The sequence below is a fragment of the Oncorhynchus kisutch genome, linkage group LG15, assembly GCF_002021735.2.
Source record: "Oncorhynchus kisutch isolate 150728-3 linkage group LG15, Okis_V2, whole genome shotgun sequence".
Taxonomy (NCBI): Eukaryota; Metazoa; Chordata; class Actinopteri; order Salmoniformes; family Salmonidae; genus Oncorhynchus; species Oncorhynchus kisutch.
The window spans coordinates 40,999,569-41,143,747 of record NC_034188.2 but is presented as its reverse complement, the minus strand read 5'-3'; the positions used below and the strand labels follow the sequence as shown (position 1 = coordinate 41,143,747).

Below are 144,179 nucleotides of genomic sequence, written 5' to 3'. Positions count from 1 at the left end.
CCAACAGTCGCCCAAGTACCCTGCGCACCAGAGACACATGCGCGGCCCGTGTAGCGGAATAGACCAGAATATCATCGATGTAAACCACCACACCCTGACCGTGCAGATCCCTGAGAATCTCATCCACAAAAGATTGGAAGACTGCTGGAGCATTCTTCAACCCGTACGGCATGACGAGGTACTCATAATGGCCGGATGTGGTACTAAACGCCGTCTTCCACTCATCTCCCTTCCGGATACGCACCAAGTTATATGCACTCCTGAGATCCAGTTTTGTGAAAAACCGTGCTCCGTGAAATGACTCAATCGACGTGGCAATGAGAGGTAGCGGGTAACTATACCCCACCGTGATGGAATTTAGACCTCTATAGTCAATGCACGGACGCAGACCACCCTCCTTCTTCTTCACAAAAAAGAAACTCGAGGAGGCAGGTGAGATGGAGGGCTGAATGAACCCCTGCCCCAGAAATTCCGATATGTATGTCTCCATAGCCACCGTCTCCTCCTGTGACAGGGGATACACGTGACTCCTGAGAAGTGCAGCGCCTACCAGGAGATTTATCGCACAATCCCCTCGTCGATGAGGTGGTAATTGGGTCGCCTTCTTTTTACAGAAGGCGATAGCCAAATCGGCATATTCTGAGGGAATGTGCACGGTGGAGACTTGGTCTGGACTCTCCACCGTTGTAGCACCGATGGAAACTCCTACACACCTGCCTGAGCACTCCTCCGACCACCCCTGTAGAGCCCTCTGTTACCACGAAATCCTGGGGTTGTGACGGGCCAACCAGGGGATCCCCAACACCACCGGAAACGCAGGAGAATCAATGAGGAAGAGACTAATTCTCTCCTCATGACCCTCCTGCGTAACCATACCCAGTGGAGCCGTGGCCTCCCTGACTAGCCCTGACCCTAATGGTCGGCTATCTAAGGCGTGCACTGGGAAGGGTTTGTCCAGCTGAACAAGGGGAATCCCTAACCTGTTCGCTAAACCGCGGTCAATAAAATTCCCCGCCGCGCCTGAATCTACTAGCGCCTTATGCCGGGCGGAAAATTCAGGAAAAACAATCCATACATACATGTGACCAACAGGGGGCTCTGGGTGAGCCTGGTGCCGACTCACCTGAGGTGTCCGGGCAGTGCTCGGCCTGGCGTCTCGACTCCCGGGGGGACTCCCCCAGCACCGGTCAGCAGTGTGCCCTCTGCGACCACAGCTGGCACAGGAAAGGCCCCCTCCTCCGGTCGCCCTTGCTGAAGCACCTCCTAGCTCCATGGGTGTTGGAGTGGTGGAGCTGGGAGATGGAACTGACAGAGCCCGATCTGGACGTCCGCGGGTCGCCAGCAAGTTGTCCAACCGAATGGACATGTCGATCAATTGGTCCAAGGACAAGGTGGTGTCTCTACAGGCCAACTCCCTACGGACGTCCTCACGCAAACTACACCTATAGTGATCGATCAAGGCCCTGTTGTTCCATCCCGCGCCAGCGGCCAAGGTCCGGAACTCTAGAGCAAAGTCCTGAGCACTCCTCCTCTCCTGCCTCAGATGGAACAGCCGTTCACCCGCCGCTCGACCCTCAGGTGGGTGATCAAACACGGCCCGAAAGCGGCGGGTGAACTCTGGGTAGTGGTCCCTCGCCGAATCAGGATCGTTCCAAACCGCGTTGGCCCACTCCAGGGCTTTACCTGCGAGGCAGGAGACGAGGGCGTTCACGCTCTCACCCCCCGAAGGAGCCGGACGAACAGTCGCCAGGAATAGGTCCATCTGGAGTAAGAAGCCCTGGCACCCGGCCGCCGTCCCATCATACTCCCTCGGGAGGGCGAGTCGAATTCCACTGTGCTCAGGCAATGAAGGAGAGGGTAGTGGTGCTGGTTGGGGTGTAGCTGATAACGGTGTGGGAAGGCCACCCCTCTCCCATCTCTCCATCGTCGCCATCACCTGATCCATGGCGGTCCCCAGTCGGTGTAACACTGCCGTGTGGTGTTGAACTCGCTCCTCCACGGACCCTGGAAGTGCGTCCGCTCCTGCTGACTCCATAATTATATTGGTGCAGGATTCTGTGATAACATGCGTCTTGGTGAGAGGTGTAGGAGTCAGGCGCAGGAGAGCAGGGATGTCTGAGAAGCGTGTTTTAATAATATAGTCCACCAATACAAACGGCACAGAAAAAAATCCCAAAACTACGCTCTCGAATACTCGTGCAAACACACGGAGGAACAAACACAGTTCCGACACTTTACATACACGTGCGTAATAGCGAAAAAACAACAAACATCAAATACACTCGAGCGCAATACACACAAGTCTAATCCTGCACGAATTACGGCAGGTAACAGGTGCCCTATATACCAACAGAAATCAAAGCAATTGAAAACCAGGTGTGAAAAGGAACACAGACAAAACAACCAGAAAAAGAAAAAGGGATCGGTAGCGGCTAGTAGACCGGCGACGCCGAGCCCCGAGCGCCGCCCGAACAGGGAGAGGAATTACCTTCGGTAGAAGTCGTGACAGTAGGAAATAAACTATTTTATTAACAAAAAAGTAAACAATTGAGTTTGCTTTACAGATTTTTGTTGTGTGGCGTTATATAGCTAATTTCCTGCAATTCTACACATTTTTGCCATGTGGTGGGAGGAATGTTTACAGTTTACAAGCTAATGCCATGACTCATGTCATGTTCATATGATATCTGAGTGAGAGTGACTAACAAAATCAATGGGGGCCCCCTGGGCACGTGCCCTGTGTGCCCGGTTAGAATGATAGTATGATAGTATGATAGCTGGTTAGACTAACAATAAATTGAGACGCCATCTGAGTTCCAAAAACCTAATTCTATATTTTTAAAAATATACATAAAAAAATACTCTAAAATGTATTGTCCACCGGAGCTTTTGCCAGAGTGTTAATGTTGTGGAATGTCTAATGTTAATTTCTCTACCAACGCCGTTTTGGAGAATTTGACTACGTCCAACCCGGCCTCACACATACATTTACTTCGGAAAGTATTCAGACCCCTTGACTTTTTCCATATTTTGTTAATTTACAGCCTTTTCTAAAGCCTTTTTCATCCCATCTACACCAAGTCATAAGGTCGAAGGAATTGTCCGTAAAGCTCTGAGTCAGGATTGTGTCGAGGCACTGATCTCGGGAAGGGTACCAAAAAATGTATACAGTATTGAAGGCCCCCAAGAAAACAGTGGCCTCCATCATTGGAATGGAAGAATTTTGTAACCACCAAGACTCTTCCTAGAGCTGGCCGCCCAGCAAACTGAGCAATCGGGGTAGAAGGGCTTTGGTCAGGGAGGAAACCTGGCACCATCCCTACGGTGAAGCATGCTGGCGGCAGCATCATGCTGTGAGGATGTTGAGACACGGCGGTTGGAACCAAATATTGCACATTTGGACTCATTAGACCAAAGAACAGATTTCCACCAGTCTAATGTCCATTGCTCATGTTTCTTGGCCCAAGCTAGTCTCTTCTTATTATTGGTGTCCTTTAGTAGTGGTTTCTTTGCAGCAATTCAACCATGAAGGTCTGATTCACGCAGTCTCCTCTGAACAGTTGAGATGTGTCTGTTACTTGAACTCTGTGAAGCATTTATTTGGGCTGCAATTTGTGAGACTGGTAACTCTAATGAACGTATCCTCTGCAGCAGAGGTAACCTTGGGTCTTCCTCTCCTCTGGTGGTCCTCATGAGAGCCAGTTTCATCATAGCGCTTGATGGTTTTTGTGACTGCACCTGAAGAAACTTTCAATGTTCTTGAAATGTTCCCCGTTGACTGACCTTCATGTCTTAAAGTAATGATGCACTGTCGTTTCTTTTTTCTTATTTGAGCTGTTCTTGCCTGAATATGGACTTGGTCTTTTACCAAATAGGGCTATCTTCTGAATACCACCACTACCTTATCACAACAAAACTGATAGACATTCCACAAATGAACTTTTAACAAGGCACACCTGTTAATTTAAATGCATTCCAGGTGACTACCTCATGAAGCTGGTTGAGAGTGTGCAAAGCTGTCATCAATGTCAGGAATTGTGAAAAACTGAGTTTAAATGTACTTGGCTAAGGTGTATGTAAACTTCCGACTTCAACTGTGTGTGTGTTTGTCTATGTACAGTATATATATGTGTGTGTATATGTTCAGCTGTACAGTATATACACATGGCTGAATACTAGTATCTATCTATCCTATGAAGAAATTATGTTCATCTTCATAAATGTTATCAGGAGTCAAGAAAGATGAGAGAATATAACCTACATTCTGGAGATCTCCTTGGACATAGAAGGTCATTTTTTGTGCTAGGAGAAATGCTTCTCTTCATTAATATTCATTAGATGACTCATAATTACAAGATCAGAGACCTAACTGTCTACAGTCAGCAAACTCCTGCTCTGGCTGCTAAAGATGGACCCAATTAAGGCAAGATTATAGTGATTAAATGACCACAGGCATTTATCAAGCCATTCTGAAAAAAAAATGGAGAACGGAATAAAGTCTATTTGATTTGAAGAGAATATATTTGGAGCAGGTGCAGTTTGGGCTTTATCATCAATCATAGATTTGTCCTTAAATTCAATATAGCCTACAGTGTTAGGTTTTGAGAGAGTTTAGTGGTTTGGCCTCAGTCTATTTTCTCTATACACATTCCATCCACAAGGAGCATCAGCCTCCATGGCCAGATGCTTGGTGTACTGGAAAGCTTGATAATGGAGTGATTGCTCACGGGCAGGGCCGGACTGAACCTTCAGGCTGGGCCGGACTGAACCTTCAGGGCAGGGCCCTAAGCGAGATTTGGTTGTGTGTACATTTTGGGTCCCCTCTTGTCTTGAAGGTGGAGAAAAACATTTACCTCTTGAAGTTCAATTCTACACATTTTGCCATGGGGCTTAGAGAAAATGTTGACATTTTTTAACACATTTCATACAATTCTGCTCATTTTGCCATGGGTTGGATAAACATGTTTGCAGTTTTAAAGTACATTTCCTGCAATTCTATACATATTGCCTTGACTTAGCATGTTAATATGATATCTGAGGGAGAGTGACTAACAAAATTAAAAAAATGTCAGGGCCCTCTGAATGTCAGGGCCCTCTGAATGTCAGGGCCCATGGGCACATGCCCTGCATGCCCACGTCAGTTTTCGGCCATGACTTTCTACAAGTTTAGATAGCTGTCTAGACTAACTTGCAAAATATTTTGTTGGTCGGGGGCCCACTAGCGGCCGGGTGCCCTAAGTGACTGCTAATGTCGCTTATGCTTGGGGCTGGCCCTGCTCACAGGTGTGGATGATTTGATGGGTGATTGTGGATCTGAGAAGTTGCTGGAGAGTAGCCTCCATACCCGGCATACTTTTCCCAGTTTTGGTTTGAATCCCGTTCATTTGGCATGCCTTTTGTATATTATTATTTGCGTCACCAATCGGACCTGCTTGCGTGGGCCGAATACAGTGTCTCAGACTACATGTAGCTAGTCCTGGGCCCTGGTGAGTAAGCCAGCTGTATCCTTGCCCATATAAAATATAACACCCCAATCCCTTACCTAACTTCTCATGTTAAGTGCATCCACTCAGGGTTTGGCTTATCCGAGCTTCCAAAGATTGAGCAAGAGTAGGAGGTTAGATGGGGCTGCTAACCGGTTTCGTAACAGGACATAATTAGAGCTACCGAAATCAGTGGAGCGCATATTTTTCAATTTGTAATACAGACATTGATGTATTGTGATCATTAACTCTTCAAAACACACACACACACACTGCAGCATGCACTCACACTGACTAGCTAGCACAAAGCTTTCCAGAGCTCTAAATTATATTAGCCTTTTATATCCAACCTCTCCTCCACTCAACCTCATCCCACAAAACTCTCCAATTTACTGCCGAGATGAAGCACTGGAGATAAAACACACAGCAGGGCAAAGACTAATCACTGGCCGGGCCTCTCTTCACTAGTCACTCACATACAGATGAGAAAGGGAAGGGGGAAAAGGGGTCTATATTTCAAAAGGGATGAGATATGACTCAAGAGCCCGTACAACATTTACACAGTAGGAAGGAACGAAAGACAAATTGATAATGTTAGGCCTGAAAATTGACCATTTTAGGCCTGACTCCCAGTCCCAGCGTGCTCATTGGGAGACTGTTTGTTTTCCAGGGAGCAACTCTGTACTGGGTCTGTTAATATTTAAATGAACTGACACACAAGATCAGCTAATCAACTCCTCCATTCTCATGCCTTTATTGTTGGCAATTACAACTTCTAACAAATCTCTGACACCCAATTTTCACAGCATCACAAAATCAACCACTATGACCCACTGGTTTTCAGGTTCCTCATCATTGCCCCGATTTTAGAGGAACAGGAGGTTGTTCTCATGGGGAACAGGAAGTAGCAGGGTGTGGTGGGAGAGTCGAGTGAGGGAGAGAATACTAATAGTGGATGGTCAGACAGCTTCCTCTCCTCACTAATGCCCGGCATATTTATGAGCTAGGAACTATATTGGAAGGAAGGCAGGGAAAGATTGCACACCTCACCCTCTCTATCCATGCATTCACTCTCTTGGTGTTGAGTAATGTAGTGTATCCATCTGAAACTCTCTGCAAAACGTGATTAGAGTTGTGGTAGATTATTATTTGTGAATTCTAATGTGAATTTGTCTCAAGTGGCTGCCCAAGGGAGGCTGGTTTTGGAGTGAATAACATTGCAGAGGATGTTAAAAGATTAGTCGGTTGGGTCAATATGTTCATTCCCGTCATCAACAATGCTGCTGGACAATGCTAATGTGTCCCATGGCACATTTCTTAACTAGACAGCTGGACAAAAGAAAATATTTGACCAAAAATACATTACACTGTAACGAGTGCACTGAGAGTCAGGAAGCAAGTTCAGGGAGTGAGTGTTTTAATAAATAAACATAATAAGAAATACAAACAACGCACAGACATGACACTGGAACAGAAACAGTAACACCTGGGGGAAGGGACCAAAGGGAGTGACATATATAGGGAAGGTAATCAGGGAGGTGATGGAGTCCAGGTGAGTCTGATGACTTAGGTGCACGTAAGATGGTGACAGGTGTGCGCCATAACGAGCAGCCTGATGACCTAGAGGCCGGAGAGTACACTAGTATTTTGTGCTTGTTCTTTTGTTATACATTACTGAGAGCTAAGCTGCACTGTGCAAACTGGATACGCAAAATAGGTTGGGTTGGCAAAGTAGTGTGAAAAGTGTTGAACAAAGTCAATACATATTTTCAGGTCTCAGAAGAATGACCAATATCTCTTATCAAAATCATGTAGGAGCAGATACTGCTGAGGACATCAGAGAATGTAATAAAAATGCCACTTTTGTCAATGACAGCCAACAGAGGCTCATCATAACACACCCCTTCTTACATGTGTCGCTTGGGGTCAATCTTCTCCAGGTGAAACCAGAGGTACATGCTCCTTTCTTTTGTGTAAAGCAGCTTCTGTAAAGCAAATTTGTACGTACAATGGATGAGTGCCCTCTGAGCTGTACTGGTGGATTACTGTGGAGAACTGTAACATGTTTATCAGTGAAGTTGGAGTTTGTAAAACATGTGCCAGGTCTCTGTCTATAACCACAAAACCCTGGATCACGCTCCGGTTTACACTCCAGTGAATGCAGTATCTGCAGGAGAGTACTGATGTTCATTTCTCAGCTTTTAATTGCTAGCCTCTTTTGTTCCCCGGGCTCATCAAAAAGCTGGCTACAAAAGTGAATCATTAATGTTATCCTTACGGAAGAGCCACTGTACAGTAGTCTAGTGGAAGATGGATGAATTGCAACTTCCACGAGAGGAAACTCCACACTGGGGCTAAATGATGGTGAAAATGATAAAGGTATCACCAAAGGGACCCTCGCACTGGGCACAAAATGGCTGACATGGTTTAAACAAAATGTGTCAACGTATTGTGACGTGGAGTCTACGTTGAAAATACATTGAAAATACATTTTTCTTGCCTACCCCTTGGATTATAATAAATATCAGAGACTCGAACCATCTGCCTCCCGTGTCTGCATCTGGGTCTCGCTCTGAAGAGGCGACTCCGGGATGCTGGCTTTCTAGGCAGAGTTGCAAAGAAAAAGCCATATCTCAGACTGGCCAATAAAAATAAAAGATTAAGATGGGCAAAATAACACGACACTGGACAGAGGAACTCTGCCTAGAAGGTCAGCATCCCGGAGTTGCCTCTTCACTGTTGACGTTGAGACTGGTGTTTTGTGGGTACTATTTAATGAAGCTGCCAGTTGAACACTTGTGAGGCGTCTGTTTCTCAAACTAGACACTCGAATGTACTTGTCCTGCTCAGTTGTGCACCGGGACCTCCCACTCTTCCTGTTCTGCTTAGAGACAGTTTGCGCTGTTCTGTGAAGGGAGTTATCTGGGCACAGAGCGAGACCCAGATGCGACACGAGAGGCAGATGGTTCGAGTCTCTGATATTTATTATAATCCAAGGGGCAGGCAGGAGAATGGTCGTGGACAGGCAAAATATCATAACAAGGTCAGAGTCCAGGAGGTACAGGGAGGCAGGCAGGCTCGAGGTCAGGGCAGACAGTATGGTCAGGCAGGCGGGGTCAGAGTCAAAGCAGGCAAGGATCAAAACCGGGGGGACTAGCAGAAACAAGGCAAAAGCAGGCGCACGGAAAAACACGCTGGTTGACTTGACAAAACAAGATGAACTGGCAACAGACAAACAGGGAACACAGGAATAAGTACCCAGGGACTAATGAGGAAAACAGTTGACACCTGGAGGTGGGTGGAGACAATCACAAAGACAGGTGAAACAGATCAGGGCGTCACAGGAGTAGTACACAGCATTGTACCAGATCTTCAGTTTCTTGGCAATTTCTTGCATGGAATAGCCTTCATTTCTCAGAAGAAGAATAGAATGACAAGTTTCAGAAGAAAGTTATTTGTTTCTGGCCATTTTGAGCCTGTAATCGAACCCACAAATGCTGATGCTCCAGATACTCAACTAGTCTGATGAAGGCCAGTTTTATTGCTTCTTTAATCAGTGCAACAGTTTTTAGCTGTGCTAACATAATTGCAAAAGGGTTTTCTAATGATCAATTAGCCTTTTAAAATGATAAACTTGGATTAGCTAACACAACGTGCCATTGGAACACAGGAGTGATGGTTGCTGATAATGGGCCTCTGTACGCCTATGTAGATATTCCATTAAATAAGCTGTCGTTTCCAGCTACAATAGTCATTTACAACATTAACAATGTCTACACTGTATTTATGATCAATTTGATGTTATTTTAATGGACAAAAAATGTGCTTTCTTTCAAAAACAAGGACATTTCTAAGTGACCCCAAACTTTTGAACAGTAGTGTATATACAGTGGCAAGAGAAAGTATGTGAACCCTTTGGAAATACCCGGATTTCTGCATGAATTGGTCATAAAATTTCATCTAGGTCACAACAATAGACAAACAGTCTGCTTAAACAAATAACACACAATTATACGTTTTCATGTCTTTATTGAACACACCGTCTAAACATTCACAGTGCAGGGTGGAATAAGTATGTGAACCCTTGGATTGAATAACTGGTTGACCCTCCTTTGGCAGCAATAACCTCAAACAAATGCTTTACGTATCATAGACTCGTCAACAGAGATGTTAGCATGTTCCAGAGATTTCTGTAAGTCTTTAGCTGACTCTGTAGGATTCTTAACCTCATTGAACATTTTACGCTGTGCTCTTGCAGTCATCTTTGCAGGACGGCCACTCCTAGGGAGAATAGCAACAGTGCTGAACATTCTCCATTTATAGACCATGTGTCTTACCATGGACTGATGAACATCAAGGCTTTGAGAGATACTTTTGTAACCCTTTCCAGCTTCATGCAAGTCAACATTTCTCAATCTTAGTTCTTCTGAGATCTTGTAATCCAAGATGGCGTAGCAGTAAGTCGTCCTGTCGTGTCGTGTCCCTGTATATTTCGTTTATTTTTCGTTTATTTTTCGTTTTTTACATATTTTTCATAGCTATCCCTTTAAAAACATTTTGCTAAACCTAAGCTTCCAAATACGCTGGATCTTCACAACTAGCTATCTAGCTAAACCGCAACCCCGGATGATTACCCCTGGCTAGCGTTTCCACCCACTTAGCTTGAAGCTAGCCCGGCCTGCGCTACCACCGTAGCATACTCCTGAGCTACAATACCCGGGCCCACGACCGGTCTATCGATGTCACCGCATGAAGAGGAATAAACAGACTCACCCCATCGCGACGTCCCCCAAAGGCTAACTCTCTAGCCCTCGCTATCTCCCTGCTTGCTAATTCGGCCTGCTAACTGCTAGCTTGTCCAGCTCCGGTCCGCTAACTGCTACCTTGTCTAGCCCGGGCCTACAAACTGTTCGCTTGTTAGCACAGGCCTGCTAACCGCCTGAATCGCCGCGTCCCAAACGCCCACCGGACCCATATTTACTTTCTATCTCTTTTGACTTTTAATTTGTTTATACCTTCCGGAAACCTGCTTCACCCAATGTGATACGGAATCGCTATTATTTTTTATTTATTTTTAGAACACACTCAAGAACCTCCAGAAGCTAACCAGCTAACTAGCTACAAGCTATTTAGTCATTGTTCTTTTTTTTTTTACCTGGATAACACTCGCCAGTCCAGCTTCCCTGCCCCATCCACCGCTGCCCCCTGGACACTGATCTCTTGGCTACATAGCTGATGCACGCTGGACTGTCCATTAATCACGGTACTCCATTCTGCTTGTTTGTTCTATCTGTTGGCCCCGTTGCCTAGTCTACGCCATTTTACCTGCTGTTGTTGTGCTAGCTGATTAGCTGTTGTCTCACCTACTGTTTTAGCTAGCTTTCCCAATTCAACACCTGTGATTACTGTATGCCTCGCTGTATGTCTCTCTCAAATGTCAATATGCCTTGTATACTGTTGTTCAGGTTAGTTATCATTGTTTTAGTTCACAATGGAGCACCTAGTTCCACTCTTCATACCCCTGATAACTCCTTTGTCCCACCTCCCACACATGCGGTGACCTCACCCATTACTACCAGCATGTCCAGAGATACAACCTCTCTCATCATCACCCAGTGCCTGGGCTTACCTCCGCTGTACCCGCACCCCACCATACCCCTGTCTGCGCATTATGCCCTGAATATATTCTACCATGCCCAGAAACCTGCTCCTCTTATTCTCTGTCCCCAACGCTCTAGGCGACCAGTTTTGATAGCCTTTAGCCGCACCCTCATACTACTCCTTCTCTGTTCCGCGGGTGATGTGGAGGTAAACCCAGGCCCTGCATGTCCCCAGGCACCCTCATTTGTTGACTTCTGTGATCGAAAAAGCCTTGGTTTCATGCATGTCAACATCAGAAGCCTCCTCCCTAAGTTTGTCTTACTCACTGCTTTAGCACACTCTGCTAACCCTGATGTCCTTGCTGTGTCTGAATCCTGGCTCAGGAAGGCCACCAAAAATTCAGAGATTTCCATACCCAACTATAACATCTTCCGTCAAGATAGAACTGCCAAAGGGGGCGGAGTTGCAGTTTACTGCAGAGATAGCCTGCAAAGTAATGTCATACTTTCCAGGTCCATACCCAAACAGTTCGAACTACTAATTTTGAAAATGACTCTCTCCAGAAATAAGTCTCTCACGGTTGCCGCCTGCTACCGACCCCCCTCAGCTCCCAGCTGTGCCCTGGACACCATTTGTGAATTGATCGCCCCCCATCTAGCTTCAGAGTTTGTTCTGTTAGGTGACCTAAACTGGGATATGCTTAACACCCCGCCAGTCCTACAATCTAAGCTAGATGCCCTCAATCTCACACAAATCATCAAGGAACCCACCAGGTACAACCCTAACTCTGTAAAAAAGGGCACCCTCATAGACGTCATCCTGACCAACTGGCCCTCCAAATACACCTCCGCTGTCTTCAACCAGGATCTCAGCGATCACTGCCTCATTGCCTGTATCCGCTACGGAGCCGCAGTCAAACGACCACCCCTCATCACTGTCAAACGCTCCCTAAAACACTTCTGTGAGCAGGCCTTTCTAATCGACCTGGCCCGGGTATCCTGGAAGGACATTGACCTCATCCCGTCAGTTGAGGATGCCTGGTCATTCTTTAAAAGTAACTTCCTCACCATTTTAGATAAGCATGCTCCGTTCAAAAAATGCAGAACTAAGAACAGATACAGCCCTTGGTTCACCCCAGACCTGACTGCCCTCGACCAGCACAAAAACATCCTGTGGCGGACTGCAATAGCATCGAATAGTCCCCGTGATATGCAACTGTTCAGGGAAGTCCGGAACCAATACACGCAGTCAGTCAGGAAAGCTAAGGCCAGCTTCTTCAGGCAGAAGTTTGCATCCTGTAGCTCCAACTCCAAAAAGTTCTGGGACACTGTGAAGTCCATGGAGAACAAGAGCACCTCCTCCCAGCTGCCCACTGCACTGAGGCTAGGTAACACGGTCACCACTGATAAATCCATGATTATCGAAAACTTCAATAAGCATTTCTCAACGGCTGGCCATGCCTTCCGCCTGGCTACTTCAACCTCGGCCAACAGCTCCGCCCCCCCCGCAGCTCATCGCCCAAGCCTCTCCAGGTTCTCCTTTACCCAAATCCAGATAGCAGATGTTCTGAAAGAGCTGCAAAACCTGGACCCGTACAAATCAGCTGGGCTTGACAATCTGGACCCTCTATTTCTGAAACTATCTGCCACCATTGTCGCAACCCCTATTACCAGCCTGTTCAACCTCTCTTTCATCTCGTCTGAGATCCCCAAGGATTGGAAAGCTGCCGCAGTCATCCCCCTCTTCAAAGGGGGAGACACCCTGGACCCAAACTGTTACAGACCTATATCCATCCTGCCCTGCCTATCTAAGGTCTTCGAAAGCCAAGTCAACAAACAGGTCACTGACCATCTCGAATCCCACCGTACCTTCTCCGCTGTGCAATCTGGTTTCCGAGCCGGTCATGGGTGCACCTCAGCCACACTCAAGGTACTAAACGATATCATAACCGCCATCGATAAAAGACAGTACTGTGCAGCCGTCTTCATCGACCTTGCCAAGGCTTTCGACTCTGTCAATCACCATATTCTTATCGGCAGACTCAGTAGCCTCGGTTTTTCGGATGACTGCCTTGCCTGGTTCACCAATTACTTTGCAGACAGAGTTCAGTGTGTCAAATCGGAGGGCATGCTGTCGGGTCCTCTGGCAGTCTCTATGGGGGTGCCACAGGGTTCAATTCTCGGGCCGACTCTTTTCTCTGTGTATATCAATGATGTTGCTCTTGCTGCGGGCGATTCCCTGATCCACCTCTACGCAGACGACACCATTCTATATACTTTCGGCCCGTCTTTGGACACTGTGCTATCTAACCTCCAAACAAGCTTCAATGCCATACAACACTCCTTCCGTGGCCTCCAACTGCTCTTAAACGCTAGTAAAACCAAATGCATGCTTTTCAACCGGTCGCTGCCTGCACCTGCATGCCCGACTAGCATCACCACCCTGGATGGTTCCGACCTAGAATATGTGGACGTCTATAAGTACCTAGGTGTCTGGCTAGACTGCAAACTCTCCTTCCAGACTCATATCAAACATCTCCAATCGAAAATCAAATCAAGAGTCGGCTTTCTATTCCGCAACAAAGCCTCCTTCACTCAAGCCGCCAAGCTTACCCTAGTAAAACTGACTATCCTACCGATCCTCGACTTCGGCGATGTCATCTACAAAATGGCTTCCAACACTCTACTCAGCAAACTGGATGCAGTCTATCACAGTGCCATCCGTTTTGTCACTAAAGCACCTTATACCACCCACCACTGCGACTTGTATGCTCTAGTCGGCTGGCCCTCGCTACATATTCGTCGCCAGACCCACTGGCTCCAGGTCATCTACAAGTCTATGCTAGGTAAAGCTCCGCCTTATCTCAGCTCACTGGTCACGATGGCAACACCCATCCGTAGCACGCGCTCCAGCAGGTGTATCTCACTGATCATCCCTAAAGCCAACACCTCATTTGGCCGCCTTTCGTTCCAGTACTCTGCTGCCTGTGACTGGAACGAAATGCAAAAATCGCTGAAGTTGGAGACTTTTATCTCCCTCACCAACTTCAAACATCAGCTAACCGATCGCTGCAGCTGTACATAGTCTATTGGTAAATAGCCCACCCTTTTCACCTACCTCATCCCCATACTGTTTTTATTTATTTACTTTTCTGCTCTTCTGCACACCAATATCTCTACCTGTACATGACCATCTGATCATTTATCACTCCAGTGTTAATCTGCAAAATTGTAATTATTTGCCTACCTCCTCATGCCTTTTGCACACATTGTATATAGACCTTGTATATATTGACTTGTTAATTGTTTACTCCATGTGTAACTCTTTGTTGTATGCTCACACTGCTATGCTTTATCTTGGCCAGGTCGCAGTTGCAAATGAGAACTTGTTCTCAACTAGCCTACCTGGTTAAATAAAGGTGAAATAAAAAAATAAATAAAAAACCATCAAGCAATGCTTCTTCCGTGTATACTATTCAGGCTACTATGCCTTCTGTTGACATTTTAAAAACATTCCTAACTACAATAAACGCGTTATGCTAGATTTTGATCAAGACAAGGATGTAACATCCATAACGGTCGTTTTTGCTCTCTAGAATAACAATGGGAATCTTTTCAAAATGATAGTTTTTTTGTGTCGCAAAAGTGTGTTGACAAAGGTGCTTGGTCCGAAACATGCCAGCAATAAATATCAATGAAGGGAATTCAGCTACCATCGTGAACCTTCTTTTACTGAAGGTGAAAGGGCTCCTAAGAGTTTCTCCACAGTTAGTCATAGTCAGATGGCCAGGAAGCAGGGTGGCGTAGGAGGGAGGGGGGGGGGGGGGGGACGTCGACCATAAAATCATTCAGCCTCTGTCATCGCCACCGGGAAACGCCCAGAGGTCACAGGGGACACAAGCTGCGAGGACACGCAGAGACGTTCTGTCTGTATCTCGCAATCCACTTACCAGCCACCATCTTGCATTGAATTACATTGTTAAATGTAACACTACTGCTTTTTACTCCCCCTCTATACCAGAGCAGGTTGGCATTTATTGTCATAAATCTTGCCCTGGAGGCTGCTCTGCAAAATGGTCACTAGCTGGCACAGCCATAAAGTCATAAAATCTGATTTTAAACCTAACCATAACCCTAACCTCACTGCTAACCCTTATGCCTAACTCTAACCTTAAATTAAGACCAAAAAGCACATTTTTGTTTTCAGAGATTCTTATGATATAGCCAATTTAGATTTGATATGTAATTGTGCTTGGGTTGGTCTTGAAAACGACTTGAAAGCAAGACTCCTACCACCTATGTAAATGTGTCTTTAAATAAAATGTGAACGTTAGAGGGTGCCCTGATATTACACCCTGCAGCTACCTCTAAGCTCTACGAATCTATATTTGATACTATCACAAGACCTCCATGTTCACCTGTCCACTTTTATCAGTTTTTACTGAGCCATTGTTTTGCCAGGGGATTAAAGCAGTCTGGCTTCAATAAAAGCCCCCTCACTCTCTTACAGTCTTCAGAAGCTGCAGGAGTCATACATCAAAGCCAAAACAGACACAGAAGTGCTGGCCATAATCATATACAGTGCATTCGGAAAGTATTCAGGCCCCTTGATTCTTTCCCCAACATGTTGTTATGTTACAGCCTTATTCTAAATTGAAAGGTATTCGTTTTATATTTTTAATACATTTGCAACCTGTTTTTGCTTTGTCATCATGGGTTATTTTGTGTAGATTGAGGGTGGAAAAAATTATTTAATACATTTTAGAATAAAGGCTGTAACGTAACAAAATGTGAAAAAAGTCAAGGGGTCTGAATACTTTCCAAATGCACTGTAAGCATAGCAAGGCTATTACAAGACAAACAATGTAAGGATGAAATGTTTGTGGTGGTTTTTATCCAGTGAGGGGCCAAAACAACTATAAATCCTCAAAATGTATAGTCGTCCAATGTGAGCAAGACAAAGGAGATGATCGTGGACAACAGGAAAAGGCAGGCCGAACACGCCCACATTCACATCGACAGGGGTGTAGTGGAGCAGGTCAAGAGTTTCAAGTTCCTTGGTGTCCACATCTCCAACAAACTATCAGGCTCCAAACACATCAAGAAAGTTGTGAATAGGGCACAGCAATGCCTTTTCCCCCTCAGGAGACTGAAAAGATTTGTCATGGGTCCTCATATCCTCAACCAGAGCACTGACTGGTTGGATCACTGTCTGGTACGGCAATCGCTCAGCCTCCGACCGTAAGGCAATACAAAGGGTAGTGCGAACTGCCCAGTACATCACTGGGGCCAAGCTTCCTGCCATCCAGGACCTCTATACCAGGCGGTGTCAGAGGAGGGCTCTAAAAATGGTCAAAGACTCCAGCCACCCTGGTCATAGACTGTTCTCTCTGCTACCACACAGCAAGCGGTTCTAGGTCCAAGAGGCTTCTAAACAGCTTCTACCCCCAAGCCATAAGACTTCTGAACATCTAGTCAAATGGCTTCCCAGACAATTCGCATTGCCCCCCACCCTTCTCCACACCACTGCCACTCTCTGTTGTCATCTATGCATAGTCACTTTAATTCACTCTACCTACATGTACATGCTACCTCAACTAACCGGTGCCCCTGCACACTGACTCCGTACTGGCACCCCCCTGTATATATTGTAATTTTATTTTTTACAGCTGCTCTTTAATTACTTCTTACTTTTATCTCGTATTCTTATCTGTAATTTTTTTAACTGCACTGTTGGTTAGGGGCTCGTAAGTAAGCATTTCCCTGTAATGTCTACACCTGTTGTATTCGGCGCATGCGACTAATACAATTTGATTTGATGTCAAGTTATGACAGGGTTATGACCGTGTCACAAGGTATTATGCCACTTGGTGTCAAGTGTTACTTTTGTGTATATACAGTGGGGAGAACAAGTATTTGATACACTGCCGATTTTGCAGGTTTTCCTACTTACAAAGCATGTAGAGGTCTGTAATTTTTTATCATAGGTACACTTCAACTGTGAGAGACGGAATCTAAAACAAAAATCCAGAAAATCACATTGTATGCTTATTAAGTAATTCATTTGCAATTTATTGCATGACATAAGTATTTGATCACCTACCAACCAGTAAGAATTCCGGCTCTCACGCTACCTGCCCCAATGCATAGTGCCAACAGTAAAGTTTGGTGGTGGAGGAATAATGGTCTGGGGTTGTTTTTCAAGGTTGGGGCTAGAGGCCCCTTAGTTCCAGCGAAGGGAAATCCTAACGCTATAGCATATAATGACATTCTAGGCAATTCTGTGCTCCAAACTTTGTGGTAACAGTTTGGGGAAGGCCCTTTCCTGTTTCAGCATGGCAATTCCCTCCTGCACAGAGCATGGTCCACACAGAAGTGTTTTGTTGAGATTGGTGTGGAACAACTTGACTGGCCTGCACAGAGCCCTGATCTCAACCCCATCAAACACCTTTGGGAGGAATTGGAACGGCGACTGCAAGCCAGTCCTAATCACCCATCAGTGCCCGCAGCAATGTGGAAAGTCTTCCCAGAAGAATGGAGGCTGTTACAGCAACAATGATGGGACCCACTCCATATTTATGGCTATGATTTTGAAATGAGATTTTCAAAGAAGTGTCCACATACTTTTGGTCATGTAATGTATATTGAAAGCAGGTGCTTCCACAAAGGTGTGGAATTAACATCCCATCGTCTTTGGGGTTATGTAGAAAAATGCTGGTCCGGCCCAGTTGTCCATTATTTTGGCTGCCATGGCTAGAGATCTCAGTGATTTTGAAAGAGGGGTGATTGTTGGGGCACGTTTGGCAGGAGATTCAGTGAAGAAGACTACTCAACTTGCTGATGTTCCACGATATGCCATGGCCACCAGATCTCAACCCAACTGCACACTTATGGGAGATTCTGGAACGGCGCCAGAGACAATGTTTTCCACCACCATCAACAAAACACCAAATTCTCGTAGAAGAATGGTGTCATATCCCTCCAATAGTTCCAGACACTTGGAAAATCTATGCCAAGGCACAATGAAGCTGTTCTGGTGGCACAAATTTGGTCAAAGGAAGAGTACAACCAACTGTCTCGGTCATGGGAGGTAAACTCTAACGTTAAAGGCCCAATGCAGCCATTTTTATATCAACATAAAATAATTTCTTTATTTAAAAAAAATCTTTAACAGATTTCCATTAAAATGGGAAACTATAGCTTTGGGGGAAAAAACGATTTCTCAAGCAAGAATTTTGCTAGGACTGTCTGGGAGTGGGTTTGAGTGAGGAGAGGGGGAAATGGAAAACTAGCTGTTATTGGCAGAGAGGTATGGGACCATTTTCATTGTTTATTAAACAATTTACTGCATGGTGATGTCATCATGGAAGTATAAACTCCCACCCACTCCCGCCCTACTGATTTTAGAAGGTCCTGTGTAGATTATATTTTCAACCAGCAACTATCAGGAAATAACACGGATCAAATGTTTTAACACTTTTACAGTGTGTGACGACCCTCCCACTCTGTCTGCCGAATTCATTCTCTTTGCTCTTGTTTTCCTTAATAGGCTGTCGGTGGGCGGAGCTGGGTGGGTCGTAAGCGAAATGAGACACACCTTGGCTCGGGTGTGTCCAGGGGATAAATACATCTTTCCCCCCATATATCGAGGAGACTCTCTTCACGCGGACACACTGTTGTTTTTGGTTGTGGTAGTTTGTGGCTTCTTTGTGTTCATTTGTTTTGGCACCCCTCATTATCACGTCGATGAGCGTGTCTACTCACTCACTGACACTACTGACTACACACACCATTGCTACTTGGATACAGTTTACTTTATTTAATAAATGTTATTTCTTTATCTCTGCGTTGTCTCCCTTTTCGTTACGGTCTACAAGCTGGTTTGTAACAAGTGTTCATTTCATCAGCTGTTGTACAATATGATAAAACACAAAACTATTTTGACTGCACTGGGCCTTTAAACTCAAAGGCACACTGGGAAATACGCAGATAACGTATCAACAGCACAATATGGTGTATGTCAAGGTTCTTTGTTCATTTACTAAATATCCCCTCTGCTTTTCTGATTGCCTGTGTTCAGTCACCTGCATTCACAAATGTGACTATATCGAGAGGTAAAACACAAATCCAGGGGGATAGAAACGTGGACTACATTTAGAAAACGTAGCAAACAGAAACCATGCTGTTTGGATGGCAGCTGGGAGGGTTATTGTGTACAATGTGCTGCTGCTTCAGGATTTTCTTTCTCCAAATATGCCACACATGGCTTCAGTTCACACCCTGCCAGACCTAGGTTTAAATATTTTTTATTAACAACATCAAACCCTGCCCATCTGGTAGTACAGAGCAAATACTCAATGTAGTTTAACGATTTCAAATAGTATTTCAGCCCAGGTTTAGAATAATAAACAGTATCGAACATACCATAGAGTACTCGTAATGAAAAGATGCTAGTGTTTTCTCCCAATTTGATATGAGTACAATTCAGGGTACAGTAAACAAACAAATCACTCCAAAATGGCCTCAAGAGGCAGTCGATAACTCATTCACCCGTGCCAGAGCTCTTCACTCAGGTTGCATTCCTGTGCTCAGACATTGCAAGCATCAACCAATGTTTGCGTGCCACGTCCTCGACTGAGCCCCTGGGCACCAGATTGCTATAAAATATGATATGGTTTGCTGATATGTAAAATACCTATCCAGGCGTTGTAAGATCTAAGGGTCAGATAGGTCTGAGCAGAGGAACACAACCTCAATCTTAAGCTCATTAGAAAGACTGCTTTCCTGACCGGAGACTTGCTAAAAAATTTTTTTAACTAGGCAAGTCCATTAAGAACAAATTCATATTTACAATGATGGCCTAGGAACAGTGAGTTAACTGCCATGTTCAGGGGCAAAACGACAGATTTATACCTTGTCAGCTCAGGGATTCAATCTAGCAACCTTTTGGTTACTAGCCCAACGCTCTAACCTCTAGCAATCTTTTTGGGGCGGCAGGTAGCCTAATGTCAGCCTTTTTCAATTATCCTTCCTAATTGAATCTGAGACGTTCCCACTACACGCTATTCAGCCGACTCGACATATTGGAGGATTTCACTGACGCCTGACCGGTTCAGATGTTTTATCGAGGGCACACCAGGACAACTGTTTCCCTTTAGCCCACACTGACAGCATACTAATTTATGCTAATGATTATATACAACTTTATCACGATGGATGTTATTAGATGGCTAAATGTTTTGAGCCACTACGAACTGACCAACATGTCTCGAAACAATGTGCCACATTCTTCAACTTTCTCATTTCAAATTTTAACATGAATGTTAATTAAGTTAGTTTGTGTGACAAACTGCATAACTACACTTAAAATTATAAACGCAACATGTAAAGTGTTCGTCCCATGTATCATGAGGTTATATGCACAAAAACCATAAGCACAAAAACTTTATTTCTTCAAATTTTTACATCCCTGTTAGTGAGCATTTCTACTTTGCCAAGATAATCCATCCACCTGACAGGTGTGGCATATCAAGAAGCTGATTAAACAGCATGATCATTACACAGGCGCACCTTGTGCTGTGGACAATAAAAGGCCAAAATGTTGTCACACAACACAATTCCACAGATGTCTGAAATTTTCAGGGAGTCTTCAATTGGCATGCTGACTGCAGAATGTCCACCAAGATTATAAATTGTTAAAGCAGCATAGCTTTCTCCAACTGTAGGCCCTGAGTGTATTTGTTTGACTTCTTCTTCTTTTTTTAAAGCAAATCACTACATTTGGCATAAGGCCCCATAGAGAAACTCAGACACATATGTTCAACTCATAGCTAGTTTATGACTGAAAAGTAGCTAGACTCGGGAGCTCATGGGCACACAGGCTACATTAGTAATATGGTTAGACATCATTACACCACGGTCAACAATAATTGGCGACTAGTTAATTTTCAGACACTAATCATCCTCTGACCACCATATTTAGACTCATTTACCCCAGTCTTTAATGGTAGAGGTTTTTTGTTGTTGCTGCTCCCTTGCCAGAGAGCTCATGTTTCTTTACGCCCATTCAGCACCAATCACACCCTTTTAGGCCTTAGTCCCACCCACCTCTTTAAGGAGTCAAATGCGGACACATATCTGTCTATGGCCTTGTGCTAAACCGAGTGAGGGTTAAAGCAGCCTACAATAAGGAATAACTCCAGGTAAAAGTACACTTTACCTAGTCCTTGGCTTATACCCTAAGCAGGGGTGGCCAATTCCAGTCCTCGAGGGCCTGATTGGTGTCACAGTTTTGCCCCAGCGAACACACCTGACTCCAATAATCACCTAATCATGATCTTCAGTTTAGAATGACATCTGATTAATCAGCTGTGTTTGCTAGGGATAGAGAAAAAGTGTGAGACCAATCAGGCCCTCGAGGACTGGAGTTGTCCACCCCTGCGGCCTAACCTGACTTTGTTGCAGGTCATGTTCGTCTTCAAATTATTGTCTCTGGTAAACACACTATATCAAACCAAATAAAATCTGATAAAAGTTTATTTTTCACATGCACAGGATACAGCAGGTGTAAACGGTACAGTGAAATACTTTTATTACCGTATCAATATCAAAAAATAGAAAATGTGTAAATATAAAAGTATCAATATAACAAATAGGAAAAGTGTCAGTACAGAAAGAACACAATAATATACACTATGTACAAGAACAATATCAATAATGGCAGTGACACTGGTGATAGATGAGGTAGTTATAGTATATGCATATACTCAGGGTTGGAGTGTCTGAGTGGCAGGATACATTTATAATAAGAGTCATGTGAGTGTGCATAATCAGTGCAGATAGTCTGAGGGTGCAGGTAGACAGCCATTGATTAGCTGTTCAGCAGTCTTACTGTGGTGATGGACTGGGTCGTCTACATCATGCATCAACAAGGGAATCTACATTCTGAGAGCCTGTTTCTGTCCTGCCTTCGACTTTGATGCAGGGCATGTGATGTCCTTGGCCTCTTCATCCAAAAACACCCTGATCTTCTCAAAAGTATATGTTTGTCGAGCTGTGTCCAGTCCGGGTGGTGTTTGTACAGGCAGGCCATCTCTTGGAGGAAGGACGTCAGCATTGCGCAGCAACTGAAACCTGTCTCTGAGTCTGAACACTCCTTGGTGACAACAACACCAGGCTGCAGGCTTACCCAGACACACTTGGCTAAGTTGATAGGTCATATATATGTGTGTGTGTGTATGTCAGAGCAAATGGACTCCTGCATTTTTCAGCATGTTTTTACAAAAATATAGTTTTAGAGTTAGATAAACTTAGATTTTTTACAGGACACATACAGGATACTACCCTCCACGACATAAACTTTACTCCAAATCAAAACTTCAGACCTACCAACCTGATTTTGGACAAATGTACCTGGAAGGATTCCTACTACCAAAGATGTTTATTTTCAAGGTCTATACAGCAAATGCTCTGGCAAACCAACGACCAGCAAAAGAGTCACAAGAAACCTGAAAACACCATCCAACCTGGAACTGAGTGAGTAATGTTAAGTCTGAAGCTACTTTTAAATATTTTACTTTATAAGGTGCGAAGTGAGAGGTGTCAAAGCCCCTGAGCCCAACAATGGCAGGAGCCTTTAAAACCCTCGATCTGTGCAGAGACCATTACAATACAATACAGTACCCCCTGAATTCATCTCTATTTTGAACTGGTATACCACCAGGACACTTCAATTGTAAATGACCTCAATAAGAAACACTATTGTTGATTTGATCACAGAATATATCCTCCTCCCAATCTCCAAAATACAAGCCCCAGGACAACTTTGTTTGGACGTCGTAAAGGACCATTTGCCGAAACTGAAGAGATGAAGCTATAGCTTTTTCCACGTGGAAAAAGACAATGGACAGTGACCTGCTGGCTAGCTGGGATTTTCTAAAAGGAATCTGCCTCCCGAAAAAAAGCTTCTCCCAAGTGGGTGAGACGCCTACTTCCGCTGCCTGCTGTACTGCTGCTTGGATTTCATCTGGCGATCTCGTCACTTTCTGGCCTGTCTCCCCCTTTATGGTACAGGTACTTCCACCACACTCCCCCCTCTCTCCAGAGCTTTCGCTCACCTCCAGCACATACGCACTGTTGGGGTGAGTGACTCTGAACTTACAAATGGCTAGTCCCAAGCCGTTATATTTTTTTCTTGTGCTTTTTGCCTCATGACTCCTACGGGCTTTGTTGACTATGAACTTGCCTGTTTACCCAACATTGGGACAGACTGTTTGTTCCCACACCTGGAACTCTGACTCTATCGGTTACTCGGACTCTTGGCCTCCCATCCTATTCTAACCACCTCTCGCCGGCTTTGTATTCATGTTACCTGATGAAATTGCTGTACATTATGATCTTGTTGCCATCTAATACACAATTTAACTGTAATAATCGAGCTCTCCCTGTCCTCTGCCGTGCCTTGAATGTGTTACTGCTGATGATATGGACATGTGCATGTACACCCTGGCCCATATACTGTTGCTAGCCCCAATTCTGACTTGTGCTCTGATATCTGCTTCACTGATTTCTGCTCTCGTAAAAGCCTTGGTTTTCTGCACTTTAACACTAGTAGATTATTACCTATAATGTATCAATTGAAAGTGTGGGTTCACAGCTCCAATCCAGATGTGTTGGTCATTACTGAGATGTGCTTAAGGAAGAGTGTTCTGAACACTGATGTTAACCTTTCTGGTTATAGCCTTTTTTGGCAAGACAGATCTTCCAAAGGTTGGGGAGTGGCAATCTTAACCAAGGATCAACTTCAGTGCTCGGTTGTCTCCACCAAGTCTGTCCCCAAACCATTTGATTTGCTGGTTTTAAGCATTACGCTTTCAAATAGCTATTTGTTGACTGTTGCTTGGTGTTATCGTCCACCATCAGCACCAGCCTGTACCCTAAATGCCCTCAGCTCTCTCCTGACCCCTTACACTAAGTCTGAAATTGTCCTTCTAGGTGACCTAAACTGAGGCATGCTTAAACCACCTGACCAAGTCCTAAAGCAACGGGACTCCCTAAATCTTTCTCAGATTATTACCAATCCATCAAGGTATGACTCCAAACACCCAGAAAAGGCTACGCTCCTTGATGTTATCCTCACAAATCATGCTGATAGGTATTAGACTGCTGTTCTCTGTAATGACCTTAGTGATCACTGTTCTACAGCCTGTGTTTGTAAGTGCTGCTCAGTGAATCGACCTGTCCTGATTTGTCATAGACTTTTGCTGAAACACTTTAATGAGGAAGCCTTCCTTCATGACCTGGCCTCTGGAAATTGGTATAGAATCAGCTTGATCCCCTCTGTCGAAGGTGCTTGGACCTTATTTTATAAATATTTTCAGTGGTATTGTTAACAAAAACACCCCCATAAAGAACATTTGAATTAAAAACAGGTTCAGCTCCTGGTTCGACCGTGATCTGGCAGAGTTACAAGAATTCCAAGAATTCCATTTGGCGAAAGGCACACGCATACTCAGGCTGACTGGCTCTCTTCAGCCAAATGAGAAATAAGTACACTCAGGCTATCCGGAAGGCCAAAGTTAGTAACTTTAAGGAGCAGTTATCTCTCTGTGGGTCTAACCCCAAGATGTTCTGGAAAAATTGTTAAAGACCTGGAGAATAAACCCTCCTCCTCACAGCTGCCCATGTCCCTTAGTGTTGATGATGTGGTTGTTACTGACAAGGAGCACATGACTGAGCTCTTTAATCAACACTTCAATAAGTCACGGTTCCTATTTGACTCAGCAATGCCTCCTTGCCCATCCAACATTTCCTCATCTCCCACCACCTTTAAATGTGACTAGCCCCGATGCTCCTCCCTCTTTTTCCCTTGCCCCGCTACAAAGTTTCTCCCTGCAGGCGGTCACTGAGTCCGAGGTGCTAAAGGAACTCCTTAAACTTGGCCCCCAAAAAACATCTGGGTCAGATGGTTTAGACCCTTTCTTCTTTAAGGTTGCTGCCCCTATCATCACCAAGCCTATCACTGACCTTTTTAACCTCTCTGTATCTGACCGTCTCTCCTCTCTGGGGTGGTTCCCAGTGCTTGGAAGGCCGCCATGGCGTGTCCTTTATTTAAAGGGGGAGATTAAGCAGTTCGTAACTGTTATAGGCCAATTTAAATTTTGCCCTGTTTATCAAAAGTGTTGGAAAAACTTGTCAATCAACTGACTAGCTTTCTTGATGTCTATAGTATTCTCTCTGGTATGCAATCTGGTTTCCACTCAGGTTATGAATGTGTCACTGCAACCTTTATGGTCCTAAATGATGTCACTATTTCCCTTGATTCGAAGCAATGTTGTGCTGCTATTTTTATTGACTTGGCCAAAGCTTTTGATATGGTAGACCATTCCATTCTTGTGCACCGGTGAAGGAGTATTGGTGTGTCTGAGGGGTCTTTGGCCTGGTTTGATAACTACCGTTCTCACAGAGTGCAGTGTATAAAGTCAGAACATCTGATGTATCAGCCACTCCCTGTCACCAAGGGAGCACCCCAAGGCTCTATCCTAGGCCCCGCGCCCTTCTCAATATACATCAACAACATAGCTCAGGCAGTAGGAAGCACTCATCCATTTATACAGTATGCATATGATACATTCTTATACTTAGCTGGCCCCTCCCCAGATGTTGTGTTAAACACTCTGCAACAAAGCTTTCTTAGTGTCCAACAAGCTTTCTCTGCCTTGTTCTGAACACCTCCAAAACAAAGGTCATGTGGTTTGGTTAGAAGAATACCCCTCTCCCCACCGGTGTGATTACTACCTGTGAGTGTTTAGAGCTTGAGGTAGTCACCTCAAGGGCTCCAGAGTGGCACAGCAATCTAAGGCACTGCATCTCAGTGCTAGAGGCGTCACTACAGACCCTGGTTCGATTAAAGGCTGTATCACAACCGGCTGTGATTGGGAGGCCCATAGGGAGGTGTACAATTGGCCCAGCGTCGTCCGGGTTAGGGTTTGGCCGGGGTAGAACGTCATTGTAAATAATAATTTGTTCTTAATTGACATGCCTAGTTAAATAACAACAACAAAAAACAAATCATACAGGTCCTTGGGAGTATGACTAGAGGTACACTATCCTTCTCTCACCACATATCAAACCTGCAGGATAAGGTTAAATCTAGACTTGGTTTCCTCTATGGTAATCGCTCCTATTTCACCCCAACTGCCAAACTAACCCTGATTCAGATGACCATCCTACCCATGCTAGATTACGGAGACATAATTTATAGATCAGCAGGTAAGTATGCTCTCGAGCGGCTAGATGTTCTTTACAATTCGGCCATCAGATTTGCCACCAAATGCTTCGTATAGGACACATCACTGCATTCTATACTCCTCTGTAACCGGTCATCTCTGTATACCTGTCGCAAGATGGGGCGGCAGGGTAGCCTAGTGGTTAGAGTGTTGGACTAGTAACCGGAAGGTTGCAAGTTCAAAACCCCCGAGCTGACAAGGTAAAAATCAAGGGGACCCACTGTTCCTAGGCTGTCATTGAAAATAAGAATTTGTTCTTAACTGACTTGCCTAGTTAAATAAAGGTAAAAAAAATAAAGACCCACTGATTGATGCTTATTTATAACACCCTCTTAGGCCTCACTCCTCCCTATCTGAGATGCAGCCCTCATACAACACCTGTTCTGCCAGTCACATTCTGTTAAAGGTCCCCAAAGCACACACATCCCTGGGTCGCTCCTCTTTTCAGGTTACTGCAGCTAGCGACTGGAACGAGCTGCAAAAAACACTCAAACTGGACAGTTTTATCTCCATCTCTTCATTCAAAGACTAAATCATGGACAGGCTTCCTGCCCTTTGTGCTGTTGTCTTTGCCCAATCATCTTTGAACTGTGTTTTGTGCTTCTACCATGTTGTGTTGCTACCATGTTGTTGTCATGCTGTGTTGTCATGTGTTGCTGCCATGCTATGTTGTTGTCTTAGGTCTCTCTTTATGTAGTGTTGTGGTGTCTCTCTTGTCCTGATGTGTGTTTTGTCCTACATTTTTTAATTTTTTTTATCCCAGGCCCCCGTCCCCGCAGGAGGCCTTTTGATAGGCCGTCATTGTAAATAAGAATTTGTCCTTAACTGACTTGCCTAGTTTAATAAAGGTTAAATACAATTTAACAAAGACATGTAAAATAGTTAATTGGCCATGATAGCTGGCTATGAACACCCCCAAGTGAATTGTCAAGACCTGCTTCCTGTTGTCATAATTTTTTTATTATTAAATTATATTAATGAATTTTATTATTATTATTATTATTATTATTATTATTATTATAGTGTCAAAACACGAGTTTAAAATGTCCATAACCAATATGCTGAAATAAGTTTTGTTATGTTAAGTTATAACAATTACTCCCTACACACATCCCACTTTGTACACTGGTTCAATCAATGTCGTTTCCACGTCATTTCAATTAAATAACTTTGAACCAACATGGAATAGACATTGAATTGAAGTCTGTGCCCAGTGGGCTGTGTAACACGTGTTCAGATTACTTGCATTTTGCTAAATTAGTACCTTAAACTACTCACGCTCCGATAACTGCTTGTAGTCACTCCCGACTGAAATTGATTAGCTTGTGCTAGTGCGCGCAAATTAATCACTCACATCGATATTGTATTGAAATCAATGGGAACTGGGACTAACTGTGGTGACGTACCTTTTGCGCTCTTCGAAAAGACAAACCACATCAAACTTGGGTATTCTACATGTAACTGTCGTTTAGATGACAACCTGTTAGCTTTTATCAACTGATCTCCTTGTGGGAAAATGTTTACAGTAGATGATCAATACAAAATAGGAAAAAACACTTTTAGTGACAGTGGTTGGCTTTCATTTGAGTGATAGTTTGACTGTCAAATCAGTGTATTAGTTTGTGGCCAGCGACCTTTATACAAAGAGCGTCGGAAATTGTTTGTGGCATTTGAGTTTGAAAATGACAATGGCGTTTTAAGTCCTGCGACGGACAGGCGCGTATGACAAAATCAAATGGTACCAAGCCAAATATATTCATCTGATTCAAGCAATCAATTTAGTGTCAGCGTCATGACTATAAACTTTTATTATAATTTCCAATCTGAGGTAAAAAAAAAGGATGTGTAATTCCACTACATTTTATGTGGTGAAAATGCAAGCTTGTGTAATGTAGTAACATGTTTTGTCCACCATAAGGGAAATAGCGTAATATAACAATTTAAATATGCCACAGTAATTAAATAGTTTTTATATATGATCATAGTAAAAGTAGCACACTCACACATTTTTACAATTACATATTTCGTCCTACTCAAGCACAATTTAACCTGGCGCTCTAGGCTAGTGTCCATAGGGTCTGTGCAGCAGGCTGAACAGTTTTTCCTAGCTACCGTGCTTCTACACCTGCATTGCTTGCTGTTTAGGGTTTTAGGCTGTGTTTCTGTACAGCACTATGCTATATCAGCTGATGTAAGAAGGGCTATTTAAACATTAAAAAAAAAATACATCCCTGGTTGTACATTTAGCTAGCCACCATACAGGAAATGATGCCTTATGAATCTGAAGATAAAGCTAACCAACTAGCAAGCTAGGTTTAATGTTAGCCAGCTAACGTTAGCTACTTGCAAGCAAACAGTAACGTTAGGCAGTTTAACTTTCTGACAAAATTAGTCACGAGATCAATGTCTCTACATGTACAGTAGCTAATGTTATACTCTTACTGTAAACATCAGGGGTGTCAAACTCATTCCACAGAGGGCCAAGTGTCAGAGTTTTTGGTTTTTCCTTTCAGTTAAGACCAAGACAACCAGTTGAGGGAAGTTTTTACAAATTAGCGCCCTTAATTCGTCAAAGTACAAGGTTGGACCGAAGACCCGCAGACACCCGTCCTCCGTGGAATTACTTTGACAAGTGGTATACATGGATAAATGATTCACGGCAGACTGGAAGTCCTCTGTCATTTGTGTTTCTTCTGTTCAGCTTGCTTTGGACGTTGTGTCATGTCATTCCAGTTCACACTGATGAGTCTCAGATGAGCTGCTACATATTAGATTCGTTTTTCAATTTTAATTTAACTGTCATTGAAGTTGGTGGCAAATACTGGTTTTAGATTTGAGGCGAGAGACTATTGCCATGTTTTGGTAACGGCTCGGAGTGACATCATACACCCAATAAGCCTCAACCAATCATCCGACGGATATGAATGACTTGACCGGATATGCGATAACCCAGCATGTTGAGAAAAATTATTCTAAGAAAAGTGCATGGTTAATAGTGTCCTTATTTTTTAAAGATATCAATGCCAAACTAGCATGGGTCATCATGGTAATGTCTTTGATGGCCTTAATAAGTTTCAAGTTGATAGCCCATTCTGGAGTGGATTTATACATGGAGACACAGCATCTGATTTCCTGATTCATCAGTCCCTCAGCCATCTCTTAACCAATCTTATCTTTTAAGAGATGAGATGTACCATGTGCCTACATACTGAATGGTGGTGTTATTTGGACTTGGTTCATGAGAAGTAGTTTTTCAAAAGGTTTTTCAAAATGTGAAGATGGAGAAAAAGCTGGCCTGATAGACCTTATGGGTCCTTTAGGCAAATGGATTCAGCTTGAAGAAAGACACATCGTTTCAAGTCTCTAGGTCAAATAGGGGAAGGATTTGAGGGTTTAAGTGAGACTGCTTATAACAATTCCACCAATTGGCCAATTGTTGCCATTCTTTTAGACCAAGTTACTCATGGCCTTTAGTTTATGTGTGCCAAATTAGAAAAAAAGTTACCAATGCATGCTTGAGTTATTTGACCAAGAAAAACATTATTTAAGAACCCCTAATAATATGGTCCACCCCAGTCCTTGAGGGAAAATGTGCTATTGTTCCATCTGTCTGTGTTTCCTCCACCTCCTTTATAAGTGCTGCTCTGCTGCTTTCATCTCCTCTCCTGCATCAGTGTTGCGTCTATCATGGCTGACAAAGAGTCAAGGCTTATTGTACATCCAACTAGCAGGGGCTGCCAGGTCTGATGTGCGATAAGACCATCAGGACACAAGGCAGCCAGCCAGGAACAAAGCCCCACAAGCTCTCCCCAAGTAGACAATAACAATTCAGCACTTTTGTACTCAGCTATAGGGATCTAGCAGTGATTCACAAACGTGTATTACATGACTGTGTGCAGAAACCCCTAATAAGCCTTATACAGTACTCACTGGGGTGGGAATGTAGTACTGAAAAAAGTTTGTCCATTTATGTGCCACTACGTCCTTGGTAGTTGCTACTAATTCTCCCTGTATTTGAATCCATGTATTAATATCGGGGGGTGTTGTCTACCAGCAAAAGGGCTTTGGTGAGACTTCCTGTTGGCAGAAAAACTATATCATACCTCATAAGAGAGGTGAACTAGTCATGGTAGATTTGTCTCCAGGGCATTATCCATACATGCAAAGTCAAATTAATACAAAGCTTAGTTGTCATGAATGGCAACTCTTTGTCAAACAAATGGCCAGAAAAGGAGAACCAGGAATTTCAATCTCCTCACTGAAAAATGGAACCATCTACTTTTACCCAATTACATACTATATAAACACAACTATCTGTAACGTACCGAAGTTTAACTGTACACACCCCTGGGTTTAAGATTCCACCCAAGGTTATTTTAGTTTTGTGTTCGATGGGGTTGAGGTCAGGCTATTTTTACGTGCTACAGGGCTGAGCTGTTGCTGCCCCTAGACGTTTCCACTTTACAATAACAGCACCTACAGTTGACTGGGGCAGCTCTAGCAGGGCAGAAATTGGGGCGGCAGTGTAGCCTAGTGGTTAGAGCATTGGACTAGTAACCGAAAGGTTGCAAGTTCAAATCCCCGAGCTGACAAGGTACAAAATCTGTCGTTCTGCCCTTGAACAGGCAGTTAACCCACTGTTCCTAGGCTGTCATTGAAAATAAGAATTTTTCTTAACTGACTTGCCTGGTTAAATAAAGGTTTAAAAAAAAATAAAATAAAATAAAAAAAATTGCCGAACTGAATGTTGGGAAGATGGCATCCCATGACGGTGCCACATTGAAAGTCACTGAGCTCTTCAGTGATACTATTCTACTGTGAATGTGTCTATGGAGATTGTATGGCTGTGTGCTCGATTTTATACACCTGTCAGCAATGGGTGTGGCTAAAATTGCCGAATCCACTAATTTAAAGGGGTGTCCACATACTTTTGCATTTATAGTCTAGGTTCGGTTAGGTTTAAATTATATATAAATAACTCCAAATGTGACTGGTGCACTTAACCAGCATGACTACCACAGCATTCTGCAGCGATACGCCATCCCATCTGGTTTGGGCTTAGTGGGACTATCATTTGTTTTTCATCAGGACAATGACCCAACACACCTCCAGGCTGTGTAAGGGATATTTTACCTAGGAGAGTGATGCTGCATCAAATGACCTGGCCTCCAGAATCCCCCGACCTCAACCAAATTGAGATGGTTTGGGATGAGTCGGACTGCTGAGTGAAGGAAAAGCAGCCAACAAGTGTTCACCAAATGTGGGAACTTCTTCAAGACTATTGGAAAAGCATTCCAGGTGAAGCTGGTTGAGAGAATGCCAAGAGTGTTCAAAGCTGTCATCAAGGCAAAGGGTGGCTATTTGAAGAATCTCAAATATATTTTGTTTTGTTTAACACTTTTTTGCTTACTACATATTCAATATGTGTTATTTCATAGTTTATGTCTTCACTATTATTCTACGATTTAGAAAATAGTACAAATAAAGAAAAACCCTTGAAGGAGTAGGTGTTCTAAAACTTTTGGACCAGTTGTGTACATATTGTTTGGCCAGCATTGTGTCAAGTCACTCCGGTTCACACTTACTGTGGTATGTGCAGAAAGTAGCCCATCACAACTTTTCCCAAATGATCTGTTGATAGCCCCTGCTAAATTCAGGGCATCAATGTTGTTGAGAAAAGTAGCAAAACTTTGGCAATTCTCCATGGTTAACAACATGTATATATTTTTAAATCTGCTGTAGAAAGGATTATCATCAACACATTCTGACCAACTCACATTAAAAACAAGCATGCTACATGGCAGACCAATCCAAATTCATCTCCCGGCATGTTCAGCTCATCCATTATCTCAGCCGAATAATGGCTCGTGGGAAGGTTCCTGCCTTTTTTCTGTGATAAAACCAACTATGTTCGTTAGTTAACAATTTTATTTGTATTTACTGATGGCAAACTGCTGTAGGTGTTGCATCAAAGGTGACTGCCAGAGGATTCAGTATGCATGCGAAGCGCTCACGCAGCAGCTTCAGGAGGACCCGTGCCAACTGTTTTGTAACAGTAGTTGACTGTAAGTGTGCCTCAAGGTTGAGAAGACACGGCACCACATCAGACAGCGAATGGCTGTCAGTTTGAAGTTGGTCGTGTGGATTGTGAACGGCTCTAGCAATTTCCTAAGCTCTTCTAGCTTGACCCAGTCACGCTCCTTGCTCCCCCTTAGATTTCTTCCCTGTTAGCTAGTGATCTTGATTCCGCCATTAGTACTTGAGCCCCCTAAACGGGACCAGATCATTTAACTTTGCATCTTGATTGACCTTGCAGCATGATTGATTAATTTCAGACCAGGGGCCTCATTTATCAACCCTGTTTAAATTTCGTACAGAAATTCTGGCGTAAATGCGTAAATGGAGATTCTAGGATTTGCGTGCCCCACAAATGTTTGCCCCACAAATTATCAGTCGCATGCAACATATACATGCACGCGACATATAAATCTGAGCCATATTATATTTGTGCGGTCTTGAACAAGCGTTACAACCACGCCTGGGAAAATTGCCTTCCATTCAACTTTTAAGGTAACAAAAACACAGTCATTTGCTGTATGATTTGATGATGTTGGAACTGGACCATGGTAGTTCCTAAAAGAAAGCTCATTGGCAAATGTGATCACATTTCTGTAGAAGTGTGGGCAAAATGTTTCAGTGACTTTTCCAAACTAAAAATGCATGCAGCTTAGCGATTGCCAAACACTGCCAGCGCATTCTGCAAGATCGACTGCCCTTTCAAACAATTTAAAGGTAAACTCTACAGCCAACCATTCTATGCAAAATATTAATTGTTGTTCAATATTGTGTTTATCAATATGTTAGGCATAGACTCTGAATTTAAATAGAATAGGCTACATACTCTTAAGGCTGCCGGTCTATTTCCTTTTCAGCATGCTTGGTTTAGCTATTGAATGAGCAATTGATAAATGGTCATTTAATATTTGTTGTGCAATTTAATCCTTGTGTGGTGTTCATGTTTTTGTTATTCACCCAATGTTCGCGGGTCTGATGGACCCACAACATTTTTTTGTTGATAAAACTGAACAAATTGGAAGGAACGAACCATCAAACAGGCAAAGCGTCAATACAGGACTAAGATTGAATCCTACTACACTGCCTCTGATGCTTGTCGAATGTGGCAGAGCTGAAAAACCCAGACACGAGTTTCCCAGTGACGCGAGCCTACCAGACGAGCTAAATGCCTTTTATGCTCGCTTCGAGGCAAGAAACACTGAAGCATGCACGAGAGCACCAGCTGTTCTGGATGACTGTGTGATAGCGCTCTCGGTAGATGATGTGAGCAAGAACTTTAAATAGGTCAACATTCACAAAGCTGTGGGGCCAGACGGATAACCAGGACATGTACTCAAAGCATGCACGGATGAACTGGCAAGTGTCTTTACTGACATTTTCAACCTCTCCCTGACTGAGTCTGTAATATCTACAAGTTTCAACCAGACTAACATAGTCCCTGTGCCCAAAGAAGCAAAGGTAACCTGCCTAAATGATTACCGTCCCATAGCACTCAGGTCGGTAGCCATGAAGTGCTTTGAAAGGCTGGTCATGGCTCACATCAACAGCATCCTCCCGGATATCCTAGAACCACTCCAATTTACATACTGCCCTAATAGATCCACAGATGACGCGATCTCATTCACACTTCAGACTAACCTTTCCCCACCTGACAAAACGAACACCTATGTGAGAATGCTGTTCATTGACTACAGCTCAGCGTTCAACACCATAGTGTCCACGAAGCTCATCACTAAGCTAAGGACCCTGGGACTTAACACCTCCCTCTGTAACTAGATCCTGGACTTCCATACGGGCCGCCACCCAGGTGGTAAGGGTAGGCAACAACACGTCTGCCATGCTGATCCTCAACACTGGGGCTCCTCAGGGGTGTGTACTTAGTCCCATCCTGTAATCCCTATTCACCCACGACTGTGTGGCCAAACCTGACTCCAAAACCATCAATAAGTGTGCTGACGACACAACAGTGGTAGGCCTGATCACCGACAACGATGAGTCAGCCTATAAGGAGATGGTCAGAGAACTGGCAGTGTGTAGCCAGGACAACAACCTTTCCCTCAATGTGAGCAAGACAAAGGAGCTGATCGTGGACTACAAGAAAATGCGGCCGAACAGTCCCCCACCAACATTGACTGGGCTGTAGTGGAGCAGTCAAGAGTTTCAAGTTCCTTTGTGTCCACATCACCTACGAACTATCATGGTACCAACACACCAAGACAGTCGTGAAGAGTGCAAAACAAACCTTTTCCCCCTCAGGAGACTGAAAAGATTTGGCATGGGTCCCCAAATCATCAAAAAGTCCTACAGCTGCAACGCAGAGAGCATCCTGACCGGTTGCATCACATCCTGGTATGACAACTGCTCGGCTTCTGACCCTAAGGCTCTACAGAGGGTAGTGCGTACGACCCAGTACATCACTGGGCCAAGCTTCCTGCCATCCAGGGCCTATATAATAGGCGGTGTCAGAGGAAATTGTCAGAGACTCCAGTCACCCAAGTCTTAGACTGTTTTCTCTGCTACTGCACGGCAAGCGGTGTCGGAGCGCCAAGTCTAGGACCAAAACAGGTTCTACCCCCAAGCCATAAGACTGAACAATTAATCAAATGGCCACTGGACTATTTACTGGACTATTTACTTTGACACCACCTCACCCTCCATTTGTTTTGTACACTGCTGATACTCGCTGTTTGTTTTCTATGCATAGTCACTTCACCCCTACCTACATGCACAAATGACCTCAACTAACCTGTACCCCTGCACACTGACTCGGTACCGGTACACCCTGTATATAGCCTCGTTATTGTGTTACTTTTAGTTTCTTTGGTAAATACTTTCTTAACTCTTTTTGAACTGCACTGTTGATTTAAGGGGTTGTAAGTAAGAATTTCACAGTAAGGTCTACACTTCGATTTGATATATTTGTTGTGTCCCTCCCCAATTTGTACCTGGCTGGGTTAGAGTGGGGGAAAATACAGATTTTTCTTTTTTAAATGTATCAAAATAATGTATTGTTAGAACATTGTCCAGGTTCTCACAAGACATTGTGTAGTTTCACACACCACAAAGGGTAAAGAGTGTGAGAAAAACGTGAGACACTGTGAGGGTCAGCCACATTCACCCAGTAAAACCTTGCAAAGGGACTGGGGGAAGCCCAGCTGGCAACCACACATATTAGAGAAGGGGATTGCCTTAATCAGCGCCCAGTAGGTGGCGACTCCCCTGGTGAAGTGTGCCACCACAGAGGATGGTGCTGGGAGGCCAGCTAGGCTATATGCTTGCAGGATAGTGTCTACAATCCAATGTGACAAACAGTTATTTTGAGAGAGGCTTACCCTGTATTTCTCAAGCACGCAAACAGCTGATCAGAGCGACGGATCGACCGAGTCCGCTCCACACGCTTAGGGATCTCACAGAACACAGAGTGCGTACATCATCATGAGCCCCAGGGGGCATGGGGGTGGATGAGGCTCTTAACACCATTTCCCTGTCCACGTGACCTGGGGGCAGGGCCTTTAGTAGGAAGGCAGGATTAGGCCGCAGAGTAACACTGGCCTCATCACTAACAGACAGTGCATGGAGCTCGCAACCTTCTTCGTAGAGGCAATGGCCACCAGAAACGCTGTTTTAGCGTCTAACGGTTCAAAGAGAGGTCTGGATAGTACTCCAATAACCAGATCCAAATCCCATTTGGGAACTGAGGGGGCTATTGAGGGGTGAAATCGATGGACTCCCTAAAGCAGGGGTGGGCAATTCCAGTCCTCGAGGGCCTGATTGGTGTCAGTTTTGCCCCAGCTCCAGCTAACACACCTGACTCCAATAATCACCTAATCATGATCTCCAGTTAAGAATGCAATTTGATTAATCAGCTGTGCTTGCTAGGGATAGAGAAAAAGTTTGACACCAATCAGGCCCTCGAGGACTGATTGGTGCTGCCCACCCCTGCCCTAACTAAAACCTTGCCATGAGCGGGTAGCTGCCAAGCAGACCATCCCGCTCTTCATTATGACATGCTGAAATGGCTGCAAACCTTAATTGTGGATGCAGCCATGCCAGCATCAAACTAAGACCTCAAGAACTGGAGCACAATTCTTACGCCGCAACAAGTTCTTGATGATCCGATAAATGGTTGATTTAGGTGCAATCTAACTGGCAGCAATATCCTTGCCTGTGAAGCCCTTTTGTGCAAAGCAATGATGATGGCACGTGTTTCCTTGCAGGTAACCATGGTTGACAGAGGAAGGACAATGATTCCAAGCACCTCCCTCCTTTTGAAGCTTCCAGTCTCTTATTCAAACTCAATCAGCATGACAGAGTGATCTCCAGCCATGTCCAGTTCATTTGCATGGCAAAGAGGGACTTTGATCAGATTCATTTAAATTAATTGCACTCTTCATAACATTCTGGAGTATATGCAAATTGCCATGATACAAACTGAGGCAGCAGACTTGTGTCATTCTCAAAACGTTTGGCCATGACTGTACATTGTATTCCTCATTTACTTAAGTGTTTCCATTATTTTGGCCTAAATTTCAATGAATTATGGGAAGCTGTAAAATAAATTCATTTCTTTTTTACCAGGGCCAGATGGAGTCCTTATTTGTTTTTCTGGAAAGAAGTGGGCCCTCTGCTGATGAACATGATCAATACTTCAATTCAAAAGGGTTCCTTCAGAACATCTGTAAACACAGCTCACATCTTTCACTGTTATTGAAAAAGGATACAACTCCTGTGTTATGTTCTAGTTATTGTAATATGTCGCTTATTAATTCAGATTAAAAAGTATTTTACAAACTAATGCAAGGGGATCAAACGGGATTTGTTAAGGGCTGCCTTGTATCAGACAATCTAAGACGACTATTGCATGTGATTAATTTAGCTCCAGATTCAAATGCTTCCTCTGCTATCTTATCATTAGATGTTGAAAAAGCCTTTGATTAGGTTAGAATAGCAATACTTATGGATGGTACTACTGTAGGTAATCTGGTCTTAGGTGCTAAATATATCAATCTGATTAAAGTTTTATACCTCAACTCTGGCGCAATGGTGATGACTGGTATTAATTGTTCATCTCTAGAGCGGCTATGCCAAACCCAGCATCATATGATGTGTCACTCCCTGGCCATAGAGGCTTTTATTCTCTATTTTGGTTAGGCCAGGGTGTGACTAGGGTGGGCATTCTTGTTTCTTTACGTCTATGTTTTCTATTTCTTTGTTTTTGGCCGAGTGTGGTTCCCAATCAGAGGCAGCTGTCTATCGTTGTCTCTGATTGGGAATCATACTTAGGTAGCCTTTTTCCCACCTGTGTTTTGTGGGTAGTTGTTTTCTGTATAGTTGATTTGCCTTACAGAACTGTTTATTTTTTCGCTTTGTTATTTTGTGTTTTGATTAATAAAGTATCATGAACACTTACCACACTGCGCTTTGGTCCACTATTCCTTCCGACGAGAGACTTAACATGATGCAAAATGCACCATATGTAGATAATTTATGTATTTTAAAAGTTACATACATTATCTTGAAAACTTTTGGGACTATGTCAACAATAAGCCTTGTTCACACTGCAGGCCTTAAAGTGGCAATGTCATTTTTTGGGGTGACCTGACCACATTCACATAAAAATGTGAGTTATAGATCTACACTAATACTTGAAAGCAAGTCTAAGAAGTGGTAGATGTGTTATATGTGCGCTACTTCTATTCTTAAGTTTTGTTTTTGCTTCTTCTACTTTAAGTTTTCTACACCAGCTTCAAACAGCTGAAACAACAGTATTTTTGCTTATGAAAAATATTTTTCACAGTGGTTTAGAAATCAGGCAAACTATTAGTTTTAGCAACCAGGAAATGGCAAAGCATTTTCTGCATAGTGCAACTTTAATGCTCAAATATTTAAAAAAAAATCCATTTTGAATACTGACTGTCCAAACAGCAAGTTCCAAGTGACCAAATAGGATTTGTGTGTGTTCAGACAGCAGTCGTTTTCTGGCATGGCTATGCTAGTTGTCATAGTAACGATGGGTGTTTGCACAGTGGTATAAGCTGACTGGTGGTGGTGCTGTGCTTCCTATCCCTCAGAAGTTCTGTGACAAGCTAAGGTGACACAATGCCTACCATGGTTGTTTCCCAGTTGCTTTGAATGTTTAAAATCATTAGTGTTAGAACACTTTTAAAGCCTCAAAGGATAACTTACAAAACAAGTCCTTTTTGGCTAGCCAAGGCAGTCCACTAGGTTGCTGTTCAGCTTTCTAGCACAATCAATAATTTGTTTCTAAACAATTAACAAGCTAATTAGCTACCACATGTTGTTGTCAAACTGTCAACAGAGAGGCTAGTAAGCAACAAGATATGCCAAATAACAGTCTAAAAACCATTTGTGGGCAAATCAACCAGGTTTGAATGTTCAGACACAAGTCACATGGCCAAGAATCAGATTTGTATCTGGCTTCAAACCACCTAGGAAGGTAGTTTGAAATGTGGCTTGAAATATCGTATTCCATGTGCTTTTTGAATGTTCAGACTGCAGGACACATTTTTGATTATGAACACGGCTTTAGATATCAGGGAGATTACATTTTACAAGAGTCTGGAAGCGATTGTGACCAAGAATTATACTTCCTTTTTTAAATAAGGTTTAATGTGATTATATAGATGGACTCAGTCCACATTATTGTTCCAGTCTCGCAATTAAAATAAATGTGTTGCCCCGTATCACCTCTAAACTCTATAATTCCTCTGCGGCAAGTAACAGGATATTGGGACAGGCTTCATAGTGCAATCTCCAGTTTTATTTGGAATAGAAAAAGACCAAGAATCAAATATATAAAATGTCTTTAGTACCCTCCCCGTTATGTACCTTCTGTTCACAGAAAGCCATCGGCTCATTTATGCATGTAATGTGGAATTCTCATCAGGTTTATCGTTTTTGAAAAAAGATCACAATATCCCTATCCCACATACTTGGGAGTCGATGTACCTTGCTCTCCTGTTCTGTTGCTGTTGAATGGCAGCACATCAGTATCAATGTCGTTAGATCACAAAAGGACAGTGGCTAGCAGGCCTAACCACTGCAAAGATCATATTGCCTAAGATGGAAGCCCTAACATACACTGGCATGGCTCCAATGGCTTTTCTCATTTTTAAGATACTGTTCTTTTAGAATTGACCACTGCTCATTGTCATGGAGCCAATGAAATAACCTTATTAATGTGGTCAAATGCAGCTGAAAGTGTAAGATCTCTTACTATGAGAAGTTCAATCTAAAGGGTCACTCGGGTGGGAGGTGTTGGGTGGATTTTATTTTGGGTTTATTTTCTAATGAATCTTGTTGTTGTTTTTACTTGTAGTGGTAGAATCCATTAGAGTAGCATATATTGTTTATTGTACAATGAATGTACCTTATGTTATTGATAAGCATGTAATTATTATCATGTGATATGGATGTGCAGTGACATGGTATGTCATTTGTCCAGTGCTGTTTATTCTGCCGATTAATTGAATACAGAATAATAATACAAGTTGTAAAAAATAAAATGAAAATAAAACATCCCATAATGCTTAGGGTCATGTATAAAAATGCTGGGCAGACCATTATTTTGCCAATTATTGTAGTTACCATGGCTATGCCCCCATAGGATGACAATGCCCCGAGTGGTCAGTGAATGGTTTGATGAGCATGAAAACGTTGTAAACCGTCCGTCTCAGTCACCAGATCTCAACCCAATTGAACATTTAGGGGAGATTCTGGAGCGACGCCTGAGACAGCGTTTCCCACCACCATCAACAAAACACCAAACGATGGAATTTCTCAGGTATATGTGCAGTGGTAGAACGCTATGCTCTCAAGAACATTTCGATTTTCGGGCATTACTAAATTACATCAAAGCTCTTGCACTGAACAATTTAAAACATTTAATCGAAATTTTTGTCAGAACCGCCTCTTATCTTTCGGGTCTCATTAAATATTTTGATGCGTCTTTGCCTCTGTAATGAGGTTAGCTACACACATACAGTATGCACGCGCGCAAACACACAATTTCAAATATACAGGACTTCAAACATCTGAGACTGCTCATCTCCCTCTCTGTCAGCACGGATTAATCCAGATGGAGGGATCCGATGTATCAAACTCGACAACACACACTCCAACCAATCAAAGAACATACAGTGTGGACCCAGACCCAGGAAAGCCATTATCTGAACAAAGTAAACATACCATTTACCCATGCACATGGAAGTCTGGGGAACTTATTTGCGTGAGTGTGTGTGTGTGTGGTGAGAGCGTGTGTGTCTCTAGAAACGATTAGCTGGATCTCTCTGTTCTGTTCTCTTCATGGACTATGTTTGATGATTAACTATCCATCCCTGTGCCCACATCAGTACCACTCATGTGTAATCGGGTTGGCTGGCATTTGTCTGAATCAGTCGGGGCGGATGTACTTACTCAAGTGTTCTGTTTCAGGGAAATGTACAGTCCCAACCCCCTTAGCTTTATTACTAAACTCACCATAAACTCACTATAGTAATCATAGAGTATAGCTCAGTACCACAAATACTATAAAAAGCTAGCCATTCTGCTCACAATGCCAATAATGTAATTTTTTATATACAGGTAGATAACCAGGCAATTCCAATCGAAATTCACTTTCTGAATTGAAAATAGCCGATTAAGGTCTGTGAAGATATTGTCAATTCACTTCCAGAAATGATCAAATTGAAAAAGGAATTGACCCTGGATGTTCAGCTTACAATTCACTTCGGAGCCAATTTGTTGCTTTGCTGACCACCAACATGGCCTTGATATCATAGTATAATATAACCACTAAGCATAGAGTATTGCTCCCAGAGACAGGACAGCGGAAGGCAGAGGCCAAGCCATTAATAAACCTATTTACATGAATAACACAGCCCACATGGCAGAATCTACAGCTGCCATCAGAGGCTCTGATTGCATCCAAAATGGCACCCTATCCCCTTTACCGTGCACTACTTTTGGCCAGAGTCCTTTTGGCCCTGGTCAAACGTAATGCACTATAACAGGAATAGGGTGCCATTGGGGACGTAGCCTCCGAGACCGCTGTCACAATCTCCTGTCACGCGGGCATCAAATGATGTAGCCAGGCAGTGCTATAGCCACACGAGAGATGGACGGTGACATTTCATAACAACTAGCCAGTCTGGAGCCATGCACATGCAAAGGTTTTGGCTGCCGGAAGCTGTTGATCATACAAGGTCTGACGTAGTGCAGGGGTACCATGTCATTGGTTAAGGGTGGGGGAGGGTTGTGTGTGTGCTCGTGCGTGCGTGTTTGCATCTGTGTTAGTGGACAATAGAACAAGGCCCACAAGCAGTAACCCTGACACCTTTCTGACAGTAACAAATGCCACAGGCAAAGTTATTGGAAATAGAGAAGGTACAGCAAAGAAAGAGCGAGACCTTGAGAAGAAGTCAATAGCATAAACATGTATCAGGCAATAGTTACACCCAATTCTCATTCTCTCTATTCATGAAAAACAGAAATGGTATCACTGTAAATAGTCAGGCTTTTAATTTCAAAGGAAGGGGGGAGCGAGTGAGAGACCTTAACCGAAAGTCAATAATGTAATTTCTTTTCAAGTTAATACTAACACTCATTTCTCACTACCCATTTACTAGTTACATCACACCTAACACACAGTGAGGGTCTCTCAATCATGAAAATGCTGACTGCAACTGCCAAACGTGCTACTGGCCCTAATCGAACGGTGTTGAGTAGAGCAGGTAATGTACAGTGCCTTCGGGAATGATTCAGATGCCTTAACTTTTTCCATATTTTGTTACGTTACATCCTTCTTCTAAAATGGACCAAAAAAAATCCTCAGCAATCTACACACAATACCCCATAATGACAAAGCAACAACAGGTTTTTAGAAATGTCTGCAAATGTATTTTAAAAACTTCAAAAAATATTCAGACCCTTTACTGTTAAACTCGAGGTTGAGCTCAGGCTTATCCTGTTTCCATTGATCACCCTTGAGATGTTTCTACAACTTGAATGGAGTCCACCTGTGGTAAAGTCAATTGATTGGACATGATTTGGAAAGGCACACACCTGTCTATACAAAGTCCCACAGTTGACAGTGCATATCAGAGCAAAAACCAAGTAATGTGGTTGAAGGAATTGTCCAGAGAGCTCCGAGACAGGATTGTGTCGAGGCACAGATCTGTGGAAGGGTATAAAAAAGCTCCCTAAGAATACAGTGGCCTCCATTTTTAAATTGAAGAAGTTTGGAACCACCAAGACTCTTCCTAGAGCTCGGGGCCAGGCCAAACTTAGCAATCGGGGGAGAAGGGCCTTGGTCAGGGAGATGACCAAGAGCCCGGTGGTCACTCTGACAGAGCTCAAGAGTTCCTCTGTGGAGATAGGACAACCATCTCTGCAGCACTCAACCAATCAGGCATTTATGGTAGAGTGGCCAGACAGAAGGCACTCTTCAGTAAAAGGCACATGAAAGCCAGCTTGAAGTTTGCCATAAGGCACCTAAATACTCTCAAACCATGAGAAACAAGATGGTCTGGTCTGATCTGATGAAACCAAGGTTGAACTCTTTGTCCTGAAGGCCAAGTGTCACATCTGGAGGAAACCTGGCACCATTCCTACAGTGAAGCATGGTGGTGGCAACATCATGCTGTGGGGATGGTTTTCAGCGGCAATGACTGGGAGACTAGTCGGGATCGAGGCAAAGATGACTGGAGCAATGTACAGAAAGATCCTTGATGAAAACTGGCTCCAGAGCACTCAGGACCTCAGACGGGGGAGAAGGCTGACCTTCCAACAGGACAACAACCCTAAGCACACAGCCAAAACAACACAGGGGTGGCTTTGGGACAAGTCTCTGGACTTGAACTCGATCAAACATCTTTGGAGAGACCTGAAAATAGCTGTGCAGCAACGCTGCCCATCCAACCTGACAGTGCTTGAGAGCATCTGCAGAGAAGAATGGGAGAAACTCCCCAAATACAGGCGTGCCAAGCTTGTAGCGTCATACCCAAGAAGACTCGATGCTGTAATCGCTGCAAAAGGTGCTTCAACAAAGTACTGAGTAAAGGGTACTGAATACTTATGTAAATGTCATATTTCATTTATTTATTTTTTATAAATTAGCAAACATTTCTAAAAACCTATTTTTGCTTTGTCATTAAGGGATAGTGTGTAGAAAATATGAAGAAGAAAAACCAATTCAATCCATTTTTGAATAAGGCTGTAACACAACAAAATGTGGAAAAAGTCAAGGGGTCTGAATACTTTCCAAAGGCACTGTATGTTGCAGTGTAGCCTACAGTCCACAAGGGCAGAAATAAAATTAAGGGAAAATAGTGATTCTACTCAAATGTTTTTCCTAATTTGTGTGATGCCAGAACTGCCAGATGTATCAATATTACTTTCGCCACATGCGTTTGCGAACCAATACGTTGCTGCAAACAACGGACACCGTTTCTTCCCCTCGGACATCATTGCACACGCGAAGAGCACAATATTTACTGCAATTCGTATCTTTTTTTTTCACAATGCTGCATGAAGTCTCCTCAGTTCGCGCAACAGAAACAATAACAACAATGCTTGGGGGGCCGTGGCGCTGTTGCCACCTACTACAGAAAAGTTATAACAGGAAAAGTATTAACATTTGAAATGTTTATGACTTTCTAATGTCAAATTATTTGTATTTCTTTGGAAGAGTAGTTTTTACTTAACCAGGTAGTCCCATTGCTGTCAAGCAAGCACCTTTTCCTGTCTGCCCAGAGGGTGTGTGGTTGCACACCCACACACAAGCATGAACTTCTCAACCTTAAAGAGATCCTTCAACACATTAGAAATCACATAAACTTAAAAAGGTTAACAGATTTTTCCCTCATTCCTCACTTTTGAGAGTAATCTAAATAAAATGAAAAATGACGAGTAAGCATACACGTATCAAATGTTCACACAAGCAATTTCCACTCAAGCAGGTGAGGGGAAAGGGGCTCTCCTTCCACAACGACCATATACTTCTGGGCCTTCTGGGCCTCTACTCCGGACCGGCTCCTTTCACTCAGGACTCCTTTATTAAAATATATATAATTATTTTTTTACTCCTTTTTCTCCCCATTTTCATGGTATCCAACTGGTAGTTACAGTCTTGTCTCATCGCTGCAACTCGCGCATGGACTCGGAAGAGACAAAGGTCGAGAGCCGTGTGTCCCCTGAAACACAACCCAACCAAGCCGCACTGCTTCTTGACACAATGCCCACTTAACCCAGAAGCCAGCAGCACCAATGTGTAGGAGGAAACACCATGCACCTGGCGAAGGCGTCAATATGCACTGCACCCGGGCCCGCCACAGGAGTCGCTAGTGCGATATGGGACAAGGACATGCCTGCCGGCCAAACACTCCCCTAACGCGGACAACGCTGGGCCAACTGTGCACCAATTTGGCACCGCCCCATGGGTCTCCCGGTCACGACAGAGCCTGACCTAGAATCTAATGGCACCAGACCACTGCGCCACAGGCCCATTACGCTCAGGACTCCTTCTACGATTACCACCTTCTCCGCAAATACATTTACATATAAATCATTCCATCTAACCCATAACACATGCATTGCTCTCTACTTATATAGTTATAAACATACTAAAACGCTTGCTCAAGTCAGTTGCAAAAAATGTGTTTCCACCAAACCCTCATCTGGAACAATGATCCCTTTCATGTTCTACCTAACTAAAACCATATTGACTTTCACAGGGAAGAGAGGAAACATGTTATAACACTTACCAACCTTGATAAGAATGATATTGGGGCAAGCTACATTCTAGTGGCTCCCCTCACTGTCTCTAGAAGCCTTGCCTTCCCAAATCATAATTAGACCCATTGATAAATTATCCAACCCAAATTTCGAACGACATTGCTTCATGATTCATGTTAGTTCTATCACTCCAAGTTAAAACCCTCAACGTATCATACACCGACACTAGAAGAATGTACATTTACATGAACATACAGTATATTAAATTTATATTTCTAGTATTAGCTTCTCTCATCACAGTCATAATTACAGATCAGTATCTTAATGCATTCTTAGTCAAAATGACTATAAATTGTGCAGTGTGTAGTCCTCCACAATCAACTTGATATCCCAAATAAACAATTTTGGGCAAGTCTAAATCAATTATGGGCACGGCACTCATTCTTCTGAAGTCTCTTCGTTGTCTTCTTCAGATAGCTTTACAGTTCCTCTTCCCAATGGCACACATGTTCAAAGTGGATGGCCCATGATAATGTCCCCATTTTCAATGTATGAGGAATAATCTGATTTTCCCAGACAGACTCATGTCTCACCTGAGCCGCCACCACCTTTATCACCCATTATGTCTTCTCTATTTGCCGACCAGTATACCAGAAACATGAGAGAAGTTTAGAATGAATCTCTCTCAATGCTCACTCCATGTGGACGGATTCAGATCTCACGGTAGAAGTGGAGAAGGACCATAGTGAACGCCATTGTCACCATTACTTCAGCCGGTTATTGGTTGTTGAGGATCACACTGTTCTCGGTCTAATTATCCCTTCCATGCATTTAGTCGCCTTTGCCATAACCTCGAAAGAGGACAGACCAGAACAACGGTTTAGTTTGGGGCATTTCTGAGTCAGGAATTCTAGGAAAACTCTTCACTGTATGACACATTATTACTTCAACCAATATTCTTAATACAAATGTCTAAGACACATGTCAAAGAGAATAACAACACATAGTTGAAAAAATATTGTAGACCTCCACAAGTCTGGTTCATCCTTGGGAGCAATTTCCAAATGCCTGAAGGTACCACGTTCATCTGTACAAACAATAGTATGCAAGTATAAACACCATGGGACCACGCAGCCATCATACCGCTCAGGAAGGAGACCCGTTCTGTCTCCTAGAGATGAACGTACTTTGGTGCGAAAAGTGCAAATCAATCCCAGAACAACAGCAAAGGACCTTGTGAAGATGCTGGAGGAAACAGGTACAAAAGTATATATATCCACAGTAAAAACGAGTCCTACAGCGGGGCAAAAAAGTATTTAGTCAGCCACCAATTGTGCAAGTTCTCCCACTTAAAAAGATGAGAGAGGCCTGTAATTTTCATCATAGGTACTCTTTAACTATAACAAACAAAATGAGAAAAAAAATCCTGAAAATCACATTGTAGGATTTTTTATGAATTTATTTGCAAATGATGGTGGAAAATAAGTATTTGGTCAATAACAAAAGTTTATCTCAATACTTTGTTATATACCCTTTGTTGGCAATGACAGAGGTCAAACCTTTTCAGTAAGTATTCACAAGGTTTTCACACACTGTTGCTGGTATTTTGGCCCATTCCTCCATGCAGATCTCCTCTAGAGCAGTGATGTTTTGGGGCTTTTGCTGGGCAACACGGACTTTCAACTCCCTCCAAAGATTTTCTATGGGGTTGAGATCTGGAGACTGGCTAGGCCACTCCAGGACCTTGAAATGCTTCTTACGAAGCCACTCCTTCGTTGCCCGGGCGGTGTGTTTGGGATCATTGTCATGCTGAAAGACCCAGCCACGTTTCATCTTCAATGCCCTTGCAGATGGTAGGCTTTGTTACTTTGGTCCCAGCTCTCTGCAGGTCATTCACTAGGTCCCCCCATGTGGTTGTGGGATTTTTGCTCACCGTTCTTGTTTTCATTTTGACCCCACGGGGTGAGATCTTGCGTGGAGCCCCAGATCGAGGGAGATTATCAGTGGTCTTGTATGTCTTCCATTTCCTAATAATTGCTCCCACAGTTGATTTCTTCAAACCAAGCTTCTTACCTATTGCAAATTCAGTCTTCCCAGCCTGGTGCAGGTCTACAATTTTGTTTCTGGTGTCCTTTGACAGCTCTTTGGTCTTGGCCATAGTGGAGTTTGGAGTGTGACTGTTTGAGGTTGTGGACAGGTGTCTTTTATACTGATAACAAGTTCAAACAGGTGCCATTAATACAGGTAACGAGTGGAGGACAGAGGAGCCTCTTAAAGAAGAAGTTACAGGTCTGTGAGAGACAGAACTCTTGCTTGTTTGTAGGTGACCAAATAAATTCATTAGAAATCCTACAATGTGATTTTCTGGATTTTTTTTTCAAATTTTGTCTGTCATAGTTGAAGTGTACCTATGATGAAAATTACAGGCCTCTCTCATCTTTTTAAGTGGGAGAACTTGCACATATGGTGGCTGACTAAATACTTTTTCCCCCCACTGTATATCGACAAACCTGAAAGGCCGCTCGGCAAGGAAGAAGCCAGTGCTCCAAAACCGCCATAAAAAAAGCCAGACTACGGTTTGCAACTGCACATGGGGACAAAGATTGAAAAATAGAACTGTTTGGCTATAATGACCATCGTTATGTTTGGAGGAAAAGGGGGAGGTTTGCAAGCTGAAGAACACATCCCAACCATGAGGCACAGGGGTGGAAGCATCATGTTGTGGGGGTGCTTTGCTGCAGGATGGACTGGTGCACTTCACAAAAGAGATAACATCATGAGGAAGGACAATTATGTGGATATACAGTGCCTTGCGAAAGTATTCGGCCCCCTTGAACTTTGCGACCTTTTGCCACATTTCAGGCTTCAAACATAAAGATATAAAACTGTATTTTTTGTGAAGAATCAACAACAAGTGGGACACAATCATGAAGTGGAACGACATTTATTGGATATTTCAAACTTTTTTAACAAATTAAAAACTTAAAAATTGGGCGTGCAAAATTATTCAGCCCCCTTAAGTTAATACTTTGTAGCGCCACCTTTTGCTGCGATTACAGCTGTAAGTCGCTTGGGGTATGTCTCTATCAGTTTTGCACATCGAGAGACTGAAATGTTTTCCCATTCCTCCTTGCAAAACAGCTCGAGCTCAGTGAGGTTGGATGGAGAGCATTTGTGAACAGCAGTTTTCAGTTCTTTCCACAGATTCTCGATTGGATTCAGGTCTGGACTTTGACTTGGCCATTCGAACACCTGGATGTGTTTATTTTTGAACCATTCCATTGTAGATATTGCTTTATGTTTTGGATCATTGTCTTGTTGGAAGACAAATCTCCGTCCCAGTCTCAGGTCTTTTGCAGACTCCATCAGGTTTTCTTCCAGAATGGTCCTGTATTTGGCTCCATCCATCTTCCAATCAATTTTAACCATCTTCCCTGTCCCTGCTGAAGAAAAGCAGGCCCAAACCATGATGCTGCCACCACCATGTTTGACAGTGGGGATGGTGTGTTCACGGTGATGAGCTGTGTTGCTTTTACGCCAAACATAACGTTTTGCATTGTTGCCAAAAAGTTCAATTTTGGTTTCATCTGACCAGAGCACCTTCTTCCACATGTTTGGTGTGTCTCCCAGGTGGCTTGTGGCAAACTTTAAACAACACTTTTTATGGATATCTTTAAGAAATGGCTTTCTTCTCGCCACTCTTCCATAAAGGCCAGATTTGTGCAATATACGACTGATTGTTGTCCTATGGACAGAGTCTCCCACCTCAGCTGTAGATCTCTGCAGTTCATCCAGAGTGATCATGGGCCTCTTGGCTGCATCTCTGATCAGTCTTCTCCTTGTATGAGCTGAAAGTTTAGAGGGACGGACAGGTCTTGGTAGATTTGCAGTGGTCTGATACTCCTTCCATTTCAATATTATCGCTTGCACAGTGCTCCTTGGGATGTTTAAAGCTTGGGAAATCCTTTTGTATCCAAATCCGGCTTTAAACTTCTTCACAACAGTATCTCGGACATGCCTGGTGTGTTCCTTGTTCTTCATGATGCTCTCTGCGCTTTTAACGGACCTCTGAGACTATCACAGTGCAGGTGCATTTATACGGAGACTTGATTACACACAGGTGGATTGTATTTATCATCATTAGTCATTTAGGTCAACATTGGATCATTCAGAGATCCTCACTGAACTTCTGGAGAGAGTTTGCTGCACTGAAAGTAAAGGGGCTGAATAATTTTGCACGCCCAATTTTTCAGTTTTGGATTTGTTAAAAAAGTTTGAAATATCCAATAAATGTCGTTCCACTTCATGATTGTGTCCCACTTGTTGTTGATTCTTCACAAAGAAATACAGTTTTATATCTTTATGTTTGAAGCCTGAAATGTAGCAAAAGGTCGCAAAGTTCAAAGGGGCCGAATACTTTCGCAAGGCACTGTATTGAAGCAACATCTCAAGACATAAGTCATGAAGTTAAAATGTGGTAACAAATGTGTCTTCCAAATGGACAATGACCCCAAGCATACTTCCAAAGTTGTGGCAAAATGGCTTAAGGACAACAAAGTCAAGGTATTGGAGTGGCCATCACGAAACCCTGACCTCAATCCTATAGAAAATGTGTGGTCAGAACTGAAAAAGTGTGTGCGAGCAAGGAGGCCTACAAACCTGACTCAGTTACATCAGCTCTGTCAGGGGGAATGGGCCAAAATTCACCCAACTTATTGTGGGAAGCTTGTGGAAGGCTACCCAAAACGTTTGACCCAAGTTAAACGATTTAAAGGCAATGCTACCAAATAGTAAACTTCTGACCCACTGGCAATGTGATGAAATAAATAATAGCTGAAATAAATCATTCTCTCTACTGTTATTCTGACATTTGACATTCTTAAAATAAAGTGGTGATCCTAACTAAGGATTAAATGTCAGGAATTGTGAAAAACTGAGTTCAAATGTATTTGAATAATATGTAAACTTCCGACATCAACTGTATAATTTTATACACTTCTATATCCCACTCAAGGTATATATTCCAACCAACTTGGAGTAACTGTCAATCATTACCAACATGTATTTCTTCCTTTTACAGTCCGGCATGTGAACAAAATAAATTTGCATATTTAACCAAAAAGCCTTAGGGGACTGGTAATCCCCCCTTTTGACACGTGACTCACATTCTGATTAATGGAAGAAAAAAAAAATGGAAAAAAGAACACCAGGTTAAATAAAAATAAAACAAACATTACAACAAATCAAATTAAAACTACCCCCCTTAATATCTCCAGAAGGAAATCAATTGTACCTCATAAGGTCATAGTAAAATAGACTAGAGACAGGCTTTCCTCATTCAGGGGAAGCGCTCGCTCTCTCACCCCTGTGGTCCGAATTACACATAAGACTATTGACAAATTATAAACTTCTTCGTAATTATCCGTTTTAAATATTAGCTTTAATCTCACCCAATATCCAAATCAAATCAAATTTTATTTCTCACATACACATGGTTAGCAGATGCTAATGCGAGTGTAGCGAAATGCTTGTGCTTCTAGTTCCGACCATGCAGTAATATCTAACAAGTAATCTAACCTAACAATTTCACAACTACCTTATACACACAAGTGTAAAGGAATGAATAAGAATATGTACATAAAAATATATGAATGAGTGATGGCCGAACGGCATAGGCAAGATGCAGTAGATGGTATAGTAGATGGTATCCCTAGTCTTTCTAGTGAGGGTGATCAGGCCACACCAGAAAGTCAGAACAGAGGTCAAAATTCAATTTGTGTGCTTTTTAAAGTGCATCCTTTGTTAACCGTTAAAAAAAACACTAAAACCAAATAAAATAGACAAATAGTTCAAATTCAAATTCACACACAATTCACAGACCCACTCTGACTCTCACTCATTCAAAACAGAAAACAAAGGTGGTGCCCCAAAAAGATAGACCAAAAAAATTGCTCTTTACGCTGTGTAAAATGTATTGATTTATTTGCTCAAAGTTCTGGTTCAGGTGCCATGTCTGTTTCTCTGTAAAATGACAAATCAGCTGCTGTGGTGCAGTCGAAGTAGGAAAGACACACTCACGCACACTAACACAGTTCATGTAGCCTACTGTTACCAGTTAGGCCTAATATGTTGGCTGTATATTGTATTAAATATATGTCAAACCTGTTATACACGGTAGTAGTCTAATTAAGAAAGGGGGTTTCAGGCGAACATTTAGACACTAGGCTACTTCAATATAGCCTAACAAGTTGTTAGATGGGCTTTTATAACACATATGTAAGACAATAGGCTAACGAGTAACAGCAAAAGCACTAGCTCATGTCAATCTAATATCCCCCATAGTACAAAAGTTGACCTATTCTATTCTGTGTGCAAAATAAATATTCCAAACATAAAGACAGTTGTGGGCACGATAGATCCCAAATGAATACAACCACTAGCTTCAAAAAACGTGTTTATACAATGAGGCTGACGCAACAGTTCAGAACATTTAACTTAAAATATAATAAACTATTACGCAAAAAACACCATTCTCAAAAGATACAGCAATTGCGCATTTTTATGGTGAAAATTATCTTCCCCAAAACTTGAAATTTGCGCGCTTTGTATGTATGCCAGTTTGGCTCTACACCCCTTGTAAACTGGATTAATGTGCTTAATTTTAAGAAACTATTTGGCTACTTTAGTTGTGATACAAACTTTATCAGAACATATAAACTATGGGCTAGGCTACATGAGGTGTGCAACTATGATTAAAAAAAGGTGCAAAAAAAGGCATTGTTTCTTGCCTTAAGCTGTGCATCATTCACAAGTGACGATATATAATCCAAAGGGATAGGCTAATATTGTCACTCAGACTATTCTTGATTTAATCTTGTCTTTAAATATACTAAATAATACACAGTATGTGGGAAATTTGTTTTGATTTAGAATGGACCATTATCATGCACCTGTCTTGAAACAGGGGCAGGGGGAAAAATAGCCTTTAATAAGCTGATGGGATCCTCCTCTTTTTAATAGAGGCCATCACAATCAAATGTAGACCGCATTATCTACCAAGGGAATTCTCTTCGATTATAATCACAGCCGTATATATTCCCCCCCAAGCAGACACAATGATGGCTCTGAACGAACTTTATTTGACTCTTTGCAAACTGGAATCCATATATCCAGAGGATGCATTCATTGTAGCTGGGGATTTTAACAAGGCTAATCTGAAAACAAGACTCCCTAAATTTGATCAGCATATCGATTGCGCAACCAGGGCTAGAAAAACCTTGGATCATTGCTATTCCAACTTCCGCAACGCATATAAGGCCCTGCCCCGCCCTCCTTTCGGAAAAGCTGACCACGACTCCATTTTGTTGATCCCTGCCTACAGACAGAAACTAAAACAAGAAGCTCCCGCGCTGAGGTCTGTTCAACGCTGGTCCGACCAATCTGATTCCACACTCCAAGACTGCTTCCATCACGTGGACTGGGATATGTTCCGTATTAAGTCAGATGACAACATTGACGAATACGCTGATTCGGTGTGCGAGTTCATTAGAACGTGCGTTGAAGATGTCGTTCCCATAGCAACGATTAAAACATTCCCAAACCGGAAACCGTGGATTGATGGCAGCATTCGCGTGAAACTGAAAGCGCGAACCACTGCTTTTAATCAGGGCAAGGTGACTGGAAACATGACCGAATACAAACAGTGTAACTATTCCCTCCGCAAGGCAATCAAACAAGCTAAGCGTCAGTATAGAGACAAAGTAGAATCTCAATTCAACGGCTCAGACACAAGAGGTATGTGGCAGGGTCTACAGTCAATCACGGATTACAAAAAGAAAACCAGCCCCGTCACGGACCCGGATGTCTTGCTCCCAGGCAGACTAAATAGCTTTTTTGCCCGCTTTGAGGACAATACAGTGCCACTGACACTGCCCGCAACTAAAACATGAGGACTCTCCTTCACTGCAGCCTCAGGTGGTGAGGGTAGGCAACAACATTTCCACCCCGCTGATCCTCAACACTGGGGCCCCACAAGGGTGCGTTCTGAGCCCTCTCCTGTACTCCCTGTTCACCCACGACTGCGTGGCCACGCACGCCTCCAACTCAATCATCAAGTTTGCGGACGACACAACAGTGGTAGGCTTGATTACCAACAACGACGAGACGGTCTACAGGGAGGAGGTGAGGGCCCTCGGAGTGTGGTGTCAGGAAAATAACCTCACACTCAACGTCAACAAAACTAAGGAGATGATTGTGGACTTCAGGAAACAGCAGAGGGAACACCCCCCTATCCACATCGATGGAACAGTAGTGGAGAGGGTAGTAAGTTTTAAGTTCCTCGGCGTACACATCACAGACAAACTGAATTGGTCCACCCACACAGACAGCATCGTGAAGAAGGCGCAGCAGCGCCTCTTCAACCTCAGGAGGCTGAAGAAATTCGGCTTGTCACCAAAAGCACTCACAAACTTCTACAGATGCACAATCGAGAGCATCCTGTCGGGCTGTATCACCGCCTGGTACGGCAACTGCTCCGCCCACAACCGTAAGGCTCTCCAGAGGGTAGTGAGGTCTGCACAACGCATCACCGGGGGCAAACTACCTGCCCTCCAGGACACCTACACCACCCGATGTCACAGGAAGGCCATAAAGATCATCAAGGACAACAACCACCCGAGCCACTGCCTGTTCACCCCGCTATCATCCAGAAGGCGGGGTCAGTACAGGTGCATCAAAGCTGGGACCGAGAGACTGAAAAACAGCTTCTATCTCAAGGCCATCAGACTGTTAAACAGCCACCACTAACATTGAGTGGCTGCTGCCAACACACTGACTCAACTCCAGCCACTTTAATAATGGGAATTGATGGGAAATTATGTAAAATATATCACTAGCCACTTTAAACAATGCTACCTAATATAATGTTTACATACCCTACATTATTCATCTCATACTGTATGTATATATATATATATATATACTGTACTCTATACCATCTACTGCATCCTTATGTAATACATGTATCACTAGCCACTTTAACTATGCCACTTTGTTTACATACTCATCTCATATGTATATACTGCACTCAATACCATCTACTGTATCTTGCCTATGCCGCTCTGTACCATCACTCATTCATATATCTTTATGTACATATTCTTTATCCCCTTACACTTGTGTCTATAAGGTAGTAGTTTTGGAATTGTTAGCTAGATTACTTGTCGGTTATTACTGCATTGTCGGAACTAGAAGCACAAGCATTTCGCTACACTCGCACTAACATCTGCTAACCATGTGTATGTGACAAATAAAATTTGATTTGATTTGTTTTCTCGCACAATTGCATATCCTATAGAAATGTTACGTAACATGAGCATATGAGCTCTCATGAAGTGTTTGATAAGATTTTCGATTACATTTGCATTGATAGAGTGATTAGAGGGACAATAGAGTGCTGAGTACCAGGCAGTTAGCAAGTTTGGTAGGCTACTAATGACCATCAGCAGCATCAGAGCTTGGAGGAGCCTAATAACCGTGATTAAACGGTCACTTGGAATTTGACTGCCTTCATTACCACAACAGCCCTAGCAATAGCCATCTACTAGACATATGTGCAGTGCTTTTTACTAAACACAAGTCATCATGTATTATAGTAAAGGTCAATTCGGGGACTTGCTGTGTATTTTAATTGTTTTATCAATGTTTATTCACTTCTGAATCTCAGTCTCTTCAGCCCAGCTAGTGAGTTTGAGCTGTAGTAGCAAGTGACTATGGTGTCGGATTACATTACATAGCCACCCCACTGAAGGTTGGAAAGCCCTCCTTATTTCATTCGCTGAAAGGCACCACTTCTTGGCAAAAAGATACGCATTCACGTGCAGCACTGTCCAACGAACCACAACACAGGAAACCTATTTGCATCCACATAAACTAGTTATTTCATTAACAAAGAACGTTGTATGTTGAATTCAGTTCCTTAATGTAGACTTTGGATGTATTACACAGTCAAAACATTAAGGAACTGTCAGTCTCTCTCAGTTTTCTTATTTTAGATGAGTGGGCAGGGGGGGGGAAACTTAAAATGCACTCATTTTAAATATGTAGTTATAAGGTATTATATAATCCAATGGTCATCTATAAGGAATTCATTCAATGAATTCCTTTGTCTAATATATGTATCTATTCATTCACCACTAGGAAGGGTTCACTTAATTTTAAGGGTCCATAAAAGAACATTTATAATAAGGCATTTAGGGGTAAGAATAAAAGATATGCCTAAAACTTATTAAGCCCTTTAGTCCTTTCAATAAACCATTTGGAAGACCTTATTAATAAGAGCTGTCCTAACCTGTTAGAAGCTGTCAGCTGCAAGCACGCGTTTGCATGAATCTGCCTGCATCAAAGTGTGGAAAATGGTTTGGAAATTATGAAGATGTATCAATCAATCGCATCGCATCGCCTGTCAGTGTAACGGAGGTGTTTGTGAGCAAAAGGAACATTTTGCCTTCTCTGGAAGATAATGGAAATAATATTCTTCTTCTTGTTTTTCTTATTTTTTTTGTGAACCACCTTTGTTTGATGATTAACCTTGCTTGAGACCTGATGACTTGATTTAGCTTGCCAAGCTAATGTATAGGCTTTAGCTCAGTGGGCTAACACAGTCTTGTAGTAAAAAGGAGTCGTGGGTTTGAAACCCGGTGGGTCACACTGGCAGTTGTAAATTAATCAAGCAATGCCAGGCAATGGCTAAATAGGTGCTGCGTTAACTCATCTGAATGGAGGGAGTTTACACTTGATTTAGGAATTGGCAGTCCCATTCAAGCTCATTCCGATATCACTCGCTACCTGTAAAATTCCTGCTGCAAATTTGGCTCCTGCTTCGCACCATTCACTGCGATCTAAGACTTCCAAGACACACCATAATGCTGGAACAAGCCTGGTGCCCAACAGACTGATCAAACCTCTCTCTAATACAAAACACCAGCCAAAATACTGTCCAAACACTACAGTTCACCTCCTGTTCTCAATTATAACTTCTTTAGAGGGCATCAAAAATCCACCAACTCAAAAATGTTGTAACACGATCTGTCAGATGCTTTAAGACAAGAGGACTCTCACCATGTTGTGGAGCCCCCAAAAAACAGACGGTTCTGTCTGACTGAGACATATTCCACACTTCAAGACACAGCCACGCAGAGCCTCTTGTGTCAAGTGGGCCACACACAGCAATAGAAGAGCTGTAACCAGTCAATCCTTCGAGTGAACCATTGCATCAGTACATCAATAGAGGTCTGGTTATGCTGCAGGCGGTCTCTCTGTTTATTGGCTAACTCCCCTTATTTTTAGAGGGAGCACAGAGGGATATGTGCTAATCATGTTAATGGAAAAATTAAAACCCAAAGGACAGCCTGGTAGCTGGTTGGATGGCAACATCAGTGTTCTAGCCTTCACATGGTCAAGCCTGGAGTTATCACACTCATTGGGGACCTATGGAGCATACATGTCTGTACAGTACATGTGAGAAGTGATTTTTTTTTATTTAGGCTACTATAGCTCATATGATTGATATATAATTATTGCTGGTGCATTTTATACCGGCCGCCCCACAGCTGAGGGTAGGAAAAGCAAATACTTTCCATAAACTGCAGTGAGCTCAGTAATGCCGTACAACAAACTAGTAATATGTCGGAACCTAGTCTCCATTCTTCCAGTACCCAATGCACCTTCTGATATGTCCACTCATATTGTCCATGAACTTCAATCCAGTTAGCAGCATATGTTGAACGATTTGAGTGAGAACACCAACTTGGCACTGGCCCAAATGTGTGCCCACAGTGATTTCTCTGCTTGCGTTGATGTTCGAGGTGCTAGGAACACCATCAATTATATCCTTTCTGCCAGGGATGACAGGATGTCGATCTTCCTCTTCCTGCTCTGGACCCCCTGGACTCCTCCGGTGCCTGTTGTGTTCTTTGTCCTCATCAGAAGACACAGCATAGAGGTTGTGAGATCTGAGAGTGGAAGCTCTCTATTGTCACATCCTACTTCTTCTAAGCAGCCTTCGAGTGACTCATGACTGCCTATGACTGCTGTCCACCCTCAAAATATGATCTGATTACCTGGCATTGGCTTATTAATGAGTCATGCAGTTGCACAATAATTCAAACCCAGCATATTGATTTGAATCCCTTACATATTTTAGCAGTGGTGCCATCTGCACTGTGCTGCAAATCGCTGCATAGGATGATATGTTGGTTGTCTGAGAAAGTTAATGTTTCCCAAGACAGACACTTGCAGCATGCAAGTGAGTATATCCTCCAACCCCTTGGTGTTGAATTGGAGTAAACGAAATAGCTTAGCTCACTTTGTACCATATAGTCTGGATGGGCAGACAAATGCTGATCAGCTGCACAGGTGTGCTGAGTAAGAAATGCTGCGGTGCTGTCCTAGGTGAGCAGGCTACTGCGGTGAGAGGAGCGGTCCAGGGATCTGAAATGACCAGGTGTGGGTCAATGGGAGACACAATTGAGCTATAGTACACCGAGCTATCTATGGTGCCAACATGGTACTTAGTGGCATTGTCCATGGCACTGTAATAGTAGCCAACAAGGTACTATAGTACACCTTGCTGTCTATGTTGATGAATGGCCAATTTCGTACTTAGTGGAGCTGTTCATGGGTCTGAGATGAACAGCGCTCTGCTGTTTTGAATTGATCTGTCTTTGGTGCTGAAATGACAGCTGTATGTCTTGCCATGGGTTTTCAACATAATTAATCGGATTCACATCAAAATTGCAGTGACATAAAGTACTTAAGTAAAAATACTTTGTATTTGGACTTTTTCTCAAATAGTATTTTGCTAACTTTTACCTGAGTCATTTTCTATTAAGGTATCTTTACTTTTACTCAAGAATGACAATTTGTTACTTTTTCCACCACTGCAAAATTGCAATATTGACAATATTATAACAACAAAAAATGTATCCCCTTTTTCTCCCCAATTTTGTGATATCCAATTGCGATCTTGTTTCGTTGCTGCAACTCCCCAACCGGCTCGGCAGAGGCGAAGGTTGTGTCATGCATCCTCCGAAACATGACCCGACAAGCCGCACTTCTTAATCACCCACTCGATTAACCCGGAGGAGAGCTGCACCAATATCTTGGAGGAAACACCATTTAACTGACGACCGAAATTAGCTTGCAGGCACCCGGCCGCCACAAGTAGCTAGAGCGCGAAGAGCTAAGTAAAGCCCCCGGGCCAAACCCTCCCCTAACCCGGATGACGCTGGGACAATTGTGCACCGCTCTATGCAATATATTTTTATTGCATCTCAGCCGCATTTAACCCCCTAGAGTCAATTGACGCACCAGTGCAAAAAAAATCTCTGCAAAATCCATCCGTTTTGCTCAGGGACCACAAGTGTCATGGGACCCGTCTGAAGGTAACCGGCACCAGTTTTAAAAGACAAATGGAAGTGTGAAGGTAGTTTTGTGCCTACCCCAAAAAATGGGGTTAAATAATTATGTGTTAAAAATATCTCCTAGATTTAGGACAGACACTTCAAAACCTTATTTCTTCTGATTATTTTTTTGACTGTCCTTGAATGTGTTATTCAATGTGTTTCTATGAGCTTTAGTAGTAAAGGCCAAAATCACAATTTTATAAAATCATTTTGTCATATTTTTTTTTATATTCCTAAAGGGGTCCTAATCGTCCACCAACGATTTATACTTTAAATATATTTTGATATATCATTTTTTTAATGAGTTTTATGGTCTACTATAGCGTTTTTTATATTGGACCTTTGGAGTCAAACATTTCACACATCCCCCACAGAGGTGGCCAGTAATTTAGCGTTTTATATCTACCGTTTACTGTCTGCATATTGAATGTACAGTATGCCTGTTTGAATCATGTAACAGTTCCTTTGGGGATATGGTGTCACCATGCATACATACTTTCAGAAGAAATTAGAACCACTCTAGAAACTGAGAAACAAATTAGATTGCTGTAAGAGTGCTGCACTAGGTATTCAGATGGCTGAGCGCCACATCAAACCAACAGCTCTCTCTAGCAATAATGGAAAGCAAGCAAACATCTTTCAGTACCAAGGCAAACACTTCACCTGTTATTTGTATGCTTTTAGTAGCCTAGCCGTGGTGGTGGCAGTGGTAAAGATGAAGACAGTGAATGATGAGCGTTCATTTGGCAGAAATGGGCTGGACCACTACCACCTCCCATTCAATCCACTTTTGCAAACTAGCCCGGAGTTGTACGACGACCTGGGGAAATAGACCGTAGCCTGGCTGAGAACTCAAGCACACGCCGGCTTCAGTCTGAAGCCCAAACTGACGTGCTGACTTCGGAACTTTGTCACACATAAAAATGAGACAGTAGAGAGAGACAGGGAGAGAGAGAGAGTCACTACAGCCCATATCTTAACGAAGGCCAGAAAGTATCACAAGAGAGTATCGTTCTTCGAAGAGGAGGACGAACAGTGCTGGATAGAGGAAAACGACGGCGTGAATGAACATGACCTAATACCCGTTCAACAAGTCCGGAACTCGTCAGGATATTGTGCTTATAATATGTGAGTAAACTAGCCTACTGTCTATGGAGAACTCATTTTAGGCTTGATAACGTGGGCACGGGAACTGTGGATTAACATGTTTACTTAAAACTGTAGAAATTTCATGAATTATTATTTTATGACACGGGCTACTTTAAATATACTTTTCTGCCTTTGGTCCAATGAAAAATCATAACTTGTCATGCGCTCTTCGAAGATCAAGACTATTCACATTTGTTGCACTGACATGTCATATAAAGTCCTCCAATACGAAGCTTTTAACCTGGTAGCTAATAGTGCAATGGTGTTGTTTTGGGCCAAACCCAAATGTAGAATTATATCCTATTGTCGTAATTTAGCTGCATTTTTTGGACATTGGCAGCGTTTGTGACAATACTTGCGCCACTTCGTTCGCTTGTCACACATGACATTGTGCAGACAAGAGAGCGTCAGTTTGGTTGATAATGCATGACATGCTGACTAGACCGCGTCCGCGTGCGCCATCGCATGTTCGTTTTGTCCACCCACACCAGACGCGATCAGGACACACAGGTTGAAAAATCAAAACGAACTCTGAGCCAACTATATTAATTTGGGGACAGTTCGAAAAGCATTAAACATGTATGGCAATTTAGCTAACTAGCTTGCTGTTGCTTGCAAATTTGCCCTGGGATATAAACATTGGGTTGTCATCTTACCTGAAATGCACAAGGTCCTCTACTCCTACAATTAATCCACAGATAAAAGGGGAAACAGAGTTTGTTTCTAGTAATCTCTCCTCAATCAGGCTTCTTCATCTTGGGTACAATGATTGAATAACATTTTTTGTGTACATTTATTTTGCGACGCAAGCGGTGTTGTCAGCATGTAAGCCGACATGTAGCCTACATACACTACATGACCAAATGTATGTGGACACCTGCTCGTCAAATATCTCATTACAATATCATGGCCATTAAATGGAGTTGGTCCCCCCCCTGGGAAAGCTTTCCACTAGATGTTGGAACATTGCTGTGGGGATTTGCTTCCATTCAGCCACAAGAGCATTAGTGAGATCAGGCACTGATGTTGGACGATTAGGTCTGGCACGCAGTCGGCGTTCAAATTCATCCCAAAGGTGTTCAATGGGGTTGAGGTCAGGGCTCTGTGTAGGCCAGTCAAGTTCTTCCACACCGATCTGGACAAACCGTTTCTGTATGGACCTCGCTTTGTGCATGGGAGCATTGTCATGCTGCAACAGGAAAGGGCCTTCTCCGAACTCTTGCCACAAAGTTGAAAGCACAGAATCGTGTAGAATGTCATTGTATGCTGTAGCGTTAAGATTTCCCTTCACTGGAAGTAAAGGGGCCTAGCCCGAACCATGAAAAACAGCCCCAGACCATTATTACTCCTCAACTAAACCTTTCAGTTGGCACTATGCATTTGGGCAGGTAGCGTTCTCCTGGCAACCGCCAAACCCTGATTCGTCCGTCGGACTGCCAGATGGTGAAGCGTGATTCATCACTCCAGAGAACGTATTTCCACTGCTCCAGAGTCCAATGGTGGAAAGCTTTACACAGTTTGGAACTCGGTAGTAAGTGTTGCAACCGAGGACAGATCATTTTTACGCTCTACGAGCTTCAGTTGTCCCATTCTGTGAGCTTGTGTGGCTTACCACTTCGCGGCTGAGCTGTTGTTGCTCCTAGATGTTTCAACTTCACAATAACAGCACTTACAATTGACCGGGGCAGCTCTAGCAGGGCAGAAATTTGACAAACTGACTTGTTGTAAAGGTGGCATCCTATGACGGTGCCACATAGAAAGTTTCTGAGCTCTTCAGTAAAGCCGTTCTACTGACAATATTGATCTATGGAGATTAAAACGAGTCCTATATCGACATTACCTGAAAGGCCGCTCAGTAAGACAGAAGCCACTGCTCCAAAACCGCCATAAAAAAAGCAAGAACACGGTTTGCAACTGCTCATGGGGGCAAAGATGGTACTTTTTGGAGAAATGTCCTCTGGTCCGATGAAACAAAGATATAACTTTTTGGACATAATGACCGTTGTTATGTTTGGAGGGAAAAGGGGGAGGCTTGCAAGCTTCCAACCGTGAAGCATGGGGGTGGTAGCAACATGTTGTGGGGGTGCTTTGCTGCAGGAGGGACTGGTGCACTTCACAAAATAGATGGCATCATGACAAAGGACAATTATGTGGATATATTGAAGCAACATCTCAAGATATTAGTCAGGAAGTTGAAGCTTGGTCTTCCAAATGGACAATGACCCCAAGCATACTTCCAAAGTTGTGGCAAAATGGCTTAAGGACAACGAAGTCAAGGTATTGGAGTGGTATTTGTGGGCAGAACTGAAAAAGCGTGTGCGAGCAAGGAGGCCGACAAACCTGACTCAGTTACACCAGCTCTGTCAGGATGAATGGGCCAAAATTCACCCAACTTATTGTGGGAAGCTTGTGGAAGGCTACACGGAACATTTGACCCAAGTTAAACAATTTAAAGACAATGCTACCAACTAATTTAGTGTTTGTTAACTTCTGACCCACTGGGAATGTGATGAAAGAAATAAAAGCTGTATTAAATCATTCTCTCTACTAGTATTCTGACATTTGACATTCTTAAAATAAAGTGGTGATCCTAACAGGATTTTGCCTGTGCTTAGCCCTATTCCGTTTCTTATTATCCTAAAAAACTCCCTAGTCCTGCTGATGACAAGCATACCCATAACATGTGTTGTGTTGGATTTGCCCCAAACATAACACTTTGCCCTTATGTCCTTAATACATGAAGTTCATTTCTTTGCCCCAAAAAATTCAGTTTTACTTTAGTGTCTTATTACAAACAGGATGCATGTTTTGTAATATTTTTATTCTGTACAGGCTTTTTTCTTTTCACTTTTCACTCTGTAATTTAGGTTAGTATTGTGGAGTAACTACAATGTTGTTGATCCATCCTCAGTTATCGCCTATTACAGCCATTAAACTCTAATGGTTTTAAAGTCAGCATTGACATCATGGTGAAATCCCTGAGTGGTTTCCTTCCTCTCTGGCAACTGAGTTAGGAAGGGCGCCTGTATCTTTGTAGTGACTGGGTGTATTTATACACCATCCAATGTGTAATTAATAACTTCACCATGCACAAAGGGATATTCAATATCTGCTTTTTTTACCCATCTACTAATAGGTGACTTGCTTTGCGAGGTATTGGAAAACCTCTCTGGTCTTTGTAGTTGAATCTATATTTGAAATCCACTGCTCCACTGAGGGACCTTACATATAATTGTATATGTGGGGTATAGATATGAGGTAGTCATTCAAAAATCTTGATAAACACTATTGCACACAGAGTGAGTCCATGCAACTTATTATGTAACTTGTTAATCACATTTTTACTCCTGAACTTATTTAGGCTTGCCATAACAAAGGGGTTGAATACTTATTGACTCGAGACATATCTGCTTTTCATTTTTTATTAATTTGTAAAAAATTCTAAAAACATAATTCCAATTTGACATGATGGGGTATTGTGTAGGCCAGTGAAACAAAATCTAAATGTAATTGATTTAATATAAATTCAAGCTGTAACACAACAAAATGTGTAAATAATGATGGGGTGTGAATACTTTCTGAAGCCACTTTACATCTAGCACAGTCCTTTGGTAAGTCATGTAGTGTTTAACGTCCTTCTAACTATGGACGTAAACTCTATGTGTTTTGGGTGTTTTTGATGATTAGCGAGCTGGTGCCACCTTACATTGTCAGGCTATGCTGATTTTACGGCTGTATATTAAAAATGACGTTTGAAAAGTCAGTAGAAATACTTTAAAATGAACCTGTCAAACAGTAGACCTACCATGCCTTGCTTTCATGTGATTTGCGTCTTAGGTGTAGAGACCCTAGTCTGGTCTCTGATTCATTTGTGGTCTTACCAACTCCATTGCTCATTGTCAAGCTCATTGTTTGGCATGACAATCAGTGACAAGGAATTGGCATGATATCACAACCAGACTGGCACTCAGGCTATGGAGACCCAATAGATTTAGAATGAGTAGAATTTATACACTGTATTTCTTCAGTCCATTAATAATTTTTTTTGTGATCTCTCAGTATGGCAACACAATAGCCACTTGCGTGTGTAGAATAGTGAGAGAGGCACAGAATTCGGACAGTATTTTCAGCAGAAGATACTTTCTTGTACTCTGTCAGTGGGTATTGTTGGACCTCGACCACCCAGGAATTAAAGGTCATGAATTTCTCCAGGCAGTGACATTTGTCCTCTGAGAAGATCATCTGTGACCTTCCAAGAACTCCTGTTGTCTTTATGTAAAAAAAAAAAAAAAATCCTAGACAAAAACAAAACATGAAGAACGTGAACTGGGTCATTCCACGAAACGAGTGCCTATGGCATCTCTTTGATATTTTAAGTGGATATTGTGCACAAATATAGAATTTAAAAAAGCTTGATCTATTCAATGAAGTCCTCTTTATTATGGACCATATGGAAAATTGATTGAATCAGAATAGAAACTGGTTGAATAAAGACTTGCTAAAGTGCCCCCAAAAAATCAGCATTTTGACATGCCTCTCAGTGTGACATCCACTGTGAATTCTGGGAATATTTTAACCCACTTAATCCCAACATTTATCCAAGTTTTCAAAATCATTGTAAAGCCATAGGTATGTTGTTGCTTTGACAAAGTCATTTCTGAAGATTAGTGATTCAAGGTAAAAAAAATAATATATATATATATAAAAAGACAACCTATCCCTCATTTTAAGGTCAACCCTGTTATGTGAACTGAACTCTTGTTTTAATATCAAATCAAAGTTTATTGGCCGAGTGCACAGTTTATCAGGTGTTGTAGCGGGTGCAACGAAATGCTTATGTTACTAGCTCCTAACATTGCAGTAAAATGTCAAACAATTAAATGTAAGAAAATAAAAAAAGACATGAAATGAAGAATGGCTGGACAAATCTGATTAACCACCCATATAGCACTGTATCAGTAATCAAATGCAATCTATACATATGTACACTGGGAGAATTTGCACAATATCAGCTAAGAATGTACAGCAGTAGATACTGTATATTAGATTAAGCAATATCACGAATCCAGTGTATAAATACATATGCAGTGTGTATAAACAGTGTAACTAAAATACAATGTACAGTAATAGAAATATTATGATGAGCTACGTCGGGATTATAGTATTTAAATTCACGGTGTGAAACAGGAAGTTCAATGTCTCTAGCATATAGCAGTGCTGGGTGTGTGTGTGTACGTGCGTGCGTGTGTTCGTGAATATGAGGTGTGTGTGATGGCTTGTGTGTTTGTGTGAGTGTGCATCACCTGGTAGACGGTTAGTGGTGACTGTTCCAACAGTCTGATGGCCTGGTAATAGAATCTGTTTTTTAGTCTTGGCTCTGATGCACCTGTACTGTCTACGTCTGTCAGACGGTAGCGAATTGAACAGTCTGTGGCTGAGGTCCTTCTTGGCCTTCCTTTGACACCGGGTGCTGTAGATGTCTGGGAGGGCAGGCAGCGTGTCTCAGGCGATTCGTTGCGCTGCCTGCACCAACTTCTGGTGAAACTATTGCTTTTAAAATAATTTTTTCAAATGAAACAGTTAACATCTAATAGTCAAATCATAGTGTAAAAGTAGGTGAGCTGGTTCTACCTTTTTTGGCCATTTTCCGGTGTTTTGTGGTGGAAAACTGAGCAGGTTGAGCACAACACGATAACCCTGTTACCCATAGATAGACAGGCTAGACATTTTTATCATTTTCTTTGTTCAAGTGAAGCTTGCATTGAATTGCCCCTCCCTTGTTGCACACAACAAGGGGACTTATGCTACGGTTAACCCTGTGACTTTTTTGGGCACTTAATAGGCACTTAGTAGTAATTTTATTTAACCTCGCAACACTACTACTTGATGGCTCAATCCTACTACTGTATGTGTTTTTACACATTTTTACACATTGGATTGGGATTCTAATTATGGTGCAAAGCAACTGTATTGTCAAAACAAAAATCTTTGGCAGTTTGTTCCAGCGCAGTGGTAATATTTCCCTTTCCTGACAAAATTGGACAAATTCTGACCTGGCATATGCTTTCTTTAGGACTTAAGGTATATCAGACAAGCTACAGGACCAGTGATTTTATTAATGAATGTAATTAACAGACCTGTTCAAAATGTAGTCCTGATCAAAATGTAGTCCTGACCTAATGTCACTCAAAGTCCCATTGCAGCTTACGTGTACTAAAATCCTCTGGAGTGTCATGGAAATAGTGTAGGTCTACAATAGTAATTAGTACAATAATAAGGCCCCACAATAGACTAACATACTGTCTAGTAGGTGTACTTGTACGTTAAGCAGCCTTACTCTACAGAAACATTAGACAGGCTCCTGCACTATGGGCCGTTCAGGCTCTGACAAGGCTACTTACAATAGCGATTGCGGCCTTTGTATTGTATAATTAGTTGGGGCCGAACCTGTGACTAAATGGCTTTGTCAGGTCCAGGCATTTTCTTAGGCAGTGTATCAGGCCAGTCAGTGTCCCCACCGGCTGTGACTGTAAAAAAGGCCTGTACCTTTGACTTTACCTGATGCCGAAGTTTGGCTGCCGACTAAGTTATCAGTGTGTTTACTGATTACTGTTTACTATTCAGGGCCAGTGAAAATTGTCGAAGCAGCGACTAGAGATGGTGAAGTTATGACAGTGGATGCCCAACAGTCTGTGGATGTCAGTCGGTTGAGAGATCCTGAAACACTAACCATGAAGGTTGATTTACTGCGCAGGTGACTAATTTTACAGGACAAACTAACAAAAATGTAAGAAACTGGACATTGTCAAAGCGGCTAAAAGATTCTTGGATCTCCAGGATTTCACGGCTGAAACAACGCAGGGTATACTGTCTGAAGATGCTTCCCCTCTCAGGCCTCAGAGCCTGTGTAGGAATCTTGAGTACTTTTTACTAAGTGAAGGAGTACATTAACTTTTGTTTAGTTTTTTGAAAAATTACATTAGTGTGTCCTATTTTTATTGTTTATTTATTTTTTGTTAAAGGATCTCAGTTTTTACCCCACCCAGTAGGTGGCACAATACACCTATTTGGATGTAGTATGTCAATAAAACCTTAAAGAAGAAGATTGTGCATTCATCCCTTGTGGGTTTTACATTTCCTGTCTTCTTTGTAGGCCAAGTGTTTCCTCAAGTAAGTCTAGAGTTCCCTGCTTTCCCAGTAGGTCCAGTCTATCTTGCTCCCTCGGTAGGTCAAGAGTATCTCGGCCCTTCGTTAGGTCAGATGTGTCCTTCTCCCCCAGTATACTTTTTTCCTACTTTTTACCCCTTTTTATCCCCAATTTCGTGATTTCCAATTGGCAGTTACAGTCTTGTTCCATCGCTGCAACTCACGTACGGACTCGGGAGAGGCGAAGGTCGAGAACCATGCATCCTCGAAACACGGACCTGCCAAGCCGCACTGCTTCTTGATATACTGCTCGCTTAATCCGGAATCCAGCCATACAACTGGCGACCGAAGTCAACGTGCATGCGCCCAGCCCGCCACAGGAGTCATGATGTGTGTTTTGTCCTACTTTTTCATTTTTAATCCCAGCCCCCGTCCCCCTCAGTAGGCCTTTTCCCTTTTCCTAAGCCGTCATTATAAATAAGAATTAGTTCTTAACTGACTTGCCTAGTTAACACCAGTGTATTAGCCTTTTCTTGGTTTGTTTGTTGTCATGTTGTTATGCAACATGTATTTTCCCTCTCCGTTTGCATGCATTCTGTAATGTTGATATTTTGCATCAGAAGTATGGACTCTATTCGCAATAATACTTTTTGACTTACACCCTCCCCCTGTTCAGAAATGGGAGTCCAATTTTTTCTGCCACAGCATTTGCCTCAAATGGATGCATTTAGAATGGTGCAGGCTCCCCAGAGGAGGAAGGGAAGGACCATCCTCCCCAGTGAATTTCATAAAAATGTCATTTGTAAAACTAAAAAATATCATTTTTAGATAAAACTATAAATATATTCACGTCACCAAATGTATTAAAACACACTGTTTTAAATCAAGGTCTACAGTAGCCTCCACAGCACTCTGTTACGTAGCACCATGGTGTAGCCGGAGCACAGCTAGCTTCTGTCCTCTTCTGGGTACATTGAGTTCAATACAAAGCCTACAAAACCTTGTTAGATACTACTGCACTGTTGGAGCTAGGAACACAAGCATTTCGCTACACCCGCAATAACATCTGCTAAGTATGTGTATGTGATCAATAAAATTTGATTTGATTTGATTTTTAGGAGGGTCATGGTTCTCACCCCCTTCCATAGACTAAACAGTAATTATTACAACTTCCGGAGGACGTCCTCCAACCTATCAGAGCTCTTGCAGCATGAACTGACATGTCCTCACAATCAAAGGATCAGATAATTAATCACTACTGAAAGCATAAGCCTCAGTTAGCTAGCACTGAAGTGTATACAATGTGGTGAGTAGTTGACTCAAAGAGAGAGAAAGACAATAGTTGAACCGTTTTGAAGAAATTAATTAAAAAAATGGAGAAGCAAGAGAGTGACAGAGAGATATTTCATAGCCAAAACAATTAAACTCAGTTTTTCACAATTCCTGACATTTAATCCTCTGTTTTAGGTCAGTTAGGATCACCACTTTATTTTAGGACTGTCAAATGTCAGAATAATAGTAGAGAGAGATTTATTTCAGTTTTTATTTCCTTCCTCACATTCCCAGTGGGTCAGAAGATTACATACACTCAATTAGTATTTGGTAGCATTGCCTTAAAATTGTTTAACTTTGGTCAAACGTTTCGGGTAGCCTTCCACAAGCTTCCCACAATAAGTTGGGTGAATTTTGGCCCATTCCTCCTGACAGAGCTGGTGTAACTGAGTCAGGTTTGTAGGCATCCTTGCTCACACATGCTTTTTCAGTTCTGCCCACAAATGTTCTATGGGATTGTGGTCAGGGCTTTGTGATGGCCACTCCAATACCTTGACTTTGTTGTCCTAAAGCCATTTTGCCACAAATTTGGAAGTATGCTTGGGGTCATTGTCCATTTGGAAGACCCATTTGCGACCAAGCTTTAACTTCTTGACTGATGTCTTGAGATGTCATGCTTCAATATATTCACATAATTGTCCTTCGTCATGATGCCATCTATTTTGTGAAGTGCACCAGTCCCTCCTGCAGCAAAGCACCCCCACAATATGATGCTACCACCCTCGTGCTTTACAGTTGGGATGGTGTTCTTCGGGTTGCAAGCCTCCCCATTTTTCCTCCAAACATAATGATGGTCATTATGGCCAAATAGTTATATTTTTGTTTCATCGGACCAGAGAACAATACTCCAAAAAGTACTATCTTTGTCCCCATGTGCAGTTGGAAACCGTTGTCTGGCCTTTTTATGGCGATTTTGGAGCAGTGGCTTCTTCCTTGCTGAGCGGCCTTTCAGGTTATGTCAATATAGGACTCGTTTTACTGTGGATATAGATACTTTTGTACCTGTTTCCCCCAACATCTTCACAGGGTCCTTTGCTGTTGTTCTGGGATTGATATGCACTTTTCGCACCAAAGTACGTTCATCTCTAGGAGACAGAATGTGTCTCCTTCCTGAGCAGTTTCACCGCAACTCCAATTGACTCAAATTATGTCAATTAGCCTGTCAGAAGCTGCTAAAGCCATGACATCATTTTCTGGAATTGACCCACTGGAATTGTGATACAGATAAGTGAAATAATCTTTCTGTGAACAATTGTTGGAAAATCACTTGTCACTTGTCATGCACAAAGTAGATGTCCTAACCGACTTGCCCAAACTATAGTGTGTTAACAAGAAATGTGTGGAGTAGTTGAAAAACGAGTTTTAATATCCAACCTAAGTGTATTCTATTCTATCTTAGTCTATGCCTCTGACATTGCTCTTCCAAAGATTTATATATTCTTAATTCCTTTCCTTTACTTTAGAGTTGTGTGTTGTAAAATTGTTTGATATTAAATTGAGTTCAATACAAAACCTACAAAACCTTGTTAGATATTACTGCACTGTTGGAGCTAGAAACACAAGCATTTCTGTACACCCGCAGTAACATCTGCGAAACACGTGTATGTGACAAATAACGTTTTATTTTATTTGTACAAATACTTACCAAATACCCTTGCATATTATTAAGCCAAAATCAAAAACAAGTAATCGAATGTGCCTTATGCCTATGACTCTCATCCCTGGAAAGAGCAATTGCTCAGATTCAAACCTGGCTGAGAAACCCATGATATGTCAGTGCAAACTGTAGTTGTATTACTCATGCATCTGTTGTGTTTCATTAAAATGCTATTAACGCCAGGAGGCTTTCTCACTCAGTATGTGTGGCGCTCTGTCACTGGCTCACCTCTCACTGAGACGGCTGGGGTGGCTGGGTTCTAATGAATACACTGCTGTCCGGCTGCCACTCTCCATTCTGTTGTGAAAGTAGGGGTGGTGGAATTACGTGGCTGTGGGTCAAGGAACAACAGAGACTGTGCAGACAGCAAAGATGATACCCTAGATGAGCCCTTATGCCAGAACGTAACATTAGCTCCGAGCTTATATTACTGGTCTCTTTGAATGATGAAAGGTCGTTTAGTAGACTTTGTAAAATAGGGCTACAACTGAAGTCATCTATTTATAGTTGAAGTACAAAGCAGCTTTTTTTAACTTGTAGAGGGGCAATTTTCTTATTTTTTCGGTAGTAAACTTGGTGGTAAGTATGTTTGCAAAAGTCAAGGCTCTTCACAGAGGAAGTAACCATGATGTTGTTTTCTCCGTCTCTGCAAGGAAAAGGGCGGCGGAACTTGAGCTCCCCGCCCACCGGCGGATGACAGGGGCGCGGGAGAAGGGTCGTCGACCAGCGATGCGTGGGCCGGCCTTCATGTTCAACGACCACACCACCAGCATGACCGCCGAGGAGGAGCGCTTTCTGGACGCCGCCGAGTATGGCAACATCCCTGTGGTCCGCAAGATGCTGGAGGAGTCCACCACGCTCAATGTCAACTGTGTGGACTACATGGGCCAGAATGCATTGCAGCTTGCGGTGGGCAACGAGCATCTGGAGGTGATGGAACTGCTCTTGCGGAGGGACAACCTGGCACGCATCGGTGACGCCTTACTCCTGGCTATCTCAAAAGGGTATGTTAGGATCGTGGAAGCCATCTTGGCCCATCCATCCTTCCAAGCCAGCGAGCGGCTGACGCGGAGTCCGTGTGAGCTGCAGGACGATGACTTCTACTCGTATGACGAGGATGGCACACGCTTCTCGCCCGACATCACCCCCATCATTCTGGCTGCACACTGCCAGAAGTACGAGGTGGTACACATGCTGCTGTTGAAGGGTGCTCGCATTGAGCGGCCACATGACTACTTTTGCAAGTGCCCAGAATGCACCGAGAAACAGGGCAAAGACGCTTTCAGCCACTCACGTTTGCGCATCAATGCCTACCGGGGCCTGGCTAGCCCGGCGTACCTTTCGCTGTCTAGCGAGGACCCGGTGCTCACCGCGCTGGAGCTCAGCAATGAACTGACCAAGTTGGCCAACATCGAGAAGGAGTTCAAGGTAGGACACTTTTGAGCTACTCGCACTCAGGATTGCAAAATTCTGGTAACGTTCCTAAATGCAGTTAAAAAATAATAATCTATTTCTAAGAACGTTCTCAACATTGTTTGGTTTTTCAGAAAAACCTAGGAATTTGGGGAAATGTACAGAATTTTGCAAACCTTCTACTCAGAAGCTTAATGTTCAATGTCTGTTGTTTTTTTCTGCATTTATTTTGATGGCATAACCATGTTTGATCAGTTTCTTGGCATAGTACCTACTAGGGCTGGGCGATATGGCCAAAATTCTAATTTCAGTGTTTCCTAAGGGACCCTATAATCTTTGGCTACATTAAATCTTTATTCATATAGCCAACATATTCATGCTTCGCCCATTCCTCTTTGATTTAGAAGATACTGTTGCACAAACAACATGCTGATTTAAGCCTCTACCAGTAATGGTATTAGCTAGCTACGTTTGCTCTGACTCAGTACTTTTATTAGCTAGTTAGCTAGCCAGCGAACTAGTGATTAGCATTAGTGGCTAAAACGATTTAGCTTAACTTGCTAAGAAAATACAAACTTGCTGTTTACAGATGTAAGAAACACAAACTAATATTGTAATTATAGAACGCTTGTGGATGTATATTAAGATCAAAGTGGAAACAACGTCGTTGACCATGCAGACTGAACGAAAGTGTCTCATAGTCAAGCAAAACAAATGCGCTCCTTGAGTGACAGGGGTTGGGACAAGGTCTGTGGAAAGCGGCTTGGAGAGAGAGAGAGAGAGCGGAGAGGGATGACTCAAGTAGCGGAGTAAACTATAAAAATGGGCGTTACACACAGCGTATCACATTTAACAAACCAAACATTAAAATACCGTTATAGAAGGTAAAGTAAAAACCCAAACCGGTCCGTGCATAAATACCGGTATATAGTAAAATACTGTATATCTCCCAGCCTTAGTACCTACAAGATTGATGATTGTTATCAGGTAAAGTCATGTACAATAGCAATGTGTTGATGCTGCTTAACTGCTCCTTTCATTTCTGCCTCGTGTTTTCATTTAACACCGATGTTGTCATGTAATGAATCTTCAACCTGTGTGTGTATGTGTGTTATGCTGCTGCCACCACCAGGATAAAAAGAGCCATAAAAAAGAGACCATGCAGCACAATTGCTTCTCCCTGGTAAATATGTTTAATTACATCAATTCACTGACATTGCAGATAAACATTCTGAAAGAGACTTGAATTACAAGAGCAGTTAATGGGAGATAGGGGGGGGGGAAGTAACATGTCCTCTTAAGGACTTTGATTTTTTTGTATTGCTTGTAAAAATGAGTTCACTGAACCACATTTCCACAAAAGCTTGTTATCCAAATTTGCTAAGGTGTCCCATGCTGTTAAACATATGAAACATTAACAACCATTTTGAGCTTGTATGATGCAACAAGCTACACTGAATTTGTTTTAAATGAGAACATTTTAGGAAAGGATGCTTGTTTGTAGTCTGGATACCAGTCTTTTTAGCTAACATTCCACTCCTTGCCACTCCCCACTGGGCACAAACTGGTTAAATCAATGTTGTTTCAACATAATTTGTCAATGTATTGTGACGTGGAATCTACATGGAAAATACATTGGATTTGAAAAAGTCAAAACTGTTGTTTTGAGAGGGAAATTACAACCACATGACTGTCATCATGGTAACCAATTGTCAACATTGACAAACCTTGCATAAAATATGTTGAATTTCTACCTTTGAAACAATGTCAGATCTTCAATGTAATGTCCACTGTAAGAAAAAAACTATAGGCTGGGCACCACCTCCTACTGGAAAGTTGATCTACCTATAGATACACTTTGGTATCCCATCCAGGGTTTTAACCAAGCCTGGTCCTGCTCAGTTTTGATATCTGTCACCAACTGTTATCAATGTGCTATCGTGAGGATGATTGTTGAAAAATCTCAATTTAGTAGATTCACTGGTGCTATCAAAGTCATTCCAAAGTGTAGGTTTAACAGAGCAAATGAAATGTAACCATATTGTATATCATCAATGATGCTATTTAGGCCTTGTATGGGATTTGTGAAGTCATCAACAGCTATTGTTCAAATTCAACCCATGATTAAACTAAAAATAGACAATACATATAGTCCTAGGTTTTCACACGTTACATAGCTCAATATCCGGCCTCATACAGGGCTTGTTATCTTTTTGCTCTGAAACCGGTTTTCTTCCATCTGTTCTCTGAATTGTCATTTTGCCTCCCTCTGTGAGAGATCATATCAGAACATGTTCTAGTGAATCAAGCGCAGTAAATGGTTCACTGCCTCTTACCACATGGCGCAATGCTTCACTTTACAGTTGGATCGCAATGTTCAGTCATAAGTAACTGGAAATGTAAGAATCGGACTTGCCTAAAACTGGATTCAAATTGTCTCCCATTCTATTCTGTCTTTGGACAGATGGATTACGACAATCGATCACAATTAGAAAGAATAAAGCCTTAGACATGAACAATGTGGCAGAACAAAGTACTCTGAACGTCAAGTTGTTCCATGGAAATTAAATCAAGAATAAATGCTCTCAGCAAACAATCACATTTGGAATGTTCTCCATGCTCCTATCCTGGCAGGCAGTACCGGTGCATCAAGGCTTAGACCAACAGACTCTTAAACTGCTTCTATCCCTTGGCCATAAGACTGTTAAATGGCTAACAACTACTGCTCCCCCTCACACGTACGCTGCTGCTAAAATGCTTTTTAAAATGTTTATTATTGAATATTAAAACATACAATCTACTTGCAGTGAAGCCGCTTAACATTTACATTCGATTCAGACATCTAACAGATACCCATTCAGAGCGACCCACAGAAGCAACCAGGGTCAACGCCCTGCTCAAGAGCCCGTTGACAGATCTCCCACAAAGGTCAAAACTGGGACCTGTCATTCTATCGTCGTTCTATCCCCAGCCCAGCAAGTCCACTCCCACTTGTCTCCAATCTAATCGAATAGAATCCACAGATTGCGAGTTGAAGATTAATACTTTTACTAAGAGTATTATTATATTAGTAATTGACCGACCATGTCTCTCCAGATCTCCCAACAATGCTATTTCTAGGGTCAATTTTAGATTGTTATGCTTTTTCAGCCATTCCTGAACTTGAGACTGTGTATCCTCACAACATAATCTGAAGAGCTGCGATGATTGTATGACCCAAATATTCAAAAAACAATTGGTGGCAAGAATTCTATATAATAATTTAAGTCTTGAATCTTGTGTCATTTTATTTATCAACTCTTATCAATACACCCTGTAGCATGAAAATGATACATCAGATATTTCTTCCCAGCAATCTGTAAGGCACAGTTTTCAAAATCCTGGTCCTCAAATGAAACTGGTATACTTTCATATTTATGCTATTTTTATTTTTAGCATATTTTTAGCCAGTTTGATCCTTTATATTTGCAAGACAGACCAGTTCCCTACCTCCTCCCGCTGCCACCTGCTTCTTCCATTTTTGGGGTAATGCTGTAGTCAATTGGTTGTAATCTTGGATTGAGCAAACCTTCCCACACAATTCTGTTAACTCCATAAAAGACATCTACCATTCCAATTTACAATATCATTTAAAAACAAAATACTGTTTTCAAACATATTTTCCATAAATACAGGACTTTTATCCACCAGCACATTTGAGTTGCAAAATGATTATTGATTTGATATATTACTGACACTATGCTGCTGTTCATTGATTGCCATTAGTATCTATATATTTATCCTGCTACTGGTCACTATTACTCCTGTTTGCATGTATGTATTACCATTAGTATATTACCATAAGTATTTATATATTTCTGCTACCAGTCACTTGTCGGCCCTGTTTACATGTACTATATACACTACATGACCAAAACTATTTGGACACCTGCTTGTCAAACATCTCATTCCAAAATCATGGGCATTAATATGGAGTTGGTACCCCCTTTGCTGCTATAACAGCCTCCACTCTTTTTTGAAGGTTTTCCACAAACTGTTGGAACATTGCTGCAGGGACTTGCTTCCATTCAGCCACGAGCATTGGGGGCACTGATGTTGGGCGATTAGGCCTGGTTCGCAGTCGGCGTTCCAATTCAACCCAAAGGTGGTTGATGTCTGGGCTCTGTTGCAGGCCAGTCAAGTTCTTCCACACCAATCTCGACAAACCATTTCTGTATGAACCTCACTTTGTACACCGGGGTATTGTCATGTTGAAACAGGAAAGGGCCTTCCCCGAACTCTTGCCGCAAAGTTGGAAGCACGGAATCTTCTAGAATGTCATTGTATGCTGCAGCGTTAAGATTTCCCTTCACTGGAACTAAGGCGCCTAGCCCGAACCATGAAAAACAGCCCCAGACTATTATAGGTGGCACAATTAATTTGGGCAGGTAGCGTTCTCCTGGCCTCTGCCAAACCCAGATTTGTCCGTCGGACTGCCAGATTGTGAAGCGTGATTCATCATTCCAGAGAATGCGTTTCCACTGCTCCAGAGTCCAATGGTGGTGAGCTTTACACCACTCCAGCCGACACTTGGCATTGTGAATGGTGATTTTAGGCTTGTGTGCGGCTGCTCGGCCATGGAAACCCATTTCATGAAGCTCACAACGAAAAGTTATTGTGCTGACGTTGCTTCCAGCGGTAGTTTGGAAGTCGGTAGTAAGTGTTGCAACTAAGGACAGACGATTTTTACGCGCTACGTGCTTTAGCACTCGGCGTCCCGTTCTGTGAGCTTCTGTGGCCTACCACTTCGCGACTGAGCCTTTGTTGCTCTTAGACGTTTCCACTTCAAAATAACAGCACTTACATTTGACCGGCGCAGCTCTAGCAGGACAGACATTCGACGAACTGACTTGTTGGAAAGGTGGCATCCTATTCCACTAATTTGAAGGGGTGTCCACATACACTATACATACAAAATTATCTGCCTATCATGTCTACACTGACACTATTACACACACACTCACATACACACTCTCACCACCATGCAAACACCCACCTACCACTTATGCTGCTGCTATACTGTTTACTATTATTATTATTGTTGTATATTATTATTATTATCTATCCCGCTACAAGTCACTTTCTCTTAATCCCTGCCTACAGGGATGCATCTTTAATTGTGTTCTTAGAGCAAGGTTGAAACAACAATGTGATAGATTTTTTTTTCACTCCAAGCTACATTTTTTCAAAGATAATATTATTTTAATTTCCATAATTACAGCACTTTGCAGAACTCATAAAAGTGGCGTCTCGGGAGTATCGGTTATTAGCTGCGTCTATTATAGGATGATAGTACTATAATATTATAGGGATTGAATGAAGCTCAGTGTTCAATTCAAATCTCCCTATCACCATATCTAAGCCAATATAATACCAATCTCGATGAAAATGAGCAAATCAACTTGATTGGAGGTACACATCACACTCCCTGCCTCTTGTGTGAGCTGTTCGGCTGTTACCGAGAACCACATGCCAGATTTTTTAACAGGGTTGTTAGCAATTGATTTTTTTTGTATTTCATACCCAGCTCAAATTCTAAACGTCAGATTAAAACGAGACTATAGCATCCATAAAGTGACTATAGGACTTTAAAAAAATGTCAGACTAAGTTTTGTCGGCGCAACAGTTTTTATTAAATGTTTAATTTATTGCCCTCAGTGCTAATTTCTGTCTGTTAAGAACCAACGATGTGCTACCTTTTTGTAGCATGTCTGACAATGCTAACATAATTTTTTTGCCGAAACTCAGAGTTCTAACACCGGACTGGTTGCTCGGCAACAACACAGTTGCTTGCACCATGCTACCACTGCCGGTCATAATAAGTATATGGAACAAACCTAGGATACTGTATATAGCTGTATATAGCTGTATTTAGCTATATGTTGGCATTCAAGCTGAGGTTAATCAATAAATGCAAACACATATTTTGATTAGCTAGCTAACTAGCTAGCGTTATGTAGCTAACAAGGAAATCTAGCTAAAAAGCTAGCTATATTTTGCCAAGTAAGGTTTTTCACATAAGGCTGAAGTCGTGTGTAACCTGCTGATCTAGACACTTGCGTGTAATCGGAGCACAAACAACTATGCACAAATACATTTGTCCTTGGCTGCTATGATAGGCAATTAACTTTAGTTCGCAAAGTAACCTTAGTCAACATAAGATTGTAACGTTAGCTAATGTGTATGGCCAGTTCATGCACCACAATAGATCATAATTTCTTACACAAAACATAACTTGCTAGTTACGTTAAGTTTAAAACCACCAAATTTTGGGAAACTGCCACACGACTCACGTTAATTGGTATTTTGGTATGTTATTGGGATCCCCGTTAGCTGTTGCAAAAGTTACTCTTCCTGGGGTCAACACAAAACATAAAAAATGACATAATACAGAACATTAATAGACCAGAACAGCTCAAGGACAGAACTACATCAAGCATTGCACAGGCCAAGGGAAGTATGGTAGGATGAGGTAGACAGATTTCAGACAGGACAAACACTCCAGTTATCTATGCTACATTTCCTCGAAGAACAACCAAGACCACACAAACCATAGTCGAGAAAACAAATTGTTTTGTTAAGAAACAATAAAAGTAAGGTATACCAAACCTTTTTTTTTACGTACTCAGACGACCGTTATTAGCATGTTTTAATCACTCCTATAAAACAGGTGAAGGTCTGATTTGAATTATTTCTGAAACAGGACGGAAATGGTAAATATAAAGATCCAGTCCGTAAAAAAAATTGGAGGCCCCACAACACTTCAGTGTTGTGATGCAAACATTCTAGCAAAATGCGTAGGGCTTAGAATTTAAACGGTATTGTCAGATATTATTAATCCTAATCCTAATCCAATTTTTTTTTACATGGACGATACATTGGAGATAATATAAGACAAGTACTGGAAACAATAGAACACTATGAAAATTCTGGGAAACCAGGCCTGGCATTCATAGCTGACTTTGAAAAGGTTTTTGATAAATTACGATTGGGATTTATAAAAAATGCCTGGAATATTTCATTTTGGAGAATCACTTATACAATGGATTAAAGTTATGTATAGTTACCCGAGGTGTAAAATAGTAAATAATGGCTACTTTTCAGAAACTATTAAACTGTGAAGAGGAGTAAAAGAAGGTTGTCCTCTATCGGCATATCTATTTCTTATAGCCATCGAAATGTTAGCTATTAAAATCAGATCCAACAATAATATCAAGTGGCTAGAAATCCAGGGCTTGAAAACAAAGATGTCATTGTACTGTGATAATTAGTTTTTTTATCCACAATTTTGATAGAGGATCTAGATACAACCAAAGTATGATAAGGGTACTACTATATTAGGGATTGGATCACACAAAAATACAACTTTTACATTACCGTGTGGTTTATTAATAAAATGGTCTGACAGTGATGTGGACATACTCAATATTCATATCCCGAAATAAATAAATAATCTCACTACAATAAATTTGAATAGAAAGTTAGGAACAATATATAAGATCTTGCTACAATGGAAAGGAAAAAACCTGTCTATTTGTGAGAAAAAAAATAACTCAGGTTAAGTCTTTAGTCCTATCCCAGTTTACCTATTTGCTTATGGCCTTGCCTACACCTAGCAACTTGTTTTTTCAATTTTATGAGCAAAAAATATTCTATTGTATATGGAATGGCAAGCCAAACAAAATGAAACGGGCCTATTTATATAATGAATTATGAATTCGGAGGGGAGAAATGATTTAAATATTAAAGCATTAGACCTCTCACTAAAGGTTTCAGTCATGCAAAAGTTATACTTAAATCCGAACTGGTTCTGTAGTAGATTAGTAAGAATGTCTCACCCCATGTTCAAGAATGGCCTTTTTCCCTTTATTCCAAAATCTAGCTATTTTTAAAACACGCCATAGAAGGTTGGTTTAAATTTCAGTTTAATCCTCCATAAAAGACTGAACAAATAATACAACAAATATTATGGTTAAACTGAAATATACTAAGTGATTTAAAAAATATATATATATTTTTACAATAGAAATAGTTCTAATCTTTGTAAATGATATAATAAATCAGACTGGTGGAGTTATGTCACACATGCAGCGAACAAAAATATATGGTATATTCTGCTCTACCCAAAATTACAACTATTTGCAGCATTACCGCACAAATGGAAGGGGTGGAAAGTAAGGAACTTGTCTGTCGATCCTGCATTAAAGAACAAAATTGGTTAAAGAAAATTGATAAATAGAAAAGTATACCAGTATCATTTAAGGACCAAAAAAATTGACAGCTGTGCTATATAGATTGTAAAATAATTGGGAAGTTAATTTTGATGTACCACTTCCGTGACACATGGTTGGTTTATGAACAGATACACAAAATGACTGTACATTCAAAACTACAACATTATTGCAACCAATAGAATGTTATATACATGGGGCATACAACCATCCCAGCTCTGCAGATTTTTCATAGTTAATAGATTTTAGATAGACATAGATTTTTCATAGTTAATCGATCAATAATATATTCATACTTTTGGCAAAAACAACTGTAGAAACTATGAGAATAGAAAGGTTCAGAACATTTGTAAAACAGCACAGGTGAAAAATAGATATGAAAACTGGATGTTGTTCATCGATAGTTGGGAGAGGTTGAGTGGAGCTGAAGGGTGGGACTAAAAACAATATGAAAACTAATGCAAAATATAGTGTGTCTGTAAAATGTACCGTGCCTTCAGAAAGTATTCAGACCCCTTGACCTTTTCTACATTTTGTTACGTTACAACCATATTCTAACATTGATTAAATAAATAATGACAAATCTTAAACATTTTTTCAAATAACAAGTAAAATACAAACTGAAATATCACATTTACTTAAGTATTCAGACCCTTTACTCAGTACTTTGTTGAAGCACCTTTGGCAGAGATTACAGCCTCGATTTGTGGAATTTCTCCCATTCTTCTCTGGAGATCCTCTCAAGCTCTGTCAGGTTGGATGGGGAGTGTCGCTGCACAGCTTTTTTCAGGTTTATCCAGATATGTTCGATCGGGTTCACGTCTGGGCTCTGGCTGGGTCACTCAAGGACATTCAGAGACGTGTCCCGAAGCCACTCCTGCATTGTCTTGGCTGTGTGCTTAGGGTCGTTGTCCTGTTGGAATGTGAACCTTCGCCCCAGTCAGGTCCTGAGAGCTCTGGAGCCGGTTGTCATTCAAGGATCTCTCTGTACTTTGCTCCGTTCATCTTTCCCTTGAGCCTGACCAATCTCCCAGTCCCTGCCACTGATAAACATCCCCACAGCATGATGCTGCCACTACCATGCTTCACCGTAGGGATGGTGCCAGGTTTCCTTCAGATGTGATGCTTGGCATTCAGGCCAAGCATTTCATCAGACCAGAGAATCTTGTTTCTCATGGTTTGATAGTCTTTAGGTGCCTTTTGGCAAACTCCAAGTGGGCTGTCATATGCCTTTTTACTTGAAGAATGGCTTCCGTCTGGCCACTCTACCATAAAGGGCTGATAGGTGGAGTGCTGCGGAGATAGTTGTCCTTCTACAAGGTTATTCCATCTCCACACAGGAGCTCTGGAGCTCTGTCAGTGTCCATCAGGTTCTTGATCACCTCCCTGACCAAGGCCCTTCTACCACGATTGCTCAGTTTGGCTGGACAGCGAGCTCCAGGAAGAGTCTTGGTGGTTCCAAACTTCTTCCATTTAAGAATGTTGGGGGTCACTGTGTTTTTGGGACTTTTAATGCAGCAGAAATGTTTTGGTACCCTTCCCCAGATCTGTTCCTCGACACAATCCTGTCTCGGAGATCTACGGACAATTCCTTCGACCTCATGGCTTGGTTTTTGCTCTGACATGCACTGTCAACTGGACCTTATATAGACAGGTGTGTGCCTTTCCAAATCATGTCCCATCAATTGAATTTACCACAGGTGGACTACAATCAAGTTGTGGAAACATCCAAGGATGATCAATGGAAACAGGATTCACATGAGCTCAATTTTGAGTCTCATAGCAAAGGGTCTAAATACTAATGTAAATAACTAATAATACTTATGCAAAACTTTCAAAAAAACTATTTTTGCTTTGTCATTATGGGGTAATGTGTGTAGATTGATGAGGAAAAAATGTAATCTAATTGACTTTAGAATAAGGCTGTAACATAACAAAATGTGGAAAAAGTCAAGGGGTCTGAATACTTCCCGAATGATCTGTATATGCACACACAATTTTGTTGTATGTATTTTTTAATATAGGCCTATTGTAAATGTGTATTATTGTTGCGTCGGCATATTTATTGCAACAGGGAATACAAGTACAAACATAACTTTAAGCTATATATTATTTTGACAGAGGTAATGAACTGTCCATTGATCAGCACAGCAATTGATAAAACAGCTACATTATCTGATCCATAGCACCCCCTGATAAATCAAATTTAGAAAAAAAAGTCCCAAAATATATATATACAGTGTATATATAACATTTTAACAATCAACAATGTTTGTGAACTAGGCCTTTATTACTCCTGTATGAGCGGAGAAAAGTACTTGTTAGCAGAGCAGAGAAAAATACTCCTCAGCACCGCCCCAAAACATCTTCCCAGTATTAAGATGTAAATGTATTTCAGATTTTCATACTTGAGTAATAATAACATTTTATGAAATGTGCATATATATAACACTGCCGACATCATTTCACACAGATATTCCCATTGGGTCACCACTACCGTAGGCATATGGCTCTTTTTGTCCAGCCAAGTAGTGCTCAGTTACTCAGAAATGCTAAAAGGGTTTTCTAAGAATTTGAATTGTTTTCTCACTGATATAGCTTCTATAACAGTATGGTTGCTGAACAAAATACCACTAAGTTTATATTATGCTCGTGTCACATATTACTTTTGTAAATTTGATTTATGCAGACGAGCTTGCATTTCCCTGTCTACAGCAGCTGACTTGGCTCTAACCTGTGTTTTCTCTCCCTCCGTCCAGAATGACTATCGCAAGCTGTCTATGCAGTGTAAGGACTTTGTAGTGGGAGTGCTGGACCTCTGTCGGGACACGGAGGAAGTGGAAGCCATTTTGAATGGAGATGTTACTGCTGAGAAGGAGGCGGGGAAGGGCCTTCGCTCTCTCCTGAGCAGGGTCAAACTGGCCATCAAGTACGAGGTGAAAAAGGTAACTAGCTAACAGTTTCCTTTATCTATTCTAAGGCCTTGCAAGCAGTTGACTTCGCTCTCTAATCTCTATCTTGTAAGTTATTAACAGTAGTTCAGTCAAAACAATTACCAAGACACACCAAGTTACATCCAAAGGATTCCATTGTTACTTGCCTGTGTACCAGATCTGCATCTCTGGCCCTTCTGTCCTTTCTACACCCCTCCACCGGACCTGCCTAAAATATTACCTGGTAAACTTTTACCTGAGCAACAAAAAAAAACGAGCATGCCTTCCAACTCAACAGGGCAACTTTTGTAACATTATCTGTCTCATATGCAGCATCCATCAATTTTCATCAACATTTTCTCTCTACACTTTTTGCAACAGTTAGCAATTTGCATTGCTCCGATGCTCTGTGCTTTTGTTTTTTGCCAGAACTACAATATCTGATACTAGAAATCCCTATGCTGTACCTCCACGTTCAGGGGTCAACTAATAACTAAACATAATCTTCCTGTTCAGAGTGCCTAGAAGTAACACAGCATAATTCCACCCAAAGTACAGTCAACATATTGAATGTACATGCACAGTGAGCCTCAAAAGTATTGGGATACTTGAAATGGTACAATAACTATGAGGTTAAAGTGCAGACTGTTAGCTTTAATTTGTGGGTATTTTCATATATTGGGTGAATTGTTTAGAAATTACAGCATTTTTTGTACATAATCCCCCCCTTTTTAGGGGACCAAAAGTATTGGGACAAATTCACTTATGCTGTATGTGTGTTAAAGTAGTCAAACATGAAGTATTTTAGTCCCATATTCATAGGATGCAATAACCACATCAAGCTTGTGACTATACATTTGTTGGATGCATTTGTTGTTGTTTTGGTGTTTTCAGATAGTTTTGAGCCCAATAGAAATGAATGGTATATAATGTATTAAAAAGGATGTTTGGATCCTTCCCTCTGTGCACACCATGTCATTTCAACGTGGAGTATTGGGTCATATTTGGAAAGATAGATTGATCAATGAGATTCCAACCTATTTTCACCCACACAAAAAAGACAGCTAAAAGTTTGTTGAAATCCCAATGTGTTATCACTATGCTTTCAACCATTTTAAAAGCACAACCAAATTCCAATGGAAAATCTATGTCATATTCTTTTATTTAGATTGTCACCTAAATGTGTTATCGCTGCGCTTTCAACCATTTTAAAAGCACACCAAAGTTCAAATAGGAATACAATGTCAGATATTTAATGTATTTATACAACAGCTTAATGTGTTGTCACTGTGCTTGATCTAATAGCACAACCAAATGACATTGATTACAGTTAGTTGAGATTAGAGGTAGACCGATTATGATTTTTCAATTTTACCGGTTATTGGTTATTGGAGGACCAAAAAAAGCCGATACCGATTAATCGGAAGATTTTTATAAATATATTTGGAATAATGACAATTACAACAATAGTGAATGAACACTTATTATAACTTAATATAATACATCAATAAAATCAATTTAGTCTCAAATAAATAATGAAACATGTTAAATTTGGTTTAAATAATGCAAAAACAAAGTGTTGGAGAAGAAAGTAAAAGTGCAATATGGGCCATGTAAAAAAGCTAACGTTTAAGTTCCTTGCTCAGAACATATGAAAGCTGGTGGTTCCTTTTAACATGAGTCTTCAATATTCCCAGGTAAGGAGTTTTAGGTTGTAGTTATTATAGGAATTATAGGACTATTTCTCTCTATACCATTTGTATTTCATATACCTTTGACTATTGGATGTTCTTATAGGCACTATAGTATTGCCAGTGCAACAGTATAGCTTCCGTCCCTCTCCTCGCCCTTACCCGGGCTCAAACCTGGGACACATCGACAACAGCCACCCTCGAAGCATCGTTACCCATCGCTCCTCAAAAGCCGCGGCCCTTGCAGAGCAAGGGGAACAACTACTTCAAGTTCTCAGAGCGAGTGACGTCACCAATTGAAACGCTGTTAGCGCGCACCCCGCTGACTAGCTAGCCATTTCACATCAGTTACACCAGCCTAATCTCGGGAGTTGATAGGCTTGAAGTCATAAACAGCTCAATGCTTGAAACATAGCGAAGAGCTGCTGGCAAATGCACGAAAGTGCTGTTTGAATGAACGCTTACGAGCCTGCTGCTGCCTACCACTGCTCAGTCAGACTGCTCTATCAAATATCAAATCATAGACTTAATTATAACATAATAACACACAGAAATACGAGCCTTAGGTCATTAATATGGTAAAATCCAGAAACTATCATTTCGAAAACAAAATGTTTATTCTTTCAGTGAAATACGGAACCATTCCGTATTTTATCTAATGGGTGGCATCCCTAAGTCTAAATATTGCTGTTACATTGCACAACCTTCAATGTTATGTCATGATTATGTACAATTCTGGCAAATTAATTACAGTCTTTGTTAGGATGAAATGGTCTTCACACAGTTCGCAACGAGCCAGGCGGCCCAAACTGCAGCATATAACCTGACTCTGTTTGCACGGAACGCAAAAGAAGTGACACAATTTCCCTAGTTAAAAGAAATTCATGTTAGCAGGCGATATTAACTAAATATGCAGGTTTAAAAATATATACTTGTGTATTGATTTTAAAGAGAGGCATTGATGTTTAATGTTAGGTACACATTGGTGCGACGACAGTGCTTTTTTCGCGAATGCGCTTGTTAAATCATCATGTAACGGTTGTCGTCTTCCTCTTCTGAGGAGGAGTAGGAAATATCGGACCAATATGCAGCGTGGTAAGTGTTCGTCATATTTATTACACTGAACACAGAAAAAAAATGAACAAGCAAATATTGGAAAACCTAAACAGTCCCGTATGGTGAAAACACTGAAACGGAAAATAACCACCCACAAACAAGAGTGGGAAAACAGGCTACCTAAGTATGGTTCTCAATCAGAGACAACGATCGACAGCTGCCTCTGATTGGGAACCATACCAGGCCAAACACATAGAAATATAAACACAAGAACAAAACATAGAATGCCCACCCCAACTCATGCCCTGACCAACCTAAAAAAGAGACATACCAAAAGGAACTAAGGTTAGGACGTGACACATCACCCATTTGGCGAAGTAGGCTGTGATTCAATGAGAAATTACCAGGCACTGCATCGATTATATTTAAAGCAGGACAAGCAAGATAAACTAGTAACATCATCAACCATGTGTAGTTAACTAGTGATTATGTTAAGATTGATTGTTTTTTATAAGATAATTTAATGCTAGCTAGCAACTTGCCTTGGCTCCTGGTTGCACTTGCGTAACAGGTAGTCAGCCTGCCACGCAGTCTCCTCGTGGAGTGCAATGTAATCGGCCACAATCGATGTGCAAAAATGCTGATTACCGATAGTTATGAAAACTTGAAATCGGCCCTAATTAATCGGCCATTCCGATGAATCTGTCGACCTCTAGTTGATATTACATTAAAGTACATGGTGCACAGATAACTTTCTTGATAAATACATTAAGAAAACAAAAGAGATACATTGATTGTAGAAGGAACAAAACTGAACTACCCCCTACGGAGATCAATGGGGAACCAGTTGATAGAGTGACCATCTGAAAGTTTTCAGACCCCTTGGCATACTAGTCAGGATCGAGGCAAAGATGATATTCGGAGCAAAGTACATAGATCCTTGATGAAAATCTGCTCCAGAGATCTCAGGACCTCAGACTGGGGCGAAGGTTCACTTTCCAAAAGGACAACGACCCTAAGCACACAGCCAAGACAATGCAGGAGTGGCTTTGGGACAATGAAAACCTGAAAAGAGACCTGAAAACAGCTGTGCAGCGGCGCTCCCCATCCAACCTGACAGAGCTTGAGAGGACCTGCAGAGAAGAATGGGAGAAACTCCCCAAATACAGGTGTGCCAAGTTTGTAGCGTCATACCTAAAAGACTCCAGGCTGGAATCGCCTTGAGTTGATTGTTAGCAAACATTTCTAAAATCTTGTTTTTGCTTTGTCGGTATGGGGTTTTGTGTGTAGATTGATGAAGGGATTTAAATAAAAAAAAATTAGAACAAGACTGTAACCAAACAAAATGTGTAAAAAGTCAAGGGGTCTGAATACTTTCCGAAGGCTCTGTATATGATTCCATACATTTTTTCAACTGGTACTGGGAGACCTTCAAACGATTCTTGTGAGGCCTGTGGGTGTCCTAGAGCAAAACAACAACATGTACATTCATGAGAGTATCATCTTTCCATAGAGGGGTCATAATAGTTTTGTAGGCCAAACCGTTCGGACGCTACAGACAATTCTGTACGATTGTCCTTATCCTGTAACTGCAAAGTTCATTTTCACCTCTCAACTTGTCCCAGGCTTTTAGTACCTCCCTCAGAGTACACTCATCCCACTCATCCCAAAAATGTATGAATGTCACACATTTCTTCCTTTCCAAAGAATCTTTAATAATAGACTCGCTGCTCCTTATTTATAGCCGTTCTGGCGTCGCCTTGATTCCTCATTCAACTGCATAATTAATCTGCCATATTTTCCAATTCAATCTTTGCTAGCCTCCTAGGAAAAAGGGAGAGCTGACGTAGGACAACCATGACATTACAAATCCAAATGCACAGAGTGGTGTTATTCATTAACCTTGCACACTTGAGGATGGAACTTGTTCCTTTCTACAGGTGGTAATGCACCTCTCACTGACCCTGAATTCACGAGTCTGTCTCGAAATGAACTTGAACAAGTGATTCTCGAAGTCCCTGGGAGCAACAGCTTGGGGGTCAATCCCATTTCGATTCAACAATTAGAATTTGAACTGGAATTGGCCACCACTCCCGTCCATTATCTTTTTCTTCAATTGGAATTGCGTGTCTATCTTTTCCCATATTATTATCAACATGTGAACCCAAACTATTTACCTCCCCTTGAGACAGGTTGATGTTCTTATCTTGTGGTGTTTGGTCTTTACAGAGCAAATAACCAAATGTTTACTATTTTGAAATGGTTATGGATTGACTGGGCTGGCAGACAGTGTCAAGGAAACCCACAGAGAGAACTGTCCACTTCGTTAATGTCTCGGTGGGTTTTGATTAAACACTTCCATTACAGGGAACACCACCTCCCCAGTTCTTCCCACACCAGCCGCCACTGGCGAAAGCCTAATGCATTTCTCCCAGATTTGATCAAGCCTGTTAATGTGATTATTTGAGAAGCTCTCTCTCTCTCTCGCACACACTCACTCACACACATATACACACACAAACACACTTTATAGGCCCACTTAAAATGCAAATGACCAACCGATGACTGGTGCCTCCACTCCAGCAGTCCCTTTTCCTGATTTCCCCCTGGTGCCTACAGGATATATTCGGAACTGGGTCTTCGTACTCATTTTCCAGACTAAACTGCGTGACAGCCTAGAGGATGAACCAGGCCTGCCACTCAGCCTCTTTTCTTCCCAGACTGCTTGCCCATTGCATTAACTTTTACATGACATATTTTATTTCCGGTTCTCTCTCTCCTCCCCTACAGTTTGTGGCCCACCCCAACTGCCAGCAGCAGCTGCTGACGATCTGGTATGAGAACCTGTCGGGCCTGAGGGAGCAGACCATCGCTGTGAAGTGCCTGGTGGTGGTGGCGGTGGCCTTTGGTCTGCCCCTACTGGCCATGGGCTACTGGTTCGCTCCCTGCAGTCGGGTAAGAGTACCACGTCCTCCGACCAAACCGCCGAGTGTCGTTTACCAACCTGAAACACTTGGTCAGAATTCAGATGTAGTCTTGGTCAGAGCAATGTCGATGGAGTATGTTGTTCACAAGGCTGCACAAAAATAAAATATATTGATTCAAAGTGTTAAAGAGGGACAAAGTGCAGTTTTGTTTTTACCGTTTTGCCTCATTATTTGTCAACTCCTGCACAATTTGTCTGTCCTTCACATCGGAGTGCCAGTGCAGGCTCTTTGCATGTCTTGACCAATCAGATTCACTGAAAATACAGGTCGATTGCCTAGCACAAAGCTCAAGGCATGCTCTCCACTTTCCTCCGGTAATTATTGAGCAAGCGTGATAACACATCACTCCCAACAGACACAAGCAAAAACCTATATACCTAAACATTAGTGATCTAACATGTTGTATTGCATGGAAACGAGACAATTTTTCAGTGTGATCAACTGTAGGCTACTAACAACAGAAGCTGCAGAGTGTAGCCTACTATGCGCCCTGTCCCTCTGGCCAGGGTAAACGAAGCGGTAACGTTGTGTATTTATAGACCATTTGTTTGTGAGAAAATGTGAATGGGATCAAATTAGGTTAATATTCATACTTGGGCTGACTAGGCCACCTAGACTTTTTTTCTATCCAAAATTATTAGAACGCAGTTATTTACAACTCTACAAAGTTCAAACCAATACGTATGATTGGCCCTAAACCTGCTGTTTCGAATCTCTTTCTTTCGCTCTCTCTGACCTGCTCTCTCGACTTCTGAATACTCGGCTACGAAAAGCCACCAACTGACATTTACTCTTGAGATGTTGAACTGTTGCAACCCTCTTTAACCAATATGGTTATTATTCTATGAACATTTGAACGTGTTGAATAATAATCTGGTCTTAATGGCCATACTCTTATCTCCACCCATCATAGCCAGAAGAGGACTGGCCAACACTCAAAGCTTGGTTTCTCTCTAGGTTTCTTCCTAGGTTTCTGGCATTCTGGGGAGTTTTTTTTCTAGCTACAGTGCTTCTGCATTGCTTGCTCTTTGGGGATTTATCTGTATAGCACTTTGTGACAACTACTGATGTAAAAGAGCTTTATAAAATCAATTAGATTGATTGAATCTGATTGCTAATTGTTTTGCAATGTGAAAAGTAATATCTGCCAAACGAGTATAGATATAATTATGGCATGCAAGGCCACCCATCTCCGCCATTCCTGCCACTCAGAACCTCACAACTGGAGTATGTCTCGGCTGAAATACAGAGACTGTGTTGGGACAGAATTCACCAATTGTGTTCCCTTCAATTATCTAAACTCAAACCATAGCATATGAAGCGTATCGTGTCTAGCCCATAGAATGACATATAGAATAGTAATGTATAGGGCCTCTTTTGTCCATGTACCCTAACTTCCTCTTAAAAGTAAAACAAAGACATTTACAGCCACCTTTGAGTTAAGTAAGTAAGTCTAGGAACACCATAGTGCCCTCCAAGCTCGTCATCAAGCTCGAGACCCTGGGTCTCGACCCCGCCCTGTGCAACTGGGTACTGGACTTCCTGACGGGCCGCCCCCAGGTGGTGAGGGTAGGCAACAACATTTCCACCCCGCTGATCCTCAACACTGGGGCCCCACAAGGGTGCGTTCTGAGCCCTCTCCTGTACTCCCTGTTCACCTACGACTGCGTGGCCACGCACGTCTCCAACTCAATCATCAAGTTTGCGGACGACACAACAGTGGTAGGCTTGATTACCAACAACGACGAGACGGCCTACAGGGAGGAGGTGAGGGCCCTCGGAGTGTGGTGTCAGGAAAATAACCTCACACTCAACGTCAACAAAACTAAGGAGATGATTGTGGACTTCAGGAAACAGCAGAGGGAACACCCCCCTATCGATGGAACAGTAGTGGAGAGGGTAGTAAGTTTTAAGTTCCTCGGCGTACACATCACAGACAAACTGAATTGGTCTACCCACACAGACAGCATCGTGAAGAAGGCGCAGCAGCGCCTCTTCAACCTCAGGAGGCTGAAGAAATTCAGCTTGTCACCAAAAGCACTCACAAACTTCTACAGATGCACAATCGAGAGCATCCTGTCGGGCTGTATCACCGCCTGGTACGGCAACTGCTCCGCCCACAACCGTAAGGCTCTCCAGAGGATAGTGAGGTCTGCACAACGCATCACCGGGGGCAAACTCCCTGCCCTCCAGGACACCTACACCACCCGATGTCACAGGAAGGCCATAAAGATCATCAAGGACAACAACCACCCGAGCCACTGCCTGTTCACCCCGCTATCATCCAGAAGGCGAGGTCAGTACAGGTGCATCAAAGCTGGGACCGAGAGACTGAAAAACAACTTCTATCTCAAGGCCATAAGACTGTTAAACAGCCACCACTAACATTGAGTGGCTGCTGCCAACACACTGACTCAACTCCAGCCACTTTAATAATGGGAATTGATGGGAAATGATGTAAAATATATCACTAGCCACTTTAAACAATGCTACCTGATATAATGTTTACATACCCTACATTACTCATCTCATATGTATATGTATATACTGCACTCTATATCATCTACTGCATCTTTATGTAATACATGTACAGTGCCTTGCGAAAGTATTCGGCCCCCTTGAACTTTGCAACCTTTTGCCACATTTCAGGCTTCAAACATAAAGATATAAAACTGTATTTTTTTGTGAAGAATCAACAACAAGTGGGACACAATCATGAAGTGGAACGACATTTATTGGATATTTCAAACTTTTTTAACAAATCAAAAACTGAAAAATTGGGCGTGCAAAATTATTCAGCCCCTTTACTTTCAGTGCAGCAAACTCTCTCCAGAAGTTCAGTGAGGATCTCTGAATGATCCAATGTTGACCTAAATGACTAATGATGATAAATACAATCCACCTGTGTGTAATCAAGTCTCCGTATAAATGCACCTGCACTGTGATAGTCTCAGAGGTCCGTTAAAAGCGCAGAGAGCATCATGAAGAACAAGGAACACACCAGGCAGGTCCGAGATACTGTTGTGAAGAAGTTTAAAGCCGGATTTGGATACAAAAAGATTTCCCAAGCTTTAAACATCCCAAGGAGCACTGTGCAAGCGATAATATTGAAATGGAAGGAGTATCAGACCACTGCAAATCTACCAAGACCTGGCCGTCCCTCTAAACTTTCAGCTCATACAAGGAGAAGACTGATCAGAGATGCAGCCAAGAGGCCCATGATCACTCTGGATGAACTGCAGAGATCTACAGCTGAGGTGGGAGACTCTGTCCATAGGACAACAATCAGTCGTATATTGCACAAATCTGGCCTTTATGTGTGGCAAGAAGAAAGCCATTTCTTAAAGATATCCATAAAAAGTGTTGTTTAAAGTTTGCCACAAGCCACCTGGGAGACACACCAAACATGTGGAAGAAGGTGCTCTGGCCAGATGAAATCAAAATTGAACTTTTTGGCAACAATGCAAAACGTTATGTTTGGCGTAAAAGCAACACAGCTCATCACCCTGAACACACCATCCCCACTGTCAAACATGGTGGTGGCAGCATCATAGTTTGGGCCTGCTTTTCTTCAGCAGGGACAGGGAAGATGGTTCAAATTGATGGGAAGATGGATGGAGCCAAATACAGGACCATTCTGGAAGAAAACCTAATGGAGTCTGCAAAAGACCTGAGACTGGGACGGAGATTTGTCTTCCAACAAGACAATGATCCAAAACATAAAGCAAAATCTACAATGGAATGGTTCAAAAATAAACATATCCAGGTGTTAGAATGGCCAAGTCAAAGTCCAGACCTGAATCCAATCGAGAATCTGTGGAAAGAACTGAAAACTGCTGTTCACAAATGCTCTCCATCCAACCTCACTGAGCTCGAGCTGTTTTGCAAGGAGGAATGGGAAAAAATGTCAGTCTCTCGATGTGTAAAACTGATAGAGACATACCCCAAGCGACTTACAGCTGTAATCGCAGCAAAAGGTGGCGCTACAAAGTATTAACTTAATGGGGCTGAATAATTTTGCACGCCCAATTTTTCAGTTTTTGATTTGTTAAAAAAGTTTGAAATATCCAATAAATGTCGTTCCACTTCATGATTGTGTCCCACTTGTTGTTGATTCTTCACAAAAAAATACAGTTTTATATCTTTATGTTTGAAGCCTGAAATGTGGCAGAAGGTCGCAAAGTTCAAGGGGGCCGAATACTTTCGCAAGGCACTGTATCACTAGCCACTTTAACTGTGCCACTTTGTTTACTTACTCATCTCATATGTATATACTGCACTCAATACCATCTACTGTATCTTGCCTATGCCGCTCTGTACCATCACTCATTCATATATCTTTATGTACATATTCTTTATCCCCTTACACTTGTGTCTATAAGGTAGTCGTTTTGGAATTGTTAGCTAGATTACTTGTTGGTTATTACTGCATTGTCGGAACTAGAAGCACAAGCATTTCGCTACACTCGCATTAACATCTTCTAACCATGTGTATGTGACAAATAAAATTTGATTTGATTTGGAGTGTGAGTGCATAGTGCATAGTGTGTTTATTTGTTTATATTCACTTACCCTGCTTTTAATTTTTTTTATTTAACCAGGTAGGCTACTTGAGAACAAGTTCTCATTTACAATTGCGACCTGGCCAAGATAAAGCAAAGCAGTTCGACACATACAACAACACAGAGTTACACATGGAGTAAAACAAATATACAGTCAATAATGCAGTAGAAAAATAAGTCTATATACAATGTCAGCAAATGAGGTGAGAAAAGGGAGGTAAAGGCAAAAAAAAAAAGTTTTTTTAAAAAGGCCGTGGTGTCGAAGTACATACAATATAGCAAGTAAACCACTAGAATGGTAGATTTGCAGTGGAAGAATGTGCAAAGTAGAGGGAAATAATGGGATGCAAAGGAGCAAACTAAATAAATACAGTAGAGGGAGAGGTAGTTGTTTGGGCTAAATTATAGATGGGCTATGTACAGGTGCAGTAATCTGTGAGCTGCTCTGACAGTTGGTGCTTAAAGCTAGTGAGGGAAATAAGTATTTCTAGTTTGAGATTATTGTAGTTCGTTCAAGTTCTTGGCAGCAGAGAACGGAAGGAGAGGCGGCCAAAGGAAGAATTGATTTGGGGGTGACCAGAGAGATAAACCTGCTGGAGCGTATGCTACAGGTGGGTGCTGCTATGGTGACCAGCGAGCTGAGATAAGGGTGGACTTTACCTAGCAGGGTCTTGTAGATGACCTCGAGCCAGTGGGTTTGGCGGCGAGTATGAAGCGAGGGCCAGCCAACGAGAGTGTACAGGTCGCAGTGGTGGGTAGTATATGGGGCTTTGGTGACAAAACGTCTGGAACTGTGATGGACTACATCCAATTTATTGAGTAGGGTATTTGAGGCTATTTTGTAAATGACATCGCCGAACGTGCCAGTTGTATAGCAAGGGTATCTTGCAACGCTCCAATGAATGTTAGTGTTACATTTTATATCTTAAGGGATGTTGTTTGCAACGCTCCAGATTTCACTGTAAAAATAATTTCCGTTAAGTTAAGTAGTAGCATAGTTACTCTATAGACTTATGGACTGATTTCTCGCTTTGCATCCCACTGACCCCCACTGAAGGTATTACTTGCTATTACTTACCTACTGTATGCAAGTTGAATGCACTGATTGTAAGTCACTCTGAATAAAAGCATCTGCTAAGTGACTGAAGTGTAAATGTGATCCTTCTTATTTTATGTAGCTGGGAAATGTCCTGCGCAGCCCCTTCATGAAGTTTGTGGCCCATGCCGCCTCCTTCATCATCTTCCTGTGCCTGCTGTTGTTCAACGCATCAGACCGCTTCCAGGGCATCAGCACCATGCCAAACGTGACCGTCACTGACCACCCCATGCAGATCTACCGGGTCAAGACCACCGAATTCAGCTGGACCGAGATGCTCATCATGGTCTGGGTCACAGGTGAGACAGGATTTATTTGTTTAACATTTTGTGGTACTGTGCAGGGTTGGCTTGGAAATGTGTGGTCAGAGGTAAGGGGATAAATCAGAGCCACGTTTCAGGGGCGCGTAAAGATTCCATAAAGTTTCAAAGGAGAACAACCTCGGTGATTAAACAATGAAGTTCAACGATGGTTAAAAGTCTAAGCCTCCGGGGGGGGGGCTTTATTGCTATAGGCCATAGAAATGCATTGAATAACACGTTCATAAATGGAAAAATAGATATATAAGAAAGCTCAGGAAATATATATGTATATATATACGATTTCCATACTTTCATTCATTTTTTTTGAACCAGTACCGAGTTACCCTCAGACAAATCCTGTGACACTTGGGGGGGGGGGGTAGTAGAGCAAAACGGAGAACACCACTGAGTTCTTGAGTGCCTTAGTAGTTTGTGGCCCAACAGCCGTATTCGTGATAGGAACCATTTTTGGGATATCGCCTTGTCTGTCAAACAGTGCTGTAAATCTGCCACCTTCCACCGCAGATGCGCAGGCACTTCAATCGACTCTGATTTTATTTTTAAACTGAAAGTAGCTTTTCTCCAAAACCAGTACTTGTGTCAGTTAATTAGTTACCCAACTAAAGTTACCCAGACAAAATTGATTCACTGTTTACCGGATTTTCCCCTCAGAAAAGTGAGACAAGCAGGAAAAAACCCCAAATAATAATTCATTCGGTGGATAAGGAATAACAGTACTTTATCACATTGTCCTAGGCTATATGGACATGAACAATAGGCAAAATATTCAATTTCAGACTGATTTCATGATTATTATTAAGACACAAAGGAACATCAATGATGTTATTCTATCATATTCAAACAATACATTTAAAAAAAAGTGATGTATGAATGTATTATCAGTTCATGAATCTACTTAATTGCATAGCCTAACAAATTAAAGAATGACTGACAATAAATAATTGTAATCAAATTAAAATGTTGATCCATAATAATGAGTGACCTGAATGCATCTCTATAGCCTTGGCATTAACAAAATATTCATACAAATATGATTAGGCCTCTCATAGACTAGGCCTTTTAGAAAGAGATTCAATCAAGTTAGATCTGCCAAATTAATATAGCATTGGAAAAAAATACATAAACCCAGCCTTAGAGTATAACATTTCATCATTATCCAAAAGAAAAATGTCATTTATAACATGCACAATTAGAAGCATCAATCTATATAGAGCAAGCGTGACTAAATTCAAGCCTAGAAACTTTGTTCACCGCATCCTCCTTCGATTGTCTCATCTGGCTGCCACGAAAAGCCACCACCTGCTGATCTGCACGAAGTGTGTGCGTGCCACTGGCGATGTACTTTGCTCGACATGCTAGCTGTTCTCGGCGGTGCATCATCACTTCAAACGCATTCCGTCGGGCTGTTATCGGTTGGCCTACTACTACTGGTAGTACCGGTAAAATGTAAGTTATGAATCGCAAATCACCATACAACTGACACACTTTGATTTCATCAATCATTTTGACTTCAATTTAGTTGTCCAAAAATACTATCAGCTTGCACTGCGTCTTTGCTGATGAATGCCTTGATCTCTGGCCAGTCAAAGGGTTAAATTACATTGTTATTTAATCTATTAATCGCTTCTGAAAATGATGCAATAACCATGAATTTAACCAACTGTTTGTTTATAATGAAGGACGTCCTACATTTAACCTGGACACATAAATAGTAGGAATTTGCGTTGGCTTCAGCCATGACGGCATGAAAAATGAAACATCTGCACGCCGCCTGCAGGTGCGAGTGTGTGTTTCACTGTCCAATCCGAGGCTCGAACATGATCTGAGCGTGTGATCTGAGGCTGTTTGGTCTCTTGGGCATCAACTTGGGTAAGGCTCAAGGGAGAGCGGACAGGGCATTATACACAAAGAGCCGCATATATTGGCAAAAAAATAACGCATCTGATTTGTACTTTTTTGGGGGGGGTGGAGAAAAGTGAGGCGGGGCATCCACTAAACAGTAATTCAACTTCGTTCGGCTAAAAGTTATGGTATCAATATTATTGTAACGATGAGGGGACCCTCAATGGTATATAGAGCAAGTCAGGATGTCATGTGAAACCATGTGTTCTGATATACTACTCATATAGTAGTATTTGGTTTTCGAAAAGACACTCAAAATATCAACATTCATATACAAATTCGTTAGAATCCCTATATTTACATATATTTACCGTAGACCATATTAAACAGATATATGAAACAAACAATTCAAGATGGCGCCGACAGACATGGCAGCTCTGCTTCTAGCTCTTAAGCAACTTTGCAGTATTTTGTTTTATTTCTTACTCTATTAGCCCAGAACGTTTTTTGGTGTTATTACATAAAGCTGTAAAAAGCTTTTGGATATCAGAGCGGTGGTAACTCACCAACACTATGACCAGGAATATGACTTTCCCGAATTGGATCCTTTGTTCACACCCCCCAGGGCAATTGAACTTATCCCAAATGCTACTCCAGGATGCCACCGCCCACTTCTAGACCAACATAGGAGGCAGGCACACCATCTACCGCTTCAGAGTATATTACTCTCGTGTTCAGACTCTGGACAATAAAGTAGACAAGCTCAGGGAGAGGATCTCCTTCCAGAGAGACATCAGGGACTGTAACATACTCTGTTTCATGGAATCATGGCTCTCTCTGGATATACTGTCCCCGTCCATACAGCCAGCTGGGTTCTCAGGACATCGCACAGACAGGAATGAACATCTCTCCGGGAAGGAGAAGGTCTTTTGGTTCACCTGACCAAGAATACCTCACAATCAAATGCTGACCATATTACCTCCCAAGAGAATTATCTTAGATTATAGTCACAGCCGTGTGTATTCCGCCTCAAGCCAATACCACGATGGCCTTCAAGGAACTACACTGGACTTTATGCAAACTGGAAACCACATATCCCGTAGCTGTAGCTGGAGATTTTAACAAAGCTAATTTGAGGAAAATGCTACTCCATCCCCCGTGGCCGACGTGAGTAAGAGATTTAAGTGAGTTATCCCTCGCAAGGCTGCTGGCCCAGACGGCATCGCTAGCCGCGTCCTCAGAGCTGGCTGGAGTGGAGTGTTTTCGGACATATTCGATCTCTCCCTATCCCAGTCTGCTGTCCCCACTTGCTTCAAGATGTCCACCATTGTTGCTGTACCCAAGAAAGCAAAGGTAACTGAACTAAATGACCATCACCCCGTAGCACTCTCCTCTGTCGACATGTGCTTTGAGTGGCTAGTTAAGGATCATATCACCTCTACCTTACCTGACACCCTAGACCCACTTCAATTTGCTTACCGTCCCAATTGATCCACAGACAATGCAATTGCCATTGCACTGCATACTGCCCTATCCCACCTGGACAAGAGGAATACCTATGTAAGAATGCTGTTCATTGACTAAAGCACAGCCTTCAACACCATAGTACCCTCCAAGCTCATCCTCAAGCTTGGGGCCCGGGGTCTGAACCCCGCCCTGTGTTACTGAGTTCTGGACTTCCTGACGGGCCGCCTGCAGGTGGTGAAGGTAGGAAACAACACCTCCACTTCACTGATCCTCAACACAGGGGCCCCACAAGGGTGCGTACTCAGCCCCCTCCTGTACTCCCTGTTCACCCATGACTGTGTGGCCACACACGCCTCGAACTCAATCATCAAGTTTGCAGACGACACAACCTTAGTAGGCTGATTACCAACAATGACGAGACAGCCTACAGTGAGGAGGTGAGGGTCCTGGCGGAGTGGTGACTGGAAAATAACCTCTCCCTGAACATCAACAAAATGAAGAAGCTGATCGTGGACTTCGGGAAAAAGTAGAGGGAGCACGCCCCTATCCGCATCGACGCAACCGCAGTGGAGAAGGTTGTAAGCTTCAAGTTCCTCAGCGTATACATCACTGATGATCTGAAATGGTCCACCCACACAGACAGTGTGGTGAAGGCGCAACAGAGCCTCTTCAACCTCAGGAGGCTGAATAAATTTGGCTTGGCCCCCAAGACCCTCACAAACTGATGGACAATTGAGAGCATCCTGTTGGCCTGTATGCAGCCCACGACGCGGTTAGTCATTGTGGCTGGGACCGCAGATTGTCCCGGGTTTGTGGCTGTCTAGATTCCTGCTGTTTGTTGTTTTCAATTTCCCCTGTGACCTGCCCTGTCTGGAACTGTGAGGAGTAACAGCCTAACATACGTTGCTAGCTACCATGACAAAGACCAAAGCCGGCGGGAGTACCGTTGAGGACAGTGCCAGTGGTGTCTCTCTATCGCATGTGAAGGATCTTTTAAACAAACAAAAAGATACCTATAAGCAGTTACAACAACAAGAAAATAGTTTCAAGTGTTTTGTCCAAATACTCGTGGATTCTACTAATAAAAGAATGGACGACCTGACCAGAGATCCAGGATCTGAAGAAGAGTCTCCGGTCATCCTAGTGTCAGCTCGATGAGTTGAAACAGGAGAACGGCAAGATGAAAGCAATCTGTAAGTCATTGAGAGAGGACATCAGTCCTGTCTGTGAATCCATGATAGTCTGATTTATCTGTCATTGTTATCTCGATGGACAATCAAGGCAAAACAACATGGTTGTGGAAGGAATTGCAGTATCTCCACATGAGACCTGGATGGAGACTGAGGACAAAGTGAGGGAAATGTTCTTTGAGAAATTGAAGATGGACTACAGGAATATTGAGGTGGAGCGCTCCCACAGGACTGGAAAACCCACCACCGGCCCAGGTGATGGCCCAGGCAGATAGTGGTCAAGTTCCTGAAGTTCAAGGACAAGGTAGCTGTTCTGGAATGAGCCAAGACCTTGAGAGGAATGTATATCTTCCTCAACGAGGACTATCCTGAAGCTGTGTGCCAGAAGAGGAAAGAACTGATCCCAGCCATGAAAGCTGCCATAGCGCGTGGGGACATTGCGTACATCCGCTACGACAGGCTCATTGTCCACCCTCCCTACCAGAAGCCTGGAAGGGATGAGAGAGCCAATCCTATGGGTTCATAGCCTCAACCCCACAGCACACACACACCAATTGATCAATGGACTGCTGAATGTATATTTTTTTCTCTTGCTTTGTCTGCTCTTTTCAATATTATGTCTCTCTGATCAGCTACCCAGGAAAGGGCTGAAAATAGCCCATATTAATTTATGTAGCCTTAGAAATAAGGTTCATGAAATCAATAACTTGCTAACATCAGATAACATTCATATATTAGCCATTTCTGAGAATCACTTAGATAATTAATTTGATGATACATCAGTAGCAATACAAGGATATAACATTTATAGAAGAGACAGACATACTTATGAACCATATCCCTGTAATGCTTAGAGAAGATCTTATGTCAAGTGTTATTGAAGTGTTTTGGTTGCAGGTTCACTTGGCACATCTAAATCCTTTTCTTTTGGGGTGTTGCTATAAGCCACCAAGTGCTAACAGTCAGTATCTAAATAATATGTGTGAAATACTTGATAGTGTATGTGATGTAAACAGAGAGGTCTATTTTCTTTGGGAACCTGAATATTGACTGGTTTTCACATCAAGCTGTCCGCTCAAGAGGAAGCTTCTTACCGTAACCAGTAATCTGGTTCAGGTTATTAATCAACCTACCAGGGTGTTTACAAACACTACAGGAACAAGATCATCCATGTGTAGCAATCACATTTTACTAATGATGTATAACTTTGATCCAAAGCTACTGTATACCCGTACCCATTGGATGCAGTGATCACAATATAGTGGCTACATCCAGGAAAGCCAACAGCCTGGCCAAAAATAGTGTATAAGAGATCATACAAAATATTTTGCTGTGACTCATATGTGGATGATGTTAAAAATATGTGTTGGTCTGATATGATTAATGAGGAGCATCCAGATGCTGCACTTGATGAATTTATGAAATTGCTTCTTCCAATTATTGATAAACATGCACCTGTTAGAACTGTTAAGGCTCCATGGATTGATGAGGAATTGAAAAACGGTATGGTTGAAAGAGATGGGGCAAAAGGAGTGGCTAATAAGTCTGGCTGTACATCTGACTGGCAGACTTACTGTAAATTGAGAGATTATGTGACTAACCTCAACAAAAAGAAGAAGAAACTGTATTATGAAGCCAAGATCAATGGTAAAAAGAATGATGTAAAAAAACAGGTCAGAGACCTGGCTGTGTGGTGCCAGAATAACAACTTATCCCTCAGCGTAACCAAGACTAAGGAGATGATTGTGGACTACAGGAACAGGAGGACCGAGCACACCCTCATTCTCATCGACGGGGCTGTAGTGGAGCAGGTTGAGAGGTTCAAGGTCCTCGGTGTCCACATCAACAACAAACTAAAATGGTCCAAACACACCAAGGCAGTCGTGAAGAGGCACTACAAAGCATATTCCCCCTCAGGAAACTAAAAAGATTTGGCATGGGTCCTGAGATCCTCAAAAGGTTCTACAGCTGCAACATGGAGGGCATCCTTGTTGCTCGGCCTCTGACCGCAAGGCACTACAGAGGGTAGTGCGTACAGCTCAGTACATCACTAGGGCTAAACTGCCTGCCATCCAGGACCTCGACATCAGGCGGTGTCAGAGGAAGGCCCTAAAAATTGTCGAAGACCCCAGCCACCCCAGTCATAGACTCTTCTCTCTACTACCGCATGGCAAGCGGTACCGGAGTGCAAGTCTAGGACAAAAAGGCTTCTCAACAGTTTTCACTGTAAATGTCACTGTAAGGTGAGGAGTTGACACCTGTTGTATTCGGCGCACGTAACAAATACACTTTGATTTGATTTAGGATAGATATAGGTCTGTAGCAGTTTGGGTCTAGAGTGTCTCCCCCTTTAAAGAGGGGGATGACCACAGCAGATTTCCAATCTTTGGGAATCTGAGACGATAGGAAAGAGAGGTTGAACAGGCTAGTAATAGGGGTTGCAACAATTTCGGCAGATCATTTTAGAAAGAGAGGGTCCAGATTGTCTAGCCCGGCTGATTTGTAGGGGTCCAGATTTTGCAGATCTTTCGGGAACATCAGCTATCTGGATTTGGGTGAAGGAGAAATGGGGGAGGCTTGGGTGAGTTGCTGTGGGGGGGGGGGGGGGTGGAGGGCTGTTGATCAGGGTAGGGGTAGCCAGTGGAAAGCATGGCCAGCCTTAGAAAAATGCTTATTCAAATTCTCAATTATAGTGGGTTTATCGGTGGTGACAGTGTTTCCTAGCCTCAGTGCAGTGGGCAGCTGGGAGGAGGTGCTCTTATTCTCCGTGGACTTTACAGTGTCCCAGAACCTTTTTGAGTTTGTGCTACAGGATGCAAATTTCTGTTTTAAAAAGCTAGCCTAAGCTTTCCTAACTGCCTGTGTACATTGGTTCCTAACTTCCCTGAAAAGTTTCAGATCACGGGGGCTATTCGATGCTAATGCAGAACGCCACAGGATGTTTTGGTGCTGGTCAAGGGCAGTCAGGTCTGGCATTCAGGTCTGGGCTATATCTGTTCCTGGTTCCACATTTTTTGAATGGGTCATGCTTATTTAAGATGGTGAGGAAGGCACTTAAAAAAAATAACCAGGCATTCTCTACTGACGGGATGAGGTCAATATCCTTCCAGGATACCCGGGCCAGGTCGATTAGTAAGGCCTGCTCGCTGAAGTGTTTTAGGAGGCGTTTGACAGTGATGAGGGGTGGTCGTTTGACAGCAGACCCATTACGGAGGCAGGCAATGAGGCAGTGATAGCTGAAATCTTGGTTGAAAACAGCCGAGGTGTATTTGGAAGGCAAGTTGGTTCTGATGATATCTATGAGGGTGCCCGTGTTTACAGATTTGGGGTTGTACCTGGTGGGTTCATTGATAATTTGTGTGAGATTGAGGGCATCAAACTTAGATTGTAGGATGGCCGGATTGTTAAGCATGTCCCAGTTTAGGTCACCTAGCAGCACGAGCTCTGAAGATAGATGGGGCCAATCAATTCACATATGGTGTCCGGCACACAGCTGGAGGCAGACGGTTGTCTATAGCAAGCGGCAACGGTGAGAGTCTTGTTTCTGGAAAGGTAGATTTTTAAAAGTAGAAGCTCGAATTGTTTGGGTACAGACCTGGATAGTAAGACACAACTCTGCAGGCTATCTCTGCAGAAGATTGCAACACTTTGGCAGTTCTATCTTGTCGTAAAATGTTATAGTTAGGGATGGAAATTTCAGGGTTTTTGGCGGTCTTCCTAAACCAGGATTCAGACACTGCTAGAACATCCGGGTTGGCAGAGTGTGCTAAAGCAGTGAATCAAACAAACTTAGGGAGGTGGCTTCTAATGTTAACATGCATGAAACCAAGGCTTTTACGGGTTACAGAAGTCAACAAATGAGAGCACCTGGGTAGTAGGAGTGGAGCTAGGCACTGCAGGGCCTGGATTAACCTCTACATCACCAGAGGAACAGAGGAGGAGTAGGATACGGCTAAAGGCTATTAGAACTGGTCATCTAGTACGTTCGGAACAGAGAGTAAAAGGAGCAGGTTTCTGGGCGCAATAGAAGAGAATCAAGGCATAATGTACAGACAAAGGGATGGTAGGATGTGAGTACATTGGAGTTATACCTAGGCATTGAGTAATGATGAGAGAGATATTGTCTCTAGAGACGTTTAAACCAGGTGATGTCACCATATTGTGGGAGGTGGAACTAATGGTTGGTTAAGGCATATTGAGCAGGGCTAGAGGCTCTACAGTGAAATAAGACAATCACTAACCAGGACAGTAATGGACAAGGCATATTGATATTAGGGAGAGGCATCATGCATATTAATATGTATTTCCATTTCTCCTGACAGTGGAAGAACTGCTCTGGCGCGTTGCATGAACAGGGGTGCGCTTCACCCGCACTGGGCCAAAAGCGAGGCAGAGCAAGGTTGTTATAGTTTTGTGATTTAATATTTTATTTTATTTCTAGGTTTTTATTAGAAATTCAGTTTCGGTCAGTTTTCAGACTTGATTTACTCGTTTAATTATTTCGTTTCAGTTTGATAAAACATTTTATTTTGTTATATAATTTAGCTAAACTTTTGTTTTTTGTGTTAGGGAAAGAAAGCCTATTTGTGGGAGGCTAGAAGCCGTTTATTTGTTGAAGGCCTATATTTTGTTGGGGGGAGATGTTACTTGTCACTAGAGGGCAGTAATACTTAACGTAATGGGAGAGGACGATAGACTTGGCTAGACGTAACATCTCTGTATCTGTAACATGATGGCGTCAGTGAGAGCATGGGTAGCGCCATTGAGGCCATCTCCATCTTGAAAAATAAAATGTTCTTCACAAGTAAAATTTGTTGGCTGATCCCACCTGATGACCCGGCTGTTACGTATCCAAATGGGGAATCAGGTCATGCCAACCGGGTCATCAGGAGGGATCAGCCAATGAAGATACAAGTCCTGCCCCGTTGGCTAAGTCCTCAATGGCGCTGTCCATGCTACAGTATCACAGGCTTTTAGTCACTAGAGGACTCTATTCAACTCCATGGACAGGACATAGGTTTGGTTAGGTTTCAATTATAAATCAATTCTAATATGACTTAGATTTAAAGGATAAGCGCCTACACTGGTGCAAGAAATATGGTGCAAGGAAACTCTTGACCATGTTTACACCAATCCGATGCTTTTTTAAACTTTGGTAGTTTAAGTAAGAATAATCAAGTACCATTACCTTTATCTGACAGAAAGGAAGGAGAAAAAAAATAACAAAATAACTCATGGCACATTTGACATGATTTGTTTATGTCAAATTAACTTCTTAAGGCTGCAGGGGCAGTATTGAGTAGCTTGGATGAAAGGTGCCCAGAGGTGCCCAGAGTAAATGGCCTGCTCCTCAGTCTCAGTTGCTAATATATGCATATTATTAGTAGTATTGGATAGAAAACACTCTGAAGTTTCTAAAACTGTTTGAATGATTTCTGTGAGTATAACAGAACTCATATGGCAGGCAAAAACCTGAGAAGAAATCCAAACAGGAAGTGAGAAATCTGAGGTTGGTATATTTTCAACCCATTCCCTATTGAAATCACATTGGGATATGAATGAAGATTCACTTCCTAGGGCTTCCACTAGATGTCAGCTGTCTATAGAAACTTGAATGAGGCTTCTACTGTGTTGTGGGACTGAATAAGAGGGGAATGAGTCAGCTTAATGGCAGAGAGCCATTTCCTGGTCACGCGCATACCACATGATATCTTCCTGCGTTCCGTTCCTCCTCAAGACACTAAGGAATTCTCCGGTTGGAACTTTATTGAAGATTTATGATAAAAACATCCTAATGATTGATTCTGTACTTAGTTTGAAATGTTTCTTCGACCTGTAATATAACCTTTAGAAGTTTTTGTCCGATGAAATGGTCGACCAGCACCAGCGTTTGGATAGGTGTAACCAAACGCGCTAACAAAAGTAGCGAATTGGACATAAATAACGGACAATATCGAACAAATCAAGCATTTATTGTGGACCTGGGATTCCTGGGAGTGTATTCTGATGAAGATCATCAAAGGTAAGGAAATATTTATCATGTAATTTCTGGTTCATGTTGACTCCAAAATGGCGGCTAATTGTATTATATTTCTGAGCTCCGTCTCAGATTATTGCATGGTTTGCTTTTTCCGTAAAGTTTTTTTGAAATCTGAGACAGCGGTTGCATTAAGAAGAGGTATATCTATAATTACATGTGTATAACTTGTATTATCATCTACATTTATGATGAGTATTTCTGTTGAATCAATGTGGCTATGCAAAATCACTGGATGTTTTTGTGCCAATGTAAACTCAGATTTTTGGATATAAATATTTATCAAACAAAACATAGATGTATTGTGTAACATGAAGTCCTATGAGTGTCATCTGATGAAGATCAAAGGTTAGTGATTCATTTTCTCTCTATTTGTGCTTTTTGTGACTCCTCTCTTTGGCTGGAAAAATGGCTTTGTTTATTCTGTGGCTTGGTGGTGACCTAACATAATCGTTTGTGGTGCTTTCGCTGAAAAGCATATTTGAAATCAGACACTGGTGGGATTAACAACAAGATTACCTTTAAAACAGTATAAGATACATGTATGTTTGAGTAATTTTAATTATGAGATTTCTGTTGTTTTGAAATTGGCGCCCTGCACTTTCACTGGCTGTTGTCATATTGTCCGGTTAATGGGATTGCACCCCAAAGAGGTTTTAAACCTATATCATTGACTAACCCCTTCAAATAGGGTTAATAAAAACAGCTGCAACAAGAGCAAAAGCATAAGCAATACAACCAAACAAGATTTTCTGATTTATTATCAAGACTGTGTTTCAGAGAGGTGGTCGTTTGATTTCTCAAACCTGATGACATGCTGAATATTCTCACCACAACACTTGGGATGCACGGGCAGAAATCAGATTCAGTTCCACAAGGCACAGCTTTGGATAAACAGCCATCCTTGCCTGCCAGAACTGGAGAGGTGACTCTACCAGGTATTTCCGCAGCTCACTCGGGACACTTAATGCCCTGCCAGGTTGACCCCCCGTATGGACAGTGACCTCAGACGCAATCTTCGAAGTGAGGAAATCCGTATTTCTGAAGAACTGTGTTTGAGATGCTTGCTAGATTCAACGTGCTGCCATCTTGCAGGAGTCCTGCTGCTCCACAGCTGTATTCTCTGAAGTACAAAAGACTTCCCTCTTCACTGAAGCTGGAGACTTATATTTCCCTCGCTAACTTTAAACATCAGCTATCTGAGCAGCTAACAAATCGCTGCAGCTGTACATTTGCTAACATCTCCAGCAACTTCTCAAACTGCACTAGCTTAGGCCACTCACACACACCTTGCTCACCCTCGGATTTCTTCCCTCTTAGCTACTGATGGTAATGCCCAAGCTAGGTCTATTTGAAACATAGGCATATACTGGCAGCATTTACCCGCCAAATTCAGAAGCTCGAAAATGCCATGAGAAAAAAACTCCATTACAGTTTAGAAGAAACTAAACATAATTTAACATGGTTTTTATTTGATTTATTTTGCAGTCAAAGATTATAGTTTCAGTATAGTTTTAAAGATGTTTTTTTTTTTTACATTTCTATCAAGGCACAAGGTGAGACCCAGATGCAGACACAGGAGGCAGATGGTTGGCGTCTTAAAATGTTTATTAATCCAAAGAGGTAGGCAAGAGAATGATCGTGGACAGGCAAAAAAGTCAAAACCAGATCAGAGTCCAGGAGGTACAGAGTGGCAGACAGGCTATGGGTCGAGGCAGGCAGAAAGGTCAGGTAGGTGGGTACAAAGTCCAGAAACAGGCAAAGGTCAAAACTGGGAGGACTAGAAAAAGGAGAATGCAAAAATCAGGGGAATGGTAAAAACGCTTGTTGACTTGAAACATAAAGACGAACTGGCACAGAGAGACGGGAAACACAGGGATAAATACACTGGGGAAAATAAGTGACAATAAGTGACCCTTTTTTTCAGTTTCGTACCTAATTAACACAACCCATTTCCTCTTGATGTTGTTTCCCCTGCAGACATTTTTCTCTCAGTTTCAGAACATTTTAATCTGTTTGGTGCCTATTGAAAACAACCCACAACTTTGTTGATTCCTCTGCAGGGATGATGTGGTCGGAGTGTAAGGAGCTGTGGACTGAGGGGCCCAGGGAGTACATGCAGCAGCTGTGGAACGTTCTGGACTTCGGCATGCTTTCCATCTTCATTGCCGCTTTCACCGCTCGGTTCTTTGCCTTCCTCCAGGCCACCAGAGCCCAGCAGTACGTCAACGAAAAGATCCACACCACCGACCTCTCCCTAGTGACCCTACCCCCGGAGGTCAAATACTTTACCTACGGTGAGAGAAGAGCTACTGTATCGATGCACCCAATCAAATGTTATTTGTCAAAGAAATAGTGACACGGGCAATAGCTCTTTACACTTTTACTCCTATATTAAGGAGTAAAAGTAGCATGGCTATATAGAGAGTACCAGTACCGAGTCGATGTGCAGGGGTACAAGGTAATTGAGGTTGCTATCAAATAAAATTTTATTGGTCACATACACGTGATTAGTAGATGTTATTGTGGGTGTAGCGAAGTGCTCGTGCTTCTATCTCCGACAGCGCAGTAATATCTAACAAATTACACAACATATACCCAATACACACACATCTAAGTAGGAATGAATTAAGACTATATACATATGGACAATTGATGTCAGAGCGGAACGGACTAAAATACAGATTTTTTTTTATACATATGAGATGAGTAATGCAAGATATGTAAACATTATTAAGTGAATGAGATACCGTAGAATAGTATAGAATACAGTATATACATATAAGATGAGTAATGCCAGATATGTAATTTTTTAAAAAGTGACTAGTGTTCCATTCCTTAAAGTGGCCAGTGATTCCTAGTCTGCCTATAGGCAGCAGCCTCTAATGTGCTGATGGTGGCTGTTTAAGAGTCTGATGGCCTTCAGATAGAAGCTGTTTTTCAGTCTCTCGGTCCCAGCTTTGATGCACCTGTACTGACCTCGCCTTCTGGATGATAGCGGGGTGAACAGGCAGTGGCTCAGGTGGTTGATGTCCTTGAGGATCTTTTTGGCCTTACTGTGACATTGGGTGCTGTAGGTGTCCTGGAGGGCAGGTAGTTTTCCCACGGTAAAGCGTTGGGCAGACCGCACCACCCTCTGGAGAGCCTTGCGATTGCGGGCGGCTGCAGTTGCCATACCAGGTGGTGGTACAGCCCGACAGGATGCTTTCAATTGTGCATCTATAACAATTTGTGAGGGTTTTAGGTCATAAGCCTAATTTCTTTAGCCTCCTGAGGTTGAAGAGGCTCTGTAGCGCCTTCTTCACCACACTGTCTGTGTGGGTGGTCCATTTCCGTTTGTTAGTGATGTGTACGCCAAGAAACCTGAAGCTTTCCACCTCCTCCACTGCGGTACCGTTGATGTAGATGGGGGGTGCACCCTTTGCTGTTTCCTGACGTCCACGATCATCTCCTTTATTTTGTTGACGTTGAGTGAGAGGTTGTTTTCCAGGCACCACACTCTCAGAGCCCTCACCTATTCACTGTAGACGTTCTTGTCACCGTTGGAATTCAAGCCTACTACTGTTGTGTTGTCTGCAAACTTGATGATTGATTTGGAGGTGTGTATGACCATGCAGTCATGGGTGAACAGAGAGTACAGGAGGGGGCTGAGCACGCATCCTAGTGGGGCCCCATTGTTGATGATCAGCGGAGTGGAGATGATGTTTCTTACCTTCACCACCTAGGGGCAGCCCGTCAGGAAGTCCAGGACCCAGTTGCACAGGGCGGGGTTCAGACCCAGGGGCTCAAGTTTATTGATGAGTTTGGAGGGTACTATGGTGTTGAATGCTGAGCTATAGTCAATAAACAGTATTCTTACATAGATATTCTACTTGTCCAGATTGGACAGGGCAGTGTGCAGAGTGATGGCGATTGAATCGTCTGTGGATCTATTGGGGCGGTAAGCAAATTGAAGTGGGTCTAGGGTGGCAGGTAAGGTAGAGGTGATATGATCCTTGACTAGTCTCACAAAGCACTTCATGATGACAGAGGTGAGTGCTACAGGGCCATAGTTCTTAAGTTCAATTACCTTTGCCTTCTTGGGTACAGGAACAATGGTGGCCATCTTGAGCATGTGGGGACAGCAGACTGGGATAGGGAGATATTGAATATGCCCGTAAACACACCAGCCAGCCGGTTAATAGTGGTTAATACGTTTAAATATTTTACTCAGGTTGGTCACGGAGAAGGAGAGCCCACAGTCCATGGTAGCGGGCCACATCGGTGGCACTGTGTTATCTTCAAATTGTGTGAAGAATGTGTTTAGCCTGTCCGGAAGCAAGATGTCAGTCTAGGCGACGTGGCTGGATTTCCTTTTGTAGTTTGTAGTCCCTGCCACATACATCTCGTGTCTGAGCTGTTGAATTGTGACTCCACTTTATTGTTTTTGTTTGATTGCATTGCGGAGATAATAACCACTGTTTATATTCTGCCATATTACCAGTCGCCTTGCTCTGGTTAAATGTGGTGGTTTGCTCTTTCAGTTTCGCTTGAATGCTACCATCTATCCAGGGTTTCTGGATGGGAGGAGCAAGATGGAGTCGTGGTCAGATTTGCTGAAAGGAGGGCGGGGGAGGGCCTTGTAAGCATTCCGGAAGTTTGAATTGCAATGGTCGAGAGTCTTAGTAGCTCGAGTAGGACAGTCAATGTGTTGATAGAACTTCGGCAGCCTTGTCCTCAGATTTGCTTTGTTAAAATCCCCAGCTACTATAAATGCACCCTCAGGATATGTGGTTTCCAGTTTGCATAAAGTCCAGTGAAGTTCTTTGAGGGCCGTCAAGGTTTCGGCTTGAGGTGGGATTTAAATGCTGTGGCGATGATGGAGAATTCTCTTGGGAGATAATGGTTGGCATTTAATTGTTAGGTATTCTAGGTCGGGTGAACAAAAGGACTTGAGTTCCTGTATGTTCCTAGAATTACACCATAATTCGTTAATCATGAAACACACCCCTCCGCCCTTCTGCTTCCCGGAGAGATTTTTATTCCTGTCGGCGCGATGTACTGAGAATCCTGCTGACTTTACCGAATATCCCGAGAGAGCCATGTTTCTGTGAAAGAAAGTATGTTACAGGCCCCGATGTCTCTCTGGAAAGAAAGACTGAACATTAGCGAGTAATATACTCGGAAGCAGTGGGTGGTGTGCGCGCCTCTATGTCAAACCAGCAGGCCACCTTGAGTGCCTCTCCTCCACCAGCGATGTTTTGGAATAAGTTAAATTTCTCTGGGAAGAGTGAACAAAGGATCTGCTCCAGGGAAGTTGTATTCCTAAGTCGTAATGCTGGTAGTTCTGATGAGTTACCGCCTCTCTAATATCAAATAGTTCTTCCCGGCTGTATGTAATACCACAAAACATTTCCTGAGCTAATAATATAAAAAATAGTACATAAAGAAACCCAATACTGCAAAGTTTTCTAAGAGCTAGTAGCAATGCTGGCATCTCCGTTGGGGCCATCTTCCAGTGTCTTCCAGTGCTATGTTCATATAGGTAGGGTTAAAGTGACTAAGCAAGAGTATAGAAAGCAGACAGTAGCGTGTGTATGTGGCGTCAGTATGCATGTGTGCTTGTGCTGTGTGGGCGTGTGTGTGTGTGTGTGTGTGTGTGTGTGTGTGTGTGTGTGTGTGTGTGTGTGTGTGTGTGTGTGTGTGTGTGTGTGTGTGTGTGTGTGTGTGTGTGTGTGGGTGTGAGTGTGTGGGTGTGAGTGTGTGGGTGGAGTCCAGTGTGTGTGCAAAGAGTGCAAGAGAGTTAGTGCAAAAAAGGGTAAATGCAGATAGTCCGGGAAGCCATTTGATTAGCTATTTAGCAGTCTTAAGGCCTGGGGGTAGAAGCTGTTCAGGGTCCTGTTGGTTCCAAACTTGGCAACAGTGTATGACTTGGGTGGCTGGAATCTTTTACCATTTTTTGGGCCTTCCTCTGACACCGCCTGGTGTAGAAGTCCTGGATGATAGGGAGCTCGGCCCCAGGGATGTACTGGGCCGCACTCACTACTCTCTGCAGCGGCTTGTGGTCGGATGCCTTGCAGTTGCCATACCAAGCGGTGATGCAGCCAGTCAAGATGCTATCAATGGTGCAGCTGTAGAACTTTTTCATGATCTGAGTGCCCATGCCAAATATTTTCAGCCTCCTGAAAAAGGGGGAAGTGGCGCTAATGTGCCCAGTTCACAACTGTGTGGGTGTGTATGGACCATGTTAATTCCTTATTGATGTGGACACAGAGGAACTTGAAGCTCTCGAACCGCTCCAATACAGCCCCCAAACCGCTCCAGTACAGCCCCATCAATGTGGATGGGTGCATACTTGCCCCTCCGTTTCCTGTAGTCCACGATCAGCTCCTTTATCTTGCTGTAGTTGAAGGAGAGGTTGTGGTCCTGGCACCACACTACCAGGTCACAGATTTACTCCCTATAGACTGCCTCATCGACATCGGTGATCACTCCTACCACCGTCTTGTCATCAGCAAACTTGATGATGGTGTTGGAGCTGTGCGGGCCATGCAGTCGTGGGTGAACAGGGAGGAAGGGACAGAAGCATAATCCCCTGAGGGGCCCCGTGTTAATGGTCAGCGTGTCGGATGTGTGGTTACCTACCCTGGGGGCGGCCAGTCCGGAAGTGCAGGATTGAGTTGCAGAGGGAGGGAGGCGGTCAGTTCCAGGGCCCTGAGCTTGGTGATGAACTTGTTGGGCACTATGATGTTGAATGCTGAGCTGTGTTGAATGCTGAGCTGTAGTGAATGAACAGCTTTCTTTTTTTTTTTAAGTAAAAATCTTTAATACACAGAAGCATCCAGGGTCAATGCCCTGCTCAAGGGCATGTTGACCGATCCAACCACCAGGCCAAAAAATGTGAACCCAAACTCTCCAAGATCCCGCCCACAGTTCCCCAATAGCTGTCCCTCAACCATTCGAGACCCCTCCCACAGGCCCTCCCGGGGAAACCACAAAAACTATTTATTCCCCACCCCCAAGAACCCCTTAATGCACCAACAACCAAGAGAATGAACTAAATAGAAAAAAGCAAATAAATAATAAAACAAAGTAATGAATTTAAAACAAAGGACATCAAGGACAACTAAAATCATAACAGCAATGCCAACTGTATGCATTTGTGTGCATATCTGGCACTATTACATGTATGTGTGTGTTGTTGTATGTGTTTATTTGAATGAGAGTGTGTGTATATGCATGTGTACAAACACCTGCATGGCATCAGCCTCAGGCAAACAGCATTCTTACATGGGTATTCCTTTTGTTTCGGTGGGTGAGGGCAGTGTGGAGTGCAATAGAGACGGTGTAATTTGGATCTTTTGGGGCAGTATGCGAATTGGAGTGAGTTTGTGGTGTCTGGGATGATGGTGTTGATATGAGCCATGACCAGCCTTTCAAAGCATTTCATGGTTAAAGATGTGAGTGTTATTGGGCGATAGTAATTTAGGCAGGTTACCTTGGCGTTCATGGGCATGGGGACTATGGTGGTCTGTTTGAAACAAGTTGGTATAACAGACCGGGTCAGAGATGGTTGAAAATGTCAGTGAAGACACTTGCCAGCTGGTCAGTGCATGCTCTGAGTACGCGTCCTGGTATTCCATCTGGCCCCGCGGCCTTGTAAATGTTAACCTGTTTAAAAGGTCTTAAAGGTCTTACTCACATCGGCTACGGAGTGCGAGATCACACAGTCATCCAGAACAGCTGGTGCTCTCATGCATGGTTCAGTGTTGCTTGCCTCAAAGGAGCATAGAAGGCATTTAGTTTGTCTGGTAGACTCATGTCGGTGGGCAGCTCACGGCTGGGCTTCCCTTTATAATTCATGATAGTTTGCAAGCGCTGCTACATCAGTCGAGCGTCAGAGCCAGCATAGGATTAGATCTTAGTCCTGTATTGATGCTTTGCCTGTTTGATGGCTTGTTGGAGGGTGTAGCGGGATTTCTTATTAGCTTCCGGATTAATGTCCCGAACGTTGAAAGTGGCAGCTCTAGCATTTAGCTCAGTGCGGATGTTGCATGTAATCCATGGCTTCTGGTTGGGGTATGTACGTACAGTGGTTCCTCCTTTAAGTCCTGCAGTGGAAGCTCACAACTTTTAGAGGTACCCAGCGTCTCTGCTTCATTGTTCCAGACCACCGCAAGGGGGAGTTAGAGCACTCATTATGCATTTGGGTCCAAAGGTTTTTATATGACCAATCATATTGAGTGGTTCCAATGACAAATTTTATGTTATGCCACCCGTTGCTGATGACTTTCTCCAGCAAAGATGTCTGACAAAAACATTACGGTGGAAGCAAATGTAAGAAATTATGATGTCATAACGAGTCAAGCAAAAAAATTGAGGAATATATTAGAGACATATTTGTAGAGAGAAACGATTGTGCATATTTTTTGGTCATAAAGTTCATTTACGAAAATCGCTATTTAGCAAGTTAACTGACTAGCTAACACTAGCCAGCTAGCTAGCTAGTGTTATGACATGAGTATGAAATTGTAATGTGTGTTGTACAATTGTGTAAGCTTGCCTTGCTTATATTTGCCATGCAATGCAGCTGAGGTAACATAGCTAACTATTTACTTATGTAGTGGAAGATAAAAAATAACTATGGATGTGTAGCTAGCTACAGTATGTAGCTGATCTGTGTATGGACCCTAAAACGTTTGGTATGAACATTAGTTCAGAACCTAAAACGTTAGGTTCTGAACTAATATTCATACCAAACGTTTTAGGTTCTGAACTAATATTCATACCAATCTATGAACCTCAGGTATCATAGTTGTTGTATCGATTTCAAGTCTGAATGGCATTAGTGACGCCTATGGATAGAGTAGAATATAATAACACTATTGTGCCAAGAATGCAAGTCCTATATACATGTACTGTAGTTATTACCACGCATGAGATCCCCCATATTGTAGCCTGTACATTGAATATATTCACTGATCATGTACTCTTCCTTGGCGAATAAAGGTGCGGTTCAGGTATGAATTTCTGTGAGACATTATTTTTCAGTCATATCCAATATGACTATAAAACTCCATTCTTTGAATGATGTGTGTCTACATGTATGTTTTACAATTATACACTTCAACAGTGTTTACCACTCTTGGGACATCAATGATTACACATTGTAACTATGCAATAGACTAGAAACATGATTTAAGTAAAGGCTGATTCATATATACAGAAAAAAAACAGTACACTACACTTCCTATGCGTATCTAACTCCCTTCATCTGCATTAATCTGAGGACACGGGATAGGTGTAGTATTTCAATGAGATACTTAATTTCAACCAGTGGAGAATGTGAAACGCTTTATTGAAAGTTCCTTATCCAGGTGTTTATAAATACATGCATTATAATTATGATCATTGTTATATTATAAATACAAGTTAAATCTGTACTTCAATGCACATATGGTGTGCATTATTTAAAAAAAGAGGAGGTGGCGAAGACAGAAAGGGAAAGAGGTAAGAACTGAGGAGAGGGGAAGACAGCAGTGCTACCCTAATTCTCTTGGTTCATCACAATTACATAGTGTCTCTAGCTGTGTCTCCTAACCAGCCTTGGGCCCCCAGTTGGCCCGAAGGTTATCTTAAGAGCGGGTGAGGTGGCGATGACAGGACTGGCTTCCTCTCTCACGTCAACAAACTTACTATGCTGAATTCTTGACGCACAACCGAAGGTGCTGCCATGCCCTGCCAGCACGCGAGGCACTAAGGCAGAGAATGACACATGGAAGAGGGCGAGGAACGAGATGGGAGTAACAATCCAGGCTATTTGCTCTGAGACCGGAATAATAATGTAATGAAACGAGCAGGGAGCAGGTTTCGAGCCCTCAACATTCTAGCCCGAAGTCCAGCACGCTATCAACTGTGCCCAAATGTATTAGTTGGGATTGGGGCCAATTGTGGCTAAAAACACTTTAACAAGTGGAAAGGTGAAAAAGTATTATTATTAGTTTTTCACAATGGGTTACTAGCTGAACAATAGACTTCAACCTTTACTAAAGAATTGTCTAATAGCCGAGCTAAGTGTGAACCCCCCAACTTGCAACAAATCATTTGTATCTACCTTTCCACATCTACCGATACACGTATCTAACTACACACGGTTAATGTTCTGAAAAACAAAATATATATACATACAGTGCCTTGCGAAAGTATTCGGCCCCCTTGAACTTTGCGACCTTTTGCCACATTTCAGGCTTCAAACATAAAGATATAAAACTGTATTTTTTTTGTGAAGAATCAACAACAAGTGGGACACAATCATGAAGTGGAACGACATTTATTGGATATTTCAAACTTTTTTAACAAATCAAAAACAGAAAAATTGGGCGTGCAAAATTATCTTGAACTTCTTCCATTTTCTAATAATTGCGCCAACAGTTGTTGCCTTCTCACCAAGCTGCTTGCCTATTGTCCTGTAGCCCATCCCAGCCTTGTGCAGGTATACAATTGTATTCCTGATGTCCTTACACAGGTCTCTGGTCTTGGCCATTGTGGAGAGGTTGGAGTCTGTTTGATTGAGTGTGTGGACAGGTGTCTTTTATACAGGTAACGAGTTCAAACAGATGCAGTTAATACAGGTAATGAGTGGAGAACAGGAGGGCTTCTTAAAGAAAAACCAACAGGTCTGTGAGAGCAGGAATTCTTACTGGTTGGTAGGTGATCAAAAACGTATTGCATGCAATAAAATGCAAATGAATTACTTAAAATACATACAATGTGATTTTTGTTTTAGATTCCGTCTCTCACAGTTGAAGTGTACCTATGATAAAAATTACAGACCTCTACATGCTTTGTAAGTAGGAGAACCTGCAAAATCGGCAGTGTATCAAATTCTTGTTCTCTCCACTATATATAAAATAACTTAACTGGCTGATGCAGGTTTGATACCCGTGCCGACCGCCACCGGGAGACCCATGAGGTGGCTTTTGGTTTTAATTTAGAATCCTGCAGTCCTCTATATGTAATTATTAGCGGAGAGTCACTGTAGGCCTACCCTAGGCGACATGAGTCTCACTAGTGTTTAGTAATGTGCTGTTAAAAGTTGTGTAGGTCTTATTTATTTATAGAGCGTATTGAAGTTAGAAGCAATAGGATTTGAAGCAAAAGCCTACAACTATTTTAGCACTATTTTGCGCTGTTCTGAGACAAGCATGGGGAATGGGCTTGATAAATCAATCACATTTTTATTTTCACTTAATCTCAGTTTGGATATTGGTTAGACTGGAATTAGAAAATTAGGGTGCAGAAATGTTATGCTCTTAGTGTAACCTTTATTTAACTAGGCATCTCAGTTGAGAACAAATTATTAGTTTACTCCTTCCTCCCTGGCAGGGAATTGAACCCTGGTCTCCCGCGTGACCTGCCTGCATGACACAGGGATTCTTTAGCTAAATAGCCCAGTACTGTACTGCCGACAGTCACGTTGTACAGTGCCATATTTTCCATTCCATCCTAACGAAAACACAGGATTTTTAGTTTTTCTTGGAACAGAAACACCATAATATTAATCAAATTAATTAAGAAAGTAGCAGTCAAAAGTTTGGACACACCTACTCATTCCAGGATTTTTCTTTATTTTTACTATTTTCTACATTGTAGAATAATAGTAAAGACATCACAACTATGAAATAACACATATGGAGTTGGACCCCGGTCTCCCGCATTAATTTGTACAGCCATTATTGAAGTTACTTGAGGTCACGAGAAAGTCTGGACATGGCCTGCAATCGCCAATTGTGTGAAATTAAAGCACTTTCCCATGTTGACTGTAGTACGTATTGTAGGCTATGTTTACTTTTCAGGCTGCACAATAGCCTACTAAACAAATGCAGGTGGTTTCGCACCGCTCTGAGACAAGCATAGGGACTGGTCTTGATAAATTGCACGTTCGCCAACAAAGTAGAGGGCAATGATGGTCTACTTGCTTGCCAACGTAGTCAAGACACCACCTCGCTTGCCTCTCTTTCGCTGCTGCTTTCTCTTTCGAGTCCCAGGGATCAGGGCCTGGTCCGGGGTAAGCAGAATGTCCAAGAATCGTCATCAAATCGAGGTTAATGATCACTGTTCTGATGTCCACAAGCTGTTTTCGGTCATATGAAATGATGGCAAGAAACATTATGTACAAAAAAAAATGTAAGATCAGCAACAACCAAATTATTTTTAATGCAGACTTCGCCAGGAGCAGCTATCCACAGCAGCGCCATATTCTTAAACCTGTGATAAGATACAGTTGAGACAAGTAGGCATCTTGCACACATCTACAAATACCACCACAAATGTCAATACAGATGTTTCCCGATCACTTGCCCTGCAAGACGTGTAACAGTGTTAGCAATGATTATGCTTAAGGGCAGGCACACTAATCTCAAGAATCACTAGATTCTTACCGCAGGTTAAGCTCTAATTGTCTAATCGTACACAGTGACGTACACATACAGAATGACTTTAAGGGCAACATTATCCACCTAGTACACTGCACGCAGAAGGGAGACAAATGATCATTAGGTATGTCATTAGAACATGCAAAAGGGCAACCATTTAAAATCACATAAACACCTGTTTTTAATTTGACATTGAGAGCGTAAGTGGCCTTTGCAAATCGTGGTAGCGCCTTATTTTATAGTCCTGTTTCATTTAGTTTTAGCTGACGTTTACTGAGAAATTGTATGTATTGGTGCTTGTGTTGATGAATCCTAAAGAAACAAAAGACTACTTTTAGGGGATTTATTATACAATTACTATTTGCTCTATTATTTCAAAGCCCACAAAGACATAGTGGGACTGTAAAACAAAGTGTAACCCAACCATTGTGCAGAACTGTCATATAGCGCAATGCATTAAACACATTGCTCATGTTGCTGTTGCCCATTCCTCCATGTAGCAAGGGACAAATGGCTGCCGTCGGACCCCCAGCTGATCTCAGAAGGGCTGTACGCCATCGCTGTGGTGCTGAGCTTCACACGCATCGCTTACATTCTGCCGGCTAATGAGAGCTTTGGACCACTCCAGATCTCCCTGGGCCGCACGGTCAAAGACATCTTCAAGTTCATGGTCCTGTTCATCATGGTCTTCCTGGCGTTCATGATCGGCATGTTCATCCTCTATTCTTACTACTTGGGTGCCAAGGTCAACCCGGCCTTCACCACGTGAGTGCTATAGCAGACATAGAGAGGACACTTGTGTATAGAGAACACTTATTGGAATAGACATATGGTGAGACACTTATGGGAACAGACTTATAGGGACTCACCACATTTGAGAACATTAATTGATGGTCACTCAGGCAGGTCTGGAGTCAGTGACAGGAACAGATACTCCGTAATGGACTGACAGTCAGTAGGGAGGCTTTGTACACATTCAGCCATACTGTTGTCCCCAAAGCCCCTAAAATGAATACACTCCTAAAACATAAGACTTGAGAATACGATTGGTTCACATTTATAAAGTAATACTGCTTGGGACCTATCTACATTAAAAAAAAACTCCAACAAATGAGTTCCCCATTCATGTAGGGAGCTCTTTTCTTCCTCTATTGAGCCCATTCATGCAGTGCTAGCTCATTCAGTCTATCGACTCAGTCATTGTAGTGCAGAATGAAGTTGAAAATGGCCAACCTTGGACTCCCTTTCTAAGAGTTCTTCAAAACTGAATTGGAAAAGGCACCGCCGAGCTTGTGGCAGCTCAGCAAAAATAACTAATTTCACACTGGAGAGGATTACTGCCAAGGTTACTGTTTCCAAGCTGAGGCTTAGAAAATGAAATCCTTCCTATTGTTATGGTTATTATTTTCCTCTATTGTTCTAGTGTCCATTGCATTTCATTAGTCTAGCTGCCTTGGCATAAATGGAACACAAACACACACACACACTTACAAATGCAACACATACACACATCTAACATTGCCAAGAGTCACAATGGTCATTTATGCTCTTACCAAGGACATCTGTGGAATTCATAAAATACAGCAACATCACCTGAAATAAAAAATATATATAATTTCATGGCAACAATTCTCACGTTATAAATGTTTCTCGAAGGGACATTGGCAACCAGAATACTATAACACAGGATGATACATTTTAGTATTAAGCAAGACATGCCAATATATTTGGTTCATTCCCCACGCACTTAGGCTACACATGAGATGACATCACTTTATTTAAAGCAGCACTTTATCGCCTGTCACTTTGGGCAACAGCCAAATGTAGTTTGTGATTTGGCTAGGGCACAACAACAAACTAGAAACCCCTAATCTGATCAGCCTGTCCTATAGCTTTCTTATCCCCTTCCTTCCTTCCTTGTCACCATAGGGTGGAGGAGAGCTTCAAGACTCTGTTCTGGTCTATATTTGGACTGTCCGAGGTGTCCTCTGTGGTGCTCAAGTACAACCACAAGTTCATCGAGAACATTGGCTATGTGCTCTATGGAATCTACAACGTGACCATGGTGGTGGTGTTGCTCAACATGCTGATCGCCATGATCAACAGCTCCTATCAAGAAATCGAGGTGAGTGACTGGTGTTGTGAAGTTGCCACTAGATGCTGATCTTGGGTAAATAAGAGAAATTCCCCACTAATCATTAAGGTTAGGATTGGGGAAGGGAAGCAGATCCTAGATCTGTACGTAGGGGGAAACTTCACCGCAGAGGTAAGTCAGTGGCATCTGTAGACCCACCATTTCATCTGGTTATAGTTATAGGGATACTAGTGTATTTTTGTGTAATCTTTTTGTATGCAGGGCATTCGGGAAGTATTCACTTTTTCTAAATGTTGTTATGTTACAGCCTTATTCTAAAATGAAAAAAATAATCTCATGAAGTTACACACAATACCCCATACCCCATAATGACAAAGCAAAAACAGTTTTTTAGAACTTTTTGCAAATGTGTAAAAAAAAAAAACGGAAATATCACATTTACGTAAGTATTCGGACACTTTATTCAGTACCTTGTTGAAGCACCTTTGGCAGTGATTACAGCCGTAACTTTCTTGGATATGATGCTACAAGCTTGGCACACCTGTATTTGGGGAGTTTCTTCATTCTTCTCTGCAGATCCTCTCAAGATCTGTCAGGTTGGATGGGGAGCGTTGCTACACAGCTATTTTCAGGTCTCTCCAGAGATGTTCGATTGGGTTCAAGAAAGGGCTCAGGCTGGGCCATTCAAGGACATTCAGAGACTTATCCCGAAGCCACTCTTGCATTGTCTTGGCTATGTGCTTATAGTCGTTGTCCTGTTGGAAGGTGAACCTTCACCCCAGTCTGAGGTCCTGAGAGCTCTGGAGCAGGTTTTCATCAAGTATCTCTGTACTTTGCTCTGTTCATCTTTCCCTCGATCCTGACTAGTCTCCCAGTCCCTGAAAAACATCCCCACTGCATGATGCTGCCACCACCATGCTTCACCGTAGGGACGGTATTGCCAGGTGATGAGCGGTGCCTGGTTTCCTCCAGACGTGGCACTTAGCATTCAGGTCAAAGAGTTCAATCTTGGGTTCATCAGACCAGAGAATCTTGTTTCTCGTGGTCTGATTGTCCTTTAGATGCCTTATCCAAAACACAAGCGGGCTGTCATGTGCCTTTTATTGAGGAGTGACTTTCATCTGGCCACTCTACCATAAAGGACTGATTGGTGGAGAGCTGCAGAGGTGGTTGTCCTTCTGGAAGGTTCTCCAATCTTCACAGGGGAACTCAGTACCTCTGTCAGAGTGACCATTGGGTTCTTGGTCACCTCCCTGACCAAGGCCCTTCTCCCCCAAGTGGTCAGTTTGGTCGGGTGGACAGCTCTAGGAAGAATCTTGGTGGTTCCAAACTTCCTCCATTTAAGAATGATGGAGGCCACAGTCTTCTTGGGGACCTTCAATGCTGCTGATTGTTTTTGGTACCTTTCCCCAGATTTGTGCCTTGACATAATCCTGTCTCGGGAGCTCTGGACAAATCCTTCGACCTCATGGCTTGGTTTTTGCTCTGACATGCACTATCAACTGTGGAACCTTATATAGACAGGTGTGTGCCTTTCCACATCATGTCCAATCAATTGAATTTACCACTGGTGGACTCCGATCAAGTTGTAGAAACATCTCAAGGATGATCAATGGAAAGAGGATGCACCTGAGCTGAATTCTTAGTCTCATAGCAAAGGGTCTGAATATTTATGTAAATAAGGTGTTCCAATTCATCTCAAAGGTGTTCGATGGGATTGAGGTTAGGGCTCTGTGCAGGCCAGTCATGTTCTTCCACACTGATCTCGACAAAACATTTCTGTATGGACCTCACTATGTGCACAGGGGCATTGTCATGCGGAAACAGGAAAGGGCCTTCCCCCAAACTGTTGCCACGAAGTTGGGAGCACAGAATCATCTAGAATGTCATTGTATGCTGTAGCATTAAGATTTCCCTTCACTGGAAGTAAGGGGCCTAATTTGAACCATGAAAACAGCCCCAGACTATTATTCCTCCTCCACCAAACATTACAGTTGGCACTATGCATTTGGGCAGGTAGAGTTCTCCTGGCACCCGCCAAACCCAGATTCGTCTGTGGGACTGCCAGATGGTGAAGCGTGATTCATCGCTTCAGAGAACACATTTCCACTGCTCCAGAGTCCAATGGCGGCGAGCTTTACACCACTCCAGCCGACACTTGGATTTGCACATGGTGATCTTGTGTGGTTGCTCGGCCATGGAAAACCATTTCATGAAGCTCCCGACAAACAGCTGACTTTGCTTCCAGAGGCAGTTTTGAACTCAGTGGTGAGTGTTGCAACCAATGAGAGAAGCACTACGCACTTGAGCACTCAACGCTCCCATTCTGTGAGGTTGTGTGGTCTACCAATTTGTGGCCGAACTGTTGTTGCTCCTAGACCTTTCCACTTCACAAAAACAGCGCTTACAGTTGACCGGGGCAGCTCTACCAGGTCAGAAATGTGAAGAACTGACTTGTTTGAAAGGTGGTATCCTATGACAGTGCCACGTTGAAAGTCACTGAGCTCGTCAGTAAGGCCGATGTTTGTCTTCGGAGAATGCATGGCTCTGTTATTTATTTTATACACCTGTCAGGTGTGGCTGAAATAGATGAATCAACGAATTTGAATGGGTGTCCACATACTTGTTTGTGTATATATGTGCAAAGGGAAAAGGTAAGAGGAGCTGTTTGTATGTGGCTATGAAAGTGCACTGTTTGCGTGTGATCAGGGGTGTATTCATTCCACTTATTCTGTTGAAAAACATTTCTTAAACGGAAGTGAACGGAATGACACGGGGAAAAACATACCTGAATAGAAACTCTCGTTTGCAACTGTTGGACTAATGATTACCCCCTAGATAAGTTAGATGCAGGCAAGAGTGTGCAAGGTGGAATTGAATGTGTCACTGTCTATCTCAACCTGTGTGCGCCTATTTTGTAAACTTTCATTCATAGGCTAGTTTGTAGCAACCTCATGATGGGTGTAGCAAAACATTTGAGTTAATGTAGTATAGAAATAGAGCCATGCTCATAAAAAAAAATAGCATCCTCCATTATTTATTGATATATATATACACTGCTCAAAAAAATAAAGGGAACACTAAAATAACACATCCTAGATCTGAATGAATGAAATATTCCTTTTAAATACTTTTTTCTTTACATAGTTGAATGTGCTGACAACAAAATCACACAAAAAATAAATGGAATCAAATCAAATTTATCAACCCATGGAGGTCTGGATTTGGAGTGACATTCAAAATTAAAGTGGAAAACCACACTACAGGCTGATCCAACTTTGATGTAATGTCCTTAAAACAAGTCAACATGAGGCTCAGTAGTGTGTGTGGCCTCCACGTGCCTGTATGACCTCCCTACAACGCGTGGGCATACTCCTGATGAGGTGGCGGATGGTCTCCTGAGGGATCTCCTCCCAGACCTGGACTAAAGCATCCGCCAACTCCTGGACAACGTGGCGTTGGTGGATGGAGCAAGACATGATGTCCCAGATGTGCTCAATTGGATTCAGGTCTGGGGAACGGGCGGGCCAGTCCATAGCATCAATGCCTTCCTCTTGCAGGAACTGCTGACACACTCCAGCCACATGAGGTCTAGCATTGACTTGCATTAGGAGGAACCCAGGGCCAACCGCACCAGCATATGGTCTCACAAGGGGTCTGAGGATCTCATCTCTGTACCTAATGGCAGTCAGGCTACCACATGGAGGGCTGTGCAGCCCCCCAAAGAAATGCTACCCCACACCATGACGGACCCACCGCCAAACCGGTCATGCTGGAGGATGTTGCAGGCAGCAGAACGTTCTCCACGGCATCTCCAGACTCTGTCACGTGCTCAGTGTGAACCTGCTTTCATCTGTGAAGAGCACAGGGCGCCAGTGGCGAATTTGCCAATCTTGGTGTTCTCTGGCATATGCCAAACGTCCTGCACGGTGTTGGGCTGTAAGCACAAACCCCACTTGTGGACGTCGGGCCCTCATACCACCCTCATGGAGTCTGTTTCTGACCGTTTGAGCAGACACATGCACATTTGTGGTCTGCTGGAGGTCATTTTGCAGGGCTCTGGCAGTGCTCCTCCTGCTCCTCCTTGCACAAAGGCGGAGGTAGCGGTCCTGCTGCTGGGTTGTTGCCCTCCTACGGCCTCCTCCACGTTTCCTGATGTACTGGCCTGTCTCCTGGTAGCGCCTCCATGCTCTGGACACTACGCTGACAGACACAGCAAACCTTCTTGCCACAGCTCGCATTGATGTGTCATCCTGGATGAGCTGCACTACCTGAGCCACTTGGGTTGTAGACTCCGTCTCATGCTACCACTAGAGTGAAAGCACCGCCAGCATTCAAAAGTGACCAAAACATCAGCCAGGAAGCATAGGAACTGAGAATTGGTCTGTGTCACCACCTGCAGAACCACTCCTTCATTGGGGGTGTCTTGCTAATTGCCTATAATTTCCTGTTGTCTATTCCATTTGCACAACAGCATGTGAAATTTATTGTCAATCAGTGTTGCTTCCTAAGTGGACAGTTTGATTTCACAGAAGTGTGATTGACTTGGAGTTACATTGTGTTGTTTAAGTGTTCCCTTTATTTTTTTGAGCAGTGTATACAGTATATATATATATATACACACACACACACACACACACACACACACACACACACACACACACACACACACACAGTACCAGTCAAAAGTTTGCACACATCTACTCATTCAAGGGTTTTCTTTATTTTTACTTCTTTTTTTTTACAACTATGAATTAACAGATGTGGAATCATGTAGTTACCAAAAATGTGTTAAAAAATCTAAATATATTTTATATTTGAGATTCTTCAAAGTAGCGACACTTTGCCTTGATGACAACTTCGCACACGCTTGGCATTCTCTCAACCACCTTCACCTGAACCACTTCACCTGGAATTATTTTCCAACAGTCTTGAAGGAGTCCCACATATACTGAGCACTTGTTGGCTGCTTTTCCTTCACTGTTGACTAACTCATCCCAAATAATCTCAGTTGGGTTGAGATGAGGTGATTGTGAAGGCCAGGTCATCTGATGCAGCACTCCATCACTCGCCTTGGTCAAGTAGCTCACCCATGCTGGTTAAGTGTGCCTTCAATAAATAAAAAAACCACTGACAGTGTCACCAGCAAAGCACCCCCACACCATCACAACTCTTCCTCCATGCTTCACGGTGGGAAGCACACATGCATAGATCATCCATTCACCTACTCTGTGTCTCACACAGACACAGAGGTTGGAACAAAAAATCTCAAATTTGGACTCGTCAGATCAAAGGACAGATTTCCACTGGTCTAATGTCCATTTCTCGTGTTTCTTGGCCCAAACAAGTCTATTCTTCTTATTGGTGTCCTTTAGTAGTGGTTTCTTTGCAGCAATTTGACCATGATTCACGCAGGACTTCATGTGTCTTTTACTTGAACTCTGTGAAGCATTTATTTGGACAACTTCTGAGGCTGGTGACTCTAATGAACTTTATCCTATGCAGCAGCAGAAACTCTGGGTCTTCCTTTCCTGTGGTGTTCCTCATGAGAGACAGTTTCATCATAGCGCTTGATGGTTTTTGTGACTGCACTTGAAGAAACCGACTGACCTTCATGTCTTAAAGTAATGATAGACTGTTGTTTCTCTTTGCTTATTTGAGCCGTTTTTGCCATAATATGGACTTTGTCTTTTACCAAATAGGGCTATCTTCCTGTATACCACCCCTACCTTGTCACAAAACTGTTTGGCTCAAACACATTAAGAAGGAAAGAAATTCTACAAATGAACTTTTAACAAGGCACACCTGTTAATTGAAACGCATTCCAGGTGACTACCTCATGAAGCTGGTTGAGAGAATGCCAAGAGTGCGCAAAGCTGTCATCAAGGCAAAGGGTGGCTAATTTGAAGAGTCTCAAATATAAAATATATTTCGATTTTTTTTAAACACATTTTTGGTTACTACATGATTTCATCGTTTTTATGTCTTCATTATTATTTACAATGTAGAAAATATAAAAAATTAAGAAAAACCTGGAATGAGTAGGTGTCCAAACTTTTGACTAGTACTGTATATCAGTGGCCGTCTGTGACGTTTAAGATGAGGGAGGAAGATTATTTTTTTTTTTTTTCTTTTACAGCATATTGCATGACTGTCATTCGTATTCCATTCACTCAGTTCAATGAAACAATTGAGTTTCTATTGAAAAATTCAGGTATGTTTATCCCCGTTTTGTTCCGTTTGCTTCTGTTTAAGATTTTTTTTTTTACAGAATCGGCAGAATGAATACACCCCTGATCATACACAAACAGTTATCTTTCATAGCCACAAACAAACAGCTTGTTGTATTCCTTCTCACATATATATACACAACCGTTCAAAAGTTTGGGGTCACTTAGAAATGTCTTTGTTTTTGAGGGAAAAGCAATTTTTTGTCCATTAAAATAACATCAAATTGATCAGAAATAGTGTAGACATTGTTAATGCTGCAAATGAATGCATGGAAATTAATGCTGTAAATGAATGGAAACTACAGATTTTTTATGGAATATCTACATTGGCGTACAGAGGCCCATTATCAGCAACGATCACTCCTGTGTTCCAAAGGCAGGGTTGTGTTAGCTAATCCAAGTTTATAATTTTAAAAGGCTAATTGATCGTTAGAAAACCCTTTTGCAATTATGTTAGCACAGCTGAAAACTGTTCCTCTGAATAAAGAAGCAATAAAACTGACCTTCTTTAGACTAGTTGAGTATCTGGAGCAACAGCATTTGTGGGTTCAATTACAGGCTCAAAATGGCCAGAAACAAATAACTTTCTCTGAAACTCATTAGTCTATTCTTGTTCTAAGAAATGGTGACTATTCCATGCGAGAAATTTCCAAGAAACTGAAGATCTTGTACAACGCTGTGTACTACTCCCTTCACAGAACAGCGCAAACTAGCTAACACAACGTGCCATTGGAACACAGACATGGTTGCTGATAATGGGCCTCTGTACGCCTATGTAGATATTCCATTAAAAACGTTTCCAGCTACAATAGTCATTTATGACATTAACAATGTCTACAAAGTATTTCTGAACTATTCAATGTTATTTTAATGAACAAAAATTTGCTTTTCTTTCAAAACCAAGGACATTTCTAAGTGACCCCAAACTTTTGAACAGTAGTGTATATACAGTTGAAGTCGAAGTTCACATATTTTTCAACCACTCCATAAATTTGTTACCAAACTATAGCTTTGTGCATGACACAAGTAATTTTCCAACAATTGTTTACAGACAGATTATTTCCCTTATAATTCACTGTATCACAATTCCAGTGGGTCAGAAGTTTACATACATTAAGTTGACTGTGCCTTTAAACAACTTGGAAAATTCCAGAAAATGATGTCATGGCTTTAGAAGATTCTGATAGGCTAATTGACATAATTTGAGTCAATTGGTGGTGTACCTGTGGATGTATATCAAGGCCTACCTTCAAACTCAGTGCCTCTTTGCTTGACATTATGGGAAAATCTAAAGAAATCAGCCAAGAAATTTTAGGCCTCCACAAGTCTGGTTCATCCTTGGGAGCAATTTCCAAACGCCTGAAGATACCACATTAATCTGTACAAACAAGAGTGCGCAAGTATAAACACCATGGGACCACGCAGCCATCATACCGCTCAGGAATGAGAAGTGTTCCGTCTCCTAGAGATTAATGTACTTTTGTTGCGAAAAGTGCAAATCAATCCCAGAACAACAGCAAAGGACCTTGTGAAGATGCTGGAGGAAACAGATACAAAGGTATCTATTTCCACAGTAAAACGAGTCCTATATCGACATAACCACTGCTCTAAAACCTCCATAAAAAAGCCAGACTATGGTTTGCAACTGCACAAGGAGACAAAGATCGTACTTTTTGGAGAAATATCCTCTGGTCTGATGAAACAAAAATAGGACTGTTTTTAATGACCATCGTTATGTTTGGAGGAAAAAGAGGGAGGCAAGCCGAAGAACACCATCCCAACCGTAAAGCACGGGGGTGGCAGCATCATGTTGTGGCTGTGCTTTGCTGCACACTGGTGCAGAACTGAAAAAGCATGTGCGAGCAAGGAGGCCTACAAACCTGACTCAGTTACACCAGCTCTGTCAGGAGGAATGGGCCAAAATGCACCCAACTTATTGTGGGGAGCTTGTGGAAGGCTACCCGAAACGTTTGACCCAACGTTTCAATTTAAAGGCAATGTTACAAATACTAATTGAGTGTATGTAAACTTCTGACCCACTGGGAATGTGAGGAAGAAATAAAAGCTGAAATAAATGATTCTCTCTACTATTATTCTGACATTTCACATTCTTAAAATAAAGTGGTGATCCTAACTGACCGAAGACAGGGAATTTTTACTGGGATTAAATGTCAGGTATTGTGAAAAACTGAGTTTAAGTGTATCTGGCTAAGGTGTATGTAAACTTCCGACTTCAACTGTGTGTATATATTCTGTTGCACAGCATATGTTAGGCAGTTATGCTCTGATGTCTCTGTGAAACATCAGGTCAGCAATGAATATTTCTGAAATCAGTCATTTCAAGATGATCCGTTTTATGTGTAATGGGAATATCTTTCACTCTTTCATACTTGCCTCATATGACCACAGCACAGCTGTACTAAAGTCACAATGAATCACGCCCCCTTGTGTATTATTGCTTTAATCAATCATTTTTAGATGATCCGTGTTATGTGTTCTGGGAATTTCCTTTGCTAATCCACTAAACAAGCAACAATAGGTGACATGAGGCCTCTTCTGTAATTTCCTATCAGAGACAACATTTAGTCTATGACTTTAGATGGCAGTATTAGGCAAATGCTGTTATCTAAAATTCACAAACTAGTGTTATCTCACAGATTATGCCTACAGCAAAGGAAGTGAATAGGTTATCATCAGTTCAAATAGGTTTTTGATCATGTGTGTTTGTAACATTAGCTAGCGTCACTAAGTAAATCTCTTAAGGGGGTGTTTGCTCAGAGAGAGAAATAACTCTGCCTATCTCTCAGGACGATGCGGACGTGGAGTGGAAGTTTGCACGCTCCAAGCTATGGCTGTCGTACTTTGACAATGGCAAGACACTGCCTCCTCCCTTCAGCATCGTTCCCACTCCCAAGTCCTTCTACCACCACATCAGGTGGATAGTCGGCATGATGCATTGCCGACAAAGGAGTGTGAAGAAGGATCAAGAGCTGGGGTTGGACAGTTCAAAGTCCAGGGTATGGATGGATGTGTGTGTGTGTGTGTGTGTGTGTGTGTGTGTGTGTGTGTGTGTGTACAGTGCCTTCAGAAAGTATTCATACCCTTTGACTTATTCCATATTTTGTTGTTACAGGCTGAATTCTAAATGGATTCAATATTGTTATATGCTCAACCATCTTCACACAATAAACCATAATGACAAAGTGAAAACATGTTTATAGAAATGTTAGTACATTTATTGTAAATTAAACAAAAAATATCTCATTGACAAGTTTTCACACCCCTGAGTTTTGTTGAAGCAGACATTGAATATCTCTCTCTAATTTGATCCCTTTGAGGACATAATTTATTTCAAACTTGAATCAGTAGGCCCCCATGGCATATATTCTTTCTCTCTGTCACACTCTCGCTGATCTCGCTCTCACTGTCTCTCAGGGTGCGTTGGTAAATTCGCTCTGGCTATCTACTCAAATTTCAGAGCACTCTGGTCTTAGTGTGCCAGAGCGCAGAATAATTGATGAATTTACCAACACTCAACACCAGTTGACTATGGACAGTGTCAGTAAACATTGTAATAAAATCATAATTAAATTGTTGCCATCAGCACAGTTACAGTCATCAACCCTCTATATAACATGAAAACAGCCTAACCAGCTCTACTAGGGGGAGTAAAATTGTCAGGTTGAGGTGTTCTCTTATTTATGTCCGGAAGTAGCTAGCAAGCTAGCCAACATTAGCCAGTTAGATTGGGTGCTTGACTGCCATTGTGAGGTCAGAGCACTCGAATCAAACCTACTCCTCGGCCAGAGCGTCCAATGTGCGCTCTGAAAGCTCCAAGTGCGAAAACCAAACGGACTAAAGCCCTGAGCGCACTCTGAGCGCACTCTGGCACTCCAGATTGAATTTACGAACACACCCTTACTGTCTCACTCTGTGTCCCTCTCTCTATATCTCTCTCGTTTTCCCTTTCATTAACTACATTTGACCACATTGATTTCTTCTCTGAGGCATATTTCACATGGCAATCTGACAAGTGGAAAGGAAATGTTGCGGCATTCTTATCTCAATAGGCAAGCCACAAGGAAGACTTGTTGCAGTTGGTCTAAATGTTGTCTTAAACAGAAACCTGCATAGTAACATAGACCCCTTTCCATTACACTACACACTGACGTCACGCGCAGATTATAATCCAAAAGTAGTGTGAAATGCACTTGGAAGCAACATGTACATAGAGGCTTTTTTTTGCTGGCATGCTATAAAAACTCCCCCGTGTTCTGCCACCAACTTGCACGCATCGCGCTCATGAGGCAATGTTTGTAAACACAGAAAGGGGTCTATAGTGTGTTATGTTGTTTTTGGTTTTAAAACATGCAAATATGGGGTACATTGAATTCCAGTGCTTTATGGTCAGACACACGCAATTTATTTATAATATTTTAAAAAAATAGGGGGGGGGGGGGTGTTACCCTGAACCCAAGGTATTTCTTCCATTATCTACCTATTGATCGGATGGGTGGGGGGGCCGAGAATGTCCTGCTAGCCTGTAGGGAATCAAAGAGTGGCTGGGTAGTGGGAAGAAGACATGACTGATGACTAATAAGGCTCTCTGTGCACTTGAGGCCAGATGGCCTCTGGTCATATATATATATATTTTTTAACCACACTATCGAACTATACACACTATCGAACTATACTTGGTAAGTTTCAGCCTCTCCAAGCTCCTTAGCCATAAGACACTGACAGCTAATGCACGGCCTTCATCAGAGCAGTGACAGTGACAGTTGAGACCCTGGTATTTTGACAATGTTTCAGGAATGATGCAAAACAATGTAGTATTCGTTTTTTGATCCCCCAAAATGTATGCGTGCGTGTGTGCTTGCGAGTGTTAAAACCAGGGGTTGGAACCAAAATTATTTTCCAATCATTTTGTTCTGAACAGAACAACTATTTATTTTGTTTCATACCATGGTTCCTACCAGAAAAACAAGGTTCTGAACCAGTTTATATTGTTCCTTTCTGTTTCTTTTTTAACCTGTGAAATCAACCATTTTGAACATTTAGCTCATTTTTTTTTATTATTTTTTTTATTTCACCTTTATTTAACCAGGTAGGCTAGTTGAGAACAAGTTCTCATTTGCAACTGCGACCTGGCCAAGATAAAGCATAGCAGTGTGAGCATACAACAAAGAGTTACACATGGAGTAAACAATTAACAAGTCAATAACACAGTAGAAAACGAAGGGGGGGTCTATATACAATGTGTGCAAAAGGCATGAGGAGGTAGGCAAATAATTACAATTTTGCAGATTAACACTGGAGTGATAAAAGATCAGATGGTCATGTACAGGTAGAGATATTGGTGTGCAGAAGAGCAGAAAAGTAAATAAATAAAAACAGTACGGGGATGAGGTAGGTGAAAAGGGTGGGCTATTTACCAATAGACTATGTACAGCTGCAGCGATCGGTTAGCTGCTCAGATAGCTGATGTTTGAAGTTGGTGAGGGAGATAAAAGTCTCCAACTTCAGCGATTTTTGCAATTCGTTCCAGTCACAGGCAGCAGAGTACTGGAACGAAAGGCGGCCAAATGAGGTGTTGGCTTTAGGGATGATCAGTGAGATACACCTGCTGGAGCGCGTGCTACGGATGGGTGTTGCCATCGTGACCAGTGAGCTGAGATAAGGCGGAGCTTTACCTAGCATAGACTTGTAGATGACCTGGAGCCAGTGGGTCTGGCGACGAATATGTAGCGAGGGCCAGCCGACTAGAGCATACAAGTCGCAGTGGTGGGTAGTATAAGGTGCTTTAGTGACAAAACGGATGGCACTGTGATAGACTGCATCCAGTTTGCTGAGTAGAGTGTTGGAAGCCATTTTGTAGATGACGTCGCCGAAGTCGAGGATCGGTAGGATAGTCAGTTTTACTAGGGTAAGCTTGGCGGCTTGAGTGAAGGAGGCTTTGTTGCGGAATAGAAAGCCGACTCTTGATTTGATTTTCGATTGGAGATGTTTGATATGAGTCTGGAAGGAGAGTTTGCAGTCTAGCCAGACACCTAGGTACTTATAGACGTCCACATATTCTAGGTCGGAACCATCCAGGGTGGTGATGCTAGTCGGGCATGCAGGTGCAGGCAGCGACCGGTTGAAAAGCATGCATTTGGTTTTACTAGCGTTTAAGAGCAGTTGGAGGCCACGGAAGGAGTGTTGTATGGCATTGAAGCTTGTTTGGAGGTTAGATAGCACAGTGTCCAAAGACGGGCCGAAAGTATATAGAATGGTGTCGTCTGCGTAGAGGTGGATCAGGGAATCGCCCGCAGCAAGAGCAACATCATTGATATACACAGAGAAAAGAGTCGGCCCGAGAATTGAACCCTGTGGCACCCCCATAGAGACTGCCAGAGGACCGGACAGCATGCCCTCCGATTTGACACACTGAACTCTGTCTGCAAAGTAATTGGTGAACCAGGCAAGGCAGTCATCCGAAAAACCGAGGCTACTGAGTCTGCCGATAAGAATATGGTGATTGACAGAGTCGAAAGCCTTGGCGAGGTCGATGAAGACGGCTGCACAGTACTGTCTTTTATCGATGGCGGTTATGATGTCGTTTAGTACCTTGAGTGTGGCTGAGGTGCACCCATGACCGGCTCGGAAACCAGATTGCACAGCGGAGAAGGTACGGTGGGATTCGAGATGGTCAGTGACCTGTTTGTTGACTTGGCTTTCGAAGACCTTAGATAGGCAGGGCAGGATGGATATAGGTCTGTAACAGTTTGGGTCCAGGGTGTCTCCCCCTTTGAAGAGGGGGATGACTGCGGCAGCTTTCCAATCCTTGGGGATCTCAGACGAGATGAAAGAGAGGTTGAACAGGCTGGTAATAGGGGTTGCGACAATGGTGGCAGATAGTTTCAGAAATAGAGGGTCCAGATTGTCAAGCCCGGCTGATTTGTACGGGTCCAGGTTTTGCAGCTCTTTCAGAACATCTGCTATCTGGATTTGGGTAAAGGAGAACCTGGAGAGGCTTGGGCGAGGAGCTGCGGGGGGGGCGGAGCTGTTGGCCGAGGTTGAAGTAGCCAGGCGGAAGGCATGGCCAGCCGTTGAGAAATGCTTATTGAAGTTTTCGATAATCATGGATTTATCAGTGGTGACCGTGTTACCTAGCCTCAGTGCAGTGGGCAGCTGGGAGGAGGTGCTCTTGTTCTCCATGGACTTCACAGTGTCCCAGAACTTTTTGGAGTTGGAGCTACAGGATGCAAACTTCTGCCTGAAGAAGCTGGCCTTAGCTTTCCTGACTGACTGCGTGTATTGGTTCCGGACTTCCCTGAACAGTTGCATATCACGGGGACTATTCGATGCTATTGCAGTCCGCCACAGGATGTTTTTGTGCTGGTCGAGGGCAGTCAGGTCTGGGGTGAACCAAGGGCTGTATCTGTTCTTAGTTCTGCATTTTTTGAACGGAGCATGCTTATCTAAAATGGTGAGGAAGTTACTTTTAAAGAATGACCAGGCATCCTCAACTGACGGGATGAGGTCAATGTCCTTCCAGGATACCCGGGCCAGGTCGATTAGAAAGGCCTGCTCACAGAAGTGTTTTAGGGAGCGTTTGACAGTGATGAGGGGTGGTCGTTTGACTGCGGCTCCGTAGCGGATACAGGCAATGAGGCAGTGATCGCTGAGATCCTGGTTGAAGACAGCGGAGGTGTATTTGGAGGGCCAGTTGGTCAGGATGACGTCTATGAGGGTGCCCTTGTTTACAGAGTTAGGGTTGTACCTGGTGGGTTCCTTGATGATTTGTGTGAGATTGAGGGCATCTAGCTTAGATTGTAGGACTGGCGGGGTGTTAAGCATATCCCAGTTTAGGTCACCTAACAGAACAAACTCTGAAGCTAGATGGGGGGCGATCAATTCACAAATGGTGTCCAGGGCACAGCTGGGAGCTGAGGGGGGTCGGTAGCAGGCGGCAACCGTGAGAGACTTATTTCTGGAGAGAGTAATTTTCAAAATTAGTAGTTCGAACTGTTTGGGTATGGACCTGGAAAGTATGACATTACTTTGCAGGCCATCTCTGCAGTAAACTGCAACTCCTCCCCCTTTGGCAGTTCTATCTTGACGGAAGATGTTATAGTTGGGTATGGAAATCTCTGAATTTTTGGTGGCCTTCCTGAGCCAGGATTCAGACACAGCAAGGACATCAGGGTTAGCAGAGTGTGCTAAAGCAGTGAGTAAGACAAACTTAGGGAGGAGGCTTCTGATGTTGACATGCATGAAACCAAGGCTTTTTCGAACACAGAAGTCAACAAATGAGGGTGCCTGGGGACATGCAGGGCCTGGGTTTACCTCCACATCACCCGCGGAACAGAGAAGGAGTAGTATGAGGGTGCGGCTAAAGGCTATCAAAACTGGTCGCCTAGAGCGTTGGGGACAGAGAATAAGAGGAGCAGGTTTCTGGGCATGGTAGAATATATTCAGGGCATAATGCGCAGACAGGGGTATGGTGTGGTGCGGGTACAGCGGAGGTAAGCCCAGGCACTGGGTGATGATGAGAGAGGTTGTATCTCTGGACATGCTGGTAGTAATGGGTGAGGTCACCGCATGTGTGGGAGGTGGGACAAAGGAGTTATCAGGGGTATGAAGAGTGGAACTAGGGGCTCCATTGTGAACTAAAACAATGATAACTAACCTGAACAACAGTATACAAGGCATATTGACATTTGAGAGAGACATACAGCGAGGCATACAGTAATCACAGGTGTTGAATTGGGAAAGCTAGCTAAAAACAGTAGGTGAGACAACAGCTAATCAGCTAGCACAACAACAGCAGGTAAAATGGCGTAGACTAGGCAACGGGGCCAACAGATAAAACAAACAAGCAGAATGGAGTACCGTGATTTATGGACAGTCCAGCGTGCATCAGCTATGTAGCCAAGAGATCAGTGTCCAGGGGGCAGCGGTGGATGGGGAAGGGAAGCTGGACTGGCGAGTGTTATCCAGGTTAAAAAAAACGAACAATGACTAAATAGCTTGTAGCTAGTTAGCTGGTTAGCTTCTGGAGGTTCTTGAGTGTGTTCTAAAAATAAATAAAAAAATAATAGCGATTCCGTATCACATTGGGTGAGGCAGGTTTCCGGAAGGTATAAACAAATTAAAAGACAAAAGAGATAGAAAGTAAATATGGGTCCGGTGGGCGTTTGGGACGCGGCGATTCAGGCGGTTAGCAGGCCTGTGCTAACAAGCTAACAGTTTGTAGGCCCGGGCTAGACAAGGTAGCAGTTAGCGGACCGGAGCTGGACAAGCTAGCAGTTAGCAGGCCGAATTAGCAAGCAGGGAGATAGCGAGGGCTAGAGAGTTAGCCTTTGGGGGACGTCGCGATGGGGTGAGTCTGTTTATTCCTCTTCATGCGGTGACATCGATAGACCGGTCGTGGGCCCGGGTATTGTAGCTCAGGAGTATGCTACGGTGGTAGCGCAGGCCGGGCTAGCTTCAAGCTAAGTGGGTGGAAACGCTAGCCAGGGGTAATCATCCAGGGTTGCAGTTTAGCTAGATAGCTAGTTGTGAAGATCCAGCGTATTTGGAAGCTTAGGTTTAGCAAAATGTTTTTAAAGGGATAGCTATGTAAAAAACGAAAAATATGTAAAAAAACGAAAAATAAACAAAATATAAACAAAATATACAGGGACACGACACGACAGGACGACACGACAGGACGACTTACTGCTACGCCATCTTGGAACACAAAACCACAAAACATTACATGACTTCACCAATCAGTGCGGAGAGAGCAGGCAAGCTAGTTCTTTACATGTGTTGTAGCCTATGGCGCAAGATGCTACTGAATTTGTGTAGGTGGGGAGAGAGCAAGAGAGATATTTTGTGGGTGGGGAGAGAGCGAGAGAGAGAGAGTTGATGGAGGAGGCTTGAAGCGCTGGGCATCTTGATATGACATGCATTATCTAAATTAGGTCCACAGAATTATACCAAGAAGGAGCGGCTTCTATGGAGGAGCTTTGAATGTCATTTGAGCTAGCTAGCTGATACGCTTGCGCTAGCTAGCTAACAGGCTCGTGATTGCAGAGCGGCACCAGAATTAAAAACACATCTTACATTTTGTAGTTAATAAATCCAACGTGAAACGTGATAACTAGGCCTATAGTATCATTAACTAGCATCGAAAATGTAGATCCATTCTTCTCTAGCCAATTACAAATGTCTCTCCCTATCTTCTGAATCAAGCTTGGAATGTCAGTAAAGGAGTCTGTTTAGGATGGGGGAGGATCGCAGGTAACTTAAACATGCACACTCACAGGAAAAGATTTTCAGCTTGCAGGCAGACACTGGAAAACATTTCTGAGTGACAGAGTAGGGCTTTGTTGCGTTTTGTTGTGGGACTAGAAAATAAATGCCTGGAATGTAAAAGAATGATATTAACCGGTTCTCATGATTTTTAAATAACGTTCTGTTCCAGAACATTATGGATTCAGGTTCCATTTCTGTTCCTTGAAAGATGTAGTTATTTTTGGGTTCTGATCCGGTTCCAACCTCTAGTTAAGACTCTCATTGATAATTTGTCCTTATTTTTATAATGGTTAATTGAGTATCCAGATAAAATATCCAAATGTACTTTTGTTTGTGCCTGTCTGTTTTTGCAGCTCAATCTCTTCACCCAGTCCAACCTACGCATTGCAGAGTCCCACAGCATTCTGAACCAACCCACTTGCTATCAGGTAAGCTGACCTCTCCGTCAGTCTAAATATAATGTTTAGCAAAATGTCACATTTAAAGACTGACTGCCCATAAAAAAACAACTTCTGATTTTGAAAATGGCCTATGTGGCATCAATATGAGTCAAACATTTATTCTAGTGTCAAAAATTACTACAAAGTATAAATATGATCATTTTGGTCATAAAGCCAGTCTGGTCATAATCTGAGATTTGGGAGATGATAGGTATGTCACGATGAAGTGTACCATGACAGTTTTCCTTGGGTTGATTTCAATCCTGCCCACAGCAGCCAAGTAATCATTTACATTTTAGCAGACGCTCTTATCCAGAGTGACTTACAGAAGTGAGTGCTTACATTTTCATACTGGTCCCCTGTGGGAATCGAGCTCACAATCCTGGCATTTCAAGCGCCACGCTCTACCGACTGAGCCACGCGGGATATCATCAATTTGGAGTACAGCTGCACGGTACCTGATCATAATGCCCATGGTCAATTTTGTTTGACATTCAATATCCCAATGGGGCTAGTTAGGGACCATCAGTAAATGACCTCAATGTATATGGGACGAATATTTAAGAAATGTCAATAGCTCCAAATTTCAATGACTTAAAAACCTCAAGCCAATTATAAATTGTAGAAATTCATATACAAATATTGAAAGCATTTAATGAGATAACTAAAAGATGTGCAACATGAAAATATTGTCCAATTTACTTTGTGAAATTTATTGACGGTTCCTAACCAGCCCAGAGAGAGGTTATCCAATGTCAAACCAACTTTGCCATTAACCAGCCAGGTTAAGCTAATTTGCGAAAGAAGTTGGCTAGCACTAGCTTGCCTAGGCGACTTTGAGACACAAGACCTGGGCCTGATTTCCCAATAGCGATGGAACCTAGGCTTACCAGTGTGTTAGCGATGCATCTTTCCTACAACGGCCGAAGATGTAACATGCGTTTCACCACGCAGAAAGAATGGTCACTAAGTGTGTCGTTGGAGCATATGTCTATACTGATAGGATCGAAAGAAAGGGATTGCTGCTCTCGGGTCAGCTTTCTCTATTCAAATCTTACCTTAACAATATTTCACAATACACAATACTGATGATCAGCTCCTAGAGAGATATTACCACCTACGGCTGCAAATATTGATTCTGATTATTGTAATGCTTACCCAATTAAAATGCACTAAATCACTGATTTGGTACATCATTGCACGCATGTTAGGCTATACTGTACATCATTAACTATATTGAGAAAAATTACAAACCGTAGCCTAAAAGTAGCAAAATAGAACTCAATTTATTGAACATGAAATGTATTTAAATATGATTGATATAAGCCTTAAGCTTTTATTTTAATGCAGTCATCTCGGTTTTCATTTAAATAATATTTTTATACTCCGCTTGTTTGTATCAATTGCATAGACATCGACAACTTTGTTTTGAAGTCATCGGCAGCCACAGATGTTTAGTGGAGTTCTTCTGTGTATACAGTGATGCGGGAGGGGGAAAAAATCTAACCATGCACTTAGCTGTTCTACAAGTTGTCCGAGGCATGCGTTAGATTACCTGCATTTTCAAGTGCATTGTTAATTATGATGGTTTTGGGAAACAGCTCAGAGTTTTAACGATGCTCATACAAAGGTTCTAACGATGAACTTAGCCTTTAGATGCTTTTGGGAGACCGGGTATTGGTTAGACTGTTTCAAGTTATCTAGAAGGATGAGTGACTGTAACTGTGTACTGTTTTGGCAGAGTGAATGTACAAACACTTGCCACTTGCAAACACACACACAGGAGACTCACAATAAACCACCCCCTCCAAGACAACTCTCGTTTGTCTTCAGTCATGGCTGCTGCATTTGTGAATGACCAAGCTGAAGAACAAGACCAAATCAGGAAGTTTAGCCCCACTTTAACATAACAGCATATAGGCCTACATCTTTCACAATTTTCCTTCCTTGTTACAGCAAATCATGAAGCGACTCATCAAACGCTACGTTCTGAAAGCACAAGTGGACAAAGAAAACGACGAGGTCAATGAAGGTAAAGTTGCATCTTCTCTTTTACTTTGAAGTACTTCATCAGAAATAGTCTTTGAGAATCTTTTGCGGTGTTGTTACACAATGCAGAAAATGAACAATTCTCAGGGGTAGAAAGAGGTCTACAAACTGCAAATTCCACAGGGTTCCCATTGGTGTTTGAAGCTCAAATAAACCGTGCTAACTGCATTGTGTACAGTATATAAAAAAATATATTGAATTATGGAGAGTGCATCAGTTCAACATTGTCATGCAGGGAATATTTCAGTAAATATTTCATATGAGAACCCTTTAACAGAATTCTTCAATACAAACAACATGAACGGACCTCACGTTATTTCTGTTAGGACCTCACATTATGTTACTTCGCAGGTGAACTGAAAGAAATCAAGCAGGACATCTCCAGTTTACGTTACGAACTCCTGGAAGACAAGTCTCAGGCTACAGAGGAGCTGTCCTTGCTTATCCAGAAACTGAGTGACAAACTGAACCTAGGCCCTACTACACGCTTGCCCTACAAGTGACCCACTCCCCCGCCAACCCACAGTTCAAGAGATGCAAGAGGGAAGAGTATATCAAAGCAGCCAACATCCCAGCATTTCCCCACACACTCCACAGTAAACCCACTGGCCAGGTTGTTTTGTAAATGATAATGTGCTATTTTGCATGAAGGTAGTTTAAACAGACAAAAACAGCACAAGGAAATAGCGAAAAGGATTGCCTCACTCTTCTGTTGTAGGGAGAGGCTGCCCTTAGATGTTAAGATTGGGGGAGCGGAAGCTGATCCTAGATCTGTACCTAGAGGAAACTTCACCTGAAAGCCACAATTTTCCATTATGACAAAGATTGTGTTGGTGTTAGAGATTTTTCAGATTAATATTCAATATTGGTGGGGGTTCTAAGCTGACATATGGAATTGTTTTAAGATGGTAATTCTATGGATCATTTAGCTATTTGAATTAGCATTTTTGGACCCCTTTAGGTATCCCCAAAAAATGATTAGATAAAATATTGAATTTGGCCTTTACTACTATAGTCCAGAGAAACACATTGAATAACACATTCAAACAGTCAACAAATAAATCATGAGAAACAAGGTTTTGAAGTGTTTGTTCTATATCTAGGAGATATAAGAAAGCTCAGGGAATATATATTTTTGACACATATTTAACCACTTTTTTGGGTAGGCACAAAACTACCTTCATGCTTCAAGTTTTTTTGTAAAACCGGTACCGGTTACCTTCAGACAAATCCCGTGACACTTGTGGGGGACATAGAGCAAAACGGAGAACATCTTGTTCGTGAGAATCTCCTCTTTCCACACTGGGGTCATATAAGTTCGTAGCCCAAATGGTTGGGGCGCTACAAACAGAAGTTGGCACGTCGACGGTACCAACTTCAGACGAGTCCCCTGACACTCGTTGGGGTCGTAGAGCAAAACGGACACCACCGTTGTGTTCGTGAGAGTCTCCCCTTTCCATAGAGCGATAGGTAATCCACCTACAGACGTTTTCGTGAGATCACCAATTTTCAGGATGTCTCACCGCTCTAGCTCTCAAATAGCTAAGTGCGACATCGGCAGATGAGGTGGATTGAGATGCGTCCAATGCAAAGAAGCAGATACAGTATTTTATGCAACAAATAGTTCTATAGTCTCTGTTAAGACATATACACTTATGGCCAGGGCTATCAAACTCATGCTATGGCCGAGGGTCTGCTGGTTTTTGCTTATGCTTTTCAATTAAGACCGAAACAACCAGGTGAGGGGAGTTCCTTACTAGTCAGTGACCTTAGTTAATTAATCCAGTACAAGGGAGTAGCGAAAACCCGCAGCCCCTCGGCCCTCCATGGAATGTGTTTGACACGTGCCTTAGACAATGGTTGTGTAATACTGGTTTACTCCATTTCTTTCTCTCGTTAGAGATTTTGAACCAAACAGTAGGTTTATCTGACAAGAATTTCCCTCAGAAATAAAAAATAATCAGTCATTGATTAATGTCATTGTAATGTCAACTAGAAATCCATCTAGTTGCAAAGGCACCTTTATTTTCTACATAAACACTGGTCTTGTTGGTCTTATTAGTGCTTTGGCTATTGTGCAGGATTCTAGAAATGGTATGTTTTAGAAGTGTCCAGCCCTGGTCCTGGAGTATAGGGGAATAACATATAACCTGTAACACCTTCATAAGCTCGACATTAAGATTCAGAAATGCCTATTTCAACAGCCACAGGGTGCTCATGTAAATATAAACATATAAATACCATATAAATACAACTGGTATAATGGGCTTGAAACCCACAGCCTTTTGACTGGTAAACTCATTAGTGCACTTAAGGCCTAATTGAACTGCATGGTGGACGATCATTCTATTCATTCTAATTCTATGGATGTAACAGCCATCTGACATTATTGTTACGATATACAGTAGTTGACATTCCATCTTAGATGGGACTTGCTTGAGCATTTCTCTCAGGTCAAATGTTACAAATTGTATATATAACATGCCTCTTGGAGTATATTCTATGCTATAACACATATTTATATGTGGGTCTCCTTATTCCATTTAAAATTCCTTGTACTGCAAATGTCAAATACAACATACAAGGCTATGTCGAATACATTGGCACCTTATTGATCGAGGTCCTTGTGTGGGTCAACCTATTTTCTCTGTGTAGAGTAGCCCTGGTGTAAAATTGTGGATAGAAAGTGGATATTGCCTCTCCGGGGCCAGGGTTGGTTAAGCATTTATTGGTATGGTAAATATCTTTAGATTTCCTTAATAACCTATGCAGGATATTTCATTCCCTTTGTCCGATAACCATTTTGTAATTATACTAGGGAACAGAAACATGCATTTGAAACCATATTGTATTTGATAGAAATCCTTTCCTTAGGATGTTCTTAGACACTGTAAAGAATGTTTTTTCTAACTCAATAACTGTAGCATTTCAGTTACAGTGGGGCAAAAAAGTATTTAGTCAGCCACCAATTGTGCAAGTTCTCCCACTTAAAAAGGAGAGAGGCCTGTAATTTGCATCATAGGTACACTTCAACTATGACAGACAAAATGAGAAAAGAAAATCCAGAAAATCACATTGTATGATTTTTAATGAATTTGTTTGCAAATTATGGTGGAAAATAAGTATTTGGTCACCAACAAACAAGAAAGATTTCTGGCTCTCACAGACCTGTAACTTCTTCTTTAAGACGCTCCTCTGTCCTCCACTCATTACCTGTATTAATGGCACCTGTTTGAACTTGTTATCAGTATAAAAGACACCTGTCCACAACCTCAAACAGTCACACTCCAAACTACACTATGGCCAAGACCAAAGAGTTGTCAAAGGACACCAGAAACAAAATTGTAGACCTGCACCAGGCTGGGAAGACTGAATCTGCAATAGGTAAGCAGCTTGGTTTGAAGAAATCAACTGTGGGAGCAATTATTAGGAAATGGAAGACATACAAGACCACTGATAATCTCCCTCGATCTGGGGCTCCACGCAAGATCTCACCCCGTGGGGTCAAAATGATCACAAGAACGGTGAGCAAAAATCCCAGAACCACACGGGGGGACCTAGTGAATGACCTGCAGAGAGTTGGGACCAAAGTAACAAAGCCTACCATCAGTAACACACTACGCTGCCAGGGACTCAAATCCTGCAGTGCCAGACGTGTCCCCCTGCTTAAGCCAGTACATGTCCAGGCCCGTCTGAAGTTTGCTAGAGAGCATTTGGATGATCCAGAAGAAGATTGGGAGAATGTCATATGGTCAGATGAAACCAAAATATAACTTTTTGGTAAAAACTCAACTCGTCATGTTTGGAGGACAAAGAATGCTGAGTTGCATCCAAAGAACACCATACCTACTGTGAAGCATTGGGGTGGAAACATCATGCTTTGGGGCTGTTTTTCTGCAAAGGGACCAGGACACCGGATCCATGTAAAGGAAAGAATGAATGGGGCCATGTATTGTGAGATTGAGTGAAAACCTCCTTCCATCAGCAAGGGCATTGAAGATGAAACGTGGCTGGGTCTTTCAGCATGACAATGATCCCAAAAACACCGCCCGGGCAGCGAAGGAGTGGCTTCGTAAGAAGCATTTCAAGGTCCTGGAGTGGCCTAGCCAGTCTCCAGATCTAAACCCCATAGAAAATCTTTGGAGGGAGTTGAAAGTCTGTGTTGCCCAGCAACAGCCCCAAAACATCACTGCTCTAGAGGAGATCTGCATGGAGGAATGGGCCAAAATACCAGCAACAGTGTGTGAAAACCTTGTGAGGACTTACAGAAAACGTTTGACCTCTGTCATTGCCAACAAAGGGTATATAACAAAGTATTGAGATAAACTTTTGTTATTGACCAAACCAACTTATTTTCCACCATAATTTGCAAATAAATTCATAAAAAATCCTACAATGTGATTTTCTGGATTTTTTTTCTCTCATTTTGTCTCTCATAGTTGAAGTGTACCTATGATGAAAATTACAGGCCTCATCTTTTTAAGTGGGAGAACTAGCACAATTGGTGGCTGACTAAATACTTTTTTGCCCCATTGTATAGTGTTCTCTTTTCAATCTAGTTTTGAGGACAACAGAAATAGTTGAAAACAAATATTTGTATGCATACAGTTGAAGTCGGAAGTTTACACACAAAATAAATTTAAACTCAGTTTTTCACAATTCCTGACCATTTCATTTAGGGTTACCACTTTATTTTAAGAATGGAAAATGTCAGAATAACAGTAGAGTGATTTATTTCAGCTTTTATTTCTTTCATCACATTCCCAGTGAGTCAGAAGTTTACATACACTCAATTAGTATTTGGTAGCATTGCCTTTAAATTGTTTAACTTGGGTCAAATGTTTCAGTTAGCCTTCCACAAGCTTCCCACAATAAGTTGGGTGAATTTTGGCCCATTCCTCCTGGCAGAGCTGCTGTAACTGAGTCAGGTTTGTAGGCCTCCTTGCTCGCACATGCTTTTTCAGTTCTGCACACACATTGTCGAAGGAATTGAGGTCAGGGCTTTGTGATGGCCACTCCTATACCTTGACTTTGTGGTCCTGAAGGCATTTTGCCACAACTTTGGAAGTATGCTTGGGGTCATTGTCCATTTGGAAGACCCATTTGCGACCAAGCTTTAACTTCCTGACTGATGTCTTGAGATGTTGCTTCAATATATCCACATCATTTTCCTACCTTATGATGCCATCTATTTTGTGAAGTGCACCAGTCCCTCCTGCAGCAAAGCACCCCCACAACATGATGCTGCCACCCCCGTGCTTCACGGTTGGGATGGTGTTCTTCGGCATGCTAGCATGGTCATTATAACCGACTTGCCAAAACTATAATTTGTTAACAAGAAATTTGTGGAGTGGTTGAAAAACGAGTTTTAATGTCTCCAACCTAAGTGTATGTAAACGTTCGACTTCAACTGTATATGAAAATCCATAGCTGCTGTGTTATAAAGAAGGCTTTAGATAAGCAATGGAAAACCTCATACAATATATCTCATATATATACAGTATGTAATATTTAAATGTGCAATATTATCAAAGAGTGATTTCTTGTAGGCCTCTCCACTAGTTTTGGATAGATGCACCAACTATTTTGTGGAGAAAAGCTGGCATCATTATTTTTTTGGTTGCAGTAGGGTATTTTTTTTTTTACATTTAACTTATGCATTTTCATATATCCATATGTATGACTTTATTTTGATGGTTATAATTACATAATTGTACAATAAGATGATCTAGAAATGATATGGTGATGCATATTTTTAACCTGTTTTCTAGATAAAATTCCTTTGGAAAAAAGCAGAGTTGGAATGATTTTGTTGTTTGTTTTGTCATAAGTAAATGTAATTCAAAGGTATTA

General features: G+C 42.4%; 1 protein-coding gene across 1 annotated transcript; it reads left to right on the top strand.

The window, feature by feature from the left end:
* The first annotated feature begins 59,658 nt into the window (after window positions 1-59,658).
* LOC109906034 (short transient receptor potential channel 3-like) lies at window positions 59,659-139,254 on the top strand. Its single transcript, XM_020503679.2, has 12 exons — window positions 59,659-59,789; window positions 70,605-71,373; window positions 82,388-82,573; window positions 88,099-88,263; window positions 94,036-94,252; window positions 106,876-107,109; window positions 117,726-117,990; window positions 119,155-119,350; window positions 128,358-128,567; window positions 136,191-136,265; window positions 138,234-138,309; window positions 138,678-139,254. Coding segments are annotated over exons 1-12 (2,547 nt in total). The 5' UTR covers window positions 59,659-59,787; the 3' UTR covers window positions 138,830-139,254.
* Window positions 139,255-144,179: the final 4,925 nt, after the last annotated feature.

What these genes read in the sequence shown, in the direction of transcription:
- LOC109906034 (XM_020503679.2), top strand. An exon ending in GCTCCTATCAAGAAATCGAG is followed by an intron (nt 119,351 to 128,357) that starts GTGAGTGACTGG and finishes CCTATCTCTCAG; the next exon opens with GACGATGCGGACGTGGAGTG. An exon ending in TGGACAGTTCAAAGTCCAGG is followed by an intron (nt 128,568 to 136,190) that starts GTATGGATGGAT and finishes CTGTTTTTGCAG; the next exon opens with CTCAATCTCTTCACCCAGTC.